Below are 144,179 nucleotides of genomic sequence, written 5' to 3'. Positions count from 1 at the left end.
AACCATTTCTGGTGGAGTGTGAGAACATGCGACCACTGACTTTTTCTTCATGGAACGTTTGAATTCTGTCCTCTATCACATAGTCGACATGCATGAGTGGGAAGATGGAGAACACTGAAGACTCATGAAGAAATGAGAAATGAAAACACTTCTGTTTTATGGCTAAAAAAAGGAGAGCACCGCTTTTCTTAGATCGGAGGAAATCATAAAAAATCCACAGATCATCAGCGATGTTCCACACTTGATCCATGATTGCTATACCGGACCTCTAGAAGCCTTCCACAGTTTGGTCTTGAAGTATTGTACAAAAAGGATACATTTTGGAATAGATGGCATGGAAGCTAGAACTAAACTTGACATTTTAGCTCATAATTCTAATATTGGAAGACAGCACGCAGTTGTTAGATAGTGTTGAGCGCGAATATCAAATTTTTATCTCGAATATCGCAACTTTGAGATTTCGCGAATATTTTGAATATAGTTCTATATATTCGCAAAATCGAATATTTGTTTTTTGTTTTTTTTTCCCATCTGAAAATATATGATTCCTCTTTGCTTCTTGCTTTGGGTCAATGAGTCATTGGCCCACAAGCAACTGAATTGAAGCTGGAAGGAATCACGTTTTCAGATGGATCAAATATGACGAATATTCAAAATAAAGAATATATTGATGTATATTCGTTTTTAGAATATTCGTCCTATTCTATTCTAAACCAATAATCTCGGTTATAATATTCGAGGTTACGAATATTACAACAGAAAAATCATAATGTTTAATATGTGTGCCCGGCCGCATGACATCACTAGTACGTCACCTGAGGTGACTCACCTTATGTAGATCGCGACTATAAATTGTTTTTACTGGACTCTCCACTCCAGACACTCGCAGACATTCAAGTACAATGTGCTCCGCAAGGATCCTAAGACACCTCTTTATAAAAGCCGAGGATTAAATCATCGCAGCCGTAAGTAATATTACAGTACTTTCGCATGCATGTCAGAACAATTATTATAAGTTGATCGAGTCTAGCGAAATATTCGTAAATTCAAATATTTTCAATATGAATACGATTTTTTTTTCTTATGATTATTTTTTTTTAAACGTAAAAATAGATAATACAGATTTGTGCACTGCACTAAGTATTCTTGTTGCTTCACAGCACTATGTTTGTAGCCTGTATGTATGGACAACAGATACATTTATATCACATGCACAGCACATAGCACATCCATTTTCCTGTCACTCAATATATACCACACACTATATACCATACACACACAATATATATAGATTATATTTAATGTACATGAGCTTTCTTGGTCTCACCGTATTTGCTGTTTCATTTAGCGTTACCCAGGGTGCACCACTGTGATGCAAACCAGCTGTACACCCAATACCGTACCGTCCCTTCACTAGACAGGTACATCGCAGCTTAGCCGGCCAATATCCAATTGCTCCCTCAGACTCCACACACATAGAATCGCATTACAATCCGATCTTATAACGGTAACATTCAAACTAATATTTCCCCTTTAAAGACTTAACTACTTTTTGCAGGTTTGTTGAGGACATACAGTATGTTTTAAAATTTTGAATGTAAAAAATTGGAATTATATGCTTGCATCTTGATATTGCAGCGTTTGTTGGTGCAGGGATACGCCCTAACCAAGAAGAGAGTGGAGAAGCGGGCCATCCTAAGGTCTCTCTGTGCCGAGTTATTTATGAAGTTTTCCTTGTGGCACAAATATGTGGATCTACAAAAGAAGTGGTGCAATATAAAGAGGTTTAGGCCCAAACTTGTAAAGGAGATGAGCGAACGATTATGTCCAGGTACAATATTTACATGACTTTTGTATCTCTCTTTACAACACTATGTACCGTATTTTTCGCCCTATAAGACGCACCAGCCCATAAGACGCACCTAGGTTTTTGGGGAGGAAAATCAGAAAAAAAATATTTTTAACCAAAAGGTGTGCTTTTGGTGGTTTTTGAACTAATTGTGGTCTGTGGATGACACACTGTTATGGGGGATCTGTGAGTGACGCACTGTTATGGGGGATCTGTGAGTGACGCACTGTTATGGGGGATCTGTGAGTGACGAACTGTTATGGGGGATCTGTGGATGACGCACTGTTATGGGGGATCTGTGAGTGACGCACTGTTATGGGGGATCTGTGAGTGACGCACTGTTATGGGGATCTGTGGATGACGCACTGTTATGGGGGATCTGTGGGTGACGCACTGTTATGGGGGATCTGTGGGTGACGCACTGTTATGGGGATCTGTGAGTGACGGACTGTTATGGGGATCTGTGGATGACGCACTGTTATGGGGGATCTGTGGGTGACGCACTGTTATGGGGGATCTGTGAGTGACGGACTGTTATGGGGATCTGTGGATGACGCACTTTTATGGGGGATCTGTGGGTGACGCACTGTTATGGGGGGATCTGTGGGTGACGCACTGTTATGGGGGATCTGTGAGTGACGCACTGTTATGGGGATCTGTGGATGACGCACTGTTATGGGGGATCTGTGGGTGACGCACTGTTATGGGGGATCTGTGGGTGACACTTATGGGGGATCCTCTCTGGATGGCACTGTTATGAGGATGAGGATCTGTGTATGACAGTTATGGGGGGATCTGTGGATGACACATATATAGCATCTTATGCTATGTGTCATCCACAGATCCCCTCCATAAGTGTGGGGGTCGCATCTGCTTTTATAATGGGGGTGGGGGTCGCATCTGCTTTAATAATGACAGCGGGGCCCGTGCAGTGACTGTATTCTACTACACGGGCCCCTCTTACTGTATAATCATATCCCTAATAGTTAATCGTTGTATGCATGTAAAAGAATAATGAGCGTTAATGAGCGCTGTGTATTACTTACAATTAGAAGCACTCGCCGTTCGGAGCAGAGAGCAGAGAGGAGGGAGGAGGCAGGCCGGGAGGACGGGCGCTGGCAGTGTGAGTCATACGTCATGCGCACACGCCGCCTGCTTCATTCATAAAGTGGGCGGCGCAGGCGCGTGACGTATGACTTACGTTGCCAGCACCCGTCCTCCCGGCCTGCCTCCTCCCTCCTCTCTGCTCCGAACGGCGAGCGCTTCTAATTGTAAGTAATACACAGCGCTCATTATGCTTTTACATGCATACAACGTTTAACTATTAGGGATATGATTATACAGTAAGCGGGGCCCGTGTAGTAGAATACAGTCACTGCACGGGCCCCGCTGTCATTATAAATGCAGATGCCGCCCCAAGCCCCTCCTCCCTCACAGCTGATACACCCGCCGCACGGCATCGCGGCGGGTGTATCATTGAAAACTGGGCAAAATAAGCTACATTCGCCGTATAAGACGCAGTGCTATTTTCCCCCCACTTTTGGGGGGGGAAAAAGTGCGTCTTATACGGCGAAAAATACGGTAATGTATATATTCAGTTATGCTGCTAATCTGTACAGATGTAGTTGGGATAACACACAACCTCTTAACTCATTGTGTTATCTAGAAACAAAAGCCATTGTTAAAAAATAGTGTAACGCATTTAATTGCATTTTGTTTAAATAACACGTCTCTTAAAGGATCTGTGTTAAATCTACTTCATCCGTATTTCATCCCTTTAAAAATTATTACTTAATACCCGGTGTGACAAGTACAAAATAATCTGCTTACATCATACATCTCTACCTCGCTTAGATTGTGTGTGTATATATATATATATATATATATACTGAACAAATGACGAGGCAGCACTTCCAGCTTTCGGTGGCAGGGTGAAGACCCCAAAACAACTTTAATCCAGCAACGTTTCGGCCTACTCAATGAGGCCTTTATCAATCTACATAACAGTGCATATAACCAGGTATATATACCCACAATTCATTACAAACCAATTACAATCAGTGATTACACATGTCATCAATCAGGTCACATGATCTCTCACTACATCATCACGTGACATTTGTGCGTGGTAAACATTTATAAATGAATCATACAAAAGGTATAAAAAATACAAATAGTGATCATCCATAAATACAATGAATATGTGCATTACAATTATTATATGTACGTACATCTAACTACACAGAGTTTATGTCCCTTGCGTCCATAACTTCAAAACGTACATAAAGTGCAAATGTGCTCAGTGCATAAAGAGTTCAAATCTTTTATCCATGATGCAGCTGCATCATATCTACACTTAAAAACAACATGATGGAGCTCACCGTCCATGGGCCCATAGAACCAGCCAGCGTTGGCGTCCCACAATCTGCATTGCGCATGCTCCGGGTCAGACGTCACTGGTCCCGCCCCCGACGTCGCCGCGCACCTGCGTTGTGATTTATGATTTCATTGTCAAAATTCGTAATATTCTGTGATTACAGGTGTTCCTGTTCCTACCATAAAGAGGAGAGGACCGCAAAAACAGAAAAAACATCCGCTAAATGTGGTGGTGATGGAGGTCTCAACAACAGATGAGGAGGATTCACAAGAGCAGGCAGGACCCTCAGAGGATGTAGCGGCCCCTCCACCACCCGATGGCAATATAATGGCTCCTATGAAAGCTCATGAGCCAGGACCCTCCCATGAGCTTCAGGATGAGGTGACTGACACACCTGATGTGGGAGAAGAGGTGGAGGTGGAAGGCGCTGGACCCTACCAGCCTCTACAAGAACCCCCCACCACTCCAGAGTATGTTGTAACCAACCTCCGCCAAGAGGGTAAATATGTGCACATAGAAATATATATTCTATATCGATACCACGTAATCTGAATTGCAAGTAATATTTTATTTTCTAATCCTAACAGTACTGCTGTTTTAAAAAAAAAAAAAGTGAACATAATCAGCGGGAACAGAATATCCGCATGCGCCAAATGCAGAGGCTGATGGCCAAGTTTAAGAAACAGCACCTTAAACAAAAGAGGGATATGTTAATGCTTTATAACAAAGTTAAAAAGTTGCCATAGAGGCATGTTTGTTATTTTGTTAATAAATATTTATTTTGTTCTGTTCATATTGTTCTGTGTTAGCATAATTTCTGTCTGTCCTGATCATATTGAGTTTAGTGTAGACCGTACCCTCCACTGTTACCTTAACCTGCTGCTGCTGTCTGTCCTGATCCGTATGACTTTGCACTAGGACTCAAGGGGCCTTCCTGCAACCTGATAAATTTTAATCTATATATAAAAAGGATGTATGTGTGTGTGTATGTATGTGTGTATGTTCCGCAAAAACACAACAATCAAATTCGATGAAATTTGATATAAACATCCCTTGCTACCTGGAAAGAAATAATGCGGGGGTCTCAGCTCTTTAGGACGTACCGTTCCAGAGATATTCCCAAAATATGACCTGCATTAGCCAATACAAGCCTGCCTCCAGCCTTTAACTTAAATCCCAACTGCCAACTGACGGGCGCTGTGGAGTTCACAGTTAAAGGGCCGGTCACTGTGAAATTCACTGTTAAAGGGGCGACCATTGCAAAAGTCACTGTTATTTAATATATTTGCAATAAATAAATACCCTAGCAACGCGGGGTCCACAGCTAGTTTATGTATTAAATAACAATATCAAACATACGAAAGCAAATGATTAAACGTAATAGAATATTTATTTACAAATAGAAAGTATGCAAAAAATAAATAAAAAATCTAAGGCAAACTTTGGAGTTCTTTCTGGATCTCCAGCAACTCCTTATTATGGTTCTTCCTCTGCTCCTCCAGCTTCCTGTATTCATCATCCAGCTGACGCTGATACCTCTGTAAGCGACCCTGAAGTAGCCCTATTTTTTTTTTTCGGCTTTTATAGCCTTCTTGCCTTGGCTTCCGATTTACGATGCTCAAGGAGCCTCCTTTTAAGTTTTCTAATAACTGTTAGGATAAAAAAAAATTACAATGACTTCCAATTATGATGAAGGCAGTTAGTGGTTTGTGTGGAGTTTTTGTTACAGTACTGTCCATTTACAGAACCAATTTTTTTTTATTACAGTTTTGAAAATTATATAGTTGTTTATTTAGTATTTCAATATAGTATAATATTATTTAGTGGGTTAATTAATGCAAGTTCATTACAGTATAATAGTATTTAGTTGGTTTCTTTGAGATGAAAGAAGAATCTACACTTTCATGTTGCTAAGCATTTCTGTTGGCCATGGTCAATATGAATAACACATTAAAGTTCTCATCCTAAAATATAACTTCTAATACAAAAGAGCTATAAGATTTTTTGAATGCAAATTGAGGACAAAAATTTGTTGAAAGGGATTTTGGACACACTACAAGATCTAAATAGTCTTATATAGACATAGTCGTGGCACCAGGTCTCTGAGATGCCATAAATTTAAAGACACTAATACGTACTCAGCCCCTTATCTGTAAGATAATAACAGACTTATTATGATGGACTTTGATATGTTTGTATCTTATATTTCAAATGCCCATTCATTCCGCCATGTCTCCCTTCTTATTGTATATACGACAGATGAAGGGACTGGTGAGTTCTTGGAAGCTCGCTATGTGACATATTAATTATTATTTTATGGCCATTATTTTGTATTTATTAAAGACAGCTCAGAATTACTTGGTTATAGTTATGTAATGTTTAATATTTATTAGTTGGATACTTTATGGTTTTAATGTAGATTACAGATATATTTTACTTTAAAATATATATATATATATTTCTCAACATTTCGCTATTTTAAATTATTTTAGGCCCTTTTTGTTCTAAACATCGTATGGATATTTAATTATATAGCTGTGTGCACATATTTACCCTCCTGATGGGGGGTGTAGACCTCCTTGTCCCCCTCTTCTGGAGGTGGGGGGAATCCCCTTGTTGTGATGGTCCTCCTCGATCAGAAGAGGGTCCAGGCTGCTCCTCCTCTGCCTGCTCCCCCAAACTCTCACCCGTTTGTTGTACAGAAGGAACGGGAACACCTGTAATCACAGAATGTTAAGAATTTAGACAATCAACTCATAAATCATAACAAAGGTAAATAAAATAAAAAAATATCCTATATGGAGGGATCTGCATGGGATTCTGATTATCCACACGGTGGATTTGCCTCATTATGGGTTTATATTACATGACAAAACAAGTGTTACAGATGGGTAAAACTGGACTAAGTTAAAAAGTAGTATGACGTAACAGAGGTTATTTGACGGTATTATGTTGGTTATATTATATTTTTGGGCTGTCATTGTTATACTGTCTGCACAGACGCATTTTAAATATCTGCTGTCCGTCTTCACTCACAGTTGATTTAGTTGTCATGGTCACTTTATTACTAGAAGGAGGGGTAAAGTCGCTTGCAGATAGGTGGCGAGATGACTAGATTTCTATATGCTATTTAGGCACTGTTTAGCGCTGTTCTATTCAGCAGTTAAAGGGAGTCTGTCATGTAAAATCCTAATTTTACTCCACTAAAATCCTGATCTCCCTTACCTTACCCCTATTACAATATTACCTTTCAGATAGCATTTAATTTGTGGTTTATGAGGTTAATTTACTGGGTGGGGTGTGTGTGTGTATATATATATATATATATATATATATATATTTGTAGAAAGGCACAAGGGACTATAATAGATGGAAGATATGTGTCACCGCGGACCCTGGCCTGGTTGAAGTAGGAGCCACTAGTGCACGGCCATGGTCAATATGAATAACACATGAAAGTTCTCATATTAAAATGTAACTTTTAATATAAAAGAGCTATAAGATTTTTTTAATGCAAATTGAGGACAAAAATTTGTTAAAAGGGATTTTAAAAACACTACTTGACACTTCGAAGACTGGATTTAATTTTTAAGAGGGATTTTGAACACACTAAAAGATCAAAATAGTCTTCTATAGACATAGTTGTGGCACCAGGTGTCTGAGATGCCATCAATTTAAATACAATAATATGTACTCAGCCCCTTATCTGCAAGATAATAACGGACTTATTATGATCGTCTTTGATATGTTTGTATCTTATATTTCAAATCTCTATTCATTCCGCCATGTCTCCCTTTTTATTGTATATAAGACAGATGAAGGGACTGTTGAGTTCTTGGAAGCTCGCTATATGACATGGTATCAAGCCAGCACAACTCTTATGTGGTATTTCTTAATGAGAGTACAGAATTACTTAACAAATAATACATAGTTATGCAATGTTTAATGTGAATTAGTTGGGTACTTTATGGTTTTAATGTAAATTACAGAGTTTTTTTTATTATAATTTTTTTATTTATTTATCTACTTTTCGCAAATTTAAAACATTTTATGCCCTTTTTCTTATAAACATTGTATGGATATTTAATTATATAGCTGTGTGCACATATTTAGCCTCCTGGTTGGGGGTGTAGACCTCATTGTCCCCCTCTTCTGGAGGTGGGGGGAGGAATCCCCTTGTTGTGATGGTCCTCCTCGATCAGAGGAGGGTCCAGGCTGCTCCTCCTCTGCCTGCTCCTCCAACTCTTCCTCCTCACCCGTTGCTGCGACCACCTTCTTTTTCGAAGTTCTTGGTCGTACAGAAGGAACGGGAACACCTGTAATCACAGAATGTTAAGAATTTAGACAAACAACTCATAAATCATAACAAAGGCAAATATAAAAAAAAAATCCTATATGGAGGGATTTGCATGGGATTCTGATTATCCACACGGTGGATTTGCCTCATTTTGGTGTTATATAACATGCCAAAACCAGTTTTACAGATGGGTAAAACTGGCCTTACTTAAAAGGTAGGATGACGTAACAGGGGTTCTTTGATGGTATTATGTTAGATATAATAATTTTTTGGGCTGTCATCGTTATACTGTCTGCCCAGCCGCATTTTTGATACAATCTTACCTTTCATATAGCATTTAATTGAATTTGTGGTTTATGAGGTTAATTTACTGGGTGAGGTGTGAGTGTGTATATATATATATATATATATATATTAGAAAGGCACAAGGGACTATAATAGATGGAAGATATGTGTCACCGAGGATCCTGGCCTCGGTGAAGTAGGAGCCACTAGTGCATATGTCCGCAGCAGTTGCTGACGGACACTTTGGTAGTTAGCATAGCTGTGAAAAGCTAATACGGGATGGCTCTTATTGGGAGTAGTCATAGAGTTGGGCGGGTGACTACTCCACACAATCCAGGCCAGGTTTTGAATAGCTTACAAAAGTCAGCAAGAAGGGTCAGATGGGGATGATTACATGACTGACGGTGGAGCTCTGGATGGCTGGGTGTTTGTGTTTGGAACTGAGTGAAAGACCAGAGGGTCTCTGCTTGGATACAGAGGACAATGCAAGATACTCTGTGGGATTTACGGTACTGTGCGTTACTTGTGTAATTGTTTTTTCTTTAAGTGTCGGCTGGAGTAAGCCGATTAATGCTGCCTGTTGATTGTTATTTTAAGATTTCCATGGAAAAATGCTTCTGTGTATTTATCTGAAGGATACCATTTGTGAATCCCTACAATATATATATACTAGTCAATGACCCGGCGTTGCTCGGGTATTTATTCATAGCAATTTTATATTAAATAACAGTGACTGTCACAGTGACCGGCCTTTTAATGTTGAGTTTCATGGTGACCGGCCCGTTAAAAGTGAGTTTCAAGGTGACTGGCCCTTTAAAAGTGAGTTTCACGGTGACCGCCCCTTTAACAGTGACTGACGGTGAGCGGCCCTTTAACAGTGATTTTCACGGTGACCGGGCCCTTTTAAAGTGAGTTTCACGGTGACCGGCCCTTTAACTGTGAACTCCACAGCGCTCGTCAGTTTGCAGTTAGGATTTCAGTGAAAGGCTGGCAGGCTTGTATTGGCTAATGCAGTTAATTTCTTTTATATAACTCGGGAACGGTACGTCCTAGAGAGCTGAGATCCCCGCAAGATTTCATTCCAGGTAGCAAGGAATGCGTATACCAAGAATCATTGAAATCGATTGTTGCGTTTTTGAGGAACATACATAAATACATACATACATACATACGTGTGTATATATATATATATGTATTCTTGAATCCCATGCAAATTGTAGGGGGGGGGGATGTATGTAATGGTCAGGGACTTTGACCTGAATACTTAATCATATTTGCAGTTTATGTAGATATAAACAATAAGACCTATATATATTTATGTGTGTGAAATGTATGAAATCATCCGGTGACATCATACATCAGTACCGCGCTGGTATAACAATATATATACAATCTAAGCGAGGTAGAGATGTATGATGTAACCGGAAGATTTTGTACATGTCACAACAGGTACTAAGTAATCATTTGAAAAGGGATGAAATACGGATGTAGTAGAGTTAACACACATGCTTTATGAGACGTGTTATGTAAACTTAATGCAACTAAATGTGTTACGCTATTTTTTTTAAATGGCTTTTGTTTCAAGATTACGGGATGAATTATTAAATTTGAGAGGTTGTGTGTTAACCATACTACATCTGTACCGATTAGCAGCATTACTGAATGTATACATTACTGAGTGTTGTAGAGAGAGATACAAAATTCATGTAAATATTGTACCTGGACATAATTGCTGACTATATTCTTTCACAAGTTGAGGGTGAAGGCGCTTTAGGTCACAAAATTTCTTTTGGATGGCTTCCTTCTGGTACCTTTTCCCATGTTTTAGATAAAGCTTGGTCCGGACAGATGTTATGATCACTTCTTTTTCCTTGTGTTTCCGGGTGAGATGATATCCCCGCTCCAGAAAGCGCTGAAGGATAAAGATGAAAGCATATAATCCCTATTGTTTTATTATACATATATAAAAAATAAATATCCTCAACAAATACGCAAAAATGAAGTTATGCCTTTGAAGGGGAAATATTAGATTTAATGTTACGGTTATAAGATCGGATTGTATTGCGATTTTATGTGTGTGGGGTCTGAGCAATCAGATATTAGCCAGCTGAGCAGTGATGTACCTGTCTAGTAAGTGACGGTACGGTATGGGGTGTAAAGTTGTTTTGCATCCCCGTGGTTCACCCTGGGTAACGCTAAATAAACAAGCAAATACTTTTGGTCCAACAAAAAAACCTCATGGACATAAAATTCAATCTATATATAAATATTGTGTGTATGGTATATAGTGTGTGGTATATAGTGTGTGGTATATATTGTATGGCAGGAAAACGGACGTGCTATGTGCATGTGATAGATATTTATCTGTTGTCCATACATACATGCTACTGACATAGTGCTGCGAAGTAACAAGAATACTTAGTGCATCAATCTGTAATATCTACTAGGATCCATTCACACGTCCGCAAAATGGTCCGGGTGCGGATCCATTCATTCTCTATGGGCCCGGACGTGAAGCGGAGAGCACACTATGTGCTCTCCGCGTCCGCTTTTGCGGACCGCAGCCCCGAACTTCTGGTCCGCAGCTCCACAAAATATAGAACATGTCCTATTCTTGTCCGCAGCTGTGGACAAGAATAGGCATTTCTATAGCGGGTGCTGGCCGGGTGTGTTACGGATCCGCAATTTGCGGGTACGCAACACACCACGGACGTGTGAATGGACCCTTATTGGGGGGGAGAGAAAAAATATAAAAATCAATGTAGTTCTTATTGGCATATACAAATATTTTGCAACAGTCGATCCACAAATGAATAATTTATACATTGTTCTAGTGTTGCAAAATATTGTTCTGGCATGCATGCAATATATAATAAAATACAGTACTGTAATACAATATTACTTACAGTTAAAATAACTTTTTCTTCATTCTCATTAAAGGTTTTTCGCACCATTTTTTCGATAAGATTTTATTTTCGGAAGACAAATTCCAATCCACTCTAGTAGTAACGAAAGTGAAACCGAAACCAGGTCATGTGACGCGATTACGTCATACTATCGCATTGTTTCAGATTTTCGGGTACAAATCGGGAATTCGAATATAAATAGATTGATTCCACCCGTGACCCTACTTCTTTCAATATAGCGAATATTCGAGAGAAAAAAATCTTAATTTTTTTTCAACTAGTACATATGTTCGGCATACTCCTCCACGACAAGTGTCCTTGTCACCATAGGAACAACTGTGGGTTAGAATATACCATCGGATCTGAGTGCAGGAAAAACTCAGATCCAATGCTATATTATATAACCCACAGCCGTTCCCATGGTGACGGGACGCTTGTCGGGGAGCAGTATGCCAATTAAGTGAGATAACAGTACACATAAAAAAAAAGATTATTCAAAATAACGAATATATTCTTAATATTGCTATAGCTTCTTTTATTAGAATATTAAGAATATTCTAAAAGATGAAGTTAGAGCAATATTACGAATATTCGTAAAATACACATATTAGCCTAGCCATAGTCATAGGAACGTTGCCTTATACTGTAAAAAAAATTTGCACGATTAATTCAATCGCATATTATTCGCGATAAAAGAAATAATTATGAATATTCGATTTCGACGAATATAAGACGAATATTCAATTGAATATTCGTGAAATATCGAAAAATCGAATATGGCACCTTCCGCTCATCACTATTGTTAGAGTACCGACCACTGTCACAGCACCCATTGGTACCAGAAGAACCAAATTGATACTTCCAGTCGAACACCTGATCTTCCACCCAACATTGCCAATGTTGAGCGGCCAAAAAAGGATGTCATTCTTCAAAAACATTGGTCTCGGTTTGGTAAAAAATAATTATTGACATGTCAGGTATCCAAAAAAAGGTCTTGTTTGTTTTCAGTTCCAACAGAAATAGAGTTCAGGTATTCCGTAACGTTGTTTTCCTGTTATTGAATGTTCAGTTTGTCTAATTTTTTGTAACAAAACATTTTGGAAAGGGATTTTGTGTTTGCAGATTCCATTTCTAATTTTGAAAGGAAATAGAGGAAATCCAACTGGAAGTTGTAATACACTTTAAATGGTAAGTGTTGCAAATATATATTTTTTAATGCAAAATAATACAGTGATGCAATATCATCTTCCTTTTAACGCAGCTGGAGAAACCATGCTTTGCCCCAACCGGACGGCCCCAAGAGAGGCGCTGACCAGATAAGAAGAATGTACCATGCACAGAGCCCACTTAACCAACTAACCTTTTTTTTCCCTCCATACGTGACTTTGAATGTCTTGTTCCATCTCTCTTGGCCTTAGTTTGTGCCTTATTTTACAGGTGGAAGTTCTGTGTGGCAAAGTACTGCTCTCTAGCCGGGGTGTGTTTGACTGCTTGAGTACACTCTTCGGTAGGTGCTTCAGAATGAATTATGTTTAGGAGGGATGTTGCTTCTATGTATCTTTCCATAGTCACTTTCTAGCTCTCTTTTCATTGTCTAACATCTACCATTTTACTCAGGCGGAGAACATGGAAACCCTCTGGCTTGCTTGGCCAGGAAAGACCCCTGCAATGCATACACCAGGTGAGCAGAGTGCAACGTGCACAGCGCACACCTAGCAAACTAACCCTTTTTTATTTTTTCACCATTGCTGAATTTGAATGCCTTGTTCCATCTCCCTTGGCCTTTGTTTATACCTTATTTTACAGGTAGAAAGCGGAGTACTGCTCTCTAGCCGGGGTGTGTGAATGCTGGAGTACAATATTTGGTAGGTGCTTCAGAAAGGATAATGTTTAGGAGGGATGGTGCTTCTATGTATCTTTCCACAGTCACTTTCTAGCTCTCTTTTCATTGTCTAACATCTACCATTTTACGCAGGCGGAGAACATGGAAACCCCCTGGCTTGCCTGTCCTGGAAAGACCCCTACAATCCCAAGATCAGGTGCTCACAATGCAGCGTGCACAGCGCCGACTGAAACAAAACCCCCTTTATTTTTCCTGTCTTACACATGTTTGTAAAATGTATTTTTCTAATTTGACAGGTTGAACACAACTGTATTGGAGTATTTTTTTTTTACTTTTTATGTATGAAGACGCTTATAAAGGAAAATGGCCAGAATTTTTAAAAAAATATATTTTTATTCAAAGTGATGTATAACAAAATTTCAATAAATAATACTTTTTTTTCTTTTTGGACTTCCTTTACATATATTTTTTTGGGGGGAAAATTCAAAATCGGTGAGAAATTTATTTTGTAATTGGACATAGTAGCTGTTACCTAGATTTCTTAGTATTTTTTTCTTTATTTATTTGATGTTGGTGGATTAGTTAAACAAAATTACATATCCCCAGTTTCCATTTCCCTTTCATTAGCCATATTTTTTTTATTATTTCGAAGTAAATAATAATAAAAAAAAGCTGAAAAATGGGTGAGCCATTAAATACAAACTTTTTAATTTTGGACGACAATTAATCAACAACGGACATACCCCAACACACACATATATAAATAATTCATATAAATTGCACTAAATGCATAGTTTTTGCTTAGTTAGTAAATCTGTAATCTTTCATATTTTAAAAAAAATATCTAAGGGATGCCCAAATACATTGTGTGAGGATTGGTTAAGACTATGAGGGGATATGGAGGAGGCCTTTTTATATAAAAAAAAAAAAAAATATATATATATATATATATATATATATAGTTTTTTTGTTTTTTATTTGCCAATATGTGTATATTTTGCTATTATTTATTACTGATTAAAAAAATATTCCATTTATATTGTAATCTCAGATTTTTAATTCATGTATTATGCACTCTGTTTACATATGCGTTTTCCAGTTACTGCATTGTTAATGACGAATACTTTGAATGGGTAATCAAAAAAAATAAAAATAAAATATAGATATAGATATATATATATATATATATAGAGAAGGAAAGTCCGCAGCACTCCTTTAAGTAGAAAAGTGAAATTTATTCACACATGTCAGACAACGTTTCGGTCCTCTCACAGGGCCTTTTTCACTTGACTTGAAAAAGGCCCTGTGAGAGGACCGAAACGTTGTCTGACATGTGTGAATAAATTTCACTTTTCTACTTAAAGGAGTGCTGCGGACTTTCCTTCTCTACTGAATTTGTCCCATATCGAGGGACCACCGCGGGCACCTGCACTATTATATTTGCACTGAAGGGAGTGCTGCCTGAATCTTTCTATGTATATATATATATATATATATATATATATTATAATGTAAAAAGTTTATTTGGTCAACACAAACAATAAAATATTGTCATATAGAAAAAGATAAATCAAAATTTGAGTACTGTACAAAGCATATTAACCACTTTAATCCATGGCCAAATACTCTGAACATTAGAAAACCACAATAATCTTGGTCTGGGTCCGGAAAAACTTTTGTGATTACAGAAATAGCACAAAATGGAATTGGTCTTCTTTTTCCGACACCGAGATACCGTGTATCCAGGCTGTGAATCCACGATATGCAGTTTTTCTGAGTAGCCTGCAACATATATAAAAAGTATGAATATTTTCAGTAATTAATATGAGAAATAGTCCAGATACTCATCAATTTGCCCGACATTGATGTATTCAAAACACAAACTGCCGGCACCATTGTTTTGCATCTTCGCGATTAAATAGTGAACCATACGGAACATAACTTTGAAAACCTGTTCAGGTCTTTATCCGGAGGAGGATGCCTAACTTGACCTATTGACCGCATTGAGACCTCTACACCTCTACCCTTCCTTGATCTTGACAGAATTGATAAAAGTAATCATCTTCAATTATACATCCCATGTCTTCTAAATATGGATCAATGTTTGCCACTTCTTTGCAACAGATTGGTTCAACTTCAGTCGGCATAGGTTCACAATGTGCACAATTACACCATACATTATTGCCAATTCTGTTGCCTGACTCTGTACCAATGTTAGGCTGCTTTCACACTAGCGTTCGCTGGTCCGCTCGTGAGCTCCGTTTGAAGGAGCTCACGAGCGGACCCGAACGCAGCCGTCCAGCCCTGATGCAGTCTGAATGGAGGCGGATCCGCTCAGACTGCATCAGTCTGGCGGCGTTCAGCCTCCGCTCCGCTCGCCTCCGCACGGACAGGCGGACAGCTGAACGCTGCTTGCAGCGTTCGGGTGTCCGCCTGGCCGTTCGGAGGCGTGCGGATCCGTGCGGATCCGTCCAGACTTTCAATGTAAGTCAATGGGGACGGATCCGTTTGAAGATGCCACAATGTGGCTCAATCTTCAAGCGGATCCGTCCCCCATTGACTTTACATTGAAAGTCTGGACGGATCCGTACTAGGCTATTTTCACACTTAGCTGTTCTATGCTAAAAATAATGCAGACGGATCCGTTCTGAACGGAGCCTCCGTCTGCATTATTATGAGCGGATCCGTTCAGAACGGATCCGCCCGAACGCTAGTGTGAAAGTAGCCTAATCCTCATTGTTTGTCGATCGAGTGTTTTTTTCTGGAAAACATGGTTCAGAATCAACAGGGCTGACATAATTTCTTTGCAGTCGCATCTTCAGCCATTCCAAATAATACAAAATTGATGATACATTTTTTAATTAATAATGGTTTTACTGGAAAATTTATTAAACAACACATGCGAATAGATGAATCATTATATTCCACATTATGGCTAGTAGTGATGGATGAACATTGGCCGGGGCGTTTCGCGAACGCGATCAAATGTTCGCGAACCGTCTGTTCGTAGTGGGCCCTATAGACTTGAATGGCAGGTGAACCTGAAAAACCTTCAGGTCATATTTCCAGCCGCCAAATAATTTCTAGAAGTGCACAAATTATTTGTTCCAATAGCGTTTGTCACTATCTGTAGCTGAGGTAACGCAGCTAAACCGCAAACAAATGCTGCACTACCTAAATGCACTATATAGAAAGTATATTATTGGTATATCACACCCCTGCCTCAATCAGGTTTTATGGGGGGCAACTGGTAAATTACACCAGTAGAAATTATTTGTTCCAATAGTATTTGGCACTCTGTGTAGCTGCAGTATCGGAGCAGAACCGCACACAACTGCTGCACAATACAATTGAACTATAATATACTTTCTATGTTAGAAAGTACACTCACCTAAAGAATTATTAGGAACACCTGTTCTATTTCTCATTAATGCGATTATCTAGTCAACCAATCACATGGCAGTTGCTTCAATGCATGTAGGGTTGTGGTCCTGGTCAAGACAATCTCCTGAACTCCAAACTGAATGTCAGAATGGGAAAGAAAGTTGATTGAAGCAATTTTGAGCGTGGCATGGTTGTTGGTGCCAGACGGGCCGGTCTGAGAATTTCACAATCTGCTCAGTTACTGGGATTTTCAGGCAGAACCATTTCTAGGGTTTACAAAGAATGGTGTGAAAAGGGAAAAACATCCAGTATGCGGCAGTCCTGTGGGCGAAAATGCCTTGTTGATGCTAGAGGTCAGAGGAGAATGGGCCGACTGATTCAAGCTGATAGATGAGCAACGTTGACTGAAATAACCACTCGTTACAACCGAGGTATGCAGCAAAGCATTTGTGAAGCCACAACACGCACAACCTTGAGGCGGATGGGCTACAACAGCAGAAGACCCCACCGGGTACCACTCATCTACAAATACGAAAAAGAGGCTAAAATTTGCACGAGCTCACCAAAATTGGACTGTTGAAGACTGGAAAAATTGTTTCTTGAACATGACAATGAGTTCACTGTACTAAAATGGCCCCCACAGTCACCAGATCTCAACCCAATAGAGCATCTTTGGGATGTGGTGGAACAGGAGCTTTGTGCCCTGGATGTGCATTCTCAAATCTCCATCAACTGCAAGATGCTATCCTATCAATATGGGCCAACATTTCTGAAGAATACTATCAGCACCTTGTTGAATCAATGCCACATAGAATTAAGGCAGTTCTGAAGGCAAAAGGGGGTCCAACACCGTATTAGTATGGTGTTCCTAATAATTCTTTAGGTGAGTGTATATTATAAGTATATTACACCTCTCAGTAAGTCACACCTATCGATAGCACACCTATACCAGTCCTTAAAAGGACTTTTGTGGCACTATTAGCTAGTGTTTAGTGTCCCTAATAGCCTATCCCTGTTCCACACAGCAACCTCTCCCTACACTGGCAAAAGACTGAATGTAAAATGGCAGCCAGATGAGGTTTATTTATAAGGGGGTATGTCCATGTGCTGAAACGTCTCAATTGGCTGTCCTGTACCACCTGATGGATGTGTCATGGGTCAAAGTTCTTCACAATGTAAAAGAATATGGCGGACATCGCCATATGTTCGCCCGTTCGGCTAACCGTGAACGTGCAAAGTTCGCCGCAAAACGACTGCTGGGCGAACCGCAAGGCCATCTCTAATGTCTAGCACTACTGCCACAAAATAAATATTATTTCTATGTTGCCATAAATTAAATGCTAAATAAATGCTTATTCTAGTTATTTGATATATGATTTTTTTTTTTATTACATTAAATCTATATAACAGAAAAAAAATATCCACAATGATATTACCTGCATTCTTTTCTCCATATACGCACTATGAAAAAAGCAAACCTATGTTCAATATTGAAAATAAAGTTATTGGTTTAGAATGAATACTTTTTCAGTTCATGATGCGGTAGCACTAGGTGGCATTTGTTCTGAAGTGCCATCCATCTTTACACCTTGAAAAAAAATACATAGAAGAATTACAAACAATTGAATAGGGTGCTTGCGGGCATGGGTGTGGCGGGTGATAAGGGTAAAATTAGTAGAGACCGAGATGATCGAATTTCAATAAAGTTTTTTTCCTCAAAATGGCTTGTTTGTGTTTGTTACAATTTCTTGCAGTGGCAGTAATGTAGGCATCTGGAAGTAACAGACGCAGCCATGAATAATCTATGTTCTAATAGTCAGCAGATGTTGTAGAGCCAACTGATTACAGAAATTAACCCAACCTCTGTTACCCAGGTATCCGAAACTCCCTGGTTTGTAGGTAACCTTTTTAATCTTTCAATTCAACGTTACCCTTTTATGTTCTTCAGCGATTCTGATGTAGTCCAATATACGACCTAAAAAAAAAGGAACATATAACTTTGAAGTTTCAATAAATTCCATTACTGAACAAATATTACAAAATTACAAAGTTGTGTTGACGACAACTATAATGTCATGCCCTTCCCTGTGAGAGGTCTGAAAAGATCCGAAGATCTGTTGTATTTCGTTTGCTTCCCTTCCCTCACCTACCGTGACATATAAACCCCCGCATTCTCATTGTACTAGGGGTTGTGGTGTCCTGGATTATAACCCTGATCATGCTCGATGTACTAGGGGGTTGTGGTGCCCAGGAATATAACCCCCAGCATGCTCGTTGTACTAGGGGGTTGTGGTGCCCTGGATTATAACCTCCATCATACTCATTGTAATTGGGGGTTGTGATGCCCTGGATTATAACCTCCATCACGCTCGTCGTAATAGGGGGTGGTGGTGCCCAGGAATATAACCCCCAGCATACTCGCTGTACTAGGGGGTTGTGGTGCCCTGGGTTATAACTCCCAGCATGCTCATTATACCAGGGGATTGTGATGCCCAGGAATATTACTTCCAGCATGCTCGTTGTACCAGGGGGTTATGGTGCCCAGGAATATAACCCCCAGCATGCTCATTATTCCAGGGGGTTGTGGTGCCCTGGACTATAACCCCCAGCATGCTCGTTGCACCAGGGGGTTGTGATCAATCTGCAATGCATTACAATACAACCTATATTGTAAAGCATTGGCTGTCAGCTTTTATGCTGACAGCCTTCCTGCCAGACCCAGCCTAAAGGAGGCAAGCCCCAAGCCTTCCTGCCAGACCCAACCATAGAAGGCAAGCCTCGATGCCTATGGAACACATTGGGCTTACCTTCTCGGCATACAAGGGGTTAAAATGCCGGCCAATGCTGGCGTATGCAGCAGGGGCCCAGCTTTCAGTGACTGCCGGGTCTGTGCCACTGATCAAGTACGGCTCTGGTCGTTAAGGCTGGTTTTACACGGGCGTTGCGGAAAAATGTGCGGGTGCGTTGCGGAAACACCCGCGATTTTTCCGCGCGAGTGCAAAACATTGTCATGCGTTTTGCACTCCCGTGAGAAAAATCGCGCATGTTTGGTACCCAAACCCGAACTTCTTCACAGAAGTTCGGGCTTGGGATTGATGTTCTGAAGATTGTATTATTTTCCCTTATAACATGGTTATAAGGGAAAATAATAGCATTCTGAATACAGAATGCTTAGTATAATAGCGCTGGAAGGGTTAAAAAAAATAAAAAAGTTAACTCACCTTATCCCCATGATCGTGTAGATCCCGGTCTGTTCTTTAGCTGTGGGCTGAATGACCTTTGGTGATGTCAGATCACATGCTCCAATCACATGGTCCATCACCATGGTGATGGAGCATGTGATCTGACATCACCACAGGTCCTTTAGCCACAGCTAAAGAACAGACCGACCGGGAACTAGGCGATCATGGGGATAAGGTGAGTTAACTTTTTTTATTTTTTTTTAACCCTCCCAGCAGTATTATACTATGTATTCTGTAGCCAGAATGCTATTATTTTCCCTTATAACCATGTTATAAGGGAAAATAATACAGTGAATAGACTGTCACCTAGAACCCATGCGTGGAAATCGCACCGCATCTGCACTTGCTTGCGGATGCTTGCGATTTTCACGCAACCCCATTCATTTCTATGGGGCCTGCGTTACGTGAAAAACGCTGAATATAGAACATGCTGCGATTTTCACGCAACGCATAAGTGATGCGTGAAAATCACCGCTCATGTGAACAGCCCCATAGAAATGAATGGGTCAGGATTCAGTGCGGGTGCAATGCGTTCAACTCACGCATCGCACCCGCGCGGAAATCTCGCCCGTGTGAAAGGGGCCTAAGTCATGTCCACCAGCGCTGTACATGTACGGCGCAGGCCCATAGGGGGTTAATTTTAATCCAATTTTTCCTATAGCACAGCAAGGGTTAACAGCAAAATGAACTTTAATATTTATTTATTACTGATTCTGTAGTTTACAAACACCCCATTTATGTTCGTAAACAGTTATATGGGAACATGGTAAGGTTTAGAAGGAAAGGAGCAACATATGGATTTTGGAAAGCAGATTTTCCTGGAATAGTTTTTAGGTGACCTGTCATATTTGAAAGCACACTAAGGCACCCTTACAGTAGAAAGCCCCCAAAAGTGACCCCATTTTGGAAACAACACTACTCAAATAGTTTATTGAGCGGTTTACTGATCACTTTGACCTCACAGGCGTTTCATAATATTTAGAAAAACTTGGCTATGAAAATTAAAAATTCACTTAAGCCCAAATTTTTCAACTTTAAGGGTTCGTTCACACAAACGTTTTTTGCGTTCCATATTGGACCCATTCATTTCAATGGCTCCGCAAAAAAAAAAAAGGAATGTACTCTGTATGCATCCCGTTTCCGAATTTCCGATTTTCCGTTCCATAGAAAGGTAGAACATGTCCTATTATTGCCTGCAAATCACGTCCGTGGCTCCATTCAATTCAATGGGTCCGCAAAAAAACGGAACACATACGGAACGTTTGTGCTGAACCATTTATTGAAAATTTTATACCCAGCCCAATTTTTTCTAAGTAATTACTGTATATGCCATACGGAAAAACAGAACGGAACCGGAAACACTACTGAAAAAAAAAAAAAAGGAAAAGCGGATCCGGGAAAAACGGCCCGCAAAACACTGAAAAAGACATACAGTCTCAAGAACGAGCCCTAGTTGTATGGGAGCTCATTTTTTGCGGGATGGTCCGAATTTTTAGATGGTACTATTTATGGGTACATATGCCTTTTGATCATGTTTTGTTTAATTTTTTATGAAATGAAGTGGGCTGCTATTGCAATTCTGCCAGTGTATATTTTTCTTATGGGGTTTCCATGTGGTATATTTGATAAGATAATTTTATTCTGTGGGTTGATACGTTATGGTGATACAAAATTTATATTGTTTTATTCATGGTAAACCGCTTTTATATCATAAAACCACTTTTTATTAAACTTTTTTTTGCATCATCAAATCGAAGACCCATAACTTTAAGATTTTTCCATCAATGTAAGGCTGCGTTCAGACCTGAGCGTTTTACAGCGCGTTCCTATGCGCTGTAAAACGCTCAACAGGCAAGAACCAATGATTCCCTATGGGAATGGTTCTCACCTGAGCGTTTTACAGCGCGTATGATTGCGCTGTAAAACGCCCGACGCCCCAAGAAGTACATGAGCTTCTTTGTGGCGTCTTGTCACGCGTTCCCGTACATAGACTTCAGCGGGAACGCGCGACAATGGGCGTTCGCTTGTCTCTGTATGCGCGATTGCAGACGCCCGTACAATCGCGCATACAGAGTGTACGTTCAAGTACGCTCAGGTCTGAACCCAACGTAACTGTTTGAGAGCTTGTTTTTTGAAAGATAGGCTGTCATTTTTATGGTACAATTTATGTAATTTATGGTACAATTTTGGGGTCTATATGACTTTTTGAGCGCTTTTTATTCAATTTTTTAGGCGATGAAGCAGGCAAAATTGCATTTCATGTAGTGTATTTCATATGATAATTTTAATTTTCTGGTTTGATACGGTTATGGCGACACCAAATTTGTATTTTTTTTTTCATGTTCTACCACTTTTATACATCATAAAATTACTTTTTGTTAAACAAAATCAAAGACCCATAACTTTTTTATTTTTCCATCAACATAGTTGATAGTTGTATGAGGGCTTCTTTTTTGCAGGATGGGCTGTAGTTTTAATTGGTATAATTTTTGGAATGCATGTCACTTTTTGATCACTTTGTTTCAATTTGTTTGGGAGGTGAGGCAAAAAAACTGCTGTTTTTTTATACTTATTTTGTTTTTATACTTATTTTGTACAGCATTCACCACACAAGATTAGTACCATGCTAAATTTAGTGCTAAAATGACATTTTATAGATCAGGTCATTATGGACACGGCAATACCAATTATGTGTAGTTTTCTTTTCTTCATTTTTTAATCCCTTATAAATGAGCGGAAATGGGAAACGGCAATTCTTTTTATTTTTAATTTATTTTTATTTATTTATTTTTTTACATTTATTTTTTTGCCACTTTTGTTTTACACTTTTATTAAGTCCCACTTGGATCTTGAAGATTGTTTTGCAAAGTATAATACTATCAGTTTTACACTGATAGATGGCAACACTGGATGAATTTAGTCCGCTGCCATGGCAACCATTGGGCCGCACGATAGCCTGATGGTTGAGAGAGGGAGCCCCCTCCCTCTATTAACCCCATGGATGCTGCTGACAACGGCATCTAAGGGGTTACAGCAGAGTGTCAGCATACGGCGGTGACTCAGGAACAGGCGGCGCATACAGGGCGGCAGAGCCGCACACATAGGGACACAGTGGGCACAGATGAGGTCAGGCAGGGCACCGAGCCACACACATAGGGGCACAGCAGGCACAGGTGAGGTCAGGCAGGGCACAGATGGGGGCACAGATGCGGGGGCATGGATCACTTGCTATAGGACCCTGTAAAATTTTACTGCACTAGTAATTGCTCTTGGTGAAAATGAAATATCCTTGAATAAGTAACAAAATTCATACCATTCTGACACTATTATTGCTTAAAACCACAAGTGCTTACGTGTGGCAAACATAAAGTTCAGCAGCTTGTCAGAGTTATTCATTACATCAAATATCCTTTACTTTACCCGTAGGACAAATGTGCAATCCTAGAAGACACAGTGGTCAATTAAAATTCCCAAAGTAAAATCTAGCGGCATCCGTTCCTCGCTCCTAATGGACAGGACTTACCCTTTGGTGCTTGTGTGAAGGTTGTTCTTCAAGCACTAACTGTTCTGTCTGTAATTAAAAGCAAATGTACTTACAAAATCCTACTCATAGTCTTTATGATTCCCTTAGGATCATTTAACAGAGAGAACGGGTCAGTCGAGGAGACAAATGAAGTCTCAGTCCCCTCTCTTGCTACAAGTCTGTAAACACAATGCTCAATTGATTGGGCAATGTTACATTAGAAGTCAATGAAAAATTAATTAGCCTGACTAAAGTGAGCACTTTGCTACTTTGTTGTTCTATATATTTGATACCCTCCACTTATTATTTATGGCAACCTGAGACATGAGGTTCAAGATGTTACATTTACCAAGTGTTGCTAGCAAATGAACCCAGCTAAAAACACACTGTATTGTATACCTCTATAGAAGCGCCTATTAGGTGGAGCATTAAACTGAATCATTGCAATATTTGTACGTCCTAGTAAAGTCTTCTCAGACAGATCAGTCACAGATCACAGATTTGTTTCTTGAGGAGGACAGAACTGTGTGTGATAGACAAAAGATGCAATCATTTAAACCTGTCCCCATGAAATTGCCGAGCAATCTGCAGGCAGCATGTTATAGAGCAGAAGGAACCGACCAGATTGATATATAGTTTGTGGGATGCAGTATAAGGGTCCATTCACACGTCCGTATGTGTTTTGCGGATCCTCAAATTGTGGATCCGCAAAACACAGACAACTGCAATGTGCGATCCGCAATTTACGGACCGCACATCACAGACACTATAATAGAAAATGCCTTTTCTGGTCTGCAATTGTGGACAAGAATAGGACATGTTCTATTTTTTTCAGGAACGGAATTGGGGATCCCGAAAAAACTGATTCCAAAAAAACGGATGCGGATCCCGAAAATGCAGATGCGGATCCAGGAAATGCGGATTCGCATCCGTTCCAGCCCCATTGAAAGTGAATGGGTCCGCAAATTGCAGAACGAATGCAGCCCCAAATTACGGACGTGTGAACGGACCCTAACTTATATTTTATGCATTTAAACCTCTGTTTTTCATGCTTAGGAATCATGTTTGCATCCTACTCAGTGGCTGTCACCTAGCTCTGCTCGACTAAGGTTGTCAAACACTGAGTAGGACCTCCCACATGACTCCTAAACATAAAAAGGCAAAGGTATTAATGAATAAATTAGGGCACAACTACACTGCAGGGCACAACTACACTGCAACATTTGTTGCGCAACATTTTTTTGCACCAATGTCGCGCAACAATTTTTATAATGGCAGTCAATGGTGTCGCACTGCGACCTGCATCTCAAATGGATTTTCTGCGCCTGTTGCTTCGCATTTGCAGCATGTTGCATGTTGCAGTGCGACACCATAGACTGCTATTATAAAAATTGTCGCGCGACATTGGTGCAGCAAAATGTTGCACGACAAATGTCGTCGTGTAGACCTAGCCTGATAGCATGTCTCATATAGCCCTATAGTAAAACTCCTGTACAAACCATAGAAAGTTCACATTGTGCTTAGAACTGAGGCATGAATGCAAGTGAAAACGTCTGCATCTTTTGTCTGTTACTATGGGAACCCCTGATATCAGGAATTACAAGAATGAGGGTGCAAATGTTTGCTTCCATAAATGAGACAGATGAGAATACTGGACATGACGTGTCCTGTAGGTGGTATACAGGTACAGTAGCAATAGCATTTGGTACCTAATGTCTGCCACACAAGAAGACACCAGTATTATAAATGGTTAATGATAGGTGTGTGGGGGGGGGGGGGGGGGGTCCTTTTGCAAATTTCACATTGAAGCCCAGGAGCTTCCAGTTACACCTTTGATGCTCTTCCTTCATGAAGATGGACATACGCACTATGGGGGTCATTTATTTTTACAGAAATATGCCTATATTAGGCATATTTCTGGGCAACATGTAGTTGCGTCACAATCCGTGACTTTTCTCTGCTCACGCCAGCTCTAAAAAAGTGGGCGTGGTGTGGGCGGGAGGCCCGTTTCATTAATCATTTTCTACACCTGTTTTAGGCATAGAGAACGGTCTAAATGTAAGATAGCAAGGAAGCTGGCTTACATTTAGACTGGCACTGGATGCACCGAAGTTATGTAGGGGCTGGTGTCTCTACATATAGGGGTTAAGACCAGCGTCTAAAACGCCGGTCTTAATGATTGACGCCCCTATGTGTGCAACCTATTCAGCTGAACAGAGACAACAGTGCACACTATTTAAAGGGAATTTGTCATCAGAAATTTGAATTTTTGCTAAAGCAATCCATAACCTATGCAATTTTTCTATTAGCCATTAGGCCTAAAATATTTAAAGACCTTACTTTACACTTCTTCACAGCTTTATCCCTAACCTTTCTGGTGTGCTCCTTGGTTTTCATGATGCTGTTTGATCACTTATGTATGGTCACTAACAAACCTCTGAGCCCCCCCCCCCCCCAGAACAGCTGTAGTTATACTGAGAATAAACTATACACAGGTGGACTCTATTTACTAATTAGGTGACTTCTGAAGGCAATATTGGTCACACTGGATTTTATTTAGGGGTATCAGAGTACAGGGATATGAATACAATGCATGTTACACTTTTCAGATTTTTATTTATAATTTTTTTTTGAAAACAATGTATAATTTTCACTTCATACATACTTGTTACTTTGTGCTGGTCTATCACATACAATCTCAATAAAATGCATTTAGGTTTGTGGGTGTTATGTGATAAAATGTGGAGAAGTTGAAGGGGTATGAATACTTTTTCAAGGCACTGTAATTGGAGTCAGTTTTTCATTGTGTACATATCCCTGTGGATTTTTGCTGTATCCATTTTTGTGTCTGGTTGAAGTGTCTTATGGTTGAAGTGACATCTGAACTGGAGGAAAGACAAGCCTACAAGCCGGTATACTGGTGTTCTCTGTTATCAGCATATTAACATTAACAGATACTCTAAATTATCTGTAGACTATATAGATGTCAACTATAAATTGATGTTCCAAACTGAATCTTCTTTAGGCTGTAAACCTTGATTAGTTTATTCATTTCCTGGAAATAATGAATGAGACTCGACCTAAATCTTTCTACTTGTCACTTTCCTCGAGCCTCCAGATGTCGCTGTGGCTAAAGTAACTCTTGAATATTACTAGAGACATCTTACAATTAAGCCAGAGATCCATAGTGGTCTAAAAGTCACAAAGTGAATAGCTTTACACAATTAGAGTTAGCTTTTTAAATGACATTGTTCAAATATACAAAAAATAAAATTATTTCAGAAATAATTGTATTGATATTACAATATTTATGGTTATGCACTACCATTATGCATCCCCCACAAATGTCATCAATATGTTACTAAATACATCTGCAAGAAATTAAGTAACTATTGTGTTTGGGGAAAAAGTTTGATATTTAGCTTGCCAATCTCTCTTCTGTTGAAGCTCATGCATCAATTGGCTCCCATAGATGTTACCCAAATCAAGTCTCTCTTTATCAAAAATTAAAGGGGTTGCCTCATCATAGACAAAGGGGGCATGTCGCTAGGATATGCCCCCATTGTCTTATAGGTGTGGGTCCCAACGCTGGGGCCTGCACCTGTATCGAAAACGGAGCCCCGCAAGGTGGTGGCTGGAGGACTCCTGGCTGGCCACCACCAAGCCAGCTCTACATAGAAGTGAATGGGAGCATACTGCGCATGCGCGGCCCCTGCTCCCATTCACTTATAGGGGACTGACAGAAATAGCAGAGCCAGCGCTCGGCTATTTTCACCGGCCCCATGGAAAATGAATGGAGGGCGGCTGCACATGTGCAGTGCGCCCTCCTTCATTTACTGGGCTCCGTTCTCGATACAGGTGCGGGTCCCTCTTACTGATTCATTCCTGGAAATCACAGGTAGCTACAGGAGCTCTCTAGTTTATGTAAGAAGGCTGTATTTACCCATGCTAAACATGTCAACCTCAATTACTTGGATCATTTTTTACATCAATCATGGATTAACCCCTTTAAAGGGGTTTTACAGGTGTTTAATATTGATGACCTTTCCTCAGGAACGTATAAGTCATTAATACCTGATCACTGGGGGTCAGACACCCATCAACCTTGCCGATGTACTGTTTGAAGAAGCCACTGCACTCCAAGGAGCGCCGTGACTTCCTTGTAGCTTATCAAGCATAGTGGCTGTGCTTGGAATTGCTGCTCAGTCCCCTTCACTTGAAGAGGTTGTAATGTGCACCAGAGTGCCATGTCCTCTTCAAATAGGTGATCAGTGGGATCAGTGGAGGTGCGGGGAGTTGGACCTCTACCAATGAAATACTGATCACCTATCGAGAGGATAGGCCATCAATATTACAAACCCGAAAAACTCCTTTAAAAGCTGAGACATCATTTATTTAAAGGGTACAGCCAGTTGAGAAGGGTGATATGGTGGAAACCAGCCATGATGTGCCGGAAAACCATACAGCCTTGTGAGCCACAACTGTCTGGTATTAGATTGTTAAATATTGATTGGAAGTCACTTGCTTATTGTTGCTCACTTATTGCTATGTGTTACCTGTCACTTGCTTATTGTTAAAGAGTCAGACCATGCAATTCCCACAAAACTGTGCAACCATTAGTGAGTAAGCAACTATGTTTTTAGCAATAATACCAATATGAAAATGCCACTTAATGACATGTACATAGTGCACAGCCAGATCCTGGTGTTCAGAAGTGTGGACTGTGTTGCCCAAGAGTCGTGTGCTTTTTTTGGGCGCAATATGCTGTACCTGAAATTTGTATACATGGGTTAGTAGTCCTACTACCAAATAATACATTTAGACTAAATATTATCACCATAACGTGACCAAATAATATCTCTAGAGTTGTGCTAATGGAATCCCACAAAAAATACATTTTAGGGTGTGTAAGATTTTCAATATTCAATTTTTGTGAGAGGTGAAGAGACCAAAAAACAACTAATCGGCCATTTTATTTATTTTTTTCTGTTTCACTGTTTGCCATATGGAATAGATAATTTTATATTTTAATAGTAGCGGCATTATTGTAAAAGGTGATGCCCATACTTATTTTTTTATTGTTTATGTGTTTTGATTTATATTTTGGGGAAAGGAGGGTGATTTGAATTTTTTATTTTATTTTTTTTACATTTTTCTTGTTTTACTTTGTTTAATAGTTCCCATAGGGAACTATAACAAACAATCATTAGACTCCATATAAACCCCTAAACTGGCGGTGGTTCCGCTAAAGTTATGAAGAGGTGTAGACCTTTTTCTACACCTTAAACAAGCTAAAATTATCAATCAGATGGGTCTGCTCTGGCCTGCCCCCTTCCCTGCCCACGCCATGCCCACTTTTTTAGACCTGGCTTAAGCATGGAGAAGTCGCAGTTTGTGACGCAGCTAACCATTGTGCCACAATCTGCACCTGAAATACGCCTAATATAGGTGTATTTCAGCATCATAAATGACCCCCTAAGTGTCTAGGCAAACAGTTTACAAGCAACATCATTTGAAATAACATTTATTATTCACTTTCTTGTAGCCCAGAATTGCCATTTGTCTCTTAGTATAATAGTAGGTGTAGAACTGTAGCAGTACACATAAAAGATTAAACCTTCTAAATATATAGAAAATCTATTGTCAGTTTACTACTGCTGTGAGGAGAAGATGCTATTTGCAAGGTAATACTCGGTATAATAGTATATTGATAGTATATTAGGAGGTGTAGAATTGGGATACAGTATGACAGCTCTATTGATCTCTTAATAGGCCAAGATAAAAATGCTCACAGAAGAGCAGTGACTTGACGAGCATAATGTAATGTGCACTAATTGAAGTAACCCTCCCCCAGTCTCTGGCTAGACAAGTAATGGTCTGAATGATAGAGTTAAACGGGGCTGTTTGCTGTTTCCAAATAAAAAGGAAGTTATAAAGAGCCAGAACAGAAACAGAATACATGAAATGACTTCTAGAAAATATATCCCGAAAATTATCCAGCCATATTTTATGAAAAAATACATAGAATAGTCACATATAGGCTGTTAATACTTCATATCTGGTTGAAGTGCTCCTTTAAAATAAAAGTTTTCATGAGGTCCTTTTTCATAGACCCAAACTAATATTATTATCTGACATGTCTAATGGAATTAACCCACATTTACTTTCAATGTTCATTCATTGTTTTTTCTCACCAATAGTGATGATCGGCAGGGGCTATATTCGAATTTGCGATATTTCACTAATATTTGGTCGAATATTCATGAATTCGCTAGCACCATTCATAATTTTTTTCAATGCAAAATAGCGAAAGCGAAAAATAGGCGTGGTCTAGTTTAGCAACTGTTTTCAAACTACCCGAAGTTTGAGGAGATTGGAAAAGATGGTTGGCAGCACTCCGGATCACTGTAATTTGACAAGTAATTTGACATTACAGCAGTGTATTTGATTACATTTCACAAGTATGTCAGCACAATCACTTTATATGCAGATAGAGTGTTATAAAATATTCACGATTGCAAAAATCGCCACTTGTGATGCAAATGTTTTTTCGCAATATATACAACTTCACATATTGTCAGGTAAAAGTAGATATTACTGATTTGTGCGCTAAGTATTGTTGTGACATCACAGCACTATGTCTGTAGCATGTATGTATGGACAGCACAGAAATATCTCTCACATGCACATTGCACATCCATTTCCACACACACACAAACACACAAACACAGTCTATAGATTAGAGATTGTGTCCTGTTGGGCCGGACTCAGGAGAAGCTTTCTTTGTCTTACCACCAGTATTTGCTGGTTCATTTAGAGTTACCGAGGGAGCACCATGGGGAGGCGAACCAGCTTTACACCCCATACTGTACCGTCACTTCACTAGACAGGTACATCTCTGCTCAGCTGGCCAATATCCGATTGCTCAGACCCCACACACATACAATCACAATACAATCTTTTTTTTTTTAACGGTAACATTAAATCTAATATTTCCCCTTCAAAGACTTAAATACTTTTTGATGTTTTGTTGAGAACATTATTTTCAATTCTTGTATTAAACAAAATTGGGATTATATGCTTGCATCTTTATCCTGCAGTGTATGTTGGAGCGGGGCTATGACCGGTCCACTCTGAGTAGCAGGCCATTGTGAGGGAGATCCATTCTGAGATCAAGAGGAAGTTTTAGGGCAATCACCCTAGGGTGGCCATATAAAAAAAATTGTCGGATTTGAAGAGGAGGAATTCAGAGTGGATCAGACAGATCCATGACAGAATATGCCCAGGAACAATGCTTACATAACTTTTGTATCTCTCGCCAGCACTCTGTAATGTATATATATACAGTTATGAAAATAAGTATTTCATCCCTTTACAAATGATTATTTAGCATCTGGTGTGACACATAGCAAATCAGCAGGTTACATCATACATCTCTACCTCGCCATGAGTATATATATATTCATACACACACCGAGGTACAGATGTATGATATAACTGGCTGATTTGGGGCGTTTCACACACACACATACAGTACAGACCAAAAGTTTGGACACACCTTCTCATTCAAAGAGTTTTCTTTATTTTCATGACTATGAAAATTGTAGATTCACACTGAAGGCATCAAAACTATGAATTAACACATGTGGAATTATATACATAACAAAAAAGTGTGAAACAACTGAAAATATGTCATATTCTAGGTTCTTCAAAGTAGCCACCTTTTGCTTTGATTACTGCTTTGCGCACTCTTGGCATTCTCTTGATGAGCTTCAAGAGGTAGGCACGTGAAATGATTTTCACTTCACAGGTGTGCCCTGTCAGGTTTAATAATTGGGATTTCTTGCCTTATAAATGGGGTTGGGACCATCAGTTGCGTTGTGGAGAAGTCAGGTGGATACACAGCTAATAGTCCTACTGAATAGACTGTTAGAATTTGTATTATGGCAAGAAAAAAACAGCTAAGTAAAGAAAAACGAGTGGCCATCATTACTTTAAGAAATGAAGGTCAGTCAATCCGAAAAATTGGGAAAAAATTTGAAAGTGTCCTTAAGTGGAGTCACAAAAACCATCAAGCGCTACAAAGAAACTGGCTCACATGCGGACCGCCCCAGGAAAGGAAGACAAAGAGTCACCTCTGCTGCGAAGGATAAGTTCATCCGAGTCACCAGCCTCAGAAATCGCAGGTTAACAGCAGCTCAGATTAGAGACCAGGTCAATGCCACACAGAGTTCTAGCAGCAGACACGTCTCTAGAACAACTGTTAAGAGGAGACTGTGTGAATCAGGCCTTCATGGTAGAATATCTGCTAGGAAACCACTGCTAAGGACAGGCAACAAGCAGAAGAGACTTGTTTGGGCTAAAGAACACAAGGCATGGACATTAGACCAGTGGAAATCTGTGCTTTGGTCTGATGAGTCTAAATTTGAGATCTTTGTACGACGCAGAAAAGGTGAACGGATGGACTGGTTCCCATCGTGAAGCATGGAGGAGGAGGTGTGATGGTGTGGGGGGGCTTTGCTGGTGACACTGTTGGGGATTTATTCAAAATTGAAGGCATACTGAACTAGCATGGCTACCACAGCATCGTGCAGAGGCATGCTATTCCATCCGGTTTGCGTTTAGTTGGACCATCATTTATTTTTCAACAGGACAATGACCCCAAACACACCTCCAGGCTGTGTAAGGGCTATTTGACCATGAAGGAGAGTGATGGGGTGCTGCGCCAGATGACCTGGCCTCCACAATCACCAGACCTGAACCCAATCGAGATGGTTTGGGGTGAGCTAGACTGCAGAGTGAAGGCAAAAGGGCCAACAAGTGCTAAGCATCTCTGGGAACTCCTTCAAGACTGTTGGAAGACCATTTCAGGTGACTACCTCTTGAAGATCATCAAGAGAATGCCAAGAGTGTGCAAAGCAGTAATCAAAGCAAAAGGTGGCTATAGTGTTGATGCCTTCAGTGTGAATCTACAATTTTCAAAGTCATGAAAATAAAGCAAACTCTTAGAATGAGAAGGTGTGTCCAAACTTTTGGTCTGTACTATATATATATATATATATATATATATATACATACACACACACACACACAATATATGATGAACAGAGCTCATACGCAAAAATAAAGCATGCACACCAGTTTAACAGAATTATAATACTCAATAGTTGATAAAGTCCAAGGGCAAAAAAGTGGTCCATGCTGGTTGTCCTTAGCAATATCAGGACAGATAGCAGCAGCAGAGAAATGGTAACGCTGTAGTATAAGGCATACACATAGCTGGGCCTAACTCCGCAGGAACAGAACCGACAGCAGCAGGCAAATGGTAACGCTGTAGAATAAGGCATACACATAGCTGGGCCTAACTCAGCAGGAACAGAACAGATAGCAGCAGGGAAATGGTAACGCTGTAGTATAATGCCAACACATAACTCAAAGATCAGGACAGATAGCAGAAATTAAAGGTAACAGTGGAGTATAAGGCCTACACATAACTCAGCATGATCAGGACAGACAGCAGCAGCAGGTACATGATAATGGTCGAGTCTAAGGCCTACACATAGCCCAGCCTAACTCAACAGGAACAGACAGCAGCAGGTTCTTTGTCTGCAGCAGTAATGTGTTACCAGGGATGGGCCCCCACCAGACCGAGGCAACACCAAAAATAAACTTAGACACATATCACAGCAGCAGGTTCTTTGTTTGCAGCAGGAATGTGTTCCCAGGAATGGGCCCACACCAGACCGGGGCAACAGCAAAAATACATTTAGACACCTCTGACAGCAGCAGGTTCTTTGTTTGCAGCAGGAATGTGTTCCCAGGAATGGGCCCCCACCAGACTGGGGAAACACCAAAAATAGACATAGACACCTCTGACAGCAGCAGGAATGTGCTCCCATGCATGCAAAATGCAATATTTTCCTTTGACAACATTGTTTTTCAAATGTATTCTAAGTTTGTAAAGCCCACAATAAATTTGTACAATATTAGCTCCACACGCTGCCCGCACCAGTCTGCTCTCAGTTTCCATATCGGTCACATTGAGTCTGGAGAAGAGCACTGCGTTAATGCAGCCTGCTGCACCCGGTGCTGATTCCTTCAAGCTGGCGGGAGCACAGCGTGTGTGTGGCTCTGATCATGTATGGGTCGTACAAGCGGCAGTAACCATGCCTCCTCACAGACAAAAGAAGGATGAGAGAGCCGCTGCTAAACCCCGCCAGTAATGCTGCCCTCTGGCTTGGATGAATCAGCACACTGCACAGCAGGCTGCATTACCGCAGTGTTCTTCTCCAGACTCGATGTGCCCAATATGGAAACTGTGAGCTGACCGGTGCGGGCAGTGTGTGGAGCTAATGTTTGCCAATTGGTATCTGAGATGTCTATTTTCCAGAATGGTATATGTATTTATATAGATCACACAGAGGACTATGGGTTACACTATACTATAACAGCTATAACAATTAATCAATTAAATCGAGTAATTTGACACAAAAAGACAATGTGGTCAAGTTCCCTTGCCATTTAAGATAGACTGTTCCTACTAGTGTTTATGCATTACTGTTCTAGCGCCCGTTATTCTAATGGACTTAATGTGTAGTATATATATAGATCTTTATATTTCAATAATTAGTTAATTGAATGAATAAATAAAGAAGAGGTTTAATAAATTAATGAAAAAATAGATAAATAAACTCAATCGATAGATAAAAAAAATTCAACAATAGAGAAATATATAAATAAAGTCATCAATAAATAAATACATAAATAAATTCATCAATAAATACAAAAAGTACAGAAATATATATATAAAAAAAGTCATCAATAAATAAATACATAAATAAATTCATCAATAAATACAAAAAGTACAGAAATATATATATAAAAAAAGTCATCAATAAATAAATATATAAATTCATCCAGAAATATATACAGAAGTAAAAAAAACAATGATGTTTGGGAGAGAGACCCAAGGAGAGAGAGAGATCCAAGGAGAGGGATTGACAAGGGACCCTTCAGCACCCTGAACTGACGGCGGGGCCAGAAAGTCTCTGCCTGAGGGGTGGGCAAGACAGTACTTCCAGAGCGAGCTCTCGGCAGGTGTCACGCCTGGCAACCCAGTACTCCATGGGTTTGTCAGTGCTCATGCTGTCGTAAGCACCAACGGACCCCATATAGTCTGTCACCATGCAGGCCAGCCGCTGGTGGTGACTGCTGCTGCTACTGGATCGCCAGACTGGTAGAACAACCTTATCTCACCTATAAGGTCACCTACTCGGCTGGAGCTGTTTGGGCCACCAAACTGCTTGGTGAGGTGAGCGGGGAGAACTGGAGCATGAGGCAGAGGGTTTGCCTGCTCCAGCCGGAAAAGCAAACAGGCCCGCAGGTTTTGCATACAGGCATCCCTCCGGCTGGCTGGAATAAATTGCTCCAGTTTCCCCTTGCAGTGTGAGGGTCTAAAAGGGTGGCCAGCCAAAAATCATCCCTCTCCTTAATTTTCGTGATCCGGGGGTCCCTCCGGAGGCATCGCAGCATGTGGGCAGCATTGGGGAAGAGGACAGCCCGCTGTGACTCTTCTTGGTCCTACTGCTGCTGCTCCCTGTGAGAGTCGCCCCACCCCCAAACTAACGGTGCCCCCAGCACTGGCCCTCCCTCCTGACCAGGTCCAGACTCCTAGATGTCAGCAAACTTCTCAAAAAATTCTTCCTCCTCCTCCTCTTCCTGAGCCTGGTCTTGGTGGAGCAGTGTTGCCTTTTCTTGCTCCACCAAGGCATCAAGCAGGTGTTCTAGTGTCCTGTCCAGCAGGAACACTATGGGGAGCATGCCAATGAGGCCGACATGCTCCCCTCTGACCATCTTGGTTGCCTGCTCGAATAGGGCCAACACGTGGCAGACCTGGTGTATCTGCCCCCACTCCGCATTGGTGATGTAGGGGAGTGGGTTTGATGGCCCGGAAGTGTCTTGGTCCAGCAGGTATTCTTTCACCGCCCATTGCTGTTCCCACAACCTCTCCAGCATGTGGAGGGTGGAGTTCCACCACGTCACACTGTCCACAATCAGCCTGTGAGGTGGCAGGCTGTTGACCTGCTGCAGTTTGGACAGGGACACGGTGGCGGTTGGGGAGCAACGGAAGTGACTGGCAATCCTCCGTACCCTTTGCACGATGTCGCTCAACTTTGGGTATGTGTGTAGGAACTTCTGTACCACAAAGTTGAGAACATGTGCCATGCAGAGCTTGTGTGTTAGACTGCCAGCATGGAGGGCGATGAGGAGGTTTCTGCCATTGTCACAGACAACCATACCTGCCTGGAGCTTTTGGTGTGTCAGCCACTTGTGGACCTGAGCCTGGAGGGTGGCCAGAACATCAGGTCTAGTGTGCCTCTGTTCCCCTAAGCTCACAAGCTGGAGCACAGCTTGGCATCGGACATGCCTCACACTTGTGTAGCTACGGGGACATTTGCTGGGGGGCTCAGCAGTGGTAGAGACAGTGGCTTGAGGGAGAGTAGTAGTTCTCCCCTGTACACCCCAGGGCGGCACCACAAACTGAGATGCCGCCATATCTGATGATCCCTCACCGGCGCCTCGGTTGGACACCCAATGGGCTGTAAAGCTGATGTATTGTCCCTGCCCATGTCTGCTGGTCAAGGCATCCATTGTTAGATGCACTCTGTCGCTGACAGCGTGATCCAGGGACAGTGTTACATTCTGCACAATGTGCTGGTACAGAGAAGGGACGCAAAGTCCTCGCAAAGAAATGACGGCTGCGGACACACCATCTGGGTTGGGCCTGCTCCAACATCTGCCAGAATGGATTGCAGTCCACAATATTGAAGGGCATCAGGAGCCCATTGAGTGAACCCACCCGTCGGTCCCCGGGGACGTAGGCCGCGGTGCGTTCAAATGCGTCGGCGACCGACGGCGGGCGCTATACGGCAGTGGAGGCGATAGAGGAGGGTGCAGAGGAGGCAGAGATCTGGCTGCCGTTACCAGTACCTCTTAAAGAGGTAGTGGGGGAGTGGGAATGCATTGTTGGAAGGGGGTGGGGTGGCTGCAGGACAGTGGCAGGAGCTGCTGTCCCCTACGCACTACTGCTGGCACTGCTGCGACCACCCTGCATCTGGTTCCACTCCTGCCTGTGGTTGACTCTTAGGTGCTGGGTAAGGGGAGTGGTACCCAGCCGAGCAACAGACCTCCCTCTCCTCACCCTGGCATGGCACAACTAACAGATGGAAATTGTCTGATCATCTGCTGCCAGGATGAAGTAAGCCCAAACAGGCGACTTACGCACCAACCTCCTGTCAGATGGGGTGGTGCTGGCTTGCGCCTGTTCGGGCTCGGTGCGCACAGGTGGAGACGGCGCCTGCTGCCTCCTCCTGCTGCCATTACCAGTGGAGCCCCTGCCACTAGACTCCCTGGTGACCTGGCACACCGTTTGCCTTGGGTGCCTACCTTCCTAATCAGTGCTGTTGTCACCTGAAAAGGGAGGTGGCACCCATTCTAGGTCACCCTCCTCTTCATCCCCTATAATGTCATACCCAAGATCGACCAGTGGTTGACTTGGGGAACAGCAGACGTGGAGCCCCTGACCTGGCTGTGCTGTCCCCTCGCTGATGCCTGGGTCTGACTAGGTACGGGGGGTTCTGTGGCTGAAACCTCCCGCACCAGTTGGAAGGGATGTCACTGGGGTACTGATGGGCAGTACCCCCTCCTCCTATTGTAGAAAATCACAGAAAGAAGATAATAATGCACTTAATAAAGTAGATGCACGCATTATGTATGGACATTTCTGTGATTTTCTTCAATAATATGGCCAGGGACATCCGCAGGATGTTTTTATTTTTTCTGTGATTTGTTTGTTTACCCCCTCCTCCTCCATCCCTTCCAAAAGTTCCTAAGTATCCGGACCAAGCTGTAGCTCCCTCTTCTGCATTACCTCTCCCAAGATGTCCCTCTCGCTGTTGCTGTCAAACAGCATCAGGGACAAATCTTGGGGGCTGGTTCTGCAGGAGGTGGACAGCTGCTTCTTCTCATAGCCAGAGCAGAGGACTCTGTGCCACTGGCTTGTGTCACGAATGACACAACTGCCTCGGCATCCTGAGATCAAATGGGGTGGCTGCCACGCCCAACTGCGCCCACCCCTCCATGGGTAGAGGAGCGGCCCCATGCTGGCAGTGGTCTAGCACTGGAACCAACTCCCCTACTATGACCACGGCTGCCAGCACGAACACATCTACTCATGATTTGACCACAATGCTTTTAAACACCGTAAAAAAAAATATAGAAAGAAAATAATGAAGGCGTTTGGGCTAACTTTATTGGGTTGAGGACAGTGGGGCAAAAATGAAAAAAATAAATAAATAGACACTAAACCCTAAGACAATGACACAAAAACAGACAAAAGACGCTGACAATAATCCTTCCCTAGCACACAAAACCCTAAAACAGTAACACTAAAACACAGCAAAACACTTTTTTTCCCCACAGACAAAAGGCTACACTATACTATATCTCTATCTAACCTACACTACACCCTGCACTGGAACCTATTAGCTACACTATTCACTAACTAACCTACACTATCTACCACTAACTATCTGGATGATATATATGAGGTATCAGATGTAATATGACACAGGAATTCAGCAAAGCACAGAAATCACACTCCTCTCTCTCTCTCAACTGCATGAAACAGCACAAAATGGGCGTGGGGAAGTTCTTATATAGTAAGGGGTGGGCAACTTTCCTATTGGTTGCTAGGGATGTTGCTAAGCTGCGACAAACATATTGCAGCCTTCTCATTGGTCAGGCAGGTCCTACGCTAAACAAGCTAGAAGCAGAGTGTGATCATGTGTACTGTTTTAAAAAAATAAAAAATATTCGAGATTCCGAATATATAGCGCTATATTCTAAATATTCACAAATTCTCTAAGTGCCTATATTCTCGATAAAAATTCGCAATACGAATATTCACACTCAACACTAACTCACCAACTCTTATTAATGAGCATATTTTGTGGCCTTTTGAGTCTCTGTCATTCCTTCCTGACCGAAAAAGAGACTCCATGCCTATTATTTCAGTTTAACCACCGTTAGTTATTTTATATTCTCTATACACAACTAATTTAGAGGCTTGCTCTTAATCCTTGTCTGCGGGAATCTCATATGGTTAGTCAAGACTAATGAGGATTGAAAATAGTTAAAAACACAGCAGTTGCTATAAATTCTTTGGACCCAATGAAGTGGAATTCCCTGTAGGTACAGAATGTGTGTTCAACTGTCCATTTTTTTGCTCAGATTTTATTAACAGGGATTTCCATTTCTGCCAGTAATCAGTTCCTCATATGGTATAACAACTAATATGCCTTTGCTTTATCCCCACTACAGAGTTGTACTTTACCCTGACATTTAGTGCCTTGAAAAAGTCATTATCACTTGTGTCCGGTGATCGGTGAGCCTGATCCATACGCAGTGTGTGCAAGCTGTACAATATAGCAGGCATCTGGCTGCAATGACAGAGAACGGCAATCATGCCGAAACCCGTCATTTAGCCCCTCATATGCTGCTATCAACAACAATAGCTGCATCTGTGAGGTGGGACAGAGGGGTGCGGTTCACTCTACCTTTTGATCAGAAGGTAGAGTTCAGCTTGGGGCCTGCTGAGGCTTCCTAGACCTGTCATAGTAATCTTTGGGCCAAGCTATGCACGAGGCATAGCTTAGTAGATAGAGTAGTAAAATGTGATTCACCCTAATGGATCTGTGTTAGGGTAAATGGGACAAGGGATAAAAAAAACCTGGTTCTAGCCCTCTAATGAGGTGAAATGTTTTTATGTAAAAAGTTAAAAACATAAAAATATTAACCCCTTAAGGACCCATGACGTACATGTACATCATTTCTTTTCGGGACTTAAAGACCCGTGACATACATGTACTTCATGGTGATTGGGCGGATGCAGGAGCTGCGCCCGGCCGATCAGCGGCAGGGGTCCTGCAGTCACGAATAGCCGGACCCCTGCTGCATGCACCGATGTTGGTGCTTTAACCCTTGATGTGCCGCGGTCAGCGCTGACCGCGGCACGTGCGATGTCGGGCGGGAATCAGAGCTGCCATCGGGTCTCCGTGCTGCTATGACAGGGACCTGATGGCATGGAAGGCAGCGCGATGCCTTCCTTAGGCATTGGGGCTGCCTTCCGGTGGAGAGCCTGTGAGATCTAGCCCCCTGGATATTACAGGCAGGAAGCTGTATGAGTAATACACACTGTATTACACATACAGTCAATGCATTCCAATACAGAAGTATTGGAATGCACTGTAAAGGGGATCAGACCCCCAAAAGTTGAAGTCCCAAAGTGGCACAAAAAATAAAGTGAAAAAAATTGAAAAAATAAAGTTCCCTCCTAAAAGTAAAAACAAAACAAAACGTAATTTTCCCCAAATAAAGTAATTTTTTTAAAATAAAAAAAAAGGGAAAAAAAGAAAAGTAGACATATTAAGTATCGCCGCGTCCGTATCAACCGGCTCTATAAACATATCACATGACCTAACCCCTCAGATGAACACCGTAAAAAACACAGTAAAAAAATATAAAAACTGTGCTAAATAAACCATTTTTTTATCTGCTTTTTAATCACTAAATGTACAACACCAAGCGATCAAAAAGGCGTATGCCCGCCAAAATAGTAACCCTCATCCCGCAAAAAAATTAGCCCTTACCTAAGACAATCGCCATTAAAATAAAAAAAACTATGGTTCAGAATATGAAGACACTAAAACATAGTTTTTTGGGGTTTTAAAAATGCTGTTATTGTGTACAACTTAAGTAAGTACAAAAAAGTATACATATTAGGTATTGCCGCGTCCGTAAGAACCAGATCTATAAAAATATCACATGACCTCATCCCTCAGGTGAACACCATAACAAGAATTAAATAAAAACGGTGTAAAAAAAGCAATTTTTTGTCACCTTATATCACAAAAAGTGTAATAGCAAGCAATCAAAAAGTCATATGCACCCCAAAATAGTGCCAATCAAACCATCATCTCAATCCGCAAAAATGGTACCCTACCTAAGATAATCGCCCAAAAACTGAAAAAACTATGGCTCCCAGAATATGGAGACACTAAAACATGATTATTATTATTTTTTTTCAAAAATGAGATTATTATATAATACTTTAATAAATAAATAAAAGGTATTGCCATGCTCTATAAAAACACCACATGACATAACCCCTCAGGTGAACACCGTAAAAAAATTAAAATAAAAACTGGGTAAAAAATGCTATTTTTTGTCAACTTACATCACAAAAAGGGTAATAGCAAGCGATCAAAAAGTCATACGCATCCCAAAATAGTGCCAATCAAACCATCATCTTATCCCGCAAAAATCATGCCCTACCTAAGATAATCGCCCAAAAACTGAAAAAACTATGGCTCTCACACTATGGAGACACTAAAGCATGATTTTCTTTGTTTCAAAAATGAAATTATTGTGTAAAACTTACATAAATAAAAAAGTTGACATATTAGGTATCGCCGCATCCGTAAAAACCTGCTCTATAAAAATATCACATGACCTAACCCATCAGGTGAATACCTTAAAAAATTAAAATTAAAACGGTCTGAAAAAAACATTTTTTGTCACCTTACATCACAAAAAAGTTTAATAGCAAGCGATCAAAAAGTCATACGCACCCCAAATTAATGCCAATCAAACCGTCATCTCATTCTGCAAAAATCGTGCCCTACCTAACATAATCGCCCAAAAACTGAAAAAACTATGGCTCTCAGACTATGGAGACACTAAAACATGATTTCTTTTGTTCCAAAAATGAAATCATTGTGTAAATCTTACATAAATAATAAAAAAAGTAGACATATTAGTTATTGCCGCGTCTTTAATAACCTGATCTATAAAAATGTCACATGACCTAACCCCTCAGGTGAATACCGTAAAAAGAGAACAGTGTAAAAAAAGCAATTTTTTGTTACCTTACATCCCAAAATGTGTAATAGCAAGTAATCAAAAATTCATATGCAGCCTAAATTAGTACCAATCAAACCGTCTCATCCCAAAAAAATGTTGCCAATACACAAGACAGTCGCCCCAAAAATAATTAAAACTACTGCTATTTAAAAATGCTTTGTTATGTAAAACTGAAACAACCAAAAAAAGTCATATTGTTATTGTAGCATCCGTAACAACCTGCTCTATAAAAATACTACATGATCTAACTTGTCAGATGAATGTTGTAAATAACAAAAAATATAAACAGTGCCAAAACGGCTATTTATTGTTACCTTGCCTTACAAAAAGAGTAATATAGAGCGACCAAAAATCATATTTACCCTAAAATAGTACCAACAAAACTGCCACCTTATCCCATAGTTTGCAAAATGGGGTCACTTTTTTGGAGTTTCTACTCTAGGGGTGCATCAGGGGGGCTTCAAATGGGACATGGTGTCAAAAAAACAGTCCAGCAAAATCTGCCTTCCAAAATCCGCATGGCGTTCCTTTCCTTTTGTGCAATGCCGTGTGCCTGTACAGCAGTTTACAACCACATATGGGGTGTTTCTGTAAACTACAGAATCAGGGCCATAAATATTGAGTTTTGTTTGGCTGTTAACCCTTGATTTGTAACTGGAAAAAATGGGTTAAAATGGAAAACCTGCCAAAAAAGTGAAATTCTGAAATGTCATCTCTATTTTCCATTAATTCTTGTGGAACACCTAAAGGGTTAACAAAGTTTGTAAAATCTGTTTTGTATACCTTGAGGGGTGTAGTATGTAAAATTGGGTCATTTTCCAGTGGTTTCTATTATGTAAGCCTCACAAAGTGACTTCAGACCTGAACTAGTCCTGAAAAAGTGGGTTTTAGAAATTTTCTGAAAAATGTCAAGATTTGCTTCTAAACTTCTAAGCCTTCTAACGTCCCCAAAAAATAAAATGGCATTCACAAAATGATTCAAACATGAAGTAGACATATGGGAAATGTAAAGTAATAACTATTTTTGGAGGTATTACTATCTATTATAAAAGCAGAGAAATAGAAATTTGGAAATTTGCTAATTTGTCAATTTTTTTGTACATTTTGCATTTTTTTTTTATAAATAAATGTTTTTTTTTTACTCAATTTTACCACTGCCATGAAGTAAAATACGTGACGAGAAAACAATCTCAGAATGGCCTGGATAAGTAAAAGCGTTTTAAAGTTCTCACCACATAAAGTAACACATGTCAGATTTGCAAAAAATGACCTGGTCATTTTAACCTTAAGGTTAAAAATGGCAGGGTCCTGAAGGGGTTAAACGTTTAAATCACCCCTCTTTCCCAATTTTACATATAAAAATAAACTGAAAATGTCTGAACTATTAAAATATAAAAATAAGTTGTGTGGTGTACACCATAATGAAAAAAAACACAAAAAAAAACACACGATTCACAATTTTTTTGTCAACTTGCCCCCCCAAAAAAATTGATCAAAAAGTTGTATGTACTACAAAAATAGCACCAATAAAAACTAAAGCAAAAAGCAAGCCCTCATACAGCTCAGTGAATTGAAATAAAAAAAAGTTATGGTGGTCAGAAAAAGGATGATGCAAAGAAATTTTTAACATTTTTAAATTAGTAAAAGTGGTAAAAAAAAAACTATACAAGTTTGGTATCGCTGTATTCATATTAACCCGCACAATAAGGACGTAATGTCATTTTTCTAGCACACTGAATGCTGTAATGTCAAAACCCGAAAAGCCTTGGCACAATTTTGAGTAAAGCCTCATTCAGTGAAAAGGTAGTCAGTGATGCCTCCAAGAAGATGTCCGTGATGGATCCATGTTGAGTCCGTGTGTCCGTTTTTTGCTGTCCGTGTGTGATCTGAGTTTCATTGACACTGTACAGCTGAAAAATAATTTTCAAAGCGTCTCTTCCTAATGATCCGTGAAACACAGATGACATCCGCGTTGCATCTGTGGTTTTCATGGACCCATAGAATATAATGGGCGTGATGGATCTATTAACACAAACAAAATAGAGCATGCGTCCATGCTAAAAACACAGACCATGCTAAAACACTGATGTGTGAATGCACACATTAAAATGAATGAGGCTTAAAGGGGTTGTCTCACTTCAACAAGTGGCACTTATCATATAGAGAAAGTCATTACTGGGCGCTTACTAATGTATTGTTATCATCCATATTGCCTCCTTTGCTGGCTAGACTCATTTTTCTCACACATTATACACTAGTCACATTATCACATTATACTCTTCTCATTTCCATGGTTATGGACACCCTGCAATCCATCAATGGTGGTCGTGCTTGCACACTGTAGTAAAAAGCACTGGACTCTCTGGTGGCCAGGAGCATAGCAGTGCACACAGAGCTTTTTTCTAATAGTGTGCAAGCACGGCCACCGATGCTGGATTACAGGATGGTCATAACCATGGAAATGAGAAGTGTATAATGTGATGAAAAAATGAGTCTAGCCATCAAAGGAAGCTATATGGATAATAACAATACATTAGTTAGTGCATTGTATTAACTTTCTCTACATGATAAATGCCTTTTGCTGAAGTGAGACAACCCCTTTAAGGCTGAGGTTCAGTTATTTGGTCAGTTATTTCCATTAGTTATTCTGAGCCAAAACCAGTAGTGAAGCCTTCTCAGAGATAAGGTATAATGGAAAGATCTACATCTCTTCTGTGCTTTTGACTCACACCTGGTTTTGGCACACAATAACTGATGGAAATAACTGAAGCATGTACTTGGCCTAAGTGTCATTTCATTTTTTGTTTTGTTTGTAATATACAGGTGAAACTCAAAAAATTAGAATATCTTGCAAAGTTCATTTATTTCAGTAATGCAACTAACTGTATAAGGCAACATTTTTCTATTGGTTGACTATTTAGAATATTCCCATTTTTTTTCCCAATCTGTACAGTTGTTTGCATACTTCTCCCCGACAAGCGTCCCTGTCACCATGGGAACGCCTGTGGATTAGAAAATACTATCGGATCTGAGTTTCCCTGAGATTGTGAAAACTCAGATCCGATGGTATATTCTAAGCCACAGGTGTTCCTATGGTGACGGGGACGCTTGTCGGGGAGAAGTATGTGAACGACCGTACAGGTGTCCACATTCAGGGACTAAGCACACCAAAGCCAGCTCCAAGGAGTTCCCTGGCGTGGCAGTTCTTCAGACAATGTGCTTGACGACAAGACGCGAGTGGTTTGCACGCTGTGCAATCAGAGCCTGAAACAAGGCAAAAATGCTCTAAACCTGAGCACCATCTGCATGACCAGGCATGTAAATGCAAAGCACGAGCTGCAGTGGAGTAAATACAAAAAAAAAATCACAAAAGATCTCAGGCTCCTCCTGCTCCCTCTTCTGCTGTGGTCTCGGCCTCTTCCTCCCCCTCTGGAGTGACACCCCGGAAACAGAGGATGTGACAGCAACGCCACCACCTCGGTCATCATCTCCACACTGTCCCATGGAAGTGTTCAGCTGTCCATCTCCCAAAGAGAGAGAGAAGAAGTACCCCCTACCCACGCACGATCCCTGGCCCTGAATGCCAGCATTTCAAAATTCCTGGCCTTTGAAATGCTGTCATTCCGTCTGGTGGAGAATGAGACTTTTAAAAACCTTATGGCAGTGGCTGTCCCACAGTACGTGGTTCCCAGCCACCACTACTTTTCCAGGCGAGCAGACAAAATTAGGTGTGCACTGTGCAATGCCACATAACCACCGATACGTGGACCAGTAAGCATGGCAGGGACGTTATACTGGGTAAATGCAGTGGCGGCTGGGCCTGAGGCAGATCGAAGTTTGGCGCATGTCCTTCCACCACGAGGATTGCAGGACGTTTCTCTTTGCCTCCTGTTGCCTTCTCCTCCGCTTCTTCCTCTACCACCTCCTCATCCGGTCAGCATAACACTTTCACCACCAACTTCAGCACAGCCAGGGGGAAACGACAGCAGACTGTTTTGAAACTCATCTGTTTGGGGGAAAAAACCCACACCGCGTAGGAGCTATGGATGGGCAGGGAACAACAGACCGATGGGTGGTTGGTGCCACTGAACCTCAAGCCCAGCCTGGTGGTGTGTGATAACAGGCATAATCTCGTAGCAGGTCTGGGCCTAGCCGGTTTCACGCACATCTCTTGCCTGGCGCATGTGCTGAATTTGGTTGTGCAGAGGTTCCTGAAAAATTACCCCGATATGTCAGAGCTGCTGTGGAAAGTGCGAGCCATCTGTGCGCGCTTTCGGTGTTCTCACCCTTCTGTTGCTCGCCTGTCTGCGCTGCAGCGTAACTTCTGCCTTCACGCTCACCGCCTCATATGCGAAGTACCCACAAGGTGGAACCCCATCTTTCACATGCTGGAGAGACTGTGCGAGCAGCAGCAGGCAATATTGGAGTTTCAGCTGCAGCATGCACGGGTGAGTCGCTAAGCGGAACAGCACCACTTCACCACCAACGAGTGGGCCTCCATGCTGGACGTGTGTGCCGTGTTGCGCTGTTTCGAGTAATCCACCAACATGGCCAGTGCCGATGATGCCGTCCTTAGCGTTAATATCCCACTTCTATGTCTCCTTGAAAAAACACTTCGGGCAATGATGGAAGAGGATGTGGCACAGGAGAAAGAGGATGAGAAAGAGGGATCATTTCCACGGTTATCAGGCCAGACATTCACAAGTGGCTCAGAGGGTGGGTTCCTGCACCAACAGAGGCCAGGTACACAACTGTCCTGGAGGATGAGGAGGATGATGATAAGGAGGAACTGTGTTCACAGCAGGGTGGCACCCAAAGCAGCTCATGGGCATCACTGGAGCATGGCTGGGGAGATACAGAGGACACAGACGTGCCACAGAGGACAGCTTGTTGTTGCCTCTGGGCAGCCTGGCACACATGAGCGACTATATGCTACAGTGCCTGCGCAATGACCGCCGAGTTGCCCACATTCTAACCAGTGCTGATTACTGGGTGTCCACCCTGCTGGATCCCCGCTACAAGGACAATGTGCCTTCCTTAATTCCGTCACTGGAGCGCGATCAGAAGTACAAGCGCACGCTGGTAGACATGCTGCTGATGGCATTCCCACCTGACAGCGGGGATTCAGTGGAAGCACAAGGCAAAAGCAGAAGAGATGGAAGAAGTCGCCAATGCAGCTGGGGCAATGCCAGCACCTCAGAAGGCAGGGTTAGCATAGCCAAAATGTGGAAAAGCTTTGTCAGCACACCACAACAACCAGCACCACCAGCTGATACAGAACGTCTTAGCAGGAGGCAGCATTTTAGCAACATGGTGGAACAGACTGATGGTCGGCCCCATTCAACTTCTGAGTCTCCAAACTGGGCACATGGCCTGAGCTTGCCCTTTACGCCTTGGAGGTGCTGGCCTGCCCTGTGGCCATTGTATTGTCCGAACGTGTGTTTAGCACGGCAGGAGGTGATCACAGACAAGCGCAGCCGCCTGTCCATAGCCAATGTGGACAAGCTCACGTTCATTAAAATGAACCAGGCATTGATCCCACTTGCCCTTACCTTTTGCTGAATAGACAAGTATACTGGCTGCACCCAGCTATTGTTATTCTCCAGCACACTTTCTCTTTGCATTCTCTTTTCTATTTCCCAATGTTTTGGGGTCTTAGAAAATTTATAAAAAAACTAGCAAAAGGACCTGGCTTTGCACTGGTATATTGTATCTATTTTGTTTAATGTTTCTGTGTGTCATTAAAAGATATTGACAGTATCCCCCATAACAGTGACCTCTACAATACCTAGACCTTTTTACAATGACCGCCCCAGTGCCTGACCCTTTAACAGTGACCTCCACAGTTGCCGCCCCTTTAACAGTGACCTCCACAGTGGCCGCCCCTGTAACATTGACCTCCACAGTGGCTGCCCCTTTAACAGTGACCTCCACAGTGCCCACCCCTTTAACATTGACCACCCCTTTAACAGTGACCTTCATAGTGGCCGCCCCTTTAACATTGACCACCCCTTTAACAGTGACCTCCACAGTGTCCGTTCCTTTAACAGTGATTTCCACAGAGCCCGCCCCTTTAACAGGGACCTCCACAGTGCCCACCCCTTTAACAGTCACCTCCACAGTGCCCGTCCCTTTAATAGTGGCTGCCTTTTTAACACTGATCCTCACAGTGCCCGCCCATTTAACAGTGACTTCCACAGTACCTGCCCTTTTAACAGTGACCTACACAGTGCCCGCCCCTTTAACATTAACCGCCCCTTTAACAGTGATCTTTATAGTGGCCGCCCCTTTAACAGCGACCTCCACAGTACCTGCCCCTTTAACAGTGACTTCCACAGTGCCCGCCCCTTTAACAGTGACCTCCGCAGTGCCTTCTCCTTTAACATTGACCTCCACAGTTCCCACCCCTTTAACAGTGAACTCCACAGCGCCCGTCCGTTTAATAGTGGCCCCTGCCCCCCATGCATGTAGCAGTGTAGTTGTGCCATAATACGTCATATGACTAAATATTTAAGGGCCTGCAAACTGCTAAAACCTGTTTGTTGTTATGGCAACCTGGGGTAGGACCTGTGAGCTTTTATTGGAAAATAAGGGACATGTTACCGTGTAAATTGCAGTTCGGACTTAAGTGAAAGGCTTGCTGGCTTCTACTGGCTAATGCAGGTTATTTTGTGGGAATACCTCAGGAACGGTAAGTCCTAGAGAGCTTATACCCGGTCTAAAACCTTCCCAGACACCTGATGTACCTGTGTGCTGAATTTGGTGAATATCGGTCCAGTCGTTTGGTCGTGCATAAAGAACTTCCAGACAGACATAAACTAAAACAAAACAAAAACAGTGTTGGCTACCTCCCCCTCCTCCACCACCGCTTCTAGCTACACCGCCACATCTACCGCCTCCTCAACCTCCTACTAGACTTTGACCTCCGCCTCCTAGTTCAAAATTATTATTTTTAAATGTTTTTCTATTCTGTTATTTTAATGCATTTCCCTATCCACATTTGTTTGTAGGGCAATTGTCCTGCTCTTACCCCCATTTTGCTTACTTTTGCAGCCCTCTAGCCCTTACTATGTCTATTTTACAGGCATTTTAGTGCCCCAAAGTTCGTTGACTTCAATGGGGTTCAGGGTCAAGTTCAGGTTCCGAACCCGAACTTTGAGCCAAAGTTCGGCCGCTCCCGGGAACTCGAATTTCCAGGTGTTCGCTTATCCCTATTCGTGACTAATTACTTTGTCACAAAGTTAATTTCTTTGTAAGTAGTGGGTGCAGTTACTGGGAGTGGAGCCCACCATCCTCCCCGCCCCATCATTTTACCCCTCAAATACACCGTTCATAGTTGACATTGATATTACAGTGTAACATAAAAAAAAAAATCTAATCATACCTACCTCATCTATTTGATCGTGACGAGCCAGCCGCTGCCATATTAATTGAAGATCTAGTGCAAAATCTTGTGTCGGCATGGGATTTCGTGCTAGATCTGCAATCAAGATGGTGGCGGTTGGCTCGCTGCGATTAAATGGGTGAGGTAGGTATGATTTTTTAAAAAAAAAATTAACGCCATTTAGGGAAAATTCTCTACCACAAAGCATGAGGAAATTCAGCATTGTGGCGAATCAAATTTTTCCTTGAATTTGGATGGAAGTCCACGAAGGACTTCAACTCACTTTCTCTGAACCAAGGCTGGTATATGATGTAGGGGACACCGAATAACATTCTAACTTCCACAAAATTGTTCTTATATAAGTTGTCAAGTAATTTTTTTTTCAATTAAGGCCTCATGCTCACGACCGTTATGCAGCCGTTCCGTGCATTGGGGACTGCAATTGCGGTCCCCAATGCACAGGCATCATCCGTGCAGCAGGCCGGACCCATTCAACTTGAATGGTTCCGTGGTCTGTCCGCACCGCAAGACATGTCATATTTATTTGTGGTGCGGAACAACGGAAAGAAACACCACGGAAGCACTCCGTAGTGCTTCCGTGTTCCGTTCCATGACTCCGTTCCGCATCTCCGGAATTGCAGACCCATTCAAGTGAATGGGTCCGCATCTGTGGTGCGTTGTGTACACAGCAGGCGGCCGTGGATTGCCGACCCGCCTTTTGCGGGCCGCAATACGGCCTCCCAACGACCTAAAGCTGTAGATATAACATAGGAGCAAACAAACTGTGGAGGAACTCCATAATATGTTTATAGGCTAGTAAAAGTATAGCTTGGTACTATACTTGATAAGAACCGATCCTAATTAGAGGAGTCAACTTTTGATTGATTGAAACACAGGAAACACCACAAATGTGTTAAGCAGGTATAAAATGCATACAATTAATAGAATAAAAGTTAATATAAGCATATTGTTATGACTGCACAGTATAACTTATACAATGGTAAAAATACTTATGGCATATAGAGACTTCAATATTTTGGATGTTTTGCTTCCTCTGTTGCATTCTTCATCATTTTTAGCTGCATGGGGATTATGAGCAATGAAGTTGGTATGTTTGAACTGCAATCCTTTGTGAAGTCCGGTAAGTCTGAGTCTTCTGACACAAAATGTTGTAAGGATAAAGTACACAATGAGCACAAAAAGTAGCAAGATCTGATCCAGCAAAACTATCTGCTTATTCTTCATGAATACCAGTTGTGGAGGAAATACTGTAGCGTGACTGAGCTGCAATTCAAATACAGTGAATGATAACAAATGTCCTTCCCTAGCAGGATAATAGAAAGCCCACTTGCTGGCAGCGATTCAGGCTCTTGTCTCTTTTATCAGTCTGCTCTGCTGGCCCTGACCTTAATCCAGTAAATTCATATCCTTGGCTGGTCTTTAAACTGCCTCATTAGTGGCGCCCCATTGGGCACCTCCCATGGCAGCCATCCGGTAGGATAAATGTGACATGGGGCTACCATCTGTAACTGAGTGGCAAATATTATCCAGAAATATGAGACAATAAGGAATGCAGGAATGAGTGAGCACAGAATACTGGGAAACAAAGAAATATTAGTACCATGCCATCCCATCTGCCAAAGTGGCTGCTTGACTGATTTAAGAAAGCATAAAAAAGTAATAAAAGGTTTGCATATGAATCACTGTTGCATGTAATTTACTATATTTTATTTAAAAAAAATGTTGTGTTTAGCAATGTTATACTGGATATTACAGTAACAGAATAACATTTCAGCATTTTAAAATACAGGTTGATGGGTCAGCTATATTGTTGAGCACGAATATTAAAAAAAAATATTTTTATCGCGAATATCGCCACTTCGAGAATTCGCAAATATTTTGAATATAGTGCTATATATTCATTATATCGAATATTTGTCATTTATCCATATAAACACATGATTCCTCGCCGCTTCTTGCTTGTGGCCCAATGAGTCATTGGCCCACAAGCAACATAAAGAGATTCTGTCACCTCGTTTTAGCTTATAGAGATGCGGACATGCACGGCTAGATCGCCGCTAGCATGTCCGCAATATACCTGTCCCATAGCGCTGTGTCCTTTTATTGTGTTTAAAAATTGATTTTATAGATATGTAAATGAGCCTGGTAAGGAGCCCAAGGGGCTGCACAAACCTTATTGGTGCCCAGCCACACACCCCTGTGAAGGAGCGCAGCACCGCCTGCGTCCTCTGAATCTCCTCCTTGCTCACAGTTAGATCGCCGTAATCTCGCAATGCGCAGTGCCGGTATAGTGTTCCTTCCCTGTGCACCAGCCTTAGGGAAGGAACTGCGCATGTGCGAGCTCGCGCATCGTGAGATTACGGCAATCTAACTGTGAGCAAGGAGGAGATTAATCTCCTGCAGCACAAAGGGGTCCTCTTACCACATGTTGCTTTCATTTATACACTGAGCAGACGGCAGATCTCCCTTCCCTGGTCTGCGCTGCTTCCACTCTGCATTCTCCAGCTCTGCTGAGTGAGGAAGCGTCTGCCAAGTGCAGGGACAGGGAGAAGTGTACACAGCCCAGGCACTGTTATCAGCTGCTGGGGAGGACCTGGCTTTAATCATTTACTTACAGTCCCTGGCTGTCAGTAATGTGACCCAGCATGCTGGGTGCTCCGTCCTTCAACAGATAGATGGACCATGCCTAGCAACCCTATTTTAAGCACAGGTAAAAGTAGGCAGTACATGGAACAAAAATGTGGAATTAAGGGGTACCGAATTTTTCGCCCTATAAGACACACTTTTTCCCCCCAAAAGTGGGGGAAAAATAGCAGTGCGTCTTTAGGGGGCGAATGCTGCTGATTTTGCCGTATTTTCAATGATACACCCGCCGCGATGCCACGCGGCGGGTGTATCAGCTGTGAGGGAGGAGGGGCTGGGGGCCGGCGTCTGCATTTATAATGACAGCGGGGCCCGTGCAGTGACTGTATTCTACTACACGGGCCCCGCTCACTGTATAATCGTATCTGTATTCTGTAATAGTTAATTGTGTATATACCGGTAATCGCATAATCGGCGCTACTTACAACTACAAGTGCTCGGTAGGTAGCAGAGAGGAGGGAGCAGGCAGGCCGGGAGGACGGGCGGGCGGCGCGTCACTCGCTACGTCACGCGCCTGCGCCGCCCACTTTATGAATGAAGCAGGCGGCGTGGGCGCATGACGTAGTGACTCACGCTGCCAGCGCCCGTCCTCCCGGCCTGCCTCCTCCCTCCTCTCTGCTACCCACCGAGCGCTTGTAGTTGTAAGTAGCGCTGATTATGCGATTACCGGTATATACACAATTAACTATTACAGAATACAGATACGATTATACAGTGAGCGGGGCCCGTGTAGTAGAATACAGTCACTGCACGGGCCCCAGTGTCATTATAAATGCAGATGCCGGCCCCCAGCCCTTGTATTGAGGGTCATTCACTACAGGGACACTGTTATGGAGGGGATCTGTGGATGACACATAGCATAAGATGCTATATATGTGTCATCCACAGATTCCCCCCCATAACAGTGTCATACACAGATCCCCATAACAGTGCCATCCAGAGACCCCAATAAGAGCCACCCACAGATCCCCCATAAGTGTCACCCACAGATCCCCCATAAGTGTCACCCACAGATCCCCCATAACAGTGCATCACCCACAGACCATAATTAGTTCAAAACCCACCAAAAGCACACCTATTGGTTCAAATTTTTTTTTTTCTTATTTTCCTCCTCAAAAACATAGGTGCGTCTTATGGGCCGGTGCATCTTATAGGGCGAAAAATACGGTACTTGAATACACAGTGAAAAGTTGAAATAGGGCCACCAAGGTGATATTAATCACCACAATCCAATACTCAAAAAAATAAAATAAAAATACAGTTATTCTTTAAATCAGGCATGCTCAACCTGTGGCCCTCCAGCTGTTACAAAACTACAACTCCCAGCATGCCTGAACAGCCTACAGCTATCAGCTTACAGCAGGGCATTGTGGGAGTTGTAGTTTTACAACAGCTGGAGGGCCGCAGGTTGAGCATGCCTGCTTTAAATCAGTCAAGCAGCCACTTTGGCAGATGGGATGGCATGGTACTAATACTTCTTTGTTTCACAGTATTCTGTGCTCACTCATTCCTTATTCTCTCATATTTCTGGATAATATTTGCCACTCAGTTACAGATGGTAGCCCCATGTCACATTTATCCTACCGGATGGCTGCCATGGGAGGTGCCCAATGTATTTAGTTCTGCTAGCCACTAGATTTGGAACCCTTTTTCATAATTATTGAAGGCCATGTGCAAATATATATTTTTGTATATTTATTTTAAACTACAGAACTTGGGCAATGTTTTTTGGAGTTAGAAATGTGCAAAAACATGGTGGCCAAAAGGACAATCTCTTGACACAAAAGTCATCAGTAAAGGAACTCTGCTATCTTTTCGAAATTGGGTTCTAATGATGAGCGGCAGGGGCAATATTAGAATTTGCGATATTTCACAAATATTTTGTAGAATATTTGTCATATATTCGTGAATTTGAGATTATATTCTTGATTGCCAAAATCGGCAATGTACTATTCGTGTAATGCGCGTGAAATACCAGCGTGGGTCACTTCAAGCTGGTATAAGTTTCCTGAGACTGGAGAAAATGGTTGGCACGGCAGAACATTAGAATAGCTTTATATGCAGATATGCAAATTTTTGGCAATTTATGATGTGCATATTTTTTCGCAATACATGCAACTTGTGACATCACAGCACTATGTCAGTAGCATGTATGTATGGACAGCAGAACCTATTACACTGCCTAACACCCTGCACTGGAACCTATCAGCTATACTATAGATTAATTTAACCTACACTGACTAACTCCCCCTAACTATCTAAATTATATATATATATATATATATATATATGTTAACTGTCTAATGTAATACAATAAAGCTCAGAGCACAGCAATAACACTGCTGTCTCTTTCATAAGTGCAATAAACTTTAGAAAATAGCTGCTGGGGACATTCTGATATACTAAGGTATAGGCAACTTTTCTGGTTGCTAGGGATGTTGCTAATCTGTGACAAAGCCTTCTCATTGGCCTACAAGCTAGAAGAAGGGAGGGATGATCACCTGATGTGTACTGTGTTAAAAAAAATAAAAAATTGTCATTACGAATATACTTCGCGAATTCTCAAAGTGCCGATATTCGCAATAAAAATTTGCTTTTCGAACATTCGCGCTCAACACTATTGGGTTCAATTTCTAGATAAATATAATACAGATCCCAGATAAAACATCAAATCAGCCTACAAATCAGCCCACAAATTCATATGGACTCTAAATCAGCCCCTACATTCATACAGGTGCCAGATCAGACCCCAAATTCATACAGATAGCAGATCAGCCCATAAATTTAAACATACCCCAGCACGGGCACCTGCAGAAGAGGTCCTATGAGTGGTGAGTAAAGCGGATATTAACCGATCACTGGGTCATGGTCTCCTGTCCACCTAAGACTACATTAGCACGACAGTAAAAAAAAAAAATGGCCACGAAAAATGAACAAACTGATTGGCATGGCTATGTTATAACCATTTTTATAGCCTTTTTTTGACCCTCTGTCCATTTTTAATAGCCGATTTGCATCCGTTTTTAAACAGACTTTAAATATGGCCATTAAGAATAAATGAATTCAATTGGCTTATTTTTTTTAATCGAAATCCCTGCAGTGCCCTATGTACAGACAATGTCCTCCAAGTTCCCCCGGGGATCACAACACCCCATAGTGCCACCAGTATAATTAATACTAGAGATGAGCAAATCGAATTTGACGGAGTGGAATTCGATCCAAATTTCATGAAAAATTTGATTCGCACCAAATCCGAATTTCCTCATGCTTCATGGTAACGAATCACATTTTTTCCTAAAATGGCTGCTGCACGTGACTGGAGCAAGGAACTCTGGGAACGCGGAATCACCCATAATGCCATGCATGCAGCCAATCAGCAGCCAGCCAGCCCTGTGATGTCACAGCCCTATAAATAGCCTCAGCCATCTTGGATTCTGCCATTTTCCAGTGTAGGTAGTGCAGAGAGATATGCCAACAGGCTCTAGGGTCAGTGCTAAACTTCATTGTGCTAAAAAAACGATTTACAAGTTCAGGGAAAGAATATTCAAGGCGTAGTGAAAGGATAGGGAGGAATCATTCCACAGCATTTATGTAGAACAAGGTTCAGTAGGGGAGGTTACAGCCTCAGTAATAGGAACAATCTTATTACACCATCGTGCACTGACTGGGGATCCAAATTGCCATTATACAGATCTGAAATTCAAGCAAACCGTTCTTGTTATTGGAGTGCAAGTGCTGTTTGATACAGGCATTAACAGGGTTTATTACAAGGAAATATTTCTACATCTTATTTGCCCTTATGCGGTGGAGTTATATGTTCTAAAGCATTTTTTGGCTTGTTTTAGTGGGAAAAAAGGGCTTATTAGCAGTTATGTGGTGAAGTGGTGTATTAGTGGCACAAACAAAAAATTATTTGCCGTTCAGTGGTGCAGTTATATGTTGTAAAGCCCTTTTTGTTGTGTATTAGTGTAAAAAATAAAACATATTTGCTGTTTAGCGGTGCTGTTATATGTTCTAAAGCCTTTTGTGGAGTGTATAAGTGGAAAAAAACAAGGGCCTATTTGGCGTTCAGAGGTGCAGTTATACTGTATGTTCTTAAGCCCTTTTTTGCGTGTATTAGTGGCACAAAAAAAGTATTTGCTGTTGTGTGGTGAAGTGAGAAAATTACAGCCCTTTTTGGCGTGTATTGGTGGGAAAAAAGGGCTTATTAGCCATTGTGTGGTGAAGTAAGAAAATTACAGACATTTTTGGGGTGTTTTGATTTCATTTTTAGTTATTTACTTGAACTAACAGTATTTCGGACAGAGAAGTGCCAGGCCCTGCACAGGGGAGTGGCAGAGTCCTAAATGTTTCTGGCGCAGGCACAGGTAACAGCAGAGTAAGGGAGCATTGCAGCAGGAGTCGCAGCGAGAGCCCTGAGCTCCCGGTGTCATCTAGCGGTCGTGTCTTGACCAGCAAGGTTCTTGAATGGTTAACGTGGTCATCCATTTAGTCCCAAGTGACATCAGACACCCCCAAGACATCAGACACCCTCAGTCAAGAGTTGGTGGGTTCATCAGATACAACCCTTAGTTGGCATTGCCCAGGAACAGGCCTGTGCCCTCACCTGTCCTCATCCTGCCTCTGTCATTTTCTGTTTCCTCACCATGAGACGTATTATATGCCGTGGGGTCAGCCCCACTATACAGCGAGGACGAGCTACTAGAGGACATCAGCAGCTACTGGCCAGACAAGATGTGGAGGAGACATCCGCTGCTTCCTCCTCTAGGCGGGCAAGTAGTGATGAGGAGAGTGGCGTGGGAGCTGGTGTTGAGAGCAGTGAGGCTCCTCACCCAGAGACCGTTGAGGAAGACATCAGTAACTTGCAGGCAGTACTCGATGATTATGATGTAGCTGATTGCACTTGGGAGCCGGGTGAATTAGGGGCTTCATCATCATCGGGAGAAGAGGGTGGCAGCTTGCCCGTGAGGCAGCGGCGGAGCCAGCAAGTTGCTAGCGTGGCCGGGAGTCAGCAGGGTGGCAGCAGTTGGAAGTCGGGAGCCAAACATGCCCCGGGTAGAACATCCGCTTCGCAGAAGCCTATCTGCCCGGAAACTAGTGGTGCAGGTGTTCACGGAGGCTGCAGTAGCAGGCAGTCAGCGCGAAGTGTTGGGGGGAAAATGGCATACTCGGCAGTGTGGCAATTTTTTGTTAGGCCGCCGAAGGAGGTGAACATGGCTATTTGCCAAATTTGTGGGTAGAAGGCGAAACGTGGCCAGGGTGCCAATGTTGGCATTATGGCCCTGCATCAACATATGCAGTGTCACCATAAAGTGGCCTTGGAGAACAGTGGCTCCGATGTGGTGGTCCAGCCTGCCGCAGCAACCACTGCATCAACCAGTTTCAGGCAGTCAAGGCTCCACCACCTCAGCCGAAGGGAACTGTCTGTCCTTCCCATCATCTGCTGGTCCCGATGCTCCTGCTCCTCCTACTACTTGTCAGTCATTCTGTCAGCAATCGATCACCGAAGCGATTGCCAGGAGACAACAGTATGCGTGCACTCATCCAACGGCGCAGAAGCTGAATGTGCTCCTGTTCAAGTTGCTGGTACTGCAGTCCCTCACTTTCCAAGTGGTGGATTCTGCACCTTTTAGAGAACTGATGGCTTGTGCCAAGCCAAGGTGGAGAGACCAAAGCCGTCCTTTCTTTGCCAAAAAGGCAGTACTAGCCCTGCACACACATGTAGAACAGAATGTGGGCCAGTCCTTGAGCCTGTCAGTGTGTTCCAAAGTGCACGGTAGTGCCAACGTGTGGAGCCTGTGATGAGAACATAGTCCTACCATTTTACAAATCACTAGTCAGACCACACATGAAGTATTGTGTACAGATCTGGGCCCCTGTGATCAAGGCAGAAATAGCAGAGCTGGGGAGGGTTCCGAGGAGGGCAACTAAAGTAATAACTGGAATGGGGGGACTACAGTACCCTAAAAGATTATCAAAATTAGGGTTATTCACTTTAGAAAAAAGACGACTGAGGGGAGATCTAATAACTAAGTATAAATATATCAGGGATCAGTACAGAGATCTCTCCCATCATCTATTTATCCCCAGGACTGTGACTGTGACAAGTGGACATCCTCTGCGTCTGGAGGAAAGAAGGTTTGTACACAAACATAGAAGAGGATTCTTTACAGTAAGAGCAGTGAGACTATGGAACTCTCTGCTTGAGGAGGTGGTGATGGTGAGTTCACTCAAAGAGTTCAAGACGGGCCTGGATGTATTTCTGGAGTGTAATAATATTACAGGCTATAGCTACTAGAGAGGGGTTGTTGATCCAGGGAGTTATTCCGATTGCCTGATATGAGTCGGGAAGGAATTTTTCCCCCCTTAAGTGGGGAAAATTGGCTTGTACTTCACAGTTTTTTTTTTTTTTGCCTTCCTCTGGATCAACTTGCAGGATAACAGGCCGAACTGGATGGACAAATGTCTTTTTTCGGCCTTATATACTATGTTACCAACATAATGTTTTGTGATTGCCCATTACACCTGAAGATGCCATGTAGCTGGTGAAACATGTTAGGGGGCAATTGTTAGGTTTTAACACTTTTAATATACTAAATGCGAAAACACTGGGTAAAACTTACATAGAAAAATACTTAAAATTTTCATTTGAAAGTAGTTTTGGGCGAACATTGGCCGGGACGGTTCGCGAACGTGATCAAATGTTCGCAAACCACAAGTTCGTGGCAAGCCCCATTCACTTTAAAGGCAGGCGAACCTGGAATACCTTCAGGTCATATTTGCAGCCACCAAATACTTACTACAAGTGCACAAATAGAGTCACAACATGGACAGTGACATACCAGATGTGTTATTCGAATTAGCGATTTCCATTCATTATTTTTTTCAATGCCAAATATCGACAATGTAATTTTCGCCTATGCGCATGCGCAAAATAGGTGCGACCTACTACAGCAACTGGGTTTCCACCAGGCAACAATTTTGGTGGCAATGAGGAAGAATTTCTGATCACTGTAAGTAATTTGACATTAAAGCAGTGTATTTGATTACATTTCACACATGTTATAACAATCGCTGTATATGCAGATCGAGTGTTTAAAAAAAGCACCATTGTGAAAATCCCTAATGATGCGATTTATTTTTTCGCGGTACACACAACTTCACATTTTATAAGGTCTAATGAGATATTAGCAATTGATGCACTAAGTATTGTTGTGAGAACTTGCCACTCCAGTACAGGCCCCAAAAATTAGCCAATAGGCATTCACCTGACAGCACACAACTTTGTCGGATTCTGTGGCTGGAGGTACATTAGGCAGTCACAGGATAAATATGTAACTGTAGGCCAGTACAGGCCCCAAAAATTAGCCAATAGGCATTCACCTGACAGCAAAGAATTTTGGAATCTGTGGCTGGAGGTACATTAGGCGGTCACAGGATAAAAATGTAACTGTCGGCCAGTACAGGCCCCAAAAATTAGCCAACAGGCATTCACCTGACAGCAAATAACTTTGGATTCTGTGGCTGGAGGTACATTAGGCGGTCACAGGATAAATATGTAACTGTCGGCCAGTACAGGCCACAAACAATTAGCCAATAGGCGTTCACCTGACAGCAAAGAACTTTAGATTCTGTGGCTGGAGGTACATTAGGTAGTCACAGGATAAAAATGTAACTGTCGGCCAGTGCAGGCCCCAAAAATTAGGCATTCAACGGACATAAAAGGCCTTTTATGCCTCTGTATTTACCTAAGACAGGGACCATGATTTGTTCTGGGTGGTGGTGGATATTTGTGGGCTGTCATGAGGAAATTCAATCAAACATGGTCGACTCGTCACATGAATTCCTCCGAGATCCATGCCTCATTAATTTTTAGAAATGTGATTGAGGCAGTCATGAGCTAGGCGAGTGCACTTATAGGTCACAATCCCCCCTGCTGCGATGAACGTCCTTTTGGACAGGACACTGGACGAGGGGCAAGCCAACAGTTCCATGGCAAATTGTGCCAGCTCTGGCTACAGGTCAAGCCTGCACACCCAGAAGTCCAGGGGTTCATCGCTTCTCAGAGTGTCCACATACGATGTATTCGGACACCTGTTGGTCTAGGCGTTCCCTGAGGCTGGATCCGGAGGACGACTGTCGATGGGTTGGCTGCAAGAATGATCTCTTATCTGAAGTGCCCAACACATCTTCATACCACCCTCTTCTTCCATGCGCTGTTTGATTGGTACCCGTAACTGTTTCTCTGTGAGTGGAAATTCCTCTGCCAGCACCCTAAAAAGCAGAATGCAGCATTTCTCGAAGCAAGGCCTGGAAGTGCTGCATTCTGACAGCCCTCTGTGATGGTGGTAACATTTCCGTTATTTTGTGTTTGTGCCGGGGGTATAAGTATGTTGCCACCCAGTACAGGTCCTTGCCCTTTATGCTTTATATATGGGGGTCCCTCTTCAAACACTGGAGCATGAAGGGCCTCATTTGCACTAAACTGGAAGTGGTGGAGTGGCCTGGGTCCCCCATCCACAGACAACACCAGGGATTCCAGATACGTTTAAAGCATGCTCTTCTTGCAACTCCTCCCCCCGACACCATCCTCCTCTGACTCCTCTTCAGACTCCTGTTGTTGACTTGTCTCAGATGGAGTAGCCCCTCCCCCCTGGGAATTTATCCAGCATTGTGACTTCCTCATCTTCCTGCTCCTGCTCCTTGACGGCTTGATCAATGACACGACGCAATGCACGCTCCAGAAAAAAGGCATAATGTACAATGTCACTGATGGCGCCCTGGCTGCGACTAACCAGTTTGGTGATCTCATCAAATGGCCGCAGAAGTCTGCATGTGTTGCACATGAGCAGCCACCGGCGCGGTGAAAAAAATAAAACAATCTCCCCAGAACCTGTCCTGCCGCAGAGTTCGTACAGGTAGTCATTGACTGCACGCTTCTGCTGGAGCAACCTATCAAGCATATATAAGGTGGAGTTCCATCGCGTCGGGCAGTCACAAATCTGACATCTGACGGGCAGGTGGTGTCGCCTCTGAATGTCAGCAAGTTGAGCCATGGCCGTGTAAGATCTTCTGAAATGGCCAAAGATTTTCCTGGCCTGCTGCAAGATGTCATGGACCCCAGGGTATTTGGCAAGGAATCACTGCACGGCTAAGTTCAGGACGTATGCCATGCACGTGTGTCATTTTTCCCTGTTTAAGCACACTCAGCAGATTGGCACCATTGTCGCACACCACTTTACCAACTGTCAAATTGAGTGGGGTTATCCACTGATCTGCCTTTGACCGCAAAGCTGAAAGGAGTGCAGGACCGATGTGGCTCTTGGCTTCCAGGCATAACAGACGCAGGACAGCATGGCAACGTCTCACCTGGCACATCGAATAGGTTCTGGGGAGCTTGGGGGGCGCAGCGGAAGAGTCGGTAGCAGCGGAAAAGGAGGAGTCAGCTGAGGAGGAGAGGGAGGATGGAGTAGGAGGACGAGAAGAAGAGGCAGGCCTGCATGCAATCCATGGCGTTGACACCAAATCTACACGGGTGCCACGGTTGAATGCTTGACGGCCGTCAGAAGGTTCACCCAGTGGGCAGTAAAAGTTATGTACCTTCCCTGCCCGTGTTTGCTAGACCACGTGTCTGTGGTCAGATGTCTCTTGGCACCGAAACTGTGTGCCAAAGATACATTCACTTCCTGCTGAACGTGGCATTCTGGGATGCCCTTCTGGGAGAAATATTTCCTTTCAGGGACCTTCCATTGCGGTGTTCCAATGGCCAAAAAATTTCTAAAGGCCTCCGAGTCCACCAGTTTATATGGCAGTAGTTGTCAGGCTAGCAGTTCTGACAAGCCAGCGGTCAGCTATTGGACAAGAGGGTTATCCGGCGTCATCATCTTTTTTTGCTCGAACATTTGGGGCAAGGAAGCCTGCCTTTTGCTAGATGAATGCGACAACGGCACAGTGGAAGGTGGAGTGGAGGATAACTGGGAGAAGAGAGGAGAAGGAGAAGAGGCAGGACGTGAGCGCCGGGAGTGTGGCTTTGTGGGCTCTGATGGTGTTGCTCCCACTGGGCTCGGTGATGGGAGGCCAGGTGCCTTCTTAAGGCGGTCGTCCCTAGGTGAGTGTTGGGCTTACCACGACTTATGCGTTGACAGCACAGGCTGCAGATGGCAACACTATTGTCAGCAGCGGACACATTAAAAAAAGCCCACACTGTGGAGCCATGTGCCGGCGTCCTGGGAGCGCCAGATGTGAAAGTGCATGGTGGATGTTTCGTTCCAGATACATTAGAAGTCTGCTTTTTGCCTCCTGTGCACTGTAAGTTCTGCCTGCTTCTCTTCCCTATCTGCTGCTCCGTCTCTCCCTCTGAACTCCCCTCCTCTTCCTTTCTTGTGGGTACCCACGTGACGTCTATTGACATGTCATCATCGGATTCGTCACCTTCACCACCACTGACATTAGAGATCTTGGAGTAAGCAGCAACAGCGGGGACCACCATCCTTGGGCTGATCTGGGTACTGTCGTCAGACTGCTGGGTGGCGACCGTTGATACCGCCTCTTCCTGATCCGATGCCAAGAATGGATGCGCATCGGTAAGCTCTTGGAATGTATGGGAAAATAATTCCTCTGACTCGAGTGGAGGGGTTATGGTGGTGGTGGTGTCTTTGGGGGTGCACACAGCAGATAGTGAAGAGGGTGCAGATACAGAGGATGACTAGGGTTTAGAAGCGGAAGGCTGAGTGAGCCACTCAACCAAGTCTGGTGCGTCCTTTGAAGTAATCGCACGCACCTTCTGCAACTTCCCACTTAGGCTCCGGCCTGGTGCACCTGGCTGACCCCTACCACCCCTGCGGAATGGCCTGCCTCTTCCTCTGCCTGTCATTTTCAGGAAGAATAGGCTTCTCCTAGGCACCGGGCTTATCTAACAGATGGATTCTCAGGGATTGCTTTCTTCCTGGAACTCTGGAGTTTGTCTGTAGTTTTTGCTTTCTTCATCTAGCAGAGCTGAAGGTGCTCTAGCTGGGATATATATGGACATGTCTCAGCCGAGACTATGTCCTTGCTGTCCTCCCTAAGAAGGTAAACTCCACACACACACACACACCCTACCCCTAGCAGGGGTTGGGCTACACTCCCTCTAACTTTCTTCTCCACCCATGCTGCAGGATGTGGGACCAGCCCACCTGTCCACAGAGGGGGAGCTAAGCTGGAATAATCCATTTCAGCTCAGATACACTAAACTGCGTTGCTGCCAGCTACTGGTAACCAGTCAAATTACATGAACATATGCATTTAAGGCCCCATGCACACGGCCGTGTTTCACGGCCGTGTGCGGGCCGTGGAACCGCGGCCTGGATCCCTCCTGAGAGCAGGAGCGCACGGCGTCACTGGTTGCTATGACGCCGTGCGCTCCCTGCTGCCGCCGCAATACAGTAGTACACTGGTATGATCTATACCAGTGTATTACTGTACTGTGCCGGCAGCAGGGAGCGCACGGCGTCATAGCAACCAGTGACTCCGTGCGCTCCTGCTCTCAGGAGGGATCCAGGCCGCGGTTCCACGGCCCGCACAGGGCTGTGAAACACGGCCGTGTGCATGGGGCCTAACATAGATTTATATGCACATTTGTGGAAGACATAATGTAAATTACATCAGATGACAGTATAAAGGCTCTTAGGAGATAGTAGCGGGGTTGATTAGTGTAGTAACACAACTCTGGGGTGTTACAATAGTCCTGGGGATAAATAGATGATGAGAGAGATCTCTGTACTGACCCCTGTTGTATTTATACAAGGTTGTTAGATTTCCCGTCAGCCATCTTAGTTGCTTGTCTTTGAAGCCGCTCAAATTCTGCTATATCTTTCTTGTGCATTTGTTCCCAGAATTGTATGCAATACTCTGTGTGTGGTTTGACTAATCTTTGTAAAGTGGCAGGACTATGTTCTCATTACGGGCATCTATGCCCGTTTTGATGCAACCCATAATCTTATTAGCCTTGGCAGCAGCTGCCTGACACTGGTTGCTTAACTGTACCAAGCTTACTGCTTCTATCTCCATCCACTGTGTTATTTCCAGGAAACTGCCGAGAACTAGTGATGTCCCGAACTATTCGCCCGTGAACAATTCCCGGTGAACATAGCTTGTTCGCGTTCGCCGCGGCGGGCGAACATATGCGATGTTTGGTCCACCCCCTATACATCATCATTGAGCAAACTTTGACCCTGCACCTCACAGTCAGCAGCCAATCAGCAGCAGACCCTCCCTCCCAGACCCTCCCACCTCCTGGACAGCATCCATTTTAGATTCATTCGGAAGCTGCTTTCTTAGTGAGAGGAGGGACAGTGTAGATGCTGCTGATCTAATAGGGAAAGCGTTAGCTAGGGCAGTGTTCTGTGTCCACAGACTCATCTGCTGTAAGGACAGCGTCCTGACAGCACCCCAAAAAGCCCTTTTTAGGGCTGGTAAATCAGACTGCTTTTTATTTATTTATATATATATATATATATAGATATATATATTGCAGTTGCCTGGCTGCCCGTGTGTGAGAGGCTGCAGGCTCAGTCACAGACAGTACTGTGTGCGCACCATTCATACAGGGTGTCACAGACAATACCTTGCAGATAAAAAAAAGTCAATTTATATTATTTATCTGTGATATAATCGCAGTTGCAAGCCAGTGAGTGACTGTGTGGCCCAGAGACAGTACTGTGTGCACACCATTCATACAGGGTGTCACAATACCTTGCAGATAAAAAAAATCTATTTATTATTTTTCTGTGATATAATCCCAGTTGCAAGCCAGTGTGTGTCTGGCCCACAGACTGTACTGTGGCCAATTGGTGCTAGGCCACCACTGATACCATTACAGGGTGTCACTCACAAATACCTTGTAGATAAAAAAAAAATATTTATTATTTTTCTGTGATATAATCCCAGTTGCAAGCCAGTGTGTGTCTGGCCCACAGACTGTACTCTGGCCACTTGCTGCTAGGCCACCACTGATACCGTTACAGGGTGTCACTCACAAATACCTTGCAGTTAAAAAAAATTCAATTTATTATTTTTCTGTGATATAATCGCAGTTGCAAGCCAGTGTGTCTGGCCCACAGACTGTACTGTGGCCACTGGCTAGGCCACCACTCATACTGTTACAGGGTGTCACTCACAAATACCTTGCAGATAAAAAAAATCTGTTTATTATTTTTCTGTGATATAATCCCAGTTGCAAGCCAGTGTGTGTCTGGCCCACAGACTGTACTGTGGCCACTGGCTAGGCCACCACTCATACTGTTACAGGGTGTCACTCACAAATACCTTGCAGATAATAAAAAATCAATTTATTATTTTTCTGTGATATAATCCCAGTTGCAAGCCAGTGTGTGCCTGGCCCACAGACTGTACTGTGGCACTTGCTGCTAGGCCACCACTGATACCGTTACAGGGTGTCACTCACAAATACCTTGCAGATAAAAAAATTCAATATGTTATTTTTCTGTGATATAATCCCAGTTGCAAACCAGTGTGTGTCTGGCCCACAGACTGTACTGTGACCACTGGCTAGGCCACCACTCAGACCGTTACAGGGTGTCACTCACAAATACCTTGCAGATAAAAAAATTCAATTTATTATTTTTCTGTGATATAATCCCAGTTGCAAGCCAGTGTGTGTCTGGCCCACAGACTGTACTGTGGCCACTTGCTGCTAGGCCACCACTGATACCGTTACAGGGTGTCACTCACAAATACCTTGCAGATAAAAAAAATTCAATTTATTATTTTTCTGTGATATAATCCCAGTTGCAAGCCAGTGTGTGTCTGGCCCACAGACTGTACTGTGGCCACTTGCTGCTAGCCCACCACTGATACCGTTACAGGGTGTCACTCACAAATACCTTGCAGATAAAAAAAAATCAATTTATTATTTTTCTGTGATATAATCCCAGTTGCAAGACAGTGTGTGTCAGGCCCACACAGACTGTACTGTGCCCACTGCCCAGCACTTATATAGGGTGGCACAGTACTTTGCACACATAGTACCACTTATCTAAAAAAAAAAATGACAGGCAGAGGCAGGCCACCCCGCACGGGCCGTCGTGGTCATGGTGCTGTGATTTCCACTGGCCCTGGAATAATGCCCAGTGTTCAGAGGCCACGTACCCTGAACCCAAAAAATTAGGAGAAAATAGTTGACTGGCTTACACAGGACACCCAATCTTCAACAGCTTCCGCTAAGAACCTTGACGCACCATCCTCCTCCAGCTCAGCTTTGGTCACCTGCTCTCAAGTTACCACTCTCCCGCCCGCCGCCGCCACCACCACCACTACCACCACAGCCACCACAGCCGCTTCACTTGATCCCTCAGAGGAGTTATTTACACATCAGTTGGATGAAATTAGTGATGCACAACTATTATTCCATTATTGCCAGAGGATGTAGATAACAGGGATATGTCTCAGTCAGGCAGCATTACACACATGTACGTACAGTGTGATGATGATGTTGTACCCGCTGCTGCTTCCTTTTCTGGGGTGTCAAATACAAGTGAAGTAGTTGATGATGACGATGTGTCCGTGGATGCCACGTGGGTGCCTGCTCGAAGAGAAGAAGAAGAGGGGGAAAGTTCAGAAGGGGAGACAGAGAGAAGGAGGAGACGAGTTGCAAGCCGGGGGAGGTCGTCACAAGGAGCTAGTGGCACAGTCAGACAGCATGTATCGGCACCCGGGGTCAGCCAGACAGCACGCCAATCAACGCATGCTGTTGCCACCACCAGAATGCCATCATTGCAAAGCTCAGCAGTGTGGCATTTTATGTGTGTGTCTGCCTCTGATAACAGCGATGCCATTTGCAACCTGTGCCAAAAGAAACTAAATCGTGGGAAGTCCAACACCCACCTCGGTACAACTGCTTTGCGAAGGCACATGATCTCACATCACAAACGCCAATGGGATCAACACATGAGTACAAGCAGCACACAAACTCAAAGCCACCATCCTCCTCCTGGTCCAGCATCTTCAGCCACGTCAACCACTGCTGTCCTCCTTGCCCCCTCTCAACTACCCGCCACTCCGCCTCGCACCTTCAGCAATTCCATCTCATCTGCCCACAGTCAGGTGTTTGTAAAGGAAATGTTTGAGTGTAAGAAGCCAATGTCACAGAGTCACCCCCTTGCCCGGCGTCTGACAGCTGGCTTGACGGAACTCTTAGCCCGCCAGCTTTTACCATACCAGTTGGTGGAGTCTGAGGCCTTCAAAAAATTTGTCGCTATTGGGACACCACAGTGGAAGGTACCCGGACAATTTTTTTTTCCAAAAAAGGCAATCCCAAACCTCTACTCAGTGATTGAAAAGGAAGTCACTGCATCTCTGGCATACAGTGTTGGGGCAAGGGTCCATCTGACCACTGATACCTGGTCTGCAAAGCACGGTCAGGGCAGGTATATCACCTACACTGCGCATTGGGTCAACCTGCTGACGGCTGCCAAGCATGGAATGCAGCGGAGTTGGTGACACCGCCACGACTTGCAGGCAGGCCTACTGCCACCTCCTTTACTCCTCCTACTCCATCCTCTTCGATAACCTCCTTGGCTGAGTCCTCTACTGCTGCGGTGTCTGGCTACACATCAACTGAATCCCCCAGCTCCCCAGGGGCTATTCCACATCCCGGATACGACAGTGTCACGCTGTCTTGGGGTTGACTTGCCTGAAAGCAGAGAGCCACACCGGACCAGCACTCCTGTCCGCCCTGAATGCACAGGTGGATCAGTGGCTGACCCTGCACCAACTGGAGATCGGCAAAGTGGTGTGTGACAGTGGAAGCAATTTGTTGGTGGCATTGAATTTGGGCAAGTTGTCACATGTGCCGTGCATGGCACATGTGTTGAATTTCATCGCTTTATGTCTAAGTACCCCGGCTTACAGGACGTCCTCGAGCAGGCCAGGAAGGTGTGTGGCCATTTCAGGCGTTCCTACACGGCTATGGCGCACTTTTCAGACATTCAGCGCCGAAACAACATGCCAGTGAGGCGCTTGATTTGCGACAGCCCGACACGTTGGAATTCAACACTCCTAATGTTCGACCGCCTGCTCTAACAAGTAAAAGCAGTCAACGAGTATTTGTATGACCGGGGTGCTAGGACAGCCTCTGCGGAGCTGGGAATTTTTTTGCCACGTTACTGGACGCTCATGCGCAATGCCTGTAGGCTCATGCGTCCTTTTGAGGAGGTGACAAACCTAGTCAGTCGCACCGAAGGCACCATCAGCGACCTCATCCCATTTGTTTTCTTCCTAGAGCGTGCCCTGTGAAGAGTGCTGGATCAGGCTGTATATGAACGTGAAGAGGAAACCAGAAACAGCCTTGTCATCATCGCTTGCCGGACCTGCGGCAACGCTGCAATAGGAGTATGAGGAAGAGGAGTCAGAGGAGGAATGTGGCTTTGAGGAGGACGAAGACCAACCACAGCAGGCATCCCAGGGTGCTCGTTCTTGTCACCTATCTGGGACCCGTGGTGTTGTACGTGGCTGGGGGGAAGAATAGACCGTCAATGACATCAGTGAGGACGAGGAACGGGAAATTAGTATCTCGGCATCCAACCTTGTGCAAATGGGGTCTTTCATGCTGTCATGTCTGTTGAGGGACCCTCGTATAAAAAAGATGAAGGAGAACGACCTGTACTGGGTGGCCACGCTACTAGACCTCCGGTATAAGCAGAAAGTTGCGGAAATGTTACCAAATTACCGACAGTCAGAAAGGATGCAGCAGTTCAAAACCAAACTAAAAAATATGCTTTACACAGCTTATAAGGGGGATGTCACAGCACAACGGGAATCTAACTGGGGTAGAGGTGAAAGTAATCCTTCTCCTACCACGACCACGGCGGCAAGGACAGGACGCTTTACAGATATGTTGTTGATGGAGGACATGCAGAGCTTTTTAAGTCCTATGCATCACCACAGCCCTTCGGGGTCCACCCTCAGAGAACGACTCGACCGACAGGTAGCAGACTACCTCGCCTCAACTGCAGATATCGACACTCTGAGGAGCGATGAACCCCTTGACTACTGGGTGTGCAGGCTTGACCTGTGGCCTGAGCTATCCCAGTTTGCTTTTTTTTTTTTAAGTTGTATGGGTTTTTAATACATTAAATAAAAAAAATCATAATAAAGTCTCTTAATAGTTTATTAGAAATAATGCAGACAATTTAAAAAATCCCCATCATTTCCAATACAAAGTAAGTACAAAGCTCAGAACTAAATTATTGCAGGATGTCGTAATGGTTCGTTAATTCGACAATGGTTAATCAATTTGACACACGTCCCCGGATAGGGGACGTAACAGGATTAAACTGATAGGAATAGTGCTAGTTAAGACACCACTCATATAGGGTGTCACAGCACGTGCAGTGCCCCAACTTGGGAGTAAGAGGATTGACCAAGCTGCTTTTTCCATCTCCCGGTTCCTAAAATCAATTCATTTTGGTGTATCAGAGTTTGGTCTGTCACTGTGCAGGCAGTTGAAGATACCCGGCCTAAATTTTTTTCACAAAAGGCAATCCCTGATATGGGACGTAACAGGGATTAAACTGATGAGAAGAGAACTACATAAAATACCACTCATATTGGGTGTGACAGTAAATTGCACGGCGCAGACGCAGTGACCGTGGATTCAAACAAAGGGGAGGGAGCCAGCGTTTTTTTAACCATCTCCCCGTTCGAAAAATCTATTCAATAAATGGACCCCAGATTGAGGACGTAACAGGGATTAAACTGATGAGAAGAGAACTACAGAAAATACCACTCATATCGGATGTGACAGTAAATTGCACGGCGCAGACGCAGTGACCGTGGATTCAAACAAAGGGGAGGGAGCCAGCGTTTTTTTAACCATCTCCCAGTTCGAAAAATCAATTCAATAAATGGGCCCCAGATTGGGGACGAAACAGGGATTAAACTGATGAGAAGACAACTACAGAAAATACCACTCATATCGGGTGTGACAGTAAATTGCACGGCGCAGACGCAGTGACCGTGGATTCAAACAAAGGGGAGGGAGACAGCTTTTTTTTAACCATCTCCCCGTTCGAAAAATCTATTCAATTCACCTTTCGGGGACCCTTGGTGTTGTACGTGGCTGGGTGGAGGAAGAAACCTTCAATTACATCAACGGGACATGGCTAGCTTGGTATCCAACCTTGTGCAAATAGGGAGTTTGCGGTTGGGCAAATGGACTGTTTGTGGTTGTTTGTGGTGCATTAAAAGGGGAGTTTGGTCTGTCAATGTCTGTGAAGCGGGCGTAACCCTTACACTACCTGATCGATACAACATCATACCTGATCGTATACACACACTGGATGTTTTAAACCACGTTGTTCAATATATTTTAGGATTGTTAGTTGATTTATGCCCTTTATGGATTAAAATCCAACTCTGCATCAACTATGTCATTTTTAATGGGAGTTTTGCCATGGACCCCCCTCAGGCATGCCACAGTCCAGGTGTTAGTCCCTTGAAACAACTTTTCCATCACTACTGTGGCTAGAAAGAGTCCCTGTGGGTTTTAAAATTTGCTTGCCTATTGAAGTCAATGGCGGTTCGCCCGGTTCGCCCGTTCACGAACATTTGCAGTAATTCGCGTTCGCCGTTCGCAAACGGAAAATTTTATGTTTGCGACATCTCTACCGAGAACATCTGATCGATGTGGGTGCCAGGAGTTGGACCCCCACCAATCTGATATTGATCATCTTTAGGATAGGCCATCAATATCTTGAGTAGAAAATGCCTTTAAGGACTCCCAAATTATCTGTGTAGACAATCACATTTTGCCCACCTGCAGCCTGCACTAGGGTGAGTTTAGGACCTTACTCATGTGATTTATGCAATGAACTTAGTAATAAAATAGTATGAATCTGGATAGAGATGGGTCACATAAAATTATAAAAAAAATGGGATTGGTTTATTTACATGGTGAAGATCAGTCAGGAGACTCCAAATTGAAAAAAAAAAAAGGATGTAAATGAGCTAAACGACTACATGAGCATATCAGTTAAAACACATAGTAGTCCCAGAAACATGAAGAATCAGCTTATGAAATATGTTAGATGAGAAAAAATAAAAAACTGGAGACAGCACGTCCAAAGTGATGGAATTTAATCCGGATGCATCCGGATTAAATTCCATCACTTTGGATGTGCTGTCTCCAGTTTTTTATTTCTCATCTCTTGTTATATATGCTGGATTGGGGGTATTTTTACCACCCTCTGGAGATGTGCACCCACCGCACTGATACTAAGGAGTGCTGTCCATCCCTCTTTTTCGCTTATGAAATATGTTGTCAGCCATCCAAAAAAGTCTCACACCTGTTAAAAAAAAAAGGTGGCGCACCAACATCTTGGTGAAAATAAATGACTCCTTTTTAGAGCTATATGTTGCGCCATGACTGCAGACCTGAAAGAGGAGAGAGAGGGAGTCTTGAGTAATATTTTTTCAAAATTATTTTTAAAGAATACGTTCTAAAGTGGGAAATAAAATAATTGTAGCTCTTATTATTAACTGCCTACCTTTACTACTAGCAGGTAAAATGTACACTACAGAAAGAGCCAGCTTGTTAAATTTGAATGACTAAACAGCCAGCACATGTTTCAGCTGCTAATTTCAATATTTCAAGAACACATGCTGTGACAACATAATAGCGTTTTAAATAAAGAATATGAAATGTAGCTTTCACTTGTATATTTGTACCCAACAGCTTGTCATAAGGAGTTACAACGTGCTGAATTTGATTAACTGAGAATGAAAGTTAATGTGTGAGGTTAAGATCCAGCAAAAATTATGCAAATAATTGAATTTCCTTTTCATCTGCCTAGGATCAATTTGACAAATGACAATGTGGTTATTATTTTTCTAATATAAGGATTAAACTGTATTAATGTCACATAATCGGTGTAATATAATCTGATTTACTCACTGCCAATCCTCCAGAGCTTAAAGCTGTCCTTAAAGGATCATTAAAGGTGTTTTCCAGGAGTAAAATATTGATGACCTATCCTCAGATAACCTATCCCAGCACCCCCACTGATTAACTCCTCTTCCTAGACAAGAAACATTGTGTTTATTGGTCACATGGGCTTTGTGTAGCTCACTCTTCTTCAAGTGAATGGGCATAGGCCGCAATACTAAACAGCCACTATACAATGCATGGTACTGTCCTTGGTATGCTTTGAGGATACTGCAGCTCTCGGACGAGCACTGTGTCCTTTTCAAACAGGTGATCGAGGGAGGTCATCAATATTTTAATCTCGAAAGACCGATTTATTTCCCTTTAAGTCACTAGGAGTAGGCATTATGAAATGAATGTTAAAAATGTCCTACATCTAAGAGTGCCCATACACAATGGAGTCTGGTTGAAGGATCTGGCCACAGGCAGGGTCTGATAGGTGGTTAGTATAAAACTCACAAGTACAATGCATTACAATACAATATGTACTGCATACACTCACCTAAAGAATTATTAGGAACACCATACTAATACGGTGTTGGACCCCCTTTTGCCTTCAGAACTGCCTTAATTCTACGTGGCATTGATTCAACAAGGTGCTGATAGCATTCTTTAGAAATGTTGGCCAATATTGATAGGATAGCATCTTGCAGTTGATGGAGGGATGCACAACCAGGGCACAAAGCTCCCTTTCCACCACATCCCAAAGATGCTCTATTGGGTTGAGATCTGGTGACTATGGGGGCCATTTTAGTACAGTGAATTCATTGTCATGTTCAAGAAACCAATTTGAAATGATTCGAGCTTTGTAACATGGTGCATTATCCAGCTGGAAGTAGCCATCAGAGGATGGGTACATGGTGGTCATGAAGGGATGGACATGGTCAGAAACAATGCTCAGGTAGCCCCTGGCATTTAAATGATGGCCAATTGGCACTAAGGGGCCTAAAGTGTGCCCAGAAAATATCCCCCACACCATTACACCACCACCACCAGCCTGCACAGTGGTAACAAGGCATGATGGATACATGTTCATATTCTGTTTACACCAAATTCAGACTCTACCATTTGAATGTCTCAACAGAAATCGAGACTCATCAGACCAGGCAACATTTTTCCAGTCTTCAACAGTCCAATTTTGGTGAGCTCGTGCAAATTGTAGCCTCTTTTGTCTATTTGTAGTGGAGATGAGTGGTACCCGGTGTTGTAGCCCACCTTTCTTTCCCATTCTGACATTCAGTTTGGAGTTCAGGAGATTGTCTTGACCAGGACCACAACCCTACATGCATTGAAGCAACTGCCATGTGATTGGTTGACTAGATAATTGCATTAATGAAAAATAGAACAGGTGTTCCTAATAATTCTTTAGGTGAGTGTATATTGCAATGCATTGTACCAGCAATTAGGCCATCAGAAGCTGGAGTCCCCTACTGGGACTAAAAGATAAAGAAAAAACATTTTTAGACAAATATAAAAAAAATTCTCAAGTAAAAAAAAGACAATTTCCATACCCATTTTTTGAAACACTGCATCTGTAACAACCTGCTCTATAAACATATCACATGATCTAGCCCATCACATGATCTATTGTTAAAAAAATAAAAACAATGGCAGAACAGCCATTTTTTGGTCATCTTGCCTTCCAAAAAAGACTATAGATGTGATCAAATGGTCGTATGTGCCCCAAAATGGTACCAATGTAAATGTCACCTTGTCTCACAAAACAAGCCCTCAAACAAGACCATCGCCAACTTCTTTTATTATGCAAAAGTAGTAAAATTTTTCCTTTTCCTCAATAAAGATTTTTTAACCCCAGATTAACCCCCTGATAGGCTGAATATGATAATCCCACTATCAGCATTGAATGAGGGGTTCCATGTTTTACGGACAACGATAGGACTGTTCTATTAGTCCAAAATGCGGATTGCACACAGCCGGTATCCATGTTTTGTGGAACCGCAATTTGTAGGCCACAAAACAGCCAATGGTCATGTGAATGAGCCCTTAGGCTGTGTCAAGAAGGTGAAAACTGTCTGTCTTGAAGGGGCTAACATTGAGCTTTTTATTGTATGCTTGCTCATTCATGAGTAATCCCTGCATGATAGCCTGTGTCCATGTGCTACAGTATATGTAAACCTATAGCATTATTTGTTATAGTACTTTCTCCATCCAGCATAACAGGACTGTAAGTTGTATGTATGAGCTGTCGCAAAACCTTTACTTACAAATACTTTATGTGTATTCAGCCATAAGGCAGGAGATATCGATTGTATTCAGTCCGATGTTCTTCACAGCTTGGAGCATTTTATTAACAAGTACTGTATATTGCAGAATTAACCTAGAATATTTTCTTCTGGTTCCTGGTAATGACAATGTAATGAAAACATTCTTCTTTATGACCACACCAGTTAGAGCTTGTAGACCACATAGAATGAATATGCTGCGGTTTTGCCATCATGGATTTGCCTACAGCAAATCCGCAGCATTTTACAGTGTCGGCAATGTGGATGAGATTTTAAGAAATATCATTTTAAAGCTGCAAAAAATAAATAAAAAATCTGCAGCATAAAATGACCAGTATTGTAGGTCTCTAGCATATGAATTTATGTTGCGGATTTCACCCATTGCAATCCATAGGGTGAAACTCCGCGACAAATGCTTAACTACAAGGGTACTGTTATGCAGGGCAGAATTTCTGCTGAGAGTTTTGATGCAATTTTGCAGCAGGAAAATATGCCCTGTGTTGCTGAACCTTATAATGAAGTATTATAAATAGTAATGACCGATTGAGCGGCTCCCCGTCATTGTACTGCTCAGATGCCACGTTTAGGGATGAGCTAAATCGACTTCGGATGAAACAACCAAAGTCGATTCGCATAATGCTTCGTTTGAATACTGTACAGAGCGAGCGCAGTATTAGATCAGACACTTCGCAAAGTCTAATGAGACTTCACAGAATAACTTCATAAATTAATGAAACCAAACCAGAGTTTGGGAAATGTTTTTTTTACAGTAGTAATTGATTTATGAAGTTATTATGCAAAGTCCAATGAGACTTTGCAAAGTAATAACTTTGGCTCATCTGAGCCAATACATTCTAATACAGTACGGTGCGCTTGTTCCGTACAATATTCAAACAAAGTATTACGCAAATTGACTTCGGATGTTTCATCCAAAGTTGATTTGCTCATCCCGAGCCACGTTCATAGCTGATTGCGCATCTGGCAGTAATAACACAGTGTATAGTAAGAAGAAAGCAAAAATGAAATCATTCTTAGCTCATCCATTTAATCGCGACGAGCCAGCTGCCGCCATCTTGATTGAATATCTAGTACAAAACCTTACACAGTCCATGATGACATCATAACGTCGGCAGCTGTTGTGACATTATATGTCACTGTGCATGGGATTTCATGCGAGATCTTCAATCAAGATGGTGGTGGCCTGCTTGTCGCGATCAAGTGGATGAGGTAAGCATGTTTTTTCTTTTTTACCGCCATTCAAAAAATTCAGCTTTGCAGCAAATTTAATTTTCCCTGAAATTCGGATCGAAGTCCACTTTGTCCAGTCACTCAACAATAATTATTAACAGATTTAAATGTACTAAAGATTCTACATTTTAACACATGTACTATAAGTTGAAGCCCCTGGATCCCAAGAAAAATCTGTCTCGGGGTCTCCTGTTACTGTACATGTAATTCATAGCACTGGTCTCCTCATATGGGGAAAAAAAGACATTGCATTCCCTTGGGAATCCAGGACTTGGATTTGACAGCAATCTAAGCACCCTCTTTATAGAATACAAAGATAACCCTTGAAAAAGTCCCATATTGCTTATTTTACGTGGTTTGCTTTTACTGATCCACTGTAGCTATAGCTTATTCTGACACACTTTCACTTCCTAATTGCGTGTTTCTGCCACTTACATGTGAAGGTGTCAATAGCTCACTAGGTTATATAACGTTCTGCTTGATTTGGTTATATATGCCAAGGAATTTCCATTTTTACTAAATGTGTTATGTGTTAGAAAGGTCTCAATAGTTCCCAATTTCATGGGGTCTCTCTTGGGTCAGCTTAAAATAGATAAGTTGGCAAATATGTATGATGAATTGCTCAAGGGGGCATAACCTAACTGTTAGCCTGTGGCATGTTGTAAGCTATCAAAATTGAGCAATTATGTGAAGGTATGGTTTGCAAGTCTTGGCTTTTGCCCTATTTACTCATATACTCCATGGAGATACGCTGTGGTGGAATAAAATGTAAGAATGTAGAGATATGAGTCAATCTTATACAGTGAGGAACAGAAGTATTGCAAGTATTGCGATTTTGCAAGTTCTCCCACTTAGAAATCATGGTGGGGTCTGAAATTCACATTGTGGGTGCATTCCCACTCTGAGAGACAGAATAAAAAATAAAAAAACAGCAAATCACATTGTATGATTTTTTTACAATTATTATTTATTTATCCTGCTAAACATAAGTATTTGAACGCCTCAGAAACAGCAAGAATTCTGGTTCTCAAATACCTGTTACTGTGCCTTTAAAAAGTCCACCTCTACCAAAGAGCTGTCAAAAGACACTAGAGACAAAATTGTGGACCTAAGGGTTACGGGGCAATTGTTAAGCAGCTTTGTGAAAATAGATCAACTGTTGGAGCAATTGTTCGAAAATGGAAGAGGCTAAAGACGACTGTCAGTCTCCCTCGGACTGGGGCTCCATGCAAGATCTCACCTAATGAGAAGAAAGGTGAGGAATCAGCCCAGAACTACAAGGGAGGAGCTGGTCAATGACACGAAGAGAGCCGGGACCACAGTTTCAAAGGTCACTTTCGGAAGAACACTACGCGGTCATTACATGGAAGGTTCCCCTGCTCAAGTCATCACATGTCCAGGTCCGTCTGAAGTTTGCCAATGACCATCTGGATGATCCAGAGGAGGCATGGGAGAAAATCATGTGGTCAGATGAGAACAAAGTAGAACTTTTTGGTCTAAACTTCACTCGTCGTAGTTGGAGGAAAAAGAAGGATGAGTTGCATCCCAAGAACACCATCCCTACTGTGAAGCATGAGGGTGGTAGCATCATGCTTTAGGGGTTCTTTTCTATGAAGGGGACAGGACGACTGCACTGTATAAGGAGAGGATGAATGAGGCCATTTATTGTGAGATTTTGAGCAACAACCTCCTTCCCTCAGTCAGAGCATTGAAGATGGGTCGTGGCTGGGTCTTCCACCATGACAAAGACCCAAAGCACACAGCCATGATAACTAAGGAGTGGCTCCGTAAGAAGCATATCAAGGCTCTGGAGTGGCCTAGCCAGTCTCCAGACCTAAATCCAATAGAACATCTTTGGAGGGAGCTGAAACTCTGTGTTGCTCAGCAACAGCCCCCAAACCTGACAGATCTAGAGGAGATCTGTGTGGAGAATTGGGCCAAAATCCCTGTTGCAGTTTGTGCAAACCTGGTCAGGAACTACAGAAAACTTTTGACCTCTGTTATTGCAAACAAAGACTTCTGTACCAAATATTAACACAGATTTTCTCAGGTGTTCAAATACTTATGTTCAGCAGTGCAAGACAAATAAATTCTTAAAAGATCATACAATGTTATTTCCTGATTTTTTTATTTTATTCTGTCTCTCAGAGCGGGAATGCACCTACAGGGAGTGCAGAATTATTAGGCAAGTTGTATTTTTGAGGATTAATTTTATTATTGAACAACAACCATGTTCTCAATGAACCCAAAAAACTCATTAATATCAAAGCTGAATATTTTTGGAAGTAGTTTTTAGTTTGTTTTTAGTTTTAGCTATTTTAGGGGGATATCTGTGTGTGCAGGTGACTATTACTGTACATAATTATTAGGCAACTTAACAAAAAACAAATATATACCCATTTCAATTATTTATTTTTACCAGTGAAACCAATATAACATCTCAACATTCACGAATATACATTTCTGACATTCAAAAACAAATCAGTGACCAATATGGCCACCTTTCTTTGCAAGGACACTCAAAAGCCTGCCATCCATGGATTCTGTCAGTGTTTTGATCTGTTCACCATCAACATTGCGTGCAGCAGCAACCACAGCCTCCCAGACACTGTTCAGAGAGGTGTACTGTTTTCCCTCCTTGTAAATCTCACATTTGATGATGGACCACAGGTTCTCAATGGGGTTCAGATCAGGTGAACAAGGAGGCCATGTCATTAGATTTTCTTCTTTTATACCCTTTCTTGCCAGCCACGTTGTGGAGTACTTGGACGCGTGTGATGGAGCATTGTCCTGCATGAAAATCATGTTTTTCTTACCTTGCAGACTTCTTCCTGTACCACTGCTTGAAGAAGGTGTCTTCCAGAAACTGGCAGTAGGACTGGGAGTTGAGTTTGACTACATCCTCAACCCAAAAAGGCCCCACAAGCTCATCTTTGTTGATACCAGCCCAAACCAGTACTCCACCTCCACCTTGCTGGCGTCTGAGTCGGACTGGAGCTCTCTGCCCTTTACCAATCCAGCCATCTGGCCCATCAAGACTCACTCTCATTTCATCAGTCCATAAAACCTTAGAAAAATCAGTCTTGAGATATTTCTTGCCCCAGTCTTGACGTTTCAGCTTGTGTGTCTTGTTCAGTGGTGGTCGTCTTTCAGCCTTTCTTACCTTGGCCATGTCTCTGAGTATTGCACACCTTGTGCTTTTGGGCACTCCAGTGATGTTGCAGCTCTGAAATATGGCCAAACTGGTGGCAAGTGGCATCTTGGCAGCTGCACGCTTGACTTTTTTCAGTTCATGGGCAGTTATTTTGCGCCTTGGTTTTTCCACACGCTTCTTGCGACCCTGTTGACTATTTTGAATGAAACGCTTGATTGTTCGATGATCACGCTTCAGAAGCTTTGCAATTTTAAGAGTGCTGCATCCCTCTGCAAGATATCTCACTATTTTTGACTTTTCTGAGCCTGTCAAGTCCTTCTTTTGACCCATTTTGCCAAAGGAAAGGAAGTTGCCTAATAATTATGAACACCTGATATAGGGTGTTGATGTCATTAGACCACACCCCTTCTCATTACAGAGATGCACATCACCTAATATGCTTAATTGGTAGTAGGCTTTCGAGCCTATACAGCTTGGAGTAAGACAACATGCATAAAGAGGATGATGTGGTCAAAATACTCATTTGCCTAATAATTCTGCACATAGTGTACAATGTGAATTTAAGACCCCTCCATTATTTCTAAGTGGGAGAACTTGCAAAATTGCAGGGTGTTCAAATACTTCTGTTCCTCACTGTATATGCGTGATATCATATTCTATAAGTTTTGCATAATTTTATACACACATATGGATATATTAGACTGGTATCTTTTGCAGAATGGCCATTTTTAACATTCAATGGTGCGTAAATTATGGTATATACATAGAATGTTTTAAGATATATACAAAACTTTACATTTTTTATGGATGTCCCAGAATCAGTTAACTTAGACATTTAATGAACACTGCACGTGATGCATTTTGCTCACTTGGAATAATTGATTCTAACAACCCTGTTGATTGGACAAATTGATTGTGTACAATCATTTCACTCATTCCTAATTAGAAACGTATTAAAGACCAATGTAATCAAAGTTTAACCCTTTCTGTCATGATCAGTGTTGGGGGGGAAACTCCACACTGAACACAGGAGGGAAGGGGAACAGTAACTGGGCCTGGAAACTAGGCAAGAAACAGGTCACCTCCTAGACAACCCTAATCCGGGCCCTAACTATCTATCAATATGAATAGACCCTGAAGGTAGGAATATTCATATGCAGGATACCTAGGCCTTTATATCCCTATTAGGCCGTGGAAAAGGTTAGGACCAGAGACAACTTATTCCTTCCCAGATGGATGAATGGAAGCCTCTGTCTCAGGCCCAGATACAAACAACAGGGAATATAACAAACACAAACAAACATGACACTTAACTTCTGTAGAGACAGACGAGCAGGAACACCAGAGACAAACTCACACCAGCTCAGCCAAACCCAAATGAAGCTATCTACCGCATAGTCAGAAGGGTGGGGTCAGACTATAAAGGGTAGAAGTGATGACCACTGAGCAAAATCTGAGAAAGGGGAAGTAGCCATTAACCCTATCAACACTGAATCAAGAGAAATCAAGGAGGCTGCTAGATTCCTCCACGCTCAGCCAATCTCCTTGATTTCCTGATATCAGTCACCTGAGGGACCGTGACACTTTCCCTGTCGCTACTAAAGAATGGATGTCAGGCTGTGTAGCAACCAGGTCTTGTTTTAAAGCCGACAATCTAAGCTTTTAAACAAGGCTGGGATCACACAAATACTTGAAAAAAATCATACCCCCTCACAATAGTATTGCCCTCATTGTACAATACACATTAGTTTTGTATAAATTGTGCACATTGTGCCCCCTTAAAGTACTTTTCCCTTCCTTATCTCCACTTCACAGTAGTATGCCCTCTTTGTGCCCTTCACACAGTAGTGATGCCCTATCTGTGCCACTTCACAGTTGTAATGCCCTCTTTGTGCCCCTTCACAGTAATAATCCCCATTGTGCCCCTTCATAGTAGCAATTCCCATTGTGCCCCCTTCATAGTAACAATCCCCATTGTGCCTTCTTCACAGTTATAATGCCCCTTAATAGTAGTAATGCCCATTGTACCCCCTTCATAGCAATAATGCCCATTGTGCCCCCTTAATAAAAGTAATGCCCTCTGTGCCCCTCCATAGTAGAAATCCCCATTGTGCCCCCTTCAGAGTAGTAATGCCCTCTGTGTACTGTGACTCCTCCACAGTAGAAATGCCCATTATGCCCCCTTCACATTAGCAATGCCCTCTGTTTCCCCTTCAGAGTGGAAATGCTCATTGTGCCTCCTTAATATTTGTAATGCCCTCTGTGCTAGTAATGTCCTCTGTGCCCCCTTAAGAGTTGTAATGCCCTCTGTGCCCCCTCCAGAGTAGAAATGCCCATTGTGCCCCCTCCAGAGTAGAAATGCCCATTGTGACCACTCTGTGTTAAAAACAAAACAAAACAAAACAAAAACACAAAACTACTCGCCTTGTCTCGTTCCTGAAGCTCACAGTCCTCTCCCCCCTGCAGGCATAATTCACTCTGCAGCACTGTGTAGGTGGAGCTTAGGCAGATTTCCGGGCTGCAGGCTCCTATCACACAGACCAGCAGCACAATCTGTGTCTGCAGGCTTAATGATGAAGTCTCCCTGCTTCACCATTCAGAGTGCCGCCAGCCTGAAGAAGGGGAGGAGCGGGGTGAGTGACGACTGCAGCTCCAGGAGTTCCAGCAATGAGAGCTTCCATCTGTATTGATGGAAGAGCTCATTGCTTCTGGACTCTGGCACCCCCTGAGAGCAGCCACCCGGGGCGGACAGCCCCCAACGTCCCCCCTTAGCACACCACTGGTGGTAGTTGCTCTACATTGAGAGATACAACCATTAGAAACAGGTAACAGTGAGAGCTGCATATAGCTACAGCTCTCACTCCTGACAAATTTTATAAAGTTTTTATCTCTGATTGTAGGACAGCTAGTACCATTATCCTGGACAGAATAGGGATAGTGTAAAATTTAAACTTTATTTTTATTTGGTTCAGGACTGAAAGTTGCAGGTACAGTCCTCATCAAAAGTTTAAGACCACTTGAAAAATGGCAAGAAATCTTATTTTACATTGTTGGATCTTAACAAGGTTCCAAGTAGAACATGCAACAAGAAGAAATGAGAGTGAGACAAAACATTTTTTGAGCATTCTATTAATTGAAAATAATGATTAACAGGCTGTTTTTCAGCTGATCCAAATTTTAGGACCACATGCCTTTAAAAGGCCAAATCTGTGCATTCATTGTCATTTTCTGTCAGGTAGTCACACGTTGTGATGGCAAAGGCAAAAAAACTCTCCCTTTTTGAACATGGCCGGGTTGTTGAACTGCATAAGCAGGGTTTCAACAGCGCACCGTCGCTGCTGAGGTGGGACGCAGTAAGAATTTCGAATTTATTAAATAATCCAGAGGGTTATGGAACAAAAATGTCAAGTGGAAGACCCAAAAAAATTTCATCAGCACTGAGCCGGAGGATCCAATTGGCTGTCCGTCAAGACACTGGACGATCCTTGACCCAAATTAGGGCCCTTAGTGGTGCTGACTGCAGCCCCATAACCACCAGATGACATCTGAGACTGAAGGGCTTCAAAAACCAAAAAAGTCTTCAAAGACCTTGTCTCCTTGAACGCCACAGAACTGCTCGTTTGGACTTTGCAAGAGAGGACCAAACATGGGACATTCAAAGGTGGAAGAAAGTTTTATTCTCTGATGAGAATTTTTTTTAACCTTGATGGTCCTGATGGTTTCCAACGTTACTGGCATGACAAGCAGATCCCACCTGAGATGTTTTCTACGTGCCACAGAGAAGGGGGCGCCATAATGGTCTGGGGTGTTTTTTCCCTCAATTGAACAATGGAGCTTCAGAAAGTGCAGGGGCGGCAAATGGCCGCTGGCTATGTCCAGATGTTGCAGAGAGCATTCCTCATGACCGAGGGACCTCATCTGTGTGGTAACGACTGGGTTTTTTAACAGGACATTGCTACAGTACACAATGCCCGCAGGACAAGGGACTTCCTCCAGGAGAATAAAATCACTCTTTTGGCCCATCCTGCGTGTTCTCCTGATCTAAATCCAATTGAGAACCTTTGGGGATAGATGGCAAGGGAAGTTTACAAAAATGGATAACAGTTCCAGACAGTAGATGGCCTTCGTGCGTCCTTCTTCACCACTTGGAGAAATGTTCCCACTCACCTCATGGAAAAGCTTGCATCAAGCATGCCGAAACGAATTTTGGAAGTGATAAACAAACAATAACGGCGGAGCTACTCATTACTGAGTTCATGTTTGGAAGTTGGATTTCTGTTTTGGGGGGGTTTAGTTTTTTTTGGGAGGTGTGGTCCTAGACTTTTGATCAGCTGAAAAGCAGCCTGTTTCAGTTTATTCGTTGTTTTAATTAAATTGAATGCTCAAAAATGTTTTGTCTCACTCCCATTTCTTCTTGTTGCATGTTGAAGCTCAACTTGGAACCTTGTTAAGATCCAGCCATGCTAAATATGATTTTTTGCCATTTTTCAAGTGGTCTAAAACTTTTGATCAGGACTGTATATGCAACTCTCACTAGGACTTGTTTCAAACAGCTGGATCTCTGGATGTGCTCTTACACTTCACCTGGCTGTGATCTCAGCCAGCTTGGAGGAGGAGGAAAGAGGGAGACAACGGGAGATGTGCTGACAGGCTGCAGGGAGAAGAAAAGAGAATTAGATCCTAAAATCTCTCTGTACATGATTCCAGAAGGAGGGTAACATCAACTTCTGTACAGGTTGCAGGTTATCAATCCTCTCCTATCAATTAGAGATCATACTTGCTCTCTGATTGTCACACAAGTATATTTTTTCAGAAACAGAGTAAGATGATGGGTTTGCTCATTTAATTACCCCTCTGTGCCTAATTATGCTGTTTATTGATGCCACAACCCAGACATTTACCAGTGTCCAGATTACAATGCCAAGACTCATACCACATACACGCAAACTTCAATTAAATTTACATTTTACACTGTTCTATCCCACTACTCCTTATTTAGCGTTAAATATGCAGGCTGACTCTCTAGTGATACCTGTTACATGCTATTTCCAACAGTTATTGTGAGCCAAAACCAGTAGTAAAGTCTACACAGAGATAAGGTATAATGGAAAGATCTGCACCTGTTCAGTGTTTTTCACCCGCACCCGGTTTTGGCACACAATAACTGATGGAAATACATTCACTGACAAAATAAGTTTGAACTCAGACTTAGAATGGCATGAGCCTAACTCCCTATTTAGATCTCTGTTATATCTCTACATACTGTATGCATTTTTTGGGGCTTCACAGAGGAGATCTGTTTTTAATTTATTACTAGTCAAAGCTTAACGCTTTTGCTAGGAAATTTCCTTTTACCCTCACTGCCATGTGGAAAAGGGTAAAGTAAGGGTAAGTAAAAAACATGCTAACTACTCTTGTAAATCGCTATCACAGGACATGTAGTGCACAACTGATCCAGTCTATCATATGGTTGTGAGATGGGGAAAGAGCTTTCATTGTCTGAACATTGTGTAAATTAAGTTAAATATCTGGACTGACATTCTGCTGTTTGGCCACAAGATGCTGCTGTTTCCTAAACACAGCTAACAGACTGCATATTTTTCCATATTCATGAAAGGCGGAGTTACAAAAGCCTGAAGAGGAAGATACAGTGGGATGCGAAAGTTTGGGCAACCTTGTTAATCGTCATGATTTTCCTGTATAAATCGTTGGTTGTTACGATAAAAAATGTCAGTTAAATATATTATATAGGAGACACACACAGTGATATTTGAGAAGTGAAATGAAGTTTATTGGATTTACAGAAAATGTGCTATAATTGTTTAAACAAAATTAGGCAGGTGCATAAATTTGGGCACCACAAAAAATAAATTAAATCAATGTTTAGTAGATCCCCCTTTTGCAGAAATTACAGCCTCTAAACGTTTCCTGTAGGTTCCAATGAGAGTCTGGATTCTGGTTGAAGGTATTTTGGACCATTCCTCTTTACAAAATATCTTTAGTTCATTCAGGTTTGATGGCTTCCGAGTATGGACAGCTCTCTTTACGTCACACCACAGATTTTCTATTATATTCAGGTCTGGGGACTGAGATGGCCATTCCAGAACGTTGTACTTGTTCCTCTTAGTGGATTTTGAGCAGTGTTTAGGGTCGTTGCCTTGTTGAAAGATCCATCCCCGGCGCAGCTTCAGCTTTGTCACTGATTCCTGGACATTGGTCTCCAGAATCTGCTGATACTGAGTGGAATCCATGGTACCTCAACTTTGACAAGATTCCCAGTCCCTGCACTGGCCACACAGCCCCGCAGCATGATGGAACCACCACCATATTTTACTGTAGGTAGCAGGTGTTTTTCTTGGAATGCTGTGTTCTTTTTCCTTCATGTATAACGCCCCTTGTTATGGCCAAATAACTCCATTTTAGTTTCATCAGTCCACAGCACCTTATTTCAAAATTAAGCTGGCTTGTCCAAATGTGCTTTAGCCCACCTCAAACGGCACTTTTTGTGCTGGGGCGGAGAAAAGGCTTCCTCTGCATTCCTATGCATACAGCATCTCCTTGTATAAAGTGCGCCGAATGGTTGAACTATGCACAGTGACTCCATCTGCAGCAAGATGATGTTGTAGGTCTTTGGTGCTGGTCTGTGGGTTGACTCTGACTGTTCTCACCATTCGTCGCTTCTGTCTATCCAAGATTTTTCTTGGTCTGCCACTTTGAGCCTTAATTTGAACTGAGCCTGTGGTCTTCCATTTCCTCAATATGTTCCTAACTACGGAAACAGACAGCTTTCTGTATCCTTCCCCTAAACCATGATGGTGAACAATCTTTGTCTTCAGGTCATTTGAGAGTTGTTTTGAGACCCCCATGTTGCTACACTTCAGAGAAAATTAAAGAGGAGGGAAACTTACAATTGACCCCCTTAAATACTCTTTCTCATAATTGGATTCACCTGTGTATGTAGGTCAGGGGTCACTGAGCTTACCAAGCCAATTTGAGTTCCAATAATTAGTTCTAAAGGTTTAGGAATCAATAAAATGACAACAGTGCCCAAATTTATGCACCTGCCGAATTTTGTTTAAACAATTATAGCACACTTTCTGTAAATCCAATAAACTTCATTTCACTTCTCAAATATCACTGTGTGTGTCTCCTATATGATATATTTAACTGACAATTTTTATCGCAACAACCAACGATTTATATAATAAAATCATGACGATTAACAAGGTTGCCCAAACTTTCGCATCCCACTGTACTGTTCAGTATTTGCATTAATAATCCACTAAAATGTGAACACTTTTCAATATTTACAATGGTATTATTGGATTCTGTGATGGATGAATTCTCTAGGATGCCAATATTATTTTTCATATTTGCAATGTTTGGTAATATCTAATTATAATTGGTAATTCAATTATTGTGCGTGTTCTTTATTATTCTGATCACATTTATAGCAAACATATCTGCCATGTTATTTCAAGTGTATAAATTCTCACACATCTGATTAAATAAAATATAATCATATTATTCCTATAAAGTAGGATAATTAGCTCAAAAGAAACCATAGTTAAAGGTTGATCCAGTTTTCTACCACGTGTGAGTGAATGAATACCAATTACACGCCTGAGCAGCCTTCATTTGTAGAAACCTGAAATAAAATGTTCTAACAATATGCTAATCCTTTAAGCCTTACTCATTTGTGCTTTAATTCTTATTTAGCTCAGTAAGTTTTGTTTATTTAACATGTAAATAATGTGTTTTTTTAAGTCTTTGGTCAATGATTCCATATTTTTGATATGACGGTGATCATTGCTGGTCAAATTCAAGGAGCCAAATTAGCTAATTACTTCTTGTATAAGTAAAGTCATTACAACTGCAAATATTTTATAGCTAATTTACCTGTAGCTCATTAAAGGGGTTGTCATACAAGGGATAGAGGGTAAATGTCTGATCACGGGGGTCCCCCCGTTAGAACCCTCATAATCACTAGAGCACTCGACTGGATTTAGCAGTCACATATCATTTATACTAGTATCACTGCTAGGGCTAACTCTGAGTGTTTTACTGCAGCCGGTATGTGGATGATTCGTATAACATGGCTAAAAGAAAGCAAAGAAAGGCTAGCAGGTATCATTGGAGCATCAGCACTGAAGTAGCAGGAGAGTTAACAGTTAAGTACCATAACATGTTCTGAAGTAAATTTTATTTCTTATACTCTTGGATTGGAGCGGCAGGGGCAATATTCGATTTTGCAATATTTGGCGAATATTCGTCATATATTCGCTAATTTGTGAATTCGCTATCTTCGTTCACTATTTTTTTACATTGTGATAATCACAACGTAAAATTTGCTTAATGTGCTTGTGCAAAAGGGGTGTGGTCTAGTTTAGCAACTGTTTTCAAACTACCGGACGTTTGAGGAGATTGGAAAAGATGGTTGGAAGCAATTTTCACGACAGTGAGGAAGAACTCCTGATCCTTGTAAGTAATTTGACATTACAGCAGTGTATTTGATTACATTTCACATGCATGTTAGCACAATCGCTTTATATGCAGATAGAGTGTTCTAAAATATTTGCGATTGCGAAAATCACCACTTATGATGCGAATGTTTTTTCACAATACATCCAACTTCACATTTTATCAGGTCTAAGTAGATCTTACTGATTGGTGCACTAAGTATATTTGTGACATCACAGCACTATGTCCATAGCATGTATGTATGGACAGCATAGAAATATCTCTCACACGTACATAGCATGTCCATTTTCCTGCCCCACACTATATACGACACACTACCGTATTTTTTGCCCTATAAGACGCACTCCCCCCCCCAAAAGTGGGGGGGAAATAGCAGTGCGTCTTATGGGGCGAATGCTGCGGATTTTGCCGTATTTTCAATGATACACCCGCTGCGATGCCACGCGGCGGGTGTATCAGCTGTGAGGGAGGAGGGGCTGGGGGCCGGCGTCTGCATTTATGACGACAGCGGGGCCCATGCAGTGACTGTATTCTACTACACGGTCCCCGCTCACTGTATAATCGTATCTGTATTCTGTAATAGCTAATTGTGTATATACCGGTAATTGCATAATCAGCACAAATTACAACTACAAGCGCTCAGTAGGTAGCAGAGAAGAGGCGGGCCGGGTGGACGGGCGGGCGGCGCGTCACTCACTACGTCACACGCCTGCGCCGCCCACTTTATGAATTAAGCAGGCGGCGTGGGCACATGACGTAGTGACTCACGCTGCCAGCCCCCATCCTCCCGGCCTGCCTCCTCCCTCCTCTCTGCTACCTACCGAGCGCTTGTAGTTGTAAGTAGCGCTGATTATGCGATTACCGGTATATACATAATTAACTATTACAGAATACATATACGATTATACAGTGAGCGGGGCCCGTGTAGTAGAATACAGTCACTGCACGGGCCCCGCTGTCATTATAAAAGCAGATGCCACCCCCACCCCTTGTATTGAGGGTCATTCACTACAGGGACACTGTTATGGAGGGGATCTGTGGATGACACATAGCATATGATGCTATATATGTGTCATCCACAGACCCCCCCATAACAGTGCCTGCCATCCAGAGACCCCAATAAGAGCCACCCACAGAACCCCTATAAGTGTCACCCACAGATCCCCCATAAGTGTCACCCACAGATCCCCCATAAGTGGTATATACAACACACAAACACAGTCTATAGAGTTTGAGTCCTGTTGGTCAGGACTCGGGAGAAGCTTTCTTTGTATTACCACCAGTATTTGCTGGTTTATTTAGAGTTACCGAGGGAGCACCATGGGGAGGCGAACCAGCTTTACACCCCATACTGTACCGTCACTTCACTAGACAGGTACATCTCTGCTCAGCTGGCCAATATCCGATTGCTCAGACCCCACACACATACAATCACAATACAATCTTTTTTTTTTAACGGTAACATTAAATCTAATATTTCCCCTTCAAAGACTTAAATACTTTTTGATGTTTTGTTGAGCACATTATTTTCAATTCTTGTATTAAACAAAATTGGGATTATATGCTTGCATCTTTATCCTGCAGTGTATGTTGGAGCGGGGCTATGACCGGTCCACTCTGAGAAGCAGGCCATTGTGAGGGAGATCCATTCTGAGATCAAGAGGAAGTTTTAGGGCAATCACCCTAGGGTGGCCATATAAAAAAAATTGTCGGATTTGAAGAGGAGGAATTCAGAGTGGATCAGAGAGTACACCATGGGGAGGCAAACCAGCTTTACACCCCATACCGTACCGTCACTTCACTAGACAGGTACATCTCTCGGTCAATATCCGATTGCTCAGACCCCACACACATACAATCGCAATTCAATCCGTTCTTATAACGAAAACATTAAATCTAATATTTCCCCTTCAAAGACTTAAATACTTTTTGATGTTTTGTTGAGGACATTATTTTCATAACTTGTATTAAACAAAATTGGGATTATATGCTTGCATCTTTATCCTGCAGTGTATGTTGGGGGGGCCCAGGTCCACGCTGAGAAGCAGGCCATTGTGAGGGAGATCCATTCTGAGCTCAAGAGGAAGTTTTAGGACAATCACCCTAGGGTGGCCATATTTAAAAAGAATGTTGGATTTGAAGAGGAGGAATTCGGAGCGGACGGATCAGAGAGATTCATGACAGAATATGCCCAGGTACAATGCTTACATTACTTTTGTATCTCTCGCCAACACTCTGTAATGTATATATACAGTTATGAAAATAAGTATTTCCTCCCTTTACAAATGATTACTTATTAACTGGTGTGACATGTAGTATATATACATATTTATACACATAGGAAGGTACAGATGTATGATGTAATCGGCTGATTTTGTGCATTTTACACATACAGAAATATATATATATATATATATATATATCTGTGTGTGTATATACATGAACTTTAATCATCATTATGTATTACAGTAAAAAAGGCCCCGTGCATCATTACATTAGATACATCCCCCACTTAACTCCTTCCCGCCTGATGACGTACATGTACATCAGATCTGGACGTGACTTAAATGTACTGCATGGTGATCGGCTGGGTGTAGGAGATGCGCCTGCCCGATTGGCGACAGGGGTCCTGCAGTCATTGATAGCCGTACCCCTGCTGTATGCGCCGGAATCAGTGAAATCTCCGATGCCAGCACATTAACCCCTGCACGCCCGCGGTCAGCGCTGACCGCAGCACTTGAGGGCTTTAAACATGTGCGGGGTGTCCATCGGATCCCCATTCTGCTGTGACAGGGACCCGATGGCAGGGAAGGTAGCCGATGTCTTCTTTAGGCATCATGGCTGCCTTCCGGGAGGGCCTGTGAGATCCAGACCCCTTGTAATACACTTACAGCCAATGCATTACAAAACAGAAGTATTGTAATGCATTGTAAAGGGGATCCGACCCCCAAAGGTTGCAGTCCCAGAGTGGGACAAAAAATAAACTGAAAAAAAAAAGTTACAAAAATAAAGGTTTCCAAAATAAAAAATTTAAATTTTCAAGTAAAAAAAAGTGTCCGTTTCCAAAAATAAAGTAAAATAAAAATTTTCAAATATAGGGAACAAAAAATACATATTATGTATCGCCGTGTCAGTATCGACCGGCTCTATAAAAATATCACATGACCTAACCCCTCAGGTGAACACCGTTAAAAAAATTTTTAGACTAGCACATTCATAATCACAGGTGCATATCTATCAAGCAAACATGGTTGATAAAAAAAAAAAATGGCTGCACAAAATTTCACATGCAAACAATAGAATTGAGAAATGGGGATCATTCTAGATTAAAGTGGGTCATCGGTCATCTTTAGCCTACATCCTGGGGCTTCTGTTCCTAGAGGGTCTCGATTGTGGGACACTGAACGTAAAATCTCCACTGTGAGATTTTGTTGCTGGAGTACCACCCTCCTCTTCCCCTGACGAACCAGTCGTGGTTCATAATGGCTGGGGAAACGTAACGTTGGGAACTGTTTGTTTTGTTTATTTGTGCTTGAATCGGCTCCGTGAGAAACTACCTAACAGTACATACCTGAAGCAGTAGTGCTATGCCGGAACTGCTGTAGGAGGGTAGCCTAAAGGGGCCAAAAACCACACAGATGCAGGAATGGTTTGAATATATATATTTAACGCATAGTACTTACAAAACCAAATTATTGAAGGCAAGGGACATTTCCTGTTGTGGGTCAGGAACATAACGGGCATAACACGCAGACTTCCATCTGCCCAATTTCTGGATGACATGTGCTGGCACATTATTTTTGGAGGCCGCTGAGGCGGCACCTATCCTGAATGAATGACCTGTGATCGCCAGCGGGTTGACTCCTGAAGAGGACAACAGCAGGCGAACGTACTTGAGGAAGGTTTGAATGTTCAAGGGAGCACCAGCTCGTTCCTGATGCACTGCAACCACTCAGGCAACACTGTGACTGGGCACCAATTGTTGTTTGTGGCAAAGTATCTGACCTGAACTGACTCCCCAGGATGGGCTGACCTGCTGGAGTCCAAACGGAGGATAAAGTGCGTACCATTCCACTGCAGCTGGTTTCTCCACAGATACTCCCCCGGCCTGAGGAATCCGTAGAAAGCCAAATACATAGCAGTTTTGATTAGTAAACTAATGTACTGGCCGCACGGGTTGTTCGACAGTGCATCAGAAACGGACCTGATCATGTTACCGGAGAAAGGCCGCCTGGTGGGCCTTCTCTTGATGGACTGCTTCTGAATACCTCTCAACAAGGATCTGATTAGATGGGCTGAAAATAGGGAAGGTTGATCCAGAAACTGAATATACCAATGATGCTGTATGTCAGCCAGGTACAGCTTGATGGTACTATGGGACAGGTTTAAATGAGAGTGGCAAAAAGCTGTGAATGCTAACAGATATGTGATAGGACATTCACCGGCAGAGGGGTATGTGTAATTAAACTTATCGAACAATCGCCAGGCTGTATTGTATGCCTTTTGTGTGTTGCTGGACAACGACTTGGACATGAGGCTCTTGACCATCTCGAGAAATGGAGCTACTCCATCAGCAACTGGCCATGAAGCGGAGCTGGTGTTTGTGAATGGTCTGCCTCCGGGAAAACCTGAAAGAAGAGTTGAAAATTAAAGCGGGATAGTGCATTGGCTGCGACATTACGTAGTCCACTAATGTGTGAGCAAATGAAATTGAAGTTAAAGTGCAATGATAGCCACACGAGCTTCCGCACGAAAGCCATTATTTGCCTGGAACCGGACCTCCCCTTCATCAGAATGTCAGCGAGTGCCTCATTGTCGGTTAGAAATAAGACCGTCTGGTTTCTCCATTGTTCACCCCATGTCACTGCTGCTCCTACTATGGGATAGATTTCGAACAGTAAGGAGCTTCTGGAAAACCCAGGTATGCTGGCAATTTCTACTTGCCATGGTTCAGTAAACCAATGGGTGCCATGTATGGCTGCAAAGCCGGCAGTGGGAGAGACGTCTGTGTGGACTACTCGCGAATGATTGGATGCCACTGGAATGAACAAGGAAACTCCATTCCAGTGGGAAAGGAAGTTGTCCCACATCAGAAGATCAGAAATGGCATTCTGATCCAGGTGAACTGGGCTATCTTGGCATAGTGCTTGAGGAAGGAACACCAGCAGTCTTAAAATAAATGATCTGCCCTGCGGAATGATCCACATGGCAAAATTCAGCATGCCGAGAAGTGACTGAAGATCTGCCTTGGTGGTGACCCTCACTTGGGGTAGCCTGTGAACGACTGCCCTGATTCTGGCCAACTTGTCCTGTGAAAGACTGGCTTGCATGTCTACTGTGTCTAGGTGTATGCCAAGACATGTGATCCCTGTGCTAGGGCCTTCGACCTTGTGTGGGGCCACTGGAACTTTGAGGTCTTCAAATGCCATACACAGGACCTGTAGATCTTGAGGCTCTTGATTTGGGGATTCTGACAGGAGAAAGTCGTCCAGATAATGGATAACATGATTTACCCTGAAGGTATTTGACAAGACCCAATGAAGAGCGCTGGCAAACTGGTCAAATAACCAGGGGCTGGACTTGGACCCGAAGGTCAATTTGTTCGCAAAATAAAATGATCCCTGCCATTTCATGCCGTGCCACTGCCATAACTCTGGTTGGATGGGTAGTAACTTAAATGCATCTGTAATATCTGCTTTTGACAACCAAGTACCCTTCCCCAATTTGATTATGACCTGGATAGCCTCGTCTATGGATGCGTATCTCATGGAGAATTCCTCTGAAGGAATTAACGAGTTCAAGCTTGGTGTTTGTAATGAATGTGGGGCCGACAAGTCATAAATTAACAGTTTTTATTATTGAACTTCCCAGTCACAATGCCTACTGGATTGACCCTCCAGCATGCAAAGGGAGGTTGGCTGAAAGGACCTATCAAATAACCCCTGTCTAATTCGGTGCTGATTAGTTGTGTTACAGCCTCTGGGTCTCTAGCTGCTGACTCCAAATTCCCGCACTTGAATGTGGTCTGTGGGAGGGCGAGAAGACCAGTGTGGTAGCCGTAGATCAAACTGTTGATGACGAACTGCACCCATTCTGGGTCTGGATGGGCAGACAAGAACTGAGCGAGCAGCTCCACGTTAACCACGCTTAGTCACGCCGGGCCTTGATTTTATTGAGGGCATGCTACGCGTGGATTGGCTCTGAAACAAATAGCACATAGGTGTAGTAACCTACACTGACTATAATGACAAGCTGAGTAATTATACACTCACCTAAAGAATTATTAGGAACACCTGCAGGCTGGTGGTGTAATGGTGTGGGGGATGTTTTCTGGGCACACTTTAGGCCCCTTAGTGCCAATTGGCCATCGTTTAAATGCCACGGGCTACCTGAGCATTGTTTCTGACCATGTCCATCCCTTCATGACCACCAGGTACCCATCCTATGATGGGTACTTCCAGCTGGATAATGCACCATGTCACAAAGCTTGAATCATTTCAAATTGGTTTCTTGAACATGACAATGAGTTCACTGTACTAAAATGGCCCCCACCGTCACTAGATCTCAACCCAATAGAGCATCTTTGGGATGTGGTGGAACGGGAGCTTTGTGCCCTGGATGTGCATCCCTCAAATCTCCATCAAATGCAAGATGCTATCCTATCAATATGGGCCAACATTTCTAAAGAATGCTATCAGCAACTTGTTGAATCAATGCCACGTAGAATTAAGGCAGTTCTGAAGGCAAAAGGGGGTCCAACAAAACACATTAGTATGGTGTCCCTAATAATTCTTTAAGTGAGGGTAGTTGTTGCATATCTGGCTATTCCCTAGGTATTTGATGGGACGCCCTAATTTATCGACCCCGAATGATGACTTATTACTAGACGGACCTGGGGCTGAAATAGGCTGAACTGATTCTGGCGTGTTACCCGTATTAGAATACCAACCCGCCGTGTGGGAATAAGAATTGCAGGCGGTGCAGGTTGGAGCTTTCAGCCCTGCAAAATGGCGACAAAACAACTCAGTGTTTGAGTTAGACCAATCCAGGATATGTTGGCACTGTGTCAGGGCGGCTGCCGCTTTAGCCGAGAATGAGCGATGGTAAATAAAAAAACGCTGTGCCGCCATACTTTTATAACCTAATTCCACTACTTTATACATGTATAAGTCTAGCTCAGCCCTCCTATGCGGGTTAGCTGTGCAAATGATGTCCCGGTACAGGCTGAATGCTAGCACAAACTCAGTGATATTAAGCTTCCTGTTTAACCTGGCATCCTTAGACTTCAGGATGACAGAAACCTCACCGCATGCTATGGTCTTATTGTCTGGGGCCTCATGTGTGGCAATAAGCAGGGATGCCAGATTGACGTTCCTACCCTCCAATATTTCCTGCCTGATATTAGCCGGAATGATGTGGGATGGGGCGATTATGGGAATCTGAGAAGACCCACCAGAAACGCTGGACTGCCCCACCGCAGCTACCGCTGGTGTTGGTGCCGCCAAAATTGCAGCAGCAGAACTGGCCTCAACTGACTCCATCCTGGCCTGTAAGTCTGTCATGCATGATGCCATGCTGTTGATGACGGCGTGTAGCTGTGTGAGCGACGTTTGAATGGTACCCATAGACACCACCATCTTGGCTCACGGGTGGTGCATCTGTCATAAGGAGACGATATAGCTCCGCTTTCCGTGCGGAGGTGGGAATGGAGATGCCCCTCCTCCGCAGCTTGGCGGATCATTTAGGAATAGTCCAGGATCGTAAGGATGGCCCCGCGCTTCGCTCAGACTGTGTGTCCCCACTGTTCCGAGATGCGGATGAGCCTCCTGGAACAAATTCTTGCGACATCTTCCTACCGGCCAGTAAATGAGAGCCATTAGTAACCCCCCTAACCCAAACTATGAACTGCAAACATTATGCCATGTGCCCGACCGCCATGACCACCAGTGGATCCCAACCAGCTTGCGATTTGCTGTGGCGGATTTTACTATGCAACCGCCACCTGCTACGTGCGTAATTGTGCCACCTATGGGTCTGCCACGACTAAACCTGTAGGCGGGACGGAACTCGTTGCAGGGGCGTAGCTAGAAATGCATGGGCCCCATAGCAAAAAAAAATTATGGCCCCCCCCCACAGCCCCCACATATCTATGGGGCCTCCCACCACCCCTTCCAGAGCTCCCACCCAAACACCCATCCTAGATCTCCCGCCACCATGAGCAGTTTCACACTTGCGGCAGGACGGATCCGACAGGCTGTTTAGCCTGTTGGATCCGTCCTGCTGCTATTTCGCCTTGCCGCCACTCTATCCCCATTGACTATAATGGGAACGGGGACGGAGCTCTGGTGCAGCGCGGCAGTGTGCGGTGAAAGGCTGGTGGACGAAAAGTACTGCAAGTCCGACTTTTTCGTCCAGTGGCCTCTCACCGCGCAGTGCCGTGCTACGCCGGAGCTCTGCCTCCATCCCTATTATAGTCAATGGGGATGGCGCAGCGGTCCAGCGAAATAGCGGCAGGATCCATCCCTGCCAGATCCATCCTGCCACAAGTGTAAAAGTACCCTTAGTCTGTCATATAAGGAGGGGGGGGGGGACTTCAGAACTAGAGTGTGCCCCCCAAAAGAAGGAAGGGGCGCCCTCCTTATCATTTCTGGCATCTCTATTTAACTTCAGATCATCAGACTCTCACTTGCTAATTACAGCACACACCCTTGTAGTGTCCACCATCAGACAGGGGAGGGAAAAAAATAAACCCCAGAACTAGAGTGGCGGTGTGCCCCCCAAGTTGGGGGGCACACTCTAGTTCTGGGGTTTCTTCCCTCCCCTGTCTGATGGTGGACACTAGAGGGTGTGTGTGCTGTAAATTTGTAATTAGTGGGAGTCTGATGATCTGAATTCTGAAGTTAAAAAGAGCTGCCTGCAGACCTGCAATGATGAGGAGGGCGCCGTTTGCTTCTTTTGGGGGCCCCATTTTGCAGGCAGCTCTTTTTAACTTCAGAATTCAGATCAAGTATCTCAGAAATCATAAGTTCTCACTGCCTACCTCATTTGTGCTGCTTGCCTGCTCTGATTGCTCCTGACTCCTCCCCAGCCAGGCCCAAGCTGGCCTGGGCCATGGACAGACCGCCCACTAATTGTGCCCGCCCTCGGCCCTCCCCTAGCCTGCCCTGCAGCTCCCAATAGATTCCGGAAGTTACTTAGTTACTTTTCTGCGCTGCGGCCGCGCCTGCGGCGCTGGTGCCTGGCTCCGCCTTCGCATATGCTGTGAAGATACGAGATGTGCAGCACCTGAAACTACGGATACTGGAAGCCTGTGCTAGCATTTCTCCTGCGGTGTTGTTATCAGTGTGTGAAGAGTGGGAGAAGAGGGTTGCATTGACAATCCAACACAATGGGCAGCACATTGAACACATTTTATAAGTGCTCAGAAACTTGTAAATAACTCATGAAAGAATAAAGTTATGTTAAAACCAAGCACACCATTGTTTTTCTTGTGAAATTCCCAATAAGTTTGAAGTGTCACATGACCCTCTTCCTATTGATAAAACAAAAGTTCGATTCAAAATGTCCGACTTCAAAATGGCCGCCATGGTCACCACCCATCTTGAAAAGTTTCCCCCCCCTTCACATATACTAATGTGCCACAAACAGGAAGTTAATATCACCAACCATTCCCATTTTATTAAGGTGTATCCATATAAATGGCTCACCCTGTAGATTAGGTACGAGGACAGGGAGCCCCTACCTTCAAGGGGTGTCCCCGGGCTTAGCCTATCCAGGGACTTACAGGGAATATTTTAGGTTGTTTACTTTATTTTACATATCAGATACCATATGGGTGATTCTCAATTTTTTTGACACCATCTACAAAGGACCTTTTATCATCTTCATCCCTGGACCATCCCTTATCCATCATCTCTATCCCTCCATTCAGTCGAAAATCACCCCTCCTGACGTGATTTCAGCTAACCGTGAGTAAATAATGAGTATCTTGAATACTGAGGACAATTACATAGTGCAGGCATGTCCAAACTGCGGCCCTCCAGCTGTTCCAAAACTACAACTCCCAACATGCCTGGATAGCTTACAGCTATTAGGGCATGCTGGGAGTTGTAGTTTTGCAACAGCTGGAGGGCCACAGTTTGGACATGCCTGACATAGTGAGTATTATATGTGTTGTCGTGACCCTTGGGACTAAGTCCGGCCGTACGCCTGTTTTTATATGAAAGTTTATTAAAAAGGTATATTTTAAAATATTGGGAAGGTGTTCATGTTCATAGTACTTTATTCTTCCCTAGTGGATATCTACTGCTATTGCATTTTTTGGTGTGGTAGATTAAAGTAGTATTATACCTACTATAAATGAAAAAATAGAAGCTCTTTGCGCACATTTTTTGATCAAACGTGTGTTGGGCCCATCTATCAGGCATCAAGGTGGCTTCCGCAGATGGGTATCTAACACTAATATACCGCCTCTCTTGGACTTAACTAAGCCTACAAATTTCAGGGCAGTGCAGGAACCAGCTACGTTTATACTCTGCTCAGAAGCCACAGGCAGATGGGCGTTGCTCAGCCTAAATCGAGGTGCTACCCTCAATATATACTACAAGAAAATTTAGACTAGCACATTCATAATCATAATCATGGGTCCATATCCATCAAGCAAACATGGTTGAAAAAAAAAATGGCTGCACAACATTTCACATGCAAACAATTGAATTGAGAAATGGGGATCATTCTAGATTAAAGTGGTATTATACCTACTATAAATGAAAAAATAGAAGCTCTTTGCACACATGTTTTGATCAAACATGTGTCGGGTTTATCTACCAGGCATCAAGGTGGCTTCCGCAGATGGGTACCTAACACTAATATACCGCCTCTCTTGGACTTACCTAAGCCTACAAATTTCAGGGCAGTGCAGGAACCAACTAAAAGTGCAACACCAAGTGATCAAAAAGGTGTATGACCCCCAAAATAGTACCAATCTAATTGCCACCTCATCCCGCAAAAAATGAGCCCCTACCTAAGACAATCGCCCAAAAAATAAAGCAAATATGGGTCTCCGAATATGGAGGCACTAAAACATGATTTTTTTTCAGTTCCAAAATGCTATTGTGTAATACAAAAAAAAAAAAAAAAAAGTTTACATATTAGGTATCGCCGCGTCCATAATAACCAGCTGTATTAAAAATATCACATGACCTAACCCCTCAGGTGAATACAGAAAAAATAAAAGAAAAAAAAAAAGTGTCAAAAAAGCAATTTTTTTCACCTTACATAACAAAAAGCGTAATACCAAGTGATCAAATTTTTGGTAAATATGGAATTAAAAAAAAATAAAAATTACGTTTTGTGACTGAATTTGTCATGAAGACAAGAAAACAATATTAGGATGGCCTGGATAAGTAAAAGCGTTTTAAAGTAACTACCACATAAAGTGACATGTCAGATTTGCTAAAAATGGCCTGGGCAGAAAAGTGAAAAATGGCCCAGTCATTAATGGGTGAATTTGCATTTGTTATGAGTTCTAAGTTGTTTGTCTAAATTCAGAACATTGTGTAATTACAGAGGTTCCAGTTCCCTCTGTACACCGCAGGCCTTCAACAGAGGATATGGAGGTTGTGGTGGTCTCCACAGAGGAGGAGGAGGAGGAGGAGGAGGAGGAGGGAGAGTAGGCTGGACCCTCCCAGCATGCAGATGCTCCACCACCACCTGTGAGAAATGGTGGAGGTGGAGGCCGAAGAGGGTGGTCCCTCTCAACAACCACATTCCCACCCCCAGCTCCTGATGAGGAAGAAGAGGAGGAGGATGTCACCAGCCCCCACCAGGAGGGTAAATATGTTCGCACAGCAATATAATTCTTTATCAATAACATGCACAGAAACAAAGGGCCAACAATGAGGGGACAACACACACTACAGTAATAGAAAACAACAACACTGAACACTAAATCTGTAATCTAAATAAAAACCATTAACTAACCGACTAAATAACATTATACTCTAAATAACTAACTATCACAAACTAACCAACTAAATGCAATTATACTCCACTGAGCTAGCACTAACTAACCAACTATATAATTATAAATGTCATTAACTAACGAATTGTAATGTAACTAGTCAGTGCTTTAACAAATACTCCACACTATGCACTAAGTGCCTCTTAATCTTAATTGGAAGTAATTTGAATTTTTTTTTTTTATCCTAACAGTACTGATTAAATAAAATAAATAATTATGTAGCTGATGCAGATGGACCAAAAGGCGAAGCTGTACATCAGGAAGCAGCAAAGGAGGTCACGGGAGCAGCAGCAGCATCTGGATAAGAAGGTGCATCAGTTCGAGGAGCTGCACCGTAAGGGGATACAGGAGTTGCTTGACCTCCATAATCAACTAAAAAAGCTGCCTTAGAGGCATATTTGTTCCTCAACATTGTAAATAAATATTTATTTACGTTTTAACGTGTGCTTTAGTTTTTTTATATAGTTATGTTTTTGATTAATTTTAACCTATAAGGTTGCAGGAAGGTCCCTTTCATCCTGGGGCAAACTCATCAGGATCGAGACAGACAGCAGCAGCAGGTAAAGGTAACTGTGGAGTAAACGGCCTACACAAAACTCAGCAGGATCAGGACAGACAGTAGCAGCAGGTACATGGTTAACGGTGTAGTATAAGGCCTACACATAGCTCGACCAAACTCATCTGGACAGACAGCAGCATGAAAATGGTAATGGTGTAGTATAAGGCCTACTGGTGTAGTATAAGGCCTACACATAGCTGGGCCAAACTCCGCCAGAACAGACAGGAGCCGAATGATAATGCATAGCCCCATATTGCAAGGATCTGTACACAATTCCTGGAAGCTGAAAACATCCCAGTTGTTGCATGGCCAGCATGCTCAATGTCAGCCATTGAGCATGTTTGGGATGCTCTGGATCAGCGTATATGACAGCGTGTTCCAGTTTCTGCCAATATTCTGCAACTTCGCACTGCTATTGAAGAGGAATGGACCAACATTCCATAGGCCACAATCAACAACCTGATCAACTCTATGCGACGGAGATGTGTTGCACTGCGTGAGGCAAATGGTGGCCACACCAGATACTGACTGGTTTACTGACCCCCCCCCCCCCCTTCTCCTAGTAAGGCAAAACTCTGCACATTTCAGAGTCGCCTTTTATTGTGGGCAGTCTAAGGCACACCTGTGCAATATTTATGCTTTCTAATCAGCACCTTGATATGCCACACCTTTGAGGTGGGATGGATTATCTTGGCAAAGGAGAAGTGCTCACTAACACAGATTTAGACAGATTTGTGAACAATATTTAAGAGTAATGGGTCTTTTGTGTATGTAAAAAAATGTTTCAGATTTTTTAGTTCAGCTCATGCAAAATAGGAGCAAAACTGAAAGTGTTGCATTTATATTTTTGTTCAGTGTATATATACACTGTCTGAGCCGAAACGTCGCTCTTTGCCACCATATGGGTGAATAAATACACACTATTTGATTGAGGAATCGCTTTGGAGTGCAGTCCGATTTTTTTGTTCTTTCTATATATATATATATATTTGTAGTCATGGCTACGGCCAAGAGATATCCGAAGAACCCCAAGGGAGAGAAACAACGGGAACAACCTAACCCAGCTAGGCGTGTCTTAGCTGACCTGACTAAATGGCTTGTTGTGTGCCCTAAGCCATGATCGTGGGTAGGCCTATACGTGGGCATACCCTGTGGAAATGAGAAGATAAGGGAGGGAGGGTGGGGCACCTGAAAACACACGCCTGTGAGTGAGGGTGTGGCTCGTGTATGAAGAGCCTCCGCCCCTCTCACAAATGCAGGCTGACTAATCAGCCTTACCAACTTGTGGTCATGGCTACGGCCAAGAGATATCTGAAGAACCCTAGGGAGAGAAACAACGGGAACAACCTAGCCCAGCTAGGCGTGTCTTAGCTGACCTGACTAAATGGCTTGTTGTGTGCCCTAAGCCATGATCGTGGGTACGCCTATAAGTGGGCAAAAACCAAGCCAAGTAGGGTAGAAAAGAAATTTGAATGGCATGTGCAAATTAATCCCCAAGCCAACTGCAAGGCATCCGGGATCTAGAGCGAAAATTCAGGGTATATGAGGCAAGACCAGTAGGAGACCTACTGACAAGGCCAGAGACATGATGCTCAATATTGCGGATACTGCCCCAAAGCGGAATGGAGGACCGGGAATACATTGTGAAATGTATCATAAAACCAACTGAAACTTGTAAAGTTTGGTTCTAGTGCAAGTACTGGCAATGCCCTAGTGTCAGGAGATCGTGGGACCAAAACCTAACTGCCTAGACTATGCAGGAATGAGGGCCAAAAAGAACCATGTAGATAGGAAGAGAATCCTTGAATAGTTCCCCAGACAACAGCTATCCGCGTGTTGTTTTACTGTGCGCCCCTGAGAATTGTTTTTACGCTTGAGACGTGAAGACCGACCTACTATCTGAATCTTCTACCGTGAGGAAATGCTGGACCTTGTCCAAAATCCGATTCAAGGTGGTTGTAGGAAGTCGGAGGTTAGTGCGGCAAGAAGCTACGAAGCCATAATATACAAGATTCTGTCTATGCCCTTCCATGAGTGAGGGAATGCAATGCAATGAAGCTACTGGCAAAAATTAATTCCTGGTCGAGGTAAAAAGGCAAAGACTTTGCACGGGGACCTGGTTGACAAGATATGATCGACTACGATCAGAGACTGAAATGCTAGAGGGAATTGCCCTACTTGTTCTTCCTCTGGCAGGACCTGAACGAAAGCATGAACAATTAAAGAAAGACAAAATATCTGCGTAAGACATGACAATGATGCTGTAGGGCGAACCGGACCAGTTTGCGGTCAAAACATAAAATGAGCAATCAACATGGATTATTAGGAAATTTGGGAAGCAGGTAAGTATGCGATACATAGGGGCCAAACCAGCCCAAATGCACAGATGGACAACCAACCAGGCAATCAGCCCAGCAGGACTGAAAACAGTCGTCGGGCCCCCGAAGCCATGGGGCCGAAGCTGTCATCGGGCCCCCGAAGCCATTGGGCCGAAGCTGTCGTCGGGCATATGGCATATGAAGCGACTTGAATCATTGGATTGGCTAGAAGGTGGCCTAAGGAACATGAATGCCAACAGGCGTTAAAAATATTGACATTAGTAGTCCGAAGCACGTGCCTACATAAAAACACTAACCACCGCGAACCCTAAACGTAAACAAGAAATGCCAGGGGCATTGCAAGTTCACTGAGAGAAGTCTCTTATTGTGACAAGAAAATGAACAGCTTGTGAAAACATAGCAGGAAACTTACTGGCCCACTGACCTCTGCTGAGGAGCTGTTTGGTGAACTGTGGCAGGAGACCAATCTGAGTGAATATGAACCAGAAGTAAAAGGAGACCAGTCTGAGTGAATATGAACTAGGATTAAACAGAAAGTAGGCCTATGGAATGTAACAGACCACCGAGGAAGGGAACGTAAGCCTGAAAAGAACGCAGTTATGTTTGTCAGGAGAGAGGTACCAGAGCGGTGGGTGCAGACTGCCTCGGTGAGATTGAGCAAAACCATGATGTGCAATGAACAGGAGAATGCAGCTTTGAGTGGGAGAAGAGTACAACACATGATGTAACAACAATTGGGTGAATGCAGCTTTGAATGTGAGTGGTACCTAAAAAACATGGTATAGGCGCAGCTCTGAGTATGGGTAGCGTATGAAAAGCATGGTATAAAGTATAAATGCAACCTGAAAGTGAGCAGAGTATTGACGTGATGCAAAAGAAGACACGTGGATGCAGCTCTAGTAGTGAATGGAGTATAGGACAAGATGTGAAAAGCAGACATGCGGACGCAGCTTTAGATGTGAACGGAATATTAACTTGATATGACAGCAGACATGGAAAGCAGCTTTGGTGAGTGGGGTATACGACCTGGTGTAGCAGTAGAAGTGTGAACACAACTTTGGGTATAAGCAGAGCATGCAATTTGGTATAAACGCAGCTCTGGTTGTGAGTGGAGCAAGGAGGGAACACCAGGGTGGTGCGTCCAGAGCATGAATACGGAGTAAAAGTAGCAGCTATGGCTGTAAGCCGAGTATACAACATGTAATAACAGGCATGTAATACGGATCCGGCTGTCGGCTGGGGACGGAATGAGATGTAACAGCCAACAGATGAAAGCAGCTTGAATGTGAGACCAATCTGAGTGAATACGAACCAAGAGTAGAAAAGTACAGTACAGTAAGGACATGCGGATGCCGCATAAGACATGAAATAAAAGCCCAAAGTGTAAATGCCGCTCAGGATAACAGCAGAGCACGAAAGTGTGAGATTGTGGATAAGCTCTGCCTGTATATTTATGTTTAAATTGTATTGGAGCTGTCATTTGGCATTCCGGGCACTAGAGGCCGCTGTTTTGCAGCGCAGTCAGCATGCTTCTGCGTGAACCAGTAAGTGTTGATCTGACATGGTGGAAGGATTGTGCTGTGAGGGACTGAATCCGATTCCATCCTGGCTTGCGGATGTCCGGCAGTGAATGGACACTCAAAGGAAGGAGAGTAGCTGCTGCGCGGTTGCCGGTTGCTGAGAGCTTGGTGGCCATCCCGGGTAAGCGGCATTCTAGGGCCCAGAACAGACGCAGGTCAGTACACCTGATTACCAATTGTACTTTACTGTTTGGCGCCTAAAGTAACAGAGACTAGCCTAGGCCTTGTATTAGCTAGTTAGATAGGGTTATAGCTTTGTTAGGCCTTACTGTACTGGACTGCAGCGCAGTAATTGACTTGCAGGCTCTGCTGTGTCTGCCTCCGGTTAGGTGTGTCCTCTATAGCGGCACAGTACGACTTGTAGGCTCTACTGTGTAGGCCAATGGGCTAGGCCTGTCCCTCGGACAGGGACGGTGACTGTGGGCCTGGGGTATTACTTATACTGTTTGTACTTGTGTTAATATTGTTTCCAAAGTAAAGTTTATATTCTTGCATATAAAGCTGGTGTCAGTGTCGCTTACCTTGTCTGTGACTTTGCTGTATCCTGGGGTACGGCATACATATTAGGACATCGTCAGACATCATCCACAACTCCATCCTCCGTCAGGCAAAACTCCATCAGCCCTCAGACATCAGACAAAACTCCGTCCTCCGTCAGGCAAAACTCCATCAGACATCAGACAAAACTCCGTCTTCCGTCAGACAAAACTCCATCAGACCTCAGACATCAGACAAAACTCCGTCCTCCATCAGGCAAAACTCCATCAGACCTCAGACATCAGACACAACTCCGTCCTCCGTCACCCAAAACTCCATCAGACCTCAGACATCAGACAAAACTCCGTCCTCCGTCACCCAAAACTCCATCAGACCTCAGACATCAGACAAAACTCCGTCCTCCGTCACCCAAAACTCCATCAGACCTCAGACATCAGACAAAACTCCGTCCTCCGTCAGGCAAAACTCCATCAGACATCAGACAAAACTCCGTCCTCCGTCAGACAAAACTCCATCAGCCCTCAGACATCAGACAAAACTCCGTTCTCCGTCACCCAAAACTCCATCAGACCTCAGACATCAGACAAAACTCCGTCCTCCGTCAGGCAAAACTCCATCAGACCTCAGACATCAGACAAAACTCCGTCCTCCGTCACCCAAAACTCCATCAGACCTCAGACATCAGACAAAACTCCGTCCTCCATCAGGCAAAACTCCATCAGACCTCAGACATCAGACAAAACTCCGTCCTCCGTCACCCAAAACTCCATCAGACCTCAGACATCAGACAAAACTCCGTCCTCCATCAGGCAAAACTCCATCAGACCTCAGACATCAGACAAAACTCCGTCCTCCGTCAGGCAAAACTCCATCAGACCTCAGACATCAGACAAAACTCCGTCCTCCGTCACCCAAAACTCCATCAGACCTCAGACATCAGACAAAACTCCGTCCTCCATCAGGCAAAACTCCATCAGACCTCAGACATCAGACAAAACTCCGTCCTCCGTCACCCAAAACTCCATCAGACCTCAGACATCAGACAAAACTCCGTCCTCCATCAGGCAAAACTCCATCAGACCTCAGACATCAGACAAAACTCCGTCCTCCGTCAGGCAAAACTCCATCAGACCTCAGACATCAGACAAAACTCCGTCCTCCGTCACCCAAAACTCCATCAGACCTCAGACATCAGACAAAACTCCGTCCTCCGTCAGGCAAAACTCCATCAGACCTCAGACATCAGACAAAACTCCGTCCTCCGTCACCCAAAACTCCATCAGACCTCAGACATCAGACAAAACTCCGTCCTCCGTCAGGCAAAACTCCATCAGACATCAGACAAAACTCCGTCCTCCGTCAGACAAAACTCCATCAGCCCTCAGACATCAGACAAAACTCCGTTCTCCGTCACCCAAAACTCCATCAGACCTCAGACATCAGACAAAACTCCGTCCTCCGTCAGGCAAAACTCCATCAGACCTCAGACATCAGACAAAACTCCGTCCTCCGTCACCCAAAACTCCATCAGACCTCAGACATCAGACAAAACTCCGTCCTCCATCAGGCAAAACTCCATCAGACCTCAGACATCAGACAAAACTCCGTCCTCCGTCACCCAAAACTCCATCAGACCTCAGACATCAGACAAAACTCCGTCCTCCATCAGGCAAAACTCCATCAGACCTCAGACATCAGACAAAACTCCGTCCTCCGTCAGGCAAAACTCCATCAGACCTCAGACATCAGACAAAACTCCGTCCTCCGTCACCCAAAACTCCATCAGACCTCAGACATCAGACAAAACTCCGTCCTCCATCAGGCAAAACTCCATCAGACCTCAGACATCAGACAAAACTCCGTCCTCCGTCACCCAAAACTCCATCAGACCTCAGACATCAGACAAAACTCCGTCCTCCATCAGGCAAAACTCCATCAGACCTCAGACATCAGACAAAACTCCGTCCTCCGTCAGGCAAAACTCCATCAGACCTCAGACATCAGACAAAACTCCGTCCTCCGTCACCCAAAACTCCATCAGACCTCAGACATCAGACAAAACTCCGTCCTCCGTCAGGCAAAACTCCATCAGACCTCAGACATCAGACAAAACTCCGTCCTCCGTCACCCAAAACTCCATCAGACCTCAGACATCAGACAAAACTCCGTCCTCCGTCAGGCAAAACTCCATCAGACCTCAGACATCAGACATCAGACAAAACTCCGTCCTCCGTCAGGCAAAACTCCATCAGACCTCAGACATCAGTTAAAACTTCGTCCTCCGTCAGGCAAAACTCCATCAGACCTCAGACATCAGACAAAACTCCGTCCTCCATCAGGCATCAGCCAAAACTCCGTCCTCCCTAACTCAAAATACGCCCTACTACACACACTATTCACCTGACGGAGCTGCTAGCTGCTGGAGAGGCAAAGGACCTGTGATGACGTCATGACCATGTGACGAGTCACGTGTGTGGGAGGGGTCAGACGTACACAGCAGCTGGTAGAGTGTACAGAACAGTAGCCATCAAATAGAGCTCTGTACTAGAGATGTGTGTGTAACCTGCATGTAGCAGAGCTGTGTACTGTGTTACAGAGATGTATGTGTAACCTGCAGGTAGCAGATCTGTATGTGTAACCTGCAGGTAGCAGAGCTGTGTACTGTGTAGCAGATCTGTATGTGTAACCTGCAGGTAGCAGAGCTGTGTACTGTGTAGTAGATCTGTATGTGTAACCTGCATGTAGCAGAGCTGTGTACTGTGTTACAGAGATGTATGTGTAACCTGCAGGTAGCAGAGCTGTGTACTGTGTTACAGAGATGTATGTGTAACCTGCATGTAGCAGAGTGGTGTACTGTGTTATAGAGATGTATGTGTAACCTGCAGGTAGCAGATCTGTATGTATAACCTGCAGGTAGCAGAGCTGTGTACTGTGTAGCAGATCTGTATGTGTAACCTGCAGGTAGCAGAGCTGTGTACTGTGTAGTAGATCTGTATGTGTAACCTGCATGTAGCAGAGCTGTGTACTGTGTTACAGAGATGTATGTGTAACCTGCAGGTAGCAGAGCTGTGTACTGTGTAGCAGATCTGTATGTGTAACCTGCAGGTAGCAGAGCTGTGTACTGTGTAGCAGATCTGTATGTGTAACCTGCATGTAGCAGAGCTGTGTACTGTGTAGCAGAGCTGTATGTGTAACCTGCATGTAGCAGAGCTGTGTACTGTGTAGCAGTGCTGTATGTGTAACCTGCATGTAGCAGTGCTGTGTACTGTGTAGCAGTGCTGTATGTGTAACCTGCATGTAGCAGTGCTGTGTACTGTGTAGCAGAGCTGTATGTGTAACCTGCATGTAGCAGAGCTGTGTACTGTGTTACAGAGATGTATGTGTAACCTGCAGGTAGCAGAGCTGTGTACTGTGTAGCAGATCTGTATGTGTAACCTGCATGTAGCAGACCTGTGTACTGTGAAGCAGAGCTGTATGTGTAACCTGCATGTAGCAGAGCTGTGTACTGTGTAGCAGTGCTGTATGTGTAATCTGCATGTAGCAGAGCTGTGTACTGTGTAGCAGAGCTGTATGTGTAACCTGCATGTAGCAGAGCTGTGTACTGTGTAGCAGAGCTGTATGTGTAACCTGCATGTAGCAGTGCTGTGTACTGTGTAGCAGAGCTGTATTTGTAACCTGAATGTAGCAGAGCTGTGTACTGTGTAGCAGAGCTGTATGTGTAATCTGCATGTATCAGAGCTGTGTCCTGTGTAGCGGAGCTGTATGTGTAACCTGCATGTAGCAGGCTGTGTACTGTGTTACAGGGATGTATGTGCAACCTGCATGTAGCAGTGCTGTGTACTGTGTTACAGAGATGTGTGTGTAACCGCATGTAGCAGAGCTTTTTACTGTGTAACAGAGATGTGTGTGTAACCTGGGAACTATAAAAAAGTGTAAAATAAAACAAAAAAATTCAGATCACCCCCCTTTTCCCAAAATGAAAATAAAAAAAAAATAAAAAAATACACATCATGGGTGTCGCAATGTGTAAAAACACCCATTGTATAAAAATATATTCCCCATACGGCAAACGGCAAAACAGAAGAAAAAAAAGAGTCCAAATGTCCGATTCGCCGTTTTTGGTCGCTTCATTTGCTACAAAAATGTAAATAAAAAGCGATCAAAAAGTCTTAAACACCCCAGAATGGTATCAGTGAAAAGTTCAGATTGCCCCGCAAAAAATGAGCCCCCACCCAGCGCCGTACACATAATTACAAAAAAGTTATAGAGCTCAAAATATGACGACAAAAAAAAAAAAATCTGATTCTGTAAATCTCCTGTCACTCCAAGTTACTCAGAATTGGTAACCCTAATTAATAAATACATGCAACATGAATGCATATATGCCGCTTCACACAGATCACAAGTGTTAGGCCTCTTGCACATGAACGTTGTTGGTCCATTCCGTGCATTGGGGACAGCAATTTGCAGTCCCCAATGCACGGGCAACGTGCGTGCAGCAGCCGGGACAGATCCAGACCCATTCAACTTGAATAGGTCCGTGAATATGTTCTACTTTTTTGCTGTGCGGAGGCACGGCCAGAAACACCACGGAAGCACTCTGTAGTGCTTCTGTGGGGATCCGATCCGTGTTTCTGTTCCGTTCAAGTGAATGGGTCGACATCACGGATGCGGGATGCACACGGCTGGTGCCCTGTGTATTGCGGAACCGCCGTATGTGGTCCACAATACAACTACAGGCACACAGCGACCATGTGCAAGAGGCCTTACAAAGATGGGATTTAAGGTGCACATCCTCTTGTGCTTCCCATATTCCACAGATTTATATCACACAGCTACTTACAGTTGTGCTGATAAGTTTACATACCCTTGCAGAATTTATGATTTCTTAAAGGGGTATTCTCATCTTCCCTTTTTCATACTTACCTTCCTTGAGCGTGACGTTCACTTCCTGTATTCTTCTCCCGGCCGGGCCGCGCTTGCGCAGAAGACTGAAGATTCTCTCCCGGCCGGGCCGCGCAATGTCCTGAACGCGCACAGCGCCGCGCATGTGCCATGGTGACTTATTCCTGGCCTGTATAGTACAGAGTCGGCGTGCGCATTCGCGGCTCTGTACTATACTGGCCAGGAAGAAGTCATCATGGCGCATGCGCAGCGGCATGCGCGTTCAGGACATTGCGCGGCCCAGCCGGGAGAGAATTTTCCGTCTTCTGCGCAAGCGTGGCCCGGCTGGATTCGACAGGAGAGGTGGCCGTAACCAGGGGAGACCAAAGACAACGATCAGGTAAGAGGGGACTTATTTTCTAAAAAAGGATGGGAATTGGGTAATAAAATGTATTTAGAAAAATTATCACTGTCAAATCATTAACAGATTTACCAGTGATCATTAAGATGAGAATACCCCTTTAACCATTGTTCAGAGAATATGATTGATACCACAGACACTTCTCTCTCGCTCATGGTTAGTGGTCGGCTGAAGCCATTTATGTCAAACAACGGTGTTTACTCTTTATAAATCATAATCACAACACAAACTCCCCAAATGACCCTGGTCAGAAGTTTACACACCCCAGTTATTAATACCATGTATTGCCCCCTTTAGCATCAATGACAGCTTGAAGTCTTTTGTGGTAGTTATGGATGAGGGTCTTTATTTTCTCAGATGGTAAAACTGCCCATTCTTCCTGTTGAAAAAAAAAAGCAATTCCACCACAGTTTTACGTGATTTCTATTTACGACATTCGATGTGCGATAAAACTGACTGGTTACTTTTATTCTACAGGTCAGATCGAATCCGGCAATACCTTATATGTATAGTTTTTCTTGCGTTTTAATAGTGTTAAAAAAATAAAAATATCCGATTTTTTTTGTCGCCATATTTTGAGCCCCATAACTTTTTTGTAATTATGTGTACAGAGCTGGATGGGGGCTCATTTTTTGCGGGGCAATCTAAACTTTTTACTAATACCATTCTGGGGTGTTTAAGACTTTTTGATCACTTTTTATTTACATTTTTGTAGCAAATGAAGTGACCAAAAACGGCGAATCGGACATTTGGACTGTTTGCCGTATGGGGAATATATTTTTATACAATGGGCGTTTTTACACATTGCGAAACCCATGATGTGTCTTTTATTTTAATTTTGGGAAAAGGGGGGTGATCTGAATATTTATGTTTTTTTTTTACACTTTTTTATAGTTCCCAGGTTACACACACATCTCTGTAACACAGTACACAGCTCTGCTACATGCGGTTAGACAAACTGCTCTATATACACAGTACACAGCTCTGCTACCTGCAGGTTGCACATACATCCCTGTAACACAGTACACAGCTCTGCTACATGCAGGTTACACATACAGCTCTGCTACACAGTACACAGCACTTCTACATGCAGGTTACACACACATCTCTGTAACACAGTACACAGCTCTGCTACATGCTGTTACACACACTGCTCTATATACACAGTACACAGCTCTGCTACATGCAGGTTACACATACAGCTCTGTAACACAGTACGCAGCCTGCTACATGCAGGTTACACATACAGCTCTTTAACACAGTACACAGCTCTGCTACGTGCAGGTTACACATACATCTCTGTAACACAGTACACAGCTCTGCTACATGCAGGTTACACATACAGCTCTGCTACACAGTACACAGCACTTCTACATGCAGGTTACACACACATCTCTGTAACACAGTACACAGCTCTGCTACATGCTGTTACACACACTGCTCTATATACACAGTACACAGCTCTGCTACATGCAGGCTACACACACATCTCTGTAACACAGTACACATCTCTGCTACACAGTACACAACACTGCTACCTGCAGGTTGCACATACATCCCTGTAACACAGTACACAGCTCTGCTACATGCAGGTTACACATACAGATCTGCTACACAGTACACAGCTCTGCTACCTGCAGGTTGCAGATACATCTCTGTAACACAGTACACAGCTCTGCTACATGCAGGTTACACATACAGCTCTGATACACAGTACACAGCACTGCTACATGCAGGTTACACATACAGCTCTGCTACACAGTTCACAGCTCTGCTACATGCAGGTTACACATACAGCTCTGCTACACAGTACACAGCTCTGCTACATGCAGGTTACACATACAGATCTGCTACACAGTACACAGCTCTGCTACCTGCAGGTTACACGTACATCTCTGTAACACAGTACACAGCTCTGCTACATGCAGGTTACACATACATCTCTGTAACACAGTACACAGCTCTGCTACATGCAGGTTACACATACATCTCTGTAACACAGTACACAGATCTGCTACCTGCAGGTTACACATACATCTCTGTAACACAGTACACAGCTCTGCTACATTCAGGTTACACATACATCTCTGTAACACAGTACACAGCTCTGCTACATGCAGGTTACACATACATCTCTATAACACAGTACACAGCTCTGCTACATTCAGGTTACACATACATCTCTGTAACACAGTACACAGCTCTGCTACATGCAGGTTACACATACATCTCTATAACACAGTACACAGCTCTGCTACCTGCAGGTTACACATACAGATCTGCTACCTGCAGGTTATACATACAGATCTGCTACACAGTACACAGCTCTGCTACATGCAGGTTACACACACATCTCTGTAACACAGTACACAGCTCTGCTACATGCAGGTTACACACACATCTCTAGTACAGAGCTCTATTTGATGGCTACTGTTCTGTACACTCTACCAGCTGCTGTGCACATCTGACCCCTCCCACACATGTGACTCGTCACATGGTCATGATGTCATCACAGGTCCTTTGCCTCTCCAGCAGCTAGCAGCTCCGTCAGGTGAAGAGTGTGTGTAGTAGGGCGTATTTTGAGTTAGGGAGGACGGAGTTTTGTCTGATGTCTGAGGTCTGACGGAGTTTTAGCTGAAGTCTGAGGTCTGATGGAGTTTTGCCTGACGGAGGACGGAGTTTTGTCTGATGTCTGATGTCTGATGGAGTTTTGCCTGATGGAGGACGGAGTTTTGTCTGATGTCTGAGGTCTGATGGAGTTTTGGGTGACGGAGGACGGAGTTTTGTCTGATGTCTGAGGTCTGATGGAGTTTTGTCTGACGGAGGACGGAGTTTTGTCTGATGTCTGAGGGCTGATGGAGTTTTGTCTGACGGAGGACGGAGTTTTGTCTGATGTCTGAGGTCTGATGGAGTTTTGGGTGACGGAGGACGGAGTTTTGTCTGATGTCTGAGGTCTGATGGAGTTTTGTCTGACGGAGGACGGAGTTTTGTCTGATGTCTGAGGTCTGATGGAGTTTTGTCTGACGGAGGACGGAGTTTTGTCTGATGTCTGATGGAGTTTTGCCTGACGGAGGACGGAGTTTTGTCTGATGTCTGAGGGCTGATGGAGTTTTGCCTGACGGAGGATGGAGTTGTGGATGATGTCTGACGATGTCCTAATATGTATGCCGTACTGGGGAGCCCACCCCAGTACACGGCTTACAAAAGTGAAATACATGAAGTCTAAAGATGGTGGTGGTGGGGGGGGGGGGAGACACAATGGCAAGGAACAGCTACAGAAAAAGGCCTAAACAATAAACACTGCGTCCGATTTCTCCAAACATGACGTCATGTGCGGCCCGGGTAACTCTTTCTTTACAGCAAACCAGCTGAAGCAAAGTGAAACTAGTAAGATTTATAGGAACTAACTCCTACTACTAACAAACAAAATTGAAAAGAAAATGGAAGTATTTAGGCCCAACAAGCAAACCTGAGGTAGCAGATTCTGAGGCAAAGCCTCCCGTTCGCTAGCAAAGTCGGCCTGGAGAGATGGCCCCGGCCCAACCTACCTACGTAGTATGGCGCGTGCATGCTACGTTAGTAGAGAGCAAAATAACAAGCTCCATGCTGCAAAGAAAGAATCCTACCACCAGAGAAGCTAGTTTGCTAATGGCACCTGAAAACACACGCCTGTGAGTGAGGGTGTGGCTCGTGTATGAAGAGCCTCCGCCCCTCCCACAAATGCAGTCTGACTAATCAGCCTTACCAATATATATATCTATATATATATCTATATATATATACACATACATATACACACACACATATACACACACACATGCCACGGCACAGCCTCACGAAAATGTGCGTTTATTCAACCAACAGCAACGTTTCAGTCCACACAATGGGACCTTTCTCAAGCAGTGACAAAAGTGAATGGTGCCAAGTACAAATACAAACTCAGGAAATTATACTGTATAATGAAAAATAATAATTTAATTACAATTAAGGCTACTTTCACACTAGCGTTCGATCTGATCCGTTCTGAACGGATCCGATCATAATAATGCAGACGGAGGCTCCGTTCAGAACGGATCCGTCTGCATTATTTTAGCATATAACAGCTAAGTGTGAAAATAGCCTCGTACGGATCCGTCCAGACTTTCAATGTAAAGTCAATGGGGGACGGATCCGCCTGAAGATTGAGCCATATTGTGGCATCTTCAAACGGATCCGTCCCCATTGACTTACATTGTAAGTCTGGACGGATTTGCACGCCTCCGCACGGCCAGGCGGACACCCGAACGCTGCAAGCAGCGTTCAGCTGTCCGCCTGTCCGTGCGGAGGCGAGCGGAGCGGAGGCTGAACGCCGCCAGACTGATGCAGTCTGAGCGGATCCGCATCCATTCAGACTGCATCAGGGCTGGACGGAAGCGTTCGGGTCCGCTCGTGAGCCCCTTCAAACGGAGCTCACGAGCGGACCGACGAACGCTAGTGTGAAAGTAGCCTAAAGTGTTTGATTAGTATTTTGTGTATTAAAATAAAAAATACTAATTTAAAAAAATCAAATAATATACAAGTATCCATAGTGTGAAGAGATTAATAACTTCTATTAAAGTATGTGAATTCATATTATCTGCTTAATTAATCAAAATTACATATAAAAAAATTTAAAAAGCAATTTTTTCATTAAAATATCAGGTGAACCAATTAAAAACATAATGCAGGGGGCTAAGAACTAACCAGCATGGATCCAATATAGCGTCTAGTTTGGTTAACGACGCATGTTGGCGCATTGCTCCCACATTGCATAAAGAAACATGTTATACAATAATCTGATTGCATCAATGGAGGAACACACATAGGCCGCGAGTGTCCATAGACAGGTCGTTCACATGATAGCAGATCACATGTTCGCAGTCGCACCAGAAATTGAAAGCAAGCTGAGCCACAAACGCATCCTGTCTATGCTGTCACATGATAGCAACCATGGAAATGAGTAGAATAACTCCCAAAATGGTGGCATGGCTTCAATAATATTATATATACAGTTATGTGAAAAAATTAGGACACCCTTTGAAAGCATGTGGTTTTTTGTAACATTTTTAATAAAAGGTTATTTCATCTCCGTTTCAACAATACAAAGAGATTAAAGTAATCCAACTAAACAAAGAAAACTGAAGAAAAGTCTTTTCAAGATCTTCTGTAAATGTCATTCTACAAAAATGCCTATTCTAACTGAGGAAAAAGATAGGACACCCTCACATGTATTCCCTCTTAAATTGGCTCAGATCTCACACAGGTATATCACACCAGGTGCACATAATTAGTAGATCGTTACTCTGCATGTTGAATGAGGCTTGCCCTATTTAAACCTCAGACATTTAGTTTGGTGTGCTCCTGACTGTTGAAGTGAGAGTGAGCACCATGGTGAGAGCAAAAGAGCTGTCAGAGGACTTCAGAAAAAAGATTGTAGCAGCCTATGAGTCTGGGAAGGGATTTAAAAAGATCTCAAAAGATTTTGAAATCAGCCATTCCACTGTCCGGAAGATAGTCTACAAGTGGAGGGCTTTCAAAACAACTGCCAACATGCCCAGGACTGGTCGCCCCAGCAAGTTCACCCCAAGAGCAGACCGCAAGATGCTAAAAGAGGTCTCCAAAAACCCTAAAGTGTCATCTCGAGAACTACAGCAGGCTCTGGCTACTGTTGATGTAGAAGTACATGCCTCTACAATCAGAAAGAGACTGTACAAGTTTAACTTGCATGGGAGGTGTGCAAGGAGGAAACCTTTGCTTTCCAAGAGAAACATCGAGGCCAGACTGACATTTGCCAGAGATAAAGTTGACAAAGACCAGGACTTCTGGAATAATGTTCTTTGGACAGATGAGTCCAAAATTGAATTATTTGGACACAACAGCAGAGGACATGTTTGGCGTAAACCAAACACAGCATTCCAAGAAAAGAACCTCATACCAACTGTGAAGCATGGAGGTGGAAGTGTCATGGTTTGGGGCTGCTTTGCTGCAGCAGGACCTGGTCAGCTCACCATCATAGAATCCACGATGAATTCTACTGTGTATCAGAAGGTGCTTGAAGAACATGTGAGACCATCAGTTAGAAAATTAAAGCTGAAGCGGAACTGGACCATGCAACATGACAATGACCCAAAACATACTAGTAAATCAACCAAAGATTGGCTGAAAAAGAAGAAATGGAGAGTCCTGGAATGGCCAAGTCAAAGTCCAGATTTGAATCCCATTGAGATGCTGTGGGGTGACTTGAAAAGGGCTGTACGTGCAAGAAACCCCTCAAACATCTCACAGCTGAAAAAGTTCTGCATTGAGGAGTGGGGTAAAATTTCCTCAGACCGATGTCGAAGACTGGTAGATGGCTACAAGAACCGTCTCACTGCAGTTATTTCAGCCAAAGGAGGTAACACTCGCTATTAGGGGCAAGGGTGTCCTATCTTTTTCCTCAGTTAGAATAGGCATTTTTGTAGAATGACATTTACAGAAGATCTTGAAAAGACTTTTCTTCAGTTTTCTTTGTTTAGTCGGATTACTTTAATCTCTCTGTATTGTTGAAACGGAGATGAAATAACCTTTTATTAAAAATGTTACAAAAAACCACATGCTTTCAAAGGGTGTCCTAATTTTTTCACATGACTGTATATCACAGTTTATATTGTAAAGTGAAAAGCTTTAATTCTATAAAAATTGCATGTGCACATTATCATTACATAGTTGTCAAGAAGTAAAATCAAATACAATTTTTAATTATATATATATATATATATATATATATATATATACAGTTGCAAGAAAAAGTATGTGAACCTTTTGGTATAATATGGATTTCTGCACAAATTGGTCATAAAATGTGATCTCATCTTCATCCAAGTCACAACAATAGACAATCACAGTCTGCTTAAACTAATAACACACAAAGAATTAAATGTTACCATGTTTTCATTGAACACATCATGTAAACATTCACAATGCAGGTGGATAAAGTATGTGAACCCTTGGATTTAATAACTGGTTTAACCTCATTTGGCAGCAATACCTTCAACCAAACGTTTCCTGTAGTTGCAGATCAGACGTGCACAACGGTCAGGAGTAATTCTTGACCATTCCTCTTTACAGAACTATTTCAGTTCAGCAATATTCTTGGGATGTCTGGTGTGAATCGCTTTCTCGAGGTCATGCCACAGCATCTCAATCGGGTTGAGGTCAGGACTCTGACTGGGCCACTCCAGAAGGCGTATTTTCTTCTGTTTAAGCCATTCTGTTGTTGATTTACTTCTATGCTTTGGGTCGTTGTCCTGTTGCAACACCCATCTTCTGTTGAGCTTCGGCTGGTGGACAGATGGCCTTAAGTTCTCATGCAAAATGTCTTGAAAAACTTGGGAATTCATGTTTCCTTCGATGATAGCAATCTATCCAGGCCCTGAGGCAGCAAAGCAGCCCCAAACCATGATGCCCCCACCACCATACTTCACAGTTGGGATGAGGTTTTGATGTTGATGTGCTGTGCCTCTTTTTCTCCATACATAGTGTTGTGTGTTTCTTCCAAACAACTCAACTTTTGTTTCATCTGTCCACAGAATATTTTGCCAGTACTGCTTTGGAACATGTGCAAACTGTAAACGTGCAACAATGTTTTTTTGGACAGCAGTGGATTCCTCTGTGGTATCCTCCCATGAAATCCATTCTTGTTTAGTGTTTTACGTATCGTAGATTCTCTAACAGGAATGTTAGCATATGCCAGAGACTTTTGTAAGTCTTTAGCTGACACTCTAGGATTCTTCTTCACCTCATTGAGCAGTCTGCACTGTGCTCTTGCAGTCATCTTTACAGGACGGCCGCTCCTAGGGAGAGTAGCAGCAGTTCTGAACTTTCTCCATTTATAGACAATTTGTCTTACCGTGGACTGATGAACAGCAAGGCTTTTGGAGATACTTTTATAACCCTTTCCAGCTTTATGCAAGTCAACAATTCTTAATCGTAAGTCTTCTGAGAGCTCTTTTGTGCGAGGCATCATTTACATCAGGCAATGCCTCTTGTGAAAAGCAAACCCAGAACTGGTATGTGTTTTTTTATAGGGCAGGGCAGCTGTAACTAACACCTCCAATCTCATCTCATTGATTGGACTCCAGTTGGCTGACACCTCACTCCAATTAGCTCTTGGAGATGTCATTTGTGTAGGGGTCTAGGGGTTCACATACTTTTTCCACCTGTACTGTGAATGTTTACATAGGGTGTTCAATAAAAACATGGTAACATTTAATTCTTTGTGTGTTATTAGTTTAAGCAGACTGTGATTGTCTATTGTTGTTAGATGAAGATCAGATCACATTTTATGACCAATTTGTGCAGAAATTTATATCATTCCAAAGGGTTCACATACTTTTTCTTGCAACTGTATATATACATATGGCAATAATGCTCTATTCCCTCCCAAAACCGGATTACCACACGGATGAGTATAACGCCGGTCACACCCAACCATGTGTAGAGGTCAACATGGAAGTTAGGCTTCCAGTTCAGGACGACAGACAACACCATGTTCGAACCTAAGAACATGAAAATAAAAAATAAAATTTTATTAGATTCCTCAATCAGTCCTGTACAATGTTAATTGCACAAGACTTTTGACAGCGGAAGCCCACATGCGGCCCCCACCTAGGTTAGTAAGAACAACACCAGGGCCGCCCAAAACCCAAGAAAAGCAAAATTATAACATATAAAATGAAATAAATAAATAAAAGTTTTGATGCACACTCTTGGCATTCTCTTAATGAGCTTCAAGAGGTAGTCACCTGAAATGGTCTTCCAACAGTCTTGAAGGAGTTTCCAGAGATGCTTAGCACTTGTTGGCCCTTTTGCCTTCACTCTGCGGTCCAGCTCACCCCAAACCATCTCGATTAGGTTCAGGTCCGGTGACTGTGGAGGCCAGGTCATCTGGCGCAGCACCCCATCACTCTCCTTCATGGTTAAATAGCCCTTACTTTCAAAGTTTTCCCAATTTTTTGGCTGACTGACTGACCTTCATTTCTTAAAGTAATGATGGCCACTCGTTTTTCTTTACTTAGAATTTGTATTATGGCAAGAAAAAAACAGCTAACAGTCTATTCAGTAGGACTATCAGCTGTGTATCCACCTGACTTCTCCTCAACGCAACTGATGGTCCCAACCCCATTTATAAGGCAAGAAATCCCACTTATTAAACCTGACAGGGCACACCTGTGAAGTGAAAACCATTTCAGGTAACTACCTCTTGAAGCTCATCAAGAGAATGCCAAGAGTGAGCAAAGCAGTAATCAAAGCAAAAGGTGGCTACTTTGAAGAACCTAGAATATGACATATTTTCAGTTGTTTCACACTTGTTTGTTATGTATATAATTCCACATGTGTTAATTCATAGTTTTGATGTCTTCAGTGTGAATCTACAATTTTCATAGTCATGAAAATAAAGAAAACTCTTTGAATAAGAAGGTTTGTCCAAACTTTTGGTCTGTACTATATATATATATATATATATATATATATATATATTTATATCTTGAGTAGTGATGAGCGAGCACCAAAGTGTTCTGGTGTTCAGTCCGAACACATCGCGATATTCGTGCGCAGCCTCCCCCCCCCCCTCATTGGTGGCAGCAGCAGTTCTGATCGGAGTCCCAGCAGTGTAAAAACGGAAGGCGAGGTAGGTCAACTAGCCGAGGTTACCATGGCAGCCTGGACACTACTGAAGTCCTGGATGCCAGGGTCAGTTAGTCAGCAGAATACTTACATGCGCTGTGGCCGCCGGGCGCTCCTCCTTCTTGTAACTCGTCACAGGTCTGTGTGGCGCTTTGCTATAAGCAATGCGCCACACAGACCTGTGAGTTACAAGAATAAGGAGCGCCCGGCAGCCACAGAGCATGTAAGTATTCTGCTGACTAACTGACCCTGGCATCCAGGACTTCAGTAGTGTCCAGGCTGCCATGGTAACCTCGGCTAGTTGACCTACCTCGCCTTCCGTTTTTGTTCTACCTTTTGTCCACTTATTGTAACTTCTCAGTGGCTATCCTCTTCCCTGATGTCTCTTTATGTTTGCTTGCACTTAGTAGGTTAGGGACTGTTGCCCAGTTGCGCTCCATCACCTAGGGCGGGGGGTGCAAGTAGGCAGGGACAGGGGACCGGGTGGCAGCTCAGGGGGTGCCCCTCTGCTCTATCTTGATTCCCGTGACTTTACCCGTGACAGAATCAAAGGCCCAAATTCAGCATGGACCCTATACAGAGCCTCACAGAACATGTGCAGGGTCTTGCTCAAATAGTACAGGAACTTGGGGAGAGACTACAAGTTCAGGAGACTGTCCGAACTCCCCCTATTCTTGCTCCTGCCACCGTTCAGGTGGAACCTCACATTAAATTGCCCGATTGGTTTCGGGTGACCGACGAAGTTTTTTAGCTTTCAAGGAAAGCTGTAAACTTTATTTTCGACTACGACCCCACTCCTCTGGCCCTGACCTACAGAGGGTTGGTACTATCATTTCCTTGCTTCAAGGGGACCCCCAGGAATGGGCCTTTTCTTTACCACTAGATTCCCCTTGTCTTAGCTCTGTGGACCTCTTTTTCCAGGCGTTAGGGGTTCTTTATGATGAAAGTGACCGAGCCCCTGTGGCAGAATCCAATCTTAAGGCCCTCACTCAGGGAAATCGTCCCATGGAGGATTATTGTATGCAGTTTCACAAGTGGTGCGTTCCTTCGGGCTGGAACAAATCCGCGCTAAAATGTCAATTTAGGGCAGGCTTGACTGAAAAGCTAAAGGATATGTTGGTTTGTTATCCCTGTCCTGACTCTTTAGAGGAGACCATGACGCTAGCCATCAGACTAGATAGACTGATTAGAGAGAGACAGAGGAAGCATTTGTTTTCTCCTCATACCCTTCTTCAACCTGAGACTCCCACCCCTTGAACCCAGGAGGGAAGCCCACTCGGACGAGCCCATGCAACTTGCGATGATGCGAAGAGAACTATGTCGTCGGGGCGGCTCTTATTTTATTGTGGGGATCCAGAACACTGGATCCGTCAGTGTCCGAAAGCTCCGCCTTCTGGAAAATCATCCAAGTCTGAGGTATTCAAGGATAAAAGGTACTCCCGGAGGTGGTAAGAAGTAAACTATTGCAGCCGGTTTCTATTACCTTTGGGGTCTTAAAGGGGTCAGGAAATGCCTTTGTTGATTCAGGGTCAGCTTTTAGTTTTATTGATTACAAATTCGTTGATCAGATGGGAATTTCTATACTAGAATTACCCACCCCTATCCAGGTTGTCACTATCGATTCTATCCCCCTGCTAGGGGCACAGTAAAACTCCGTACTCCGGAGGTTACCCTATCTGTAGGGATCTGCCACTCTGAGAAATGTTACTTTTTTGTTTTAGAGAATCTTCCAGTTCAGGTAGTCCTTGCTATTCCCTGGCTTCAGCAACACAATCCGGTCATTAACTGGAGTTCGGGCGAGTTAGAGAGATGTGGGCCTAACTGTAATTCTTGCTTAACCGTAGTTCAAGCTGGGGTCTCATCAGATATTCCTCATTTTATTGCTGATTATTCAGATGTTTTTTCCACCACTGAGACAGATATTCTCCCTCCCCATAGGTCTTATGACCATGTTATTGACTTGATACCTGAGTCCAAATTTCCTAAAGGACAGATTTATAATCTGTCCGGTCCTGAGCGCAAGTCCATGAAAGACTACATCCAGGAAAGTCTCAAGAAGGGACATATTAGGCCCTCCACCTCTCCCCTGGGAGCAGAATTCTTTTTCGTTAAAAAGAAAGACGGTGGTCTCAGGCCCTGCATTGACTACAGAAATTTGAATAAAATTACTATTAGGAATCAGTATTCCATCCCGATGATTCCTGATTTGTTTAACCAGATTTTGGGTGCTTCTTGGTTTTCTAAATTTGATTTGAGAGGAGCTTATAACCTAGTTTGTATTAAGGAGGGAGATGAGTGGAAAACTGCTTTTAATACTCCAGAGGGACACTGAGTATCTGGTTATGCCATTCGGTATTTGCAATGCCCCAGCTATGTTTCAGAATGTCATGAATTATATTTTTAGAGAACTTATTGGTAAAGTTATGATTGTTTATCTTGATTTTACCACATGACAGGAGGCTTCATATTTTGCATTAAACTCTCTTTACTTACTCCACATAGCAGTAAAGAAACAGTTAAAACAGTAACCAATCAAAATGCAATAGGAGGTAATATATTCTGAGCCGTGAGACTCCTCCTCCTCTTTCTTTACTGCTCCATCAGACAGACAGGTCAGAGTTTCTGCTCTCCCAGTTATAAGGTTTTGGGGGTTACGTATTTCCATTTGAGTGTTTTTCTTTCTATCCTTGTGGTAATATTTAATGCCTACTGCTATATTTTGGGGGGTTTGTGGCTCCGGCGAAATTTTTTCTCCTCAGTTGGTCTCCCGTCCCTGTCTGGCCTTCTCACTTTACTAGCCAATTTATTTATTTACTAGCACCCCCCCCCCCCCAGGATTAGGGTGAGGGGTAACGTTCACCCCATCTGCGAATATCGCGTCGCGGTTTTTTCGCCGCGCATTCTCGGCTACCGCTCGCGGGATCCTCTCCTCAGGCGTCAGCAACGGCAATTACGCTCGCGTCTCGCGAGAACTGTGGCCGCCATTTTGGATATCCGAGACTCCATTTCCACCGCGCTCGGTTTTTGCGGTAAATCTATTACAACCCTGCCGTCATACTATTTGCTTTTGTGCTCCGTGTCAGAGCCCTCACTGTGTCTCTCCTCCTTCACAGCTCGGATCGCATAAGCCTGTCAGGCAGGGCTCTCAAATTCTGTGGCCGTTTGTCCAGGCCTCATCACTGCAGGGTTCATTCCCTGGGCTTTGGGGTGTCGCCCCGATCTTGCTGCTGCTACAGAGGTGTCAGACATACATCCTCTATTCCTGGGTGCTGCCCAGTACAAAAATCCCAATTTACCCTGCTGGGGTTATAGGTACTGCTGGTACCATCTCTATATATACTTTATACTACCCTGTGCCAGGGTGCTGTTGGACAATGGACCAGAACGCTGCACAGCTTCAGGCCATGATTAATGAGGCAGTTGCTGCCTCGATGGAGAAGGCTTTCTCCAGGATTATGACGGCGGCTGATGGGCCAGATGACCTCGCTGTGGTCCAGCAACAGGACTATGATTCCGAGGCTTCGGGGTCACAGGTTCGTGCCGACACTCGACCACAAAAACGCCATTGGAAAGGAGAGAAGGGCTCTGCCAATCCGGACAGGGGCAAGGCCCTCGCCAAGCGCGACAAACCGTCTCCTCTCGCTCCCTCGCCTGAACATCACTACTCCTCGGACGAGGAGGATAAGCTTTCTCCGTCCATGAATATTCTGGACTCGTGGCAGGCCGCGGACTCCGACGTTCCGGAGGACGCCTGGGGCTCAGATGAGGGCGCGTTTTCCGGTGACCAAAGGGGCACCTTTCTCGAAACCGCCCAGCTACCCGACGACTCGGCGCCACCGCTGGAGGATGAGGAAACCATCCTGGACCCCTCCGGCCAACGTCTCTTCGATCCGAGAAACATCCGTCATCCACGTTCTGGGGACTGGACGCCTCCGGATCACCTCGCAAAGTTTATGCACCTATGGCTACGCAAACCTATGGACAAAACGGTTCGCAACCGTTTACGATCCGAATGCCCTCGCCCTCTGTTACCCGACTTCGTGGCGCAAACTCCGGAGTTCGACCAGATCATGACCACCTTTATGTCTAGGGGTGGTCGGGACCCTCGCAAAGGGGTTGAGAAGGCATTCCACGGCGTACAGGATAAGCTGTTGGACTCCATTGGTCCACTTTCCCGCATTTTGTATTTGGCGGATGATGCCCTAGCGCGATCAGAGGAGTTTGACGCTAATATGGTTCGTGAATGGGCTCACGACATTAGAGAATGGGCACAACGGTGCTTCTGCTTTGTAGGCAACGCCAACGTAGCCCTCTCTTCTGAGAGGAGGAAAGCAGCATTACTCCGTCTTGACGGAAAATTGGTGGAATTGGGCACCAAAGAACTAGGACCTCTGGCACAGGGCAAGCTATTTGGTGAGACTTTTCTGAAGGAGCTCAATGTGAATGTCTTTACCTCGCTTAACAAAGCACAGACCTCCATGAAGCGGGTCTTCCGAGCCAACTCCCAAAGGGGTGTTTTTGGAAGGGCTGGCCGCCACAGGGGCCGAGCAGCCAGCCGATTCTGGCCTTCGGGCCCCAGTTCTCAAAGGCCTCAACCGTTCTACCCAGAAGCAGGCTATAGACAGCCTTTCTCCTTCACCAGAGGAGCCGACAGAGGTCGTGGATCACGTGCCCGGGGCAGGGCTCGCTTCAACTCCACCGGTAAGTCGTCACCTGTTGCAGGTACCTCTTCTCACTCATACAGCAGGTCGTATTTCCCTTTGTTTTCAGAACTGGGCGGCTATATCGTCGGACGCATGGATACTCCAGACGGTGCAGGGTTACGTCATAGACTTCGTGGGACGTCCAGACCAGTCGATCCTGCCGCATCCTTTTCTCTGCTCCGCAGAGGACTACAGGTTGATAGCAAACGAGCTACTAGACCTCCACTCCAAAGGTGCGGTGGAGCCCGCACACGATCAGGGAGGCTTTTTCAGCAATCTTTTCCTGGTGAAGAAAAAGACCGGGGATTTCAGACCAGTCTTAAATTTAAAAAAGCTCAACTCCTACGTGCGATACAGGCACTTCAAGATGGAGGGCATACACCTTCTGAGGGACCTCCTTCGAGACGGAGATTGGTTCACAAGACTGGACCTCAAAGACGCGTACTTGTCGGTACCGGTCCACTTGACCTGCCGACGTTTCCTCAGATTCCTGTGGCAAGGTCGACCGTGGCAGTTCACGTGCCTCCCTTTCGGCCTCAGTTCAGCCCCGTGGTGTTTCACCAAGTTGCTGAAGCCTGTGGTCGCACATCTTCGTGCTCAAGGGATTCGGTGCATTATATACCTGGACGACCTGCTTCTGTTTTGCGACGACAGGTCCGGACTGACTCGGCACACACGTTTTACCGTCGACTTCCTGACCTCCCTGGGGTTCGTGGTGAACTTCTTGAAGTCGGAGTTGTCCCCGACTCAGACTGTCCAGTTTCTGGGATTCGAGATAGACTCCAGGTCCAGCACACTACGCTTACCAGCGACGAAGATCGCGGCTATCAAGAAGGAATTGCGCAGAGTCATCCGCTGCTTCTCCATTCCACTCCGTACTCTGGCTCGGATCGTAGGTCTACTATCCGCTTCCATTCAGGCCATTTTCCCGGGACCGCTCCACTACAGGGCGATGCAACGTCTGAAGACCTACTTTCTCCATCGGAATCCTTCCTACGATCAATCGATCCCGATAACGGAAGAGGTCAGGGAGGAATTCAGATGGTGGCTAGACAGCATGGAGGCTTGGAACGGCCGAGCCATCTTCGGGAGCTCTCCCGACGTCGTTTTGGAGTCGGACGCCAGCCTTTGGGGCTGGGGCGCGACGGGCGGAGGCAGATCAACAGGAGGCGCCTGGACCGCTCAAGAGAGTCTTCTCCACATCAACTGCCTGGAACTGTTGGCGGGGTCGTTCGCTATCCGCAGTCTGGCGAAGGACAAGTCACATTGCTGTATTCTCTTGCGGATGGACAACATCTCGGCGGTCCGCTATATCAACCGCCTGGGCGGAGCCCGTTCCCGACTACTGTCGGAGGTGACGAAGGAGATCTTCGACTTCTGCCTTCCCCGCAACATTTCACTCAGGGCGGAATACCTTCCGGGGGAGACGAATCTGACGGCAGACTGGTTCTCACGTCACTGGAGGGACAGCAGCGACTGGAGATTGGATCCTCAGGTCTTTCAACGACTCTCGGTCAGGAGGGGCCCCTTCCGACTGGACCTATTCGCTTCCCGCAACAACAGGCAGACTCCGGCCTACTTCAGCTGGCTACCGGATCCGGAGAGTTTAGCGGTGGACGCGTTTCTCCAACAGTGGCCAGCCAAGGGAGCGTACGCCTTTCCCCCTTTCAGCATGATCGCACGGACAATTCAATTCCTGAGGAATCAACGCATTTCTCTCCTGCTCGTCGCTCCGCTTTGGCGGAGTCAACCGTGGTTCCCGGACCTTCTGGAGCTCTCCTACATCGATCCGTTGCTTCTACCGTCTTTCCCGATGCTCCTCACGGACCCGAAAGGGAATCCGCATCCCCTGGTACTCGAGGGCCGTCTCCTTCTGGTGGCTTGGGCTCTTTCCGGGGAGCCTGGCAGACCAGCGATTTATCGCAGGCAGCTAGAGACCTCATATGGGACTCCTGGGCTCCTGGAACTAGAAGATGTTACTTATCAGCTTGGGATTCCTGGTCCTCTTGGTGCTGTGAACGGGACTTCGATCCATTTACGGCACCTGTGACCGCCATATTGAATTTTCTGTCATCATTTGTTCTCTTTGGGCCGCTCCTATCGTTCTCTCAACGTGGTGCGCTCCGCTATTTCGGCGGCGCACGTTCCCTCTCTTGGTATCCCAATCGGTAGGGATCCACTTGTTTGCCGTTTACTTAGGGGTATAAGGTTGCAGAGACCTCCGGGCCCCAGATATTCTCGTCTCTGGGATGTGGCCTTGGTTCTTCAGTTTCTGAGAGATTGGCCGACTAATACCTACCTCTCTCTAAGACAACTGTCGGCCAAGTTGACTTTGTTACTTTGCCTCGTTTCCTTTCGTCGAGTTTCGGACGTACGGGCTTTCGACGTCGACGCCTTTTCGGTCTCTCCGGAGGGAGTTACCTTTCGGGTGTCTAGACGTACCAAGTCCAACTCTACGTCGGTCTTTTATCCCTTCTTTGCCTCAGAACCGCAACTTTGTGTCGTTTCTACCCTTACTCGGTACGTAGAGGTCACTTCCGCGCTTCGAGCTTCTGCCTCGGGACAGCTTTTGGTGTCCTACGTTAGGCCTCACGTTCCCGTCTCGACTACTACACTCGCCAGGTGGATACGGTGGCTTCTGTCTCTGGCGGGGGTGGACCCCTGTTTTGGGGCACATTCAGTTCGTGGGGCGGCTGCTTCCTCGGCCTTCTCGGCAGGCGCTTCTCTGACAGACATCCTACATTCGGCGGACTGGTCGAGAGAGTCTACCTTCCGGACATTCTACTTTCGTCCAAGCACGGGGGCGGCTATGTGTCTTGTGAATCAGCGTTAAAAATGCAAAATATGAAGCCTCCTGTCATGTGGTAAAATTGAAGATTATGCTAGCGCTAGTGTACTTATAATCTTAATTTTAGTAATGACAGGAGGCGAGTATTTTCCCACCTCTTTCCCACCCTTGGTAAGTGCTCGTGGGTAAGTATATGGTTTCATTCCCTTTTGCGTTTTAGCAGCCAAGATTCTTTTAAGTGATGTCATTTACTGTCATTTTATGTGGGTCATGCCTGCAAGCAGGTTCAGTTTCGGTTCCTAACCCATTTCACGTTGTTTTTCAGTATAAATGCTTGAGATTTCCGGTCAAACTTCAGGGAGTTTTCTTCGTGTCGATCGGACTTCGTCCCACGGAGATCTGAGTGCGGACAGAAGGTCTTTTGATACCGGTTACAGTTCATTCCGGATTTTCTTCATGCCTTACAGCTACAGGACAAGGAATTCGTTCGGTGGTTCGTGGTTTGAGAGACATTGACTTTAGTTTGTCCAGTTTTTTCTGATGTCGCATGCGAAAGAGGAGGAGGAGTCTCACGGCTCAGAATATATTACCTCCTATTGCATTTTGATTGGTTACTGTTTTAACTGTTTCTTTACTGCTATGTGGAGTAAGTAAAGAGAGTTTAATGCAAAATACTCGCCTCCTGTCATTACTAAAATTAAGATTATAAGTACACTAGCGCTAGCATAATCTTCAATTATAGTCTTGTCTTTTCACCTGACCGGGATTCTCATGTGTCTCACATCAGATTGGTTCTTAAAATCCTCAGGGAGAACCATTTGTCTGTTAAATTAGAGAAATGTATGTTTGGAGTTCAAGAGATACTCTATCTTGGCTATATTCTTAGTCCTCATTCATTTAAAATGGATCCCAGTAAGGTTCAGGCTATCCAAGACTGGGTAAGACCATCCTCCTTAAAGGCACTCCAATGTTTTTTAGGATTCGCCAATTTTTACTGTAAATTCATAAGATATTTTTCTGTTATTGCCAAACCCCTCACGGATCTAACTAAAAAAGGTTCGGAACTGGTTAGCTGGTCGTTGGAGGCCTGTCGAGCCTTTGATACCCTAAAAAATTGTTTCCAAATGGCTCCAGTCTTGGTTCAGCCCAATGCCGAGGAACCTTTTGTGGTGGAGGTTGATGCCTCAGAGGATGGTTTGAGGGCTGTCCTTTCACAGGGTTCCTCTAACCTCACTAATGTAAGGCCATGCGCCTTCTCTCGCAAGTTATCTCCTTCTGAGGGAAATTACAATATTGGAAACCGCAAGTTACTGGCCATAAAATGGGCATTTGAGGAATAGAGGCATTTTTTAGAAGGGGCTAGACACCGTATTACTGTTCTCATTGATCATAAGAACGTAGTGTTTCTTGAGGCGGCCAAACGCCTTAATCCTAGACAAGCCAGATGGGCCCTGTTTTTTACTCATTATAAAACTTTTCTGTTACTTTCAGACCAGGAAGTAAAAATGTTAAGGCAGATGCCTTGTTCCAAAGTTTTAATGCCATCCAACCTCCTGATACCTCTCCAGAACCCATCTTGCCGACAAGAGTCTTTGTGGCAGCAGTTTCTGCGGATCTTTCCTCTGAGATTCAACAGGCTCAGCAACTTGCTCCTCCACAAACACCGGCAGATAAGTTGTTTGTTCATGAATGCTTTCGTGTTCAATTATTGGGTGAATGTCATGACTCCGTGCTGTGTGGTCATCCAGGTATTGCTGCCACTAAGGAATTGCTGCTAAGGTCTTTCTGGTGGCCCACTTTGTCTAAAGCTGTACAGTCTTATGTTTTAGCTTGCGATGTTTGTGCCCGGTCTAAGACTCCAAGAACACATCCTGCTGGTGAACTACAACTTCTACCCATTCCTTGTAAGCCATGGTCTCACATCTCCATGGATTTTATTTCTGATCTGCCCCTCTCTGAGGGGAAGTCAGTGATGTGGGTAGTGGTTGACCGTTTAAGCAAGATGGTGCACTTTGTTCCTTTAAGTAAGCTCCCTGATGCAAAGACCTTAGCATCCTTGTTCATTGAACATGTGTTATGTCTGCATGGTGTCCCTGAGAATATCGTCTCTGATAGAGGCGTTCAGTTTGTTTCTAGCTTTTGGAGGGCTTCTTGTAGCAGATGCGACATCTGTTTGTCCTTTTCATCTGCTTTCCATCCACAGACCAATGGGCAGACGAAATGGTTAAATCAGGCTGTGTATCGCATAATCAACTGCTATGGGTGAGATACCTCCCGTTGGCAGAATTCACCATCAACAATTTGGTTAATTCTTCCACGGGGGTGTCTCCTTTGTTTTGTAACAGTGGTTTACATCCTCGCTTTAGTTCTAATCCCTCTGTATCCTCACTCAACTCGCAGGCAGATTCTTTTACCTCTAGACTGTGCACAGTCTGGGCACAGGTTCAATCGAACCTGGAAAAGGCCCAGGAAACTCAGTGTAAACATGCCAATAAGAGATGTTCCAAGGGGGTAAATTATTTACTTGCCGATAAGGTGTGGTTGTCGACTAAAAATCTTGCTTTGAAACAATGTTCTAAGAAATTCTCTCTGCGTTTCATTGGACCATACAATATTATTGAGCTTATTAACCCAGTATCTTTTAGACTTAAGCTACCCGACTCCCTCCGTATACATAATGTGTTCCATAAGTAGTTACTTAAGAAATATGTGTCACCAGTGGTTCCGGTTAAAAAACCTCCTCCACCTGTGGAGGTTGAGGGTCAGGAGGAATTCATTATTTCTAAAATAATAGATGTCAGAAAGATTAAAAATTCCTTTCAATACCTGGTCCACTGGAAAGGTTTTGGACCTAAGGAGAGGTCCTGGATACCTATGTCTAGGATGCATGCTTCCAGGTTAATCACTAAATTTCACCAGGAACACCCTGAGAAACCTCGTCCACAATGCTTGGGTACGGTGGCCCCCTTGTAAAATGGGGGGGGGGGTACTGTAACAGGATGCCGAAGGCGCACTCGGTCTCCCATCAGCCACAGACCTGCTGCTTAGCTTCGGGAGCGAGGATCTGTGTTTGGCCTCGTTCCCAGGGCGGCTTTGCTAGCTGGGAGGCTCCCTGCTCCTAGTTCTGCCTTGAGCACCGAGCTGATCACTCGGTGCTCGACTTGTCTGTCTGTCATGTGACGCTGGTCACGTCACATGACCCTCACTCCCCACTATAAATACAGGCGGCCTGCTGGCTTCAGGTTGCCCGTGATTTTTGTCCTCTAGGCTGTGTACTTTATTGTTATTTAGCTACCTCTGGAATTGAACCTCAATCTGCCTCTTGACACCTCTTCTGCCTGCTCCTTGTACCTTGACGCTACCTCTCGGATTTGACCTTGGCTTGTTTACGGATTTGTCTTTGCCTCTTCCCTTGTTCTGACGTGACCTCCTGGACTGACCTCGGCTAGTTGACCTGCCTCGCCTTCCGTTTTTGTTCTACCTCTTGTCCACTTATTGTAACTTCTCAGTGGCTATCCTCTTCCCTGCTGTCTCTTTCTCTCTGCTTGCACTTAGTAGGTTAGGGACTGTTGCCCAGTTGCGCGCCGTCACCTAGGGCAGGTGGTGCAAGTAGGCAGGGACCGGGTGGCAGCTCAGGGGGTGCACCTCTGCTCTATCTTGATTCCTGTGACTCTAACCATGACATTAACCCTTCATATGCCACTGTCAATAGTGAGCATGGCTTCTGAGGGTCCCTCTGTCCTCCAATTGGAGCTCCCATGCCAAAATCGTGGGACTTTCAGTTGCTACAGCCTGGGTCCTTTTGAAGATTGCCAGGCCTGTCAAAGCAAACTGCCTGCAAAGCTGTAGACTGCAAGTATTCTCAATCAGTAGATTGCATGTACAAGTCCCCTAAGGGGACTAAAATTTACAGTAAAAAGAGTAAAAAAATAACAAAAAAAATAAAATATTTGAAAAATTAAATAACTCCCACTTTCCAAATTTGGATATATAGGGGCGGTCACTGTGAAAGTCACTGTTAAAAGGGGCGGCCACTGTGAAAGTCACTGTTAAAGGGCGGTCACTGTGAAAGTCTCTGTTAAAGGGGCAGTCACTGTGAAAGTCAATTTTAAAGGGGCGGGCATTGTGGAGGTCTCTGTTAAAGGGTCGGGCACTGTGAAGGTCACTGTTAAAGGGGTGGTCAATGCTAAAGGGGCGGGCACTGTGAAGGTCATTGTTAAAGGGTGGCACTGTGGAGGTCAATGTTAAAGGGGCGGGTACTGTAGAGGTCACTTTTATGGGGGAAACTATCAATATCTTTTTATGACACACGGCAACATAAAATGAAATAGATGAAATATACCCATGCGAAGCCGGGTCCTTCTGCTATTCTCTTTATATATACAAAAATGAGTTTCTGTCTGTCTGTCTGGACATTCTGTATGCGCGACCAAACAACTGGACTGATCTTTACCAAATTTGGCACACAGGTATATCAGGTGTCCGGGAAGGTTTTAGCTATCAAGAACGTACCGTTCCTGAGATATTCCTCCCAAATGACCTGCATTAACCAATAGAAGCCAGCAAGCCTTTCACTTAAATCCGAACTGCCATTTACACGGTCACATGTCTCTTATTAGCCAAAAGAAGCTTGCAGGTTCTACTCCAGGTTGCCATAACAACTGATTACAGGTTTTAGCAGTTCACAGTTCCTTAAATATTCAGTCATATGACGTATGACGGCACAACTACACTTCTACATGCATGGGGGGCAGAGGGCACTATTAAACGGACGGGCGCTGTGGAGTTCACTGTTAAAGGGGAGAGCAGTGTGGCGGTCACTGTTAAAGGGGCAGGCACTGCGGTGGTCAATGTTAAATGGGCAGGCACTGCAGTGGTCAATATTAAAGGGACGGGCACTGTGAAGGTCACTGTTAAAAAGGCAGGTACTGTGGAGGTCACTGTTAAAGGGGCAGGGGACTGTGGAAGTCACTGTTAAAGGGCAGCCACTGTGAAGGTCACTGTTAAAGGGGTGGTCAATGTTAAAGGGGCAGGCACAATGGAGGTCACTATTAAAAGGGCGTGCACTGTAGAGGTCACTTTTAAAGGGTCGGTCACTGTTAAAGAGGTAGGCACTGTGGAGGTCACTGTTAAAAGGGCAGGCACAATGGATGTCACTGTTAAAGGGGTGGGCACTGTGAAGGTCACTGTTAAATGAAAAATGGAAACTAAAACAAGGAATTACCAAATTAAAAACAAAAGAAGGAAGGTATATGGAAGAAGATAAAGAACTAGCTGACTGCCTCAATTAATACTTCTGTTCAGTTTTTGCTAAGGAAAATTAAGGAAAAGGACCTCAGTTAGGGAGGAAGACTAATGAATCTTTTGATGCATGTGTCTTTACAGAGGAAGAGGTATGAACTCAGCTGTCTAAAATTAATACAAATAAGTCACATGGGCCTGATGGGATACACCCAAAGCTATTAAAAGAGCTTAGCGGTGAACTAGCAAAACCATTAACAGATTTATTTAACCAATCACTGGTAACAGGAGTCGTCCCAAAAGATTGGAAATTAGCAAATGTTGTGCCCATTCACAAGAAAGGTAGTAGGGAGGAATCGGGCAACTATAGGCCAGAAAGCCTGACATCAATAGTGGGGGAATTAATGGAAACCATACTTAAAGGAGTTATCCGAGTTATGGGAAAAAAATATTAAAACCTCATAAAATTAATCAGGACTTACATATACATTGGTTAAGTTTGATTTCTTAAGAGAGAAACCCATACTTACACCTTTTCATGGTTCTGTTATTGCTGTGTTTACATGCTGAAGTACATGCTGAGGGGGCGCATAACAACAATGCCTGAGCTCTCCTTCATAAATATTTGTGGTCGTGAACAATCTGACCTTCCCCTTACCCTGCTCTGCACAACCTAAGTTTGCATAAAATAAACAGTCACATGATAATCTCCTAGCTCACACAGGCAGAATATCTTATTATCACATTGCAGATACAGCTATGGCTCAGATACAGCTACGGCTCAGATACAGCTACAGCTCAGATATAGCTACAGCTCTAGCTATGAAATGGACATATAGCTGTATCTAAGCTGTAGCTGCATCTAAGATATAGCTGTATCTAATCTATAACTTAAAGATATATCTTGGCTGCATATATAGCTTAGATATAGCTATAGCTATATCTATATGATGGACAATTAGTTCCTTTTTTTTCTCCAGGGGGGGTATTTACAGTGTAATGGGGACTTGTTGAGGGGGCCTGGGCTGTAATAACGATCCCCAGATGCGGGAGGGGAACGTGTAAACTGGCCCATGTGATGGAAGGAGCCAGACACATACCCTGCTGCTGGTGCTGCTGGAGAAAATCTATAATCTCGGCTCTTATAAGTATCGCGCATGAGAGATCGCTTACCATCGCCGAGGCTGTGTGAGGAGAGGGAGAGAGGGGTGGGCACCAAAGGCTTTGACGTCTTATTTACAGTGCTGGGCCACTCCCTCAAGCAGGGAGAAGCTTGTAAACGAGACGTCAGTGCCTGGGCAGAGTTGATGACGTCGGGGGTCACATGACCCAAATGTGAACTGGCTAAACAGAGCAAAATAGCTAATGTAAGTAATTACAAAATAGTTTATTATAATACTATAAGAGTTATTAGCATAAATTTATTTAACTTGGATAACCCCTTTACGGAGAGAATTGTGGACCATCTAAAATCCCATGAATTAAAAGATGAAAAACAGCATGGGTTTACTTCAGGGAGATCATGTCAAACTAATCTTATTGATTTTTTTGATTGGTTGACTAAAATAATAGATGGAGGAGGTGCAGTAGACATCGCTTATCTGGACTTTAGTAAGGCTTTTGATACTGTCCCACATAGAAGGCTTATCAATAAATTGCAGTCTTTGGGCTTGGACTCCCATATTGTTAAATGGATTAGGCAGTGGCTGAGGGACAGACAACAGAGGGTTGTAGTCAATGAAGTATATTCAGACCATGGTCTTGCTACCAGTGGGGTTCTTCAGGGATCTGTTCTGGGACCCATATTGCTTAATATCTTTATCAGCAAAATTGCCGAAGGGCTCAATGGTAAGGTGTGTCTAATTGCTGATGACACAAAGATTTGTAACAGGGTTGATGTTCCTGGAGGGATACACCAAATGGAAAAGGATTTAGGAAAACTAGAGGAATGGTCAAAAATCTGGCAACAAAAATTTAATGCTGATAAGTGCAAGATAAAGCACCTGGGGCTTAAAAAACCAAGAGCAGAATATAAAATCAGTGATACAGTCCTAACCTCAGTATCTGAGGAAAGGGATTTAGGGGTCATTATTTCAGAGGACTTAAAGGTAGGCAGACAATGTTATAGAGCATCAGGAAATGCTAGCAGAATGCTTGGGTGTATAGGGAGAGGCATTACCAGTAGAAAAAGGGAGTTGCTCATGCCGCTCTACAGAGCACTAGTGAGACCTCATTTGGAGTATTGTGCTCAGTACTGGAGACCATATCTGCAGAAGGATATTGATACTTTGGAAAGAGTTCAGAGAAGAGCTACCAAACTAGTACATGTATTGCAGGACAAAACTTACCAGGAAAGGTTAAAGTACTTTAACATGTATAGCTTGGAAGAAAGATAAGACAGAGGGGATATGATAGAAACTTTTAAATACATAAAGGGAATCAACAAGGTAAAAGAGGAGAAAATGTTTAAAAGAAGAAAAACTGCTACAAGAGGACATAGTTTTAAATTAGCGGGGCAAAGATTTAAAATTAATATCAGGAAGTATTACTTTACTGAGAGAGTAGTGGATGCATGGAATAGCCTTCCTGCAGAAGTGGTAGCTGCAAATACAGTCAAGGAGTTTAAGCATGCATGGGATAAGCATAAGGCCTTCCTTCATATAATAAAAGGCCAAGGGCTATTCATAGTATTCAGTATATTGGGCAGACTAGATGGGCCAAATGGTTCTTATCTGCTGACACATTCTATGTTTTTATGTTTAAAGGGGCGGCCACTATGAAGGTCACTGTTAATGGGGTGGTCAATGTTAAAGGGGCGGGCACTGTGGATGCCATTGTTAAAGGGGCAGACACTATGGAGGTCACTGTTAAAGGGGCGGTCACTATTAAAGGGGCGGGCAATGTGGAGGTCACTGTTAAAGGGGCAGGCAGTGCAGAGGTCACTGTTAGAGGGGCATTCAAGGAAAAATCCCAGCAGTCGTGTCTTCTCAATCAATCGAATATTTTTATTTCAACAAAGAAATGTCCACAATCCTGGACGCGTTTCGGCTAGCATGCCTTCATCAACAGGTACAGATATGTATAATTGTCATGGTCTTACCTTCTCACTGTTCTCCTTCGTTTGACATGTGCTGGCGGCCATCTTGGTTTCTGGGTTTCTTGTAGCCTCCCACCCTGCGGCTTCTCCTTCCCACTGGGAGGAGCTGGATGCCTAGCTCATATATATAGGAGGTCTGTGGCTTCAGTTCCTTGCTTGGTCCTCCTGTGTTCACATGCTTCTAAGACTGCTGCTGCTTCTGGTTCCTGATCCTGGCCTCGTCTGACTACCCCGTTGGTTCCTGATCCTGGCTTCGTCTGACTACCCCGTTGGTTCCTGATCCTGGCTTCATCTGACTACCCCGTTGGTTCCTGATCCTGGCTTCGTCTGACTACCCTTCTGGTTCCTGACCTCTGTCTACGCAAGACCCTGCTTCGGTTTAGCCATCCGTTTGGACTTTTGCTTACGGCTTGCTTTTCAATAAAGCCTTCTTATTTTCCACTTATCTCTTGTTGTACGTCTGGTTCATGGTTCCATGACATTAGGACCAAGCCATGAATTCTGACGGTACAGGGCCATCCTCGCTACCTACGCTGGTTGCCAGACTTGATCAGCAGGATCACCTGTTGGGTCGGTTCGCTGTGGCGTTGCAAACCCTGCTTGAACGCACGGCTCATTTCGCTTCCGTTGCCGATGGGTCGGTTGTCGCTCCTGGGCCCGCTCCTACTGCCGCTCCGGTTGTTGCGCCAGAGTCTACCCCGACACCTGTTGCTGCGCCTGCGGTGTCTCGGGGTATGACCGGTTCTGCCCCCCTTCCACAGCGCTTTGGGGGAGAGCCAACTCAGTGCCGAGGTTTCCTTAACCAGGTGGGCATTTATTTTGAGTTGCTGCCACATGCCTTTCCTACTGAGAGATCAAAGGTGGGCTTCTTGATCTCGCTGCTCTCGGACAAGGCCTTGGCCTGGGCCAGCCCTTTATGGGAGAACAACAATCCGGTGGTTGCCGAGTTTTCCGGTTTTGTTGCTTCTCTTCGGAAGGTATTCGATGTGCCGGCTCGTGCTGCCTCTGCTGCGAAGCTCCTTATGTCCATCAGACAGGGTTCACGATCCGTAGCTGAATACGCCATTGAGTTTCGTACCCTGGCAGCAGAGGTGGGCTGGAATAATGAGGCTCTGGTCGCTGCTTTCTCTCATGGTCTTTCGGATGCCTTGAAGGATGAGGTTGCAGCTAAGGACCTACCAGTGGAGCTCGAGTCTCTTATTTCTTTCCTGATTTTGATTGACACCAGACTCAGGGAGAGACCTTCCTTTAAGGAGAGCCTGCGGAGGTCTTCTAACAGATTGGCGCCTACGTTTGCTGTCCCACCCGTGCCTCCCTCTCCTCCCACGCCTCCTGGGGATGACTTGTCTGGGGGTGAACCCATGCAGCTGGGGTTTGCTCGCCTGTCCGAGGGGGAGAGGGTACTCCGGAGACGCGAGGGCCGATGCATGTACTGTGGTCTCGGTGGGCATTTTCGGTTGGCATGTCCGAACCGTCCGGGAAACGCTCGCACCTGAGATCCTGTCGGGGGCAGATCTTGGGTGGAGTCTCCTCGTCCCCGGTTTCCCGTGTTGACAAACCACTGATCACTGTTGTCCTCTCCTGGGTCGGGGGCTCGGTGACGACCCAGGCGTTGGTGGACTCTGGTGCTGGTGGTTTGTTCATTGATAGTGTGTTCGCTGCCGCCAATTCCATTCCTCTGCAGCCTCGAGGTTCCCCACTGGCTCTTGAGGCGATAGACGGCAGACCCCTTCTGCCGCCACACGTAACTCATGAGACCCTTCCAGTGGGGATAGCCATTGGTGCCGTTCACAGAGAGTCGGTCTGTTTCCAGGTGATTTCGTCTCCACACTACTCGGTGGTCTTGGGGTACCCCTGGCTCCAGAAGCATAATCCGACTTTCGATTGGAGATCGGCCGAGATCCTCTCGTGGTCACCGCAGTGTGGGGCTAGTTGCATCCATGGGCCTGTCAAGTTGCTGTGTACTTCCTCGGACTCTCTGTTGCCTCCTGAATACGAAGAGTACCGGGATGTATTCGATAAGGTGCGCGCGGTTGCCCTACCTCCGCACCGCCCATACGATTGTGCCATAGAGTTACAATCTGGTGCCGTTCCTCCTCGTGGCAAAGTCTATCCACTGTCGGTAGCGGAGAATGAGGCCATGGAGGAGTACGTGAGGGAGGCACTTTCACGCGGACACATTCGCAAATCCTCGTCCCCGGCAGGGGCTGGATTTTTCTTTGTGAAAAAGAAGGGCGGTGAGTTGAGGCCTTGCATCGATTACAGGGGTCTCAATCGCATCACGATCAAGAACGCTTACCCGATACCCTTGATTTCCGAGCTGTTCGATCGCCTCAAAGGGGCCACGGTCTTTACCAAACTCGACCTGAGGGCGGCATATAACCTGGTAAGGATCAAGGCGGGCGATGAGTGGAAGACCGCGTTTAACACCAGGACCGGTCATTATGAATCCTTGGTTATGCCCTTTGGGTTGTGCAATGCGCCCGCAGTCTTCCAGGAATTCATCAACGATGTTTTCCGTGACCTGTTGCAGCAGTGTGTGGTGGTCTATTTGGATGACATCTTGGTATATTCTGAATCCATGGAGGCCCACATTATGGATGTCAGACGAGTGTTGCAACGGTTACGAGAGAACAGGCTGTTCGGTAAGCTTGAGAAATGCGAATGTCACCGATCCCAGGTAACCTTCTTAGGTTACATAATTTCCGCTGAGGGGTTCTCCATGGATCCTGAGAAGGTTTCGGCTGTCTTACAGTGGCCCCAGCCCAGTGGTCTCCGTGCCCTGCAGCGCTTTTTGGGCTTCGCCAATTATTATCGGAAGTTCATCAGGGACTTTTCTATGCTAGCCAAGCCGCTCACGGATCTGACCAGGAAGGGCAGTAATTTCCAGGTCTGGCCGCTCGAGGCCATCCGAGCGTTTGAGGCTCTAAAGTCCGCCTTTGTGTCGGCTCCGATTCTGTCGCATCCCAACCCTGGGTTGCCCTTTGTCCTCGAGGTGGACGCGTCTGAGACGGGAGTAGGCGCCCTCCTGTCTCAGCGTAGAACACCAGAGGGTCCTCTGCTTCCTTGTGGGTTTTACTCCCGGAAACTGTCTTCCGCGGAGTGCAACTATCAGATTGGTGACAGGGAGTTATTGGCCATCGTGCAGGCCCTTAAAGAATGGAGGCACTTGCTCGAGGGTTCGGTGGTTCCGGTTCTCATCCTGACGGACCACAAGAATCTGACCTACCTTTCTGAGGCCAAGAGATTGACACCACGTCAGGCCAGATGGGCTCTGTTCTTGTCACGTTTTAATTACGTGGTCTCCTACCTACCCGGTTCCAAGAACATCAGAGCGGATGCCTTATCACGGCAGTACTCCGAGCTGTCCAGGGAGGAGTCGATTCCGACTTCGGTCATACCTCCGAATCAGATCCTGGCCGCCATTCGCACCAGCCTGACCTCTCCCCTGGGTGAGCAGATTTTGGCGGCTCAATCTGGTGCTCCCTCTGGGAGACCCAACGGCAGGTGTTTTGTGCCTGAGGAGTTGCGCATTCGGTTGTTGCGAACCTACCATAACTCCAAGGCCGCGGGGCATCCTAGAAAGAATCAGCTGTCCTGGGCTGTTTCACGTCTGTTCTGGTGGCCTTCTCTACGTTCCGACATCGCCGCATATGTAGCGGCATGCTCCGTTTGTGCCCAGAGTAAGTCCCCTCGGCACCTTCCGTTGGGCCTTTTGCAACCCATAGCCACCGGGGAGCGCCCATGGTCACACCTGGGGATGGATTTCATTGTGGACCTCCCTGCATCCCGAGGCCATACGGTCATTCTCATGATTGTGGATCGGTTTTCCAAAATGTGCCACTGTGTTCCTCTCAAGAAGTTACCCTCTGCACAAGAGTTGGCCACGATTTTCGCCAGGGAGGTCTTCCGGTTGCACGGTTTGCCCAAGGAGATTGTGTCGGATCGGGGGAGTCAGTTTGTGTCCAGGTTCTGGCGCGCCTTTTGCTCCCAGTTGTGGATTCATCTCTCTTTCTCCTCGGCCTACCACCCTCAGTCCAATGGGGCCGCAGAACGATCCAATCAGGCCTTGGAGCAATTCCTTCGTTGCTATGTCTCCGATCACCAAGACAATTGGGTTGACCTCCTGCCTTGGGCTGAGTTTGCCAGGAACACGGCAGTGAACTCTTCCTCTGGGACGTCTCCCTTCATGGCCAATTATGGGTTCCAACCTGCCGTGTTACCGGAGGTATTCTCTCCCCAGGATATTCCGGCTGTGGAGGATCACCTTTCCGTCCTACGTGCTTCTTGGGTACAGATCCAGAGGTCCCTTGAGGTCTCTGCGCAGCGCCAGAGACTCCAGGCTGATCGCAGACGAGCGCCCGCTCCTTCCTACCAGGTCGGAGACCGTGTATGGTTGTCCACCCGCAACCTCAACCTTCGAGTGCCCACTCCCAAGCTGGCGCCTCGCTTTGTTGGTCCCTTCCGAGTGCTTCGCAGGGTAAACCCGGTAGCCTATGCCCTTGCGCTTCCTCCTGGCATGCGGATCTCCAACGTGTTTCATGTATCCCTGTTGAAGCCATTGGTGTGTAATCGTTTCACTTCCTCGGTTCCTCGGCCCCGTCCGGTCCAAGTGGGCAATCGTGAGGAATATGAGGTGAGCAATATCCTGGACTCACGCCTGGTCCGCGGTCGGTTGCAGTTTTTGGTCCATTGGCGTGGTTATGGTCCAGAGGAGCGTTCCTGGGTTCCCTCCGCAGATGTCCATGCTCCTGCTTTGCTCCGAGCCTTCCACGCACGCTTCCCTCAGAAACCGTTCCTTACTCCGCGGAGGAGGGGCCCTTGAGGGGGAGGTACTGTCATGGTCTTACCTCCTCACTGTTCTCCTTCGTTTGACATGTGCTGGCGGCCATCTTGGTTTCTGGGTTTCTTGTAGCCTCCCACCCTGCGGCTTCTCCTTCCCACTGGGAGGAGCTGGATGCCTAGCTCATATATATAGGAGGTCTGTGGCTTCAGTTCCTTGCTTGGTCCTCCTGTGTTCACATGCTTCTAAGACTGCTGACTACCCTGTTGGTTCCTGATCCTGGCTTCGTCTGACTACCCCGTTGGTTCCTGATCCTGGCTTCGTCTGACTACCCCGTTGGTTCCTGATCCTGGCTTCGTCTGACTACCCTTCTGGTTCCTGACCTCTGTCTACGCAAGACCCTGCTTCGGTTTAGCCATCCGTTTGGACTTTTGCTTACGGCTTGCTTTTCAATAAAGCCTTCTTATTTTCCACTTATCTCTTGTTGTACGTCTGGTTCATGGTTCCATGACAATAATGATCTAGTTTATATAAGAGAATATACTCCTCCCCTTATGAAAACCTCACCTACTCCCATTATCCACACAGATGATGGGAGGGGTCCATAATTAACAAAGAAACACCCATCATTAACACTTTAAATGGGTCTGTGTCTCAGACAATTTCACAATAACATATATATATGAAGAAACAATTCAAAGCGTATACTGTATTTATAGATACTTTTATGCCATATATTGCCAGGTATTAGATCCCTCACCGAATATTAGAAGAAAAAATAAAAATAAAAATGTAAGTATAATATTAACTTACTAAATATGCATAATGTCATAATCCCTATTGAGGCCTCTGGGATATAAGGTATCCAATGTATGGATCCAATATGCTTCTCTGCACAACAGCAACTTCTTCAGATCACCTCCTCTCCTAGGTCTTTTGACCTGTTCCAGTATTTGAAACCTCAACTGTGCTATCCCATGTTTGCACTGTTCAAAATGAAATGGGGTAGGTAACAATAAGTTTTTTGTACGGATAGTGGATTTATGTTTCCCAATGCGATCCCTAATCGTCTGTGTAGTCTCCCCAATATATAATAGGCCACAAGGGCATTTTATCAAATATATCACATTAGTGGATTCACATGTGAAAAAACCTTCAATCGAAAAAGGGCGTCCACTATGGGGATGAAAAAATGTAGAACCTCTAATAATATGGGAACATTGGGAACAGTGCAAACATGGGAACGTGCCTTTACGTTGTGTCACCAATACTGATTGTTTCAGAGCCTTTTTTGTACTCCCAATATTACAAAAAAGGCTCTGAAACAATCAGTATTGGTGACACAACGTAAAGGCACGTTCCCATGTTTGCACTGTTCCCAATGTTCCCATATTATTAGAGGTTCTACATTTTTTCATCCCCATAGTGGACGCCCTTTTTCGATTGAAGGTTTTTTCACATGTGAATCCACTAATGTGATATATTTGATAAAATGCCCTTGTGGCCTATTATATATTGGGGAGACTACACAGACGATTAGGGATCGCATTGGGAAACATAAATCCACTATCCGTACAAAAAACTTATTGTTACCTATCCCATTTCATTTTGAACAGTGCAAACATGGGATAGCACAGTTGAGGTTTCAAATACTGGAACAGGTCAAAAGACCTAGGAGAGGAGGTGATCTGAAGAAGTTGCTGTTGCGCAGAGAGGCATATTGGATCCATACATTGGATACCTTATATCCCAGAGGCCTCAATAGGGATTATGACATTATGCATATTTAGTAAGTTAATATTATACTTACATTTTTACTTTTATTTTTTCTTCTAATATTCGGTGAGGGATCTAATACCTGGCAATATATGGCATAAAAGTATCTATAAATACAGTATACGCTTTGAATTGTTTCTTCATATATATATATGTTATTGTGAAATTTAGTCTGAGACACAGACTCATTTAAAGTGTTAATGATGGGTGTTTCTTTGTTAATTATGGACCCCTCCCATCATCTGTGTGGATAATGGGAGTAGGTGAGGTTTTCATAAGGGAAGGAGTATATTCTCTTATATAAACTAGATCATTATACATATCTGTACCTGTTGATGAAGGCATGCTAGCCGAAACGCGTCCAGGATTATGGACATTTCTTTGTTGAAATAAAAATATTCGATTGATTGAGAAGACACGACTGCTGGGATTTTTCCTTGAATATTCGTGGATTTTTTCCTATCCCGTGCAACGTGCAAAATTGAGTGAGTGCCGACTATTTTCTCCTAACTGTTAGAGGGGCAGGCAGTGTGGATGTCACTGTTAAAGGGGTGGTCAATGTTAAAGGGGCGGGCACTGTGGAGGTCATTGTTAAAGGGGCGGGCACTGTGGAGGTCATTGTTAAATGGGCAGGGAACTGTAGAGGTCACTGTTATGGGGGGAAACACACAGAAACATAAAATTAAATAGATGAAATATACCCGTGCAAAGCTGGGTCCTTCTTCTAGTATTATATAAAAAGAGCCCAATTATGGCTATCAATGTATACCCCAACATAGCACTGCTATACCGATAATCAGTGATAAACTTGGCATAAGTGGCAAATACGGGCTACATAGTCGGAAATCTGACCCTGTCAGAACACTAAATAGTGGCTTAGCCCAGAGGCACTCCCCGATGGTGGATACCCTCTGTCCTCGTACCTAATCCTAATATGCCCCAAGAAGCCATAACAAAATTGTGGAAAAAAAATATTACCCTAAATACCGACGCGTTTTTCCAAGTAGATTGATAAAGGTTCATCAGGAGACAAAGAGGGCAATACAACATAAACAATTGATAAGATAATCTTCTGTTATTGAAGACCTTACAGAGCATTATCTGAGCATAAAAAATATATGGAGCAATGACCTGTAATGTAAAAAGATACATGTGGGCTCCAAAAATTACCAATGTAGGCTATTTCCAATCAGCACTGTGGAGAACCAATAAAAAGGCAATACAATATAGCAAGGTCCATGTGAACCACTCATGTGTGCCAACTTCCTCAGGATGTAAGTATCTCCATTGAGCAGGATAGCAGCTACCTTAAAACGTCCACATGTGGGTTTAAATACCCGTTTGGGGAGGGGTTAGAACGATGATGCTCCAAGTGCGGATGTAAAAACAGCCATTCTCATAAAAAACACAAATCATGTGATAAATCACGTGACACATCATGTGATAAGTCATGTGATTCACCATGTGATAAGTTATGTGATAAATCACATGCTGAGGAATAGAAGAGACACACATGATCGATCACATGATACATCACATGCTGAGGGATAACAGGGACACATATGATGAATTGGCAAAAAGACACAATTACCTGCTGATAAAAGGTAATATACCAATAGTACAAGATATGCCCATTGTATCTCTCCCTAACACCCATCTAAAAAACAAGGGGGTGAAAGGTAGCTGCTTTTGAGGTTTCGCAGCAGCTGTTGCTGTGTTATCAAGCAGTAAATGCAGCTAGAATATACTGCCAGGCACACCTAGCCTCAGCTCCTCACTTTTCACTTCCTGGCTAACAGCTTTCTCTGCCTTTCCCTATTCTACATAAGACAGCACAGAATGATGTTCTGATCTTTCTGCATAGGCACCTCCCTGCCTGCTGCAGCACTGATTGGCTCATCCAGGCTGTCTGTTGGCCTTTGAGCCAATCATGGAAAGCCCCCCCCCAGGTCAAGTGAGCATCCGTCTTCTTCCTCCCTAGGTTTTTCTATCCAACATGCCATAAAATTGTGCAGTGCGCCGTTTTACTGGATTCAACCAAATCAAAACTTAAAAGCTCCGGAATTGGATGCCAGTCAAAATTTTGCAAGGTTCATAACAAACCCAGTTCATTATGAACTGGTTTGCTCATCTCTACAATCCGCTAATATTACTTCTTTTTATGTCAATATTACCTGTGTGTTACCATTTAGTATTACTGGTACCTTGTATTCTTCCTTCCCATGTGCATAACCTCCTTACATTTGCCAGTGCTAAACCTCATCTGCCACTGCTCTACCCAATGCTCTTTTGTGACATATATATATATATATATATATATTTTAAGAAGGTACAAGGAATCATCGTGGATGATAGGTATGTGTCACTGAAGTTCCTGGCCTCGGTGGAGTAAGAGAGGTTTTTTATTTGTCAGCAGCAGTTGCTGTTTGACACCTTGATACTTAGTATGGTTGTACTAGCTGATCCGGGATGGCTCTTACTGGGAGTAGTCAAAGTGCTTGGTGGGTGACTACTCCCCATGTTCCAGGCTGGGTTTTGCCAGGCATAAAAACCAGCCAGCACTGCCATGTGGGGAGGATTACCTTCGTCTGAAAGTGGAGCTCAGGAGGTCTGTGTGATGTGATTTGATGGCTGTGTTGGGATCCGTAGCTTGAGCCGGGATGGAGGGCTCAGACCCCTGTGGGGGCGAACAAGCCGCCTAACGCCTGCCTGTGGACTTGACAAAGCAGAACTTTCAACAGGGTGTGAAGTAACACCCAGGAGAAAAGGTGACTGTTTTGCATATGAACTTTTCATGTGTGTGAACGATCACCAAGCAACTTGCGTTTTTGTTTTGCTTTCACGTGTGAATAAACACAGAGGTTTTGAACTAAGAACTTGTACTTTGCCTCTGTGCTGCACCCGCTAAGCCTAACTACCAGAGGGAATGCCCACTATACTCTCTCTCTCTCTCTATATATA

The sequence above is a fragment of the Bufo gargarizans genome, chromosome 1, assembly GCF_014858855.1.
Source record: "Bufo gargarizans isolate SCDJY-AF-19 chromosome 1, ASM1485885v1, whole genome shotgun sequence".
NCBI lineage: Eukaryota > Metazoa > Chordata > Amphibia > Anura > Bufonidae > Bufo > Bufo gargarizans.
The sequence above is the reverse complement of the archived record's forward strand: the minus strand, read 5'-3'. Positions refer to the sequence as shown.